The 113427-nt window shown below is 38.6% G+C and overlaps 5 protein-coding genes across 11 annotated transcripts; all 5 read left to right on the top strand.

Moving 5' to 3' along the window:
* The first annotated feature begins 7518 nt into the window (after nucleotides 1-7518).
* On the top strand, nucleotides 7519-11003 carry LOC122832099 (hyaluronan-mediated motility receptor-like). Of its 2 annotated transcripts, none has more exons than XM_044118504.1 (2): nucleotides 7519-8019; nucleotides 10908-11003. In XM_044118504.1, exons 1-2 carry the CDS (start codon nucleotides 7702-7704, stop codon nucleotides 11001-11003), a joined length of 414 nt encoding a protein of 137 aa, XP_043974439.1. In that variant the 5' UTR covers nucleotides 7519-7701. The 2 variants fall into 2 exon arrangements, with proteins under 2 accessions (XP_043974439.1, XP_043974438.1); XM_044118503.1 differs by having other exon boundaries at nucleotides 7519-8822; nucleotides 10908-10976.
* A 1933-nt stretch (nucleotides 11004-12936) lies between these two features.
* Nucleotides 12937-38780, top strand: LOC122832095 (alpha-2-macroglobulin-like). Of its 2 annotated transcripts, XM_044118496.1 has the most exons (37): nucleotides 12937-13070; nucleotides 14321-14435; nucleotides 14550-14730; nucleotides 15645-15801; nucleotides 16316-16368; nucleotides 17200-17220; nucleotides 17746-17911; nucleotides 18012-18084; nucleotides 18526-18640; nucleotides 18947-19061; nucleotides 19152-19261; nucleotides 19366-19533; nucleotides 20448-20666; nucleotides 21479-21542; nucleotides 21682-21827; nucleotides 22195-22344; nucleotides 23782-23901; nucleotides 25402-25468; nucleotides 25583-25742; nucleotides 29540-29765; nucleotides 30160-30286; nucleotides 30394-30515; nucleotides 30656-30707; nucleotides 30929-31012; nucleotides 31419-31586; nucleotides 31720-31795; nucleotides 32147-32303; nucleotides 33425-33499; nucleotides 33888-34050; nucleotides 34139-34314; nucleotides 35003-35215; nucleotides 35445-35569; nucleotides 36260-36350; nucleotides 36444-36512; nucleotides 36595-36700; nucleotides 36775-36812; nucleotides 38186-38780. In XM_044118496.1, the coding sequence occupies exons 2-37, from the start codon at nucleotides 14350-14352 to the stop codon at nucleotides 38195-38197; spliced, it is 4251 nt and encodes a 1416-aa protein (XP_043974431.1). In that variant the 5' UTR covers nucleotides 12937-13070; nucleotides 14321-14349; the 3' UTR covers nucleotides 38198-38780. The 2 variants fall into 2 exon arrangements, with proteins under 2 accessions (XP_043974431.1, XP_043974432.1); XM_044118497.1 differs by lacking the exon at nucleotides 12937-13070 and having other exon boundaries at nucleotides 13221-14435.
* Nucleotides 38781-45516: 6736 nt separating this feature from the next.
* a2ml (alpha-2-macroglobulin-like) lies at nucleotides 45517-65808 on the top strand. Its single transcript, XM_044119425.1, has 36 exons — nucleotides 45517-45653; nucleotides 45753-45933; nucleotides 46049-46205; nucleotides 46325-46377; nucleotides 48004-48024; nucleotides 48315-48480; nucleotides 48572-48656; nucleotides 48756-48903; nucleotides 49423-49540; nucleotides 49627-49736; nucleotides 51622-51789; nucleotides 51911-52138; nucleotides 53151-53214; nucleotides 53360-53505; nucleotides 53756-53905; nucleotides 54022-54162; nucleotides 54266-54347; nucleotides 54467-54623; nucleotides 55582-55807; nucleotides 56200-56326; nucleotides 56540-56661; nucleotides 57430-57481; nucleotides 57835-57918; nucleotides 58084-58260; nucleotides 58817-58892; nucleotides 59169-59325; nucleotides 60389-60463; nucleotides 60751-60913; nucleotides 60999-61186; nucleotides 62164-62376; nucleotides 62576-62694; nucleotides 63858-63948; nucleotides 64055-64123; nucleotides 64210-64315; nucleotides 64410-64448; nucleotides 65643-65808. Exons 1-36 carry the CDS (start codon nucleotides 45568-45570, stop codon nucleotides 65645-65647), a joined length of 4350 nt encoding a protein of 1449 aa, XP_043975360.1. The 5' UTR covers nucleotides 45517-45567; the 3' UTR covers nucleotides 65648-65808.
* A 1871-nt stretch (nucleotides 65809-67679) lies between these two features.
* stim1a (stromal interaction molecule 1a) lies at nucleotides 67680-101214 on the top strand. Of its 4 annotated transcripts, none has more exons than XM_044119344.1 (14): nucleotides 67680-67887; nucleotides 69356-69488; nucleotides 73952-74082; nucleotides 75661-75775; nucleotides 77298-77409; nucleotides 78127-78242; nucleotides 83738-83915; nucleotides 88928-89105; nucleotides 91412-91579; nucleotides 92125-92225; nucleotides 92324-92553; nucleotides 94030-94110; nucleotides 95459-95870; nucleotides 97269-101214. In XM_044119344.1, the coding sequence occupies exons 2-14, from the start codon at nucleotides 69368-69370 to the stop codon at nucleotides 97777-97779; spliced, it is 2454 nt and encodes an 817-aa protein (XP_043975279.1). In that variant the 5' UTR covers nucleotides 67680-67887; nucleotides 69356-69367; the 3' UTR covers nucleotides 97780-101214. The 4 variants fall into 4 exon arrangements, with proteins under 4 accessions (XP_043975279.1, XP_043975281.1, XP_043975282.1 ...); XM_044119347.1 differs by having other exon boundaries at nucleotides 67684-67887; nucleotides 95459-95522; XM_044119346.1 differs by lacking the exon at nucleotides 94030-94110 and having other exon boundaries at nucleotides 67683-67887.
* A 1206-nt stretch (nucleotides 101215-102420) lies between these two features.
* Nucleotides 102421-111932, top strand: LOC122833015 (protein sel-1 homolog 3). 2 transcript variants are annotated; one of them, XM_044120309.1, is made up of 23 exons: nucleotides 102421-102533; nucleotides 102613-103087; nucleotides 103652-103778; nucleotides 103879-104000; nucleotides 104632-104747; nucleotides 104833-104894; nucleotides 104974-105103; nucleotides 105456-105588; nucleotides 105676-105807; nucleotides 105915-106120; nucleotides 106227-106406; nucleotides 107842-107961; nucleotides 108790-108930; nucleotides 109021-109083; nucleotides 109197-109370; nucleotides 109458-109585; nucleotides 110398-110481; nucleotides 110557-110647; nucleotides 110722-110809; nucleotides 110886-110995; nucleotides 111097-111224; nucleotides 111298-111403; nucleotides 111581-111932. In XM_044120309.1, exons 1-23 carry the CDS (start codon nucleotides 102480-102482, stop codon nucleotides 111671-111673), a joined length of 3063 nt encoding a protein of 1020 aa, XP_043976244.1. In that variant the 5' UTR covers nucleotides 102421-102479; the 3' UTR covers nucleotides 111674-111932. The 2 variants fall into 2 exon arrangements, with proteins under 2 accessions (XP_043976244.1, XP_043976245.1); XM_044120310.1 differs by lacking the exons at nucleotides 102421-102533; nucleotides 102613-103087 and adding an exon at nucleotides 103271-103381.
* The last annotated feature ends 1495 nt before the right edge of the window (nucleotides 111933-113427 follow it).

Genomic DNA, 113427 nt, shown 5'->3' with positions numbered 1-113427 from the left:
TAACTTTATTTAGTCTAGGTTTCAGCAGGAAAACGGTTGCTAACAAACAAATTAACATGGATGTCAGCAAATTCACCTGGACAGCTTTAAAATGAATTTATTCAGTACATAATGCATTATTAATTTACTGTTTTGGTTGATTTATTACTGATTTATTTACCTAAAGACAAAGGATTAAATGTTTCAATCTATTGAACTACAGGGACACAAACGGGTATTTTGTCAAGTTATGTTTTGTGCTTTTATTAATTCAATAAGTTTTTCATGGGAAAGTTGAGACATAAATGTTAATACAGGAAGGTCAATGCATGTGTTAGAAAAGAAAAAAAAACCTTACTCATCCTTTTTAACATTGTGTTACGACCACAATGCTACATTTTATTGGGATTTTATGGGCAAACACAAAATGGTTCATTTCGGACTGGAGGGAAAAAGATGGATAGTGCAAGTGTGGTGTGCAGATAATCCCTGCTGACTCTTTCCATAAAGCTATTACTACTTTGTAGAACTAACTTTTTCTTTTACAGCAACAAGTCTTTAGGGCCCTGCTATTTTAAGCACAGTCAGGTTGGAGTGCATTTCAGTTCTGGCCACAGACCTAATTTTCTGCTGAAATTAGGTCTGGACTTTGACTAGGGCATTATAGCTTATGAATACTCTCAACTGAACTGTTCCATTGTAGCTCTGGCTGACGGTTGTCATCATATGGCAAGATGAACTACACTAGTCTCTAGTTTTTGTAGGTTCTAATGTGTTTTCTCCTTAAATTCCTGTCTTTAGATCCATCAGCTCTGATCTGTTTCAGAAAGAGCAGGAGCTTTTAAAGAGACGGAGTTCCAATTTCAAGGCGTTAAATTAGGAAGCAAAATTTCTTTTAAGTCATATTTGATTAATTCACTTTATAACTGAAGGTAACATAGTTACTTGATTGTGCTATAAAATGTCACTATATGCCTGGAAAATACATAATACTGACCTTTTTATGACCACGAGTGGACGAGAGAAAGAGAGAGAGAGAAAGAGAGAGAGAGAAAGAGAGGGGAAAAAAAAGACGCGTGTACAACCTCTGGGTCTGTACACGGGTCACATGCTTTACTCCTACACCACCGCCACTCCCAGAAAAAGTTAAAACGTCACCCAGTATGACAACATAATGAAGATGAGGAATTAAAAAGAACACAACCAAATTGAAAGCAAGTGAAGAAAAATCCATCAAATCTGCCACAGTCTGTCCTTCATGTCAACTGTCTGTCTGTCTCAAGGACTTCCCACAGAGGCAGAATAATCAGCGGCCACAGGAAGGTTGGAGTTTGGTAAAGCTGCAGGCCTGGGGTTCCAGAACAGATCTTCAGTTTGTCTTTGGGAGAGACAGAAAGTAAAGAAGATCCAGGTTATGTACGTCTGATCAGTTCTACAGAACTTACAAATTACAGATCACTGCACTGTAAAACCATGTGGACAAATGAGAAACCAGTATTACTACTGCTGAGGCGAGGCACTGATAGGCATCTTGCTTATTGGTAGGTATCAAAGCTATGCGTTATATTTAAAAAATAGTTCATATTTTAACATTGCACTCTTTCTATAAGTTATAAATAGCAAGTAAGCTAATATAAAAGGAGCTACGAATTATTAATAATTGTGTAATTACTCAATGTTAGATGAGGTTCACTAACTGTCTGGTAACATGTCAAGCCAGTGAGTTAGCAATTTCCATTTTTCACTAAGCACAGAGTGACATTTCAGCTGTATGTTAGTATATGGAGTCCACGGGCTCCGATGAGGGATTTACACCAGCAGCGACAGGTGGGGAGAAGAGCACGCCATGTCCGTGGAGCATCAGACAGAGGAGGTGGGAGACGGGTCAGAGGTCACGGAGTCTGTCCAACTCCTGACCATCTCAGCAGAGAACATGGCGTGTGGAGAATATAAGATCAGAGGATGCTGCTTTTGAACAAGTAAGTCAGCTCTGTTTCATTTATTCCTTTTGAACATCATAAGTTATATTTACATTTTATTTCATGTGGCACAACGTCAGCTGTTGAAAATGAGCTTCAGCAACTATTTTTATCTGTCACTAGGAAGCACATTCAGCAATCGAATTTACAGCAGACATAACTAGTGTTGGAACAACGTTTGGAACGGGATCCAGGCCTGATCTTTGAAGTACTCAGCCATTGTGCCGCTTCTCCATCATCACCTCCTGTCTTCAGCCAACCATCCTGGTGCATCTACCAGAGCTGCAGAGAGATGCCTTACATGGTCATGAATGACAGAGCAAAGACACGCCTCCCAGCTCTGATTGGTTGCTTCAGTTCGGGAGTGGCATGTTTCTAAATGCTATTAGGGGCTCAGGAAGAGCCAGGGGGACTTGTTCTTTTTCAAATATTATCTCTCTCATCTTCTGTTTTCAGGACATGGTGAGATTTTTCACATATATAAAAATAATATGTTATATAATATATTTTCAAAAAAGTTACATACTTTAATGCAAATCCTCCTCACCAAGTCCAAGTAGCAAAACAAGTCATTTTATCTTGTTGATGAATAACACTGGTCAACAGCCAGAAAATTGTCTGTGGTTTTCCAACAGTTTTAGGGTCATGTTGATGAGCTGAATCCAAAAATCACATTGGTTTTGCTCAACCAGGTCAACTAAACTATGGAGCAGCATGAGCATCAAAATGCATGACTTGTTCTCACATCTGGATTGGTTTCCTGAGAATCTGAATCAATGAGTGATGAGAAGAGGAGAGACTCCATCAGGACAGGAAAAAGATGGAGAGTTTTTTTTCTCCTTAAACCTTTTTGTATCAGAAATATTAACAGAAATGAACTGATGATATCACAAAAATGTAATCAATTTAGTCAGAAGATCAAATTTCTCTAAATCAAATTAGAATAAAAACCTGAGCTGATTGAGAAAAATGGATGTCACCTTTGGATTCATGGGTGCAAAATAGTCCTAATTCAGTTGGACAAACATAGACAACTTCCAAAAGATGTTTTATTTTTCTAACCCAGTGTAATATTTGCTTAAATAGCTCAACATCATTTTGTGCAGAACTATGAGATGGAATTAATGTCAAATACTAACATTTCATTTCCTTTGCATTGGGGTCTATCAGCACTGTTTTATTTTCCGTTCTCTTCTTTCTTTTCAGTATGCAGGTGTAGTTGATGGGACTGGTTGGCAGCTGCGGGTCGGTGAACTCTTGGCATGAACTGTCAGCTAACCCTCCCAGGTGAGTCCCATTTGAGTAGAACTCACAGCTGAAGGGTGGAGAGTGCTTGCATTCAGCATAATAACACTTCAACCTTCAAAAGAATAATAAAAACATACAAATCGTTTGAGAATATTTATAACTCAATGTCATTATTAAGTGTCAAGAGCGTATTCAAACCTGACAGTGTTGTCCTTGGAGCAGACGGAGAATATGCCAAAATCCCCTTGCTTTTGGGAAGAGACTGAAACTAGAGTCAGATGGCTACATGTCATAAAGTCAGAAATTTCAACCAACTTTCAGCCAACAGCTCAATAGAGCTGGATTCACAACATATGCTCACTCCTAATTGCCTTGTCAAAAGCATTTTTAGACCACAAGTTATAGGGAAAGTTCCTTTTTGTTGAAATTGGGTTCGGATAAGAGACCATGAGCAGTCCAAATCCTATCGGTAGTGGTTAAAAAGGGCAGTATTATGTGCGTATTGCATGCCTGAATGGTTGCCATGGGAGATTACAAGATTTCTGAAACATGCATAAAAGATTCAAGGCAACATGCCACATATGTTTTTGATTAAGGGATAACAGTATGGCATTATGCAAAGCTAAAAAAAAAAAGTCCATTATACATAATACTGCCCCTTTCACTCTCTGAATGTCTTTGTTTTAATAAAACAGTGATTCATATGAAAGCTCGTGGAGACATTTTTAAAAGACAGCGGTCTTCAAAAGAGAACAATGGAGCCGATGAATACCTTTTAATAAAAAAAGGTTTATAACAGGAATCCAGTGAACGGAAGCTAAAATTGGGGAACTATGAGCTCTATATGATCTTTATGTTTAAGTTTTATCAGAACTCCTGCTGCAGGATTTTGGATCAGCTGAAGGCTTTTAGCTTCATTTTCCTGACAATGCAGAATTACAGCAGTCCAGCCGTGACGTATTGAATGCATGAACTAGTTTTTCAGCATCCCTCCCAAACAGGATATTTTCTCATTTTGGCAGTATTCTGTAGGTGAACAGCCCTGAACTAAGCAGTTTATTTGTCTCTTTTTCAGAGGCAATTTCTTTTTGTGTAAATTAAAGAAAGAGGAAACTTAGCTATATCGTTAAAACATTCCTGTAAGTCTGCTTAACTGATTGAGTTATTCTGTTTTTATGATTAGATATCATCAGTACAACAATGGGAATTTATCATAATTATACCAATAGGAAACATTTATAGCCAAGAAAATTGCTCCAATCACAGAGCCTTGTGGTATTCCACATGTAACCCTGGAGTGTGAAGATTTATCGTTGACATAAACAAAGTGGAATCTGTTGGTCGGACGGTCTGTACGTAAACGGGCCTGGTGCTGTTCCCTTGATACCTTCAACACATTCAAGCCTTTCTCGGAGAATATTGTGATCAGCTGTGCAAAAAGCAGCACTTAGCTCGAGCAAGACAAGAACCAACACAGACCATGTGTTGGTTCTTGATAATGGCCAAAATCCATTATCTTTGGCCAAGAGAATATCATTAGAGACTTTCACCAGCACTGTTGACGAGATTCAAATCAATCAATCAAGTTTGTTTTGCTTTTGTGTTGCATATTTCAGTAACCATGTAGGTCAAAGTGCTTCACATCATGAAAAACAGATCACTAGGACCTGTTTGTCCTGATGACAATACTTATGTAGCAACTAGTTTTTAAAAAAGATTTTTAGGCTTCCTTATTGTTTATTGAAAAACACAAAATCATGGATGTTTCCCACAAATGTATGCATAACATATACTGCATATCATATGCCACGTTTCATATAATCACATCAGATAAAATGCATTATAACCAACCGGAAATGTAAGAAGAAAAGTAAACGTGAACACAGGGAACAGATCAGCGTTTCTCATTGGAACAGCTGTCACACATTTTAGCTGTTTCTCTCCTGCCACATGTCGGACTTGAACAAGTGGGTAATTAACAGCCTCGTGCAGCACTTGACAGCCATGGAGGAGGTCATGCGATCATTTGGATCAGAGCGCACGTCTAAAACACACAAGGTAATGGTCCCTGCAGACTGGAATTTGAGAAACACTGGAATAGAGCCCCGGACTAACAGTGATATAATCAAATCTGGGGATAAACCGATTAGAGCTGGTTGTGGTGAATGATGAGTTGGGTATACACAACAGCAGCAGCCATGGAAATTCTATTAGAATTGTCATGATTCCCAAAAGCAGAACCTGAGGCTCCTGTGATTTTTAGCCTCGCAGGCAAACATTTTGGTTTAAAAAACAAAACAAAACACATGAACACAGAATTCAAACACATAACTGATAGTTCCTGTTTGTTTTAGTGTGACCGAAGCAGACTTACCGATGAGGAGGAAAAGCAGAAACAGAGAGTTGACCATTCGCCTGATCTGTAACATTTGACAGAAAGACAACAAACCCAGTGATGTCGCAGACAGAAAGACCCAAATAGATGGCATATTGACATATCTAAGCCATTTAGCAAGATGCTCCATGCTTTTCTAATACACAAATATTTGGGTCTCATTCACAGTTTAACCTGGTGAAGCACAGAAAATGCTCAGACACACTCCAAGAACAGTTTTATAAGCCTGTGAAAACCTATGAAAGCCCAGGATAAGAGAAAACGTGCACCGTTCCTGCATCCCAACTGGGGAATCTGTAAAAACAATTAGTTTTGTACAACATTTCTCACTGCAGAGCAACAGGTGTCGTGGAGCCCCTGTGATATTGATCAAGTTCAAATGAGAAATGTAGCCGATTTTCAGTCTTACCATAGTTCCTTTTCTTCTTTTTTTGTCCTGAGGGTCACAGCAATGGAGGAAAATACAAGAATCAGTGTAAAGGGTGGGGCTGGACATGATGAGATAAACAGCTGGATTGGAGCCAGATGGGAGGTCTGTGGAATAAAAATGACTCTGAGTGCTGTACTGTACATCACATACTGTCTGCATCTGAGTGCATTTGGGGATTTCGAATGTAAGACGTTTGAGAGTTTTGGTTTTGTATTGACAGTATTTTCAATTTGCAACACAAACCATTTAAATTTCAGCTGCTGTGAAAGAAAAAAATAATTCTAAAAGCAATAATGTAGAACAATATTATTAATTTACACTTCGTCAATATCTGTAACTCTGACTATTTATTTTGTTTTTCTATATTAACATAGTTGATATATTAATCATGATTAATTTGATTAATCACAATCAATCAAATGACAGTGATTAAACAATTATTGAAATAATTTAGCAATGATTGTTAACTGGAGTATGCTAATGTCATTTGCTGACAAAAGCAACATATTCAGAGAGGACTAATTAACCAAAATTGTTTTAAAAGTGTTGTATTTGCGCGCTGACGGGGAGTCTGCAAAAGCCTCGAGACTAAGGAAGAGGCCAGCCTTCCGGCAGGACCACGAGTGTAAACAGAAAGTCACAGGTACTACAGAATGGTTTTAGACCTACGCAGGTTCATGAGTGTTAGAATGGTAAAGTCTAGACTAAACTTGAACATTTCGGAAGCAATTTAAACGGGGCCTGCCAAAGTGTGCCTGTCGGTTGGCACATTTCATGGGCGTTCTGAGGCTGCAAATTAGCATCAATGCTAAAGTAAGCTGCAACGTACTCATAGGATGTTGTGGAGAGTCACAAACATGTTGAGTAACATGGAGTCATTCAGTATGTTGAAATTAGTGTACAAGTTAAAATAAGCCAAATTGCTAATATTAGTCAAAATGCTATCATTAGCATGTGGAGCATCACTCCATTCGGTGTGCTAAGCCTGGCTAATAAATAAGAAAAATAGCTAAAAGCTTTTTTTTAGGGAAAAAGCTAATGCTAATGGGGGTTAGTGAAATGCTAAGGTTTGTGCTAATGCTAATTCACTATCTTGCGCAGCAGGGCAGTGCAATAACCCGAGAGAAAAAGATAGTAAAGGCTAATGTTAGTACTATCCTAAGAGGAATATTAGGCTTTTATTTTGAAATTCCGTTGCAAAACTTAATGCTGTGTTCCTGTCACTCCCCGTGATTAAACTCATAATTACAATCCTCTGTACTGAACAGTTCTCTAATAGCAGATGGTGTGTCCATAAACAAGATTACTAAATATTGTACCATAACTGAGAAGAGAGATGTAACTTCTATAATGAATATAGATTAGCCAAAAACCCTCCAAATTACAATGAGATAGTGCTACTCCTGGTGGGCACCGGAAGTAAGACCCATAATTGTTTCCCCAGTAAGCCTCCCAGGATTAAGGTGGACAGAATGTTCAGTTCCAACGGTATCAGTGACATCAGCAGTGATGACATCACTCTATGATACCACAAAGGAGTCTCTCTCTTGAATGTAGCTCACAGACAGAGTTTTCTCAGACCTGTTCCTCGGTTCAATCGCAGCAGATCACTTTTCAGAGAACGTTCGAAATATTACACGCCTTTCAGAGTAGCAAATATTTACCAGAAAATGGACATGAATCAACAACAGATTGTTAGCGAACATGAAGCTTTTCCAGCTGAGCTTTCATGGCTCGACATGATGGACCTCAACATCCAAGTCGACTACGACGAAGTCATTTCTTTCGAAGATGACGGCGACAGCCCCATTAAACCGGAGGACGAATCAGCAGAGATCAAGGGGGAATCCGGTCCTTCCGGTGACTCTGACAGTCCAACATCGTTGGAAGTCAAGCAGGAAACAACTCCCTCTGCTGGCTTCGAGGTTTCCCCCTCGGTGGAAGTCTTGGAAGAGAAAAACCAACACATCGCTGATCTCAAAAAGCAGGTAGGCAATCTTAAGAGAGAATTGCACAGAACAATTATTGATCTCGATGTGGAAAGAGATCGAAGGTTTGAGTATGAGGCTGAAGTCCAAGCACAGCAGGAGGAGATTCAAAAACTGAAAAAGATGTTAGAGAAAGAACGTCACCTGCAAGCCCAACGTGAACATGAAAGAAACGAGGCAGAGATTAAAGAAGTGTCAAAAGTTTCTTCCGCTTCCAAAGTTACAACGGACGAGAGCCTACTTCAGCAGCTGGATCACTTTAAGAGGGAGGCTGAAAAATACGCCTCCCGGAACAAAGGTTTGATTGAAGTAATGGTGGAAGAATACAAGGTGAGGCTTAAATACGAGGAGGAGCTCAAATGTTACACTGAGCAAGCTTCCAAATGCAAAGCACAGGAAGAAACGATGAAATCTCTGCAGGATCAGGTGGCAGACCTGAAGGAGAAGTTGAAACATGCTCTGGAAAATAACCATACAAGAGTTTCCAACCAACCAGATGCCCCCCTGCAGACAGAAGGCTCCCTACAAACAGAGGAGTCCAAACAAAGACAGACCTCCAATCCACCAGGGGTCTCCCATAGCCTGGCTCGGCCTTTGCACCAACCCACACCCAGGTTTCAATCAGAGGAGTCCAGGCAAAGTCAAACCTCCACGCAATCATGGAGGTCCGAGGAAAGACGGGTGTCCATGCGACCAACCTCCTCTGGTCACATGGAGGGCCTTCATGTCGGCGTTGGTGTGATGGCCAGTCTTTGCCCGGCTCGGCCATTACACCGACCCACAACCAGGTGGTATTAACCTAGGTCACTATCAAAACCCAGGTTTTGCTAACACTTGGCATTAATTACTTGATTAATTGATCTCACTAAATTCCCCTAAGGTGTGAATGTGTGTGTGCAAGGATAAGTGTGTTAGATGATGGATGGATGAATATTTGTTAAAAGTGTCTGACAGTAGAATATGAAACAGAGAGTCTGTGAAAAGTCCTCTGGCTCTGCAACTGTCCAGAAACAACCAATCAGAACCAAAAGACAAACTTTTGGTTCTGATTGGTTTCTAATGCGTTGAATGTGTCTCAGCACATCCAACACATTAGACTACTAGTGTACAGTACAGACCAAACGTTTGGACACACTGTGTGTCCAAACACACAGTGTCCAAACGTTTGGACACTGTGTGTCCAAACGTTTGGTCTGTACTGTAGTGCAGCTACACAATTGGCAGAAATACAACCTAACATTACATCATCATTGTTTATTTGTAGAATGATTTAGAAAACAAAATGCTGTACAGGTTTGTCAAAACTATTTCGACCCATATTAGAACTTTGAATTGATTTCCCTTCATTTTAGTAGCTGTGATTTTGCCTAATCCACACATTTTTTCTAACCTTAAACAATACTAGTCTTTTCCTAATTATAACATTATCTAAACCTTAATTAGCATCTTACCCTCTAAATGTTACCCCTGATCCAAAGCAATGAGTCCATCATATTAGGACCAGGCTTTAGTCCTAATATGATGGAACTAATGCAGTGTTTCTCAATTCCGGTCCTCAGGCCTCCTGCTCTGCATGTTTTAGGTGTTTCCCCTTCTGACACACATCTGAATCAAATCTGTTTGTGATTAACAGGCTTCTGCAGTTCTCTAGAAGAGATCATGCAATTATTTTGATCAGCTGTTCTGAAATAGAGATACATCTAAAACATGCAGAGGAGGGGAGTTTAAGGACTGGAATTGAGAAGCACTGACCTGATGTGACACTGGACATATAATGGTGCGTTCACACCAGATGTGTTTTGAGCGTCAGGCGCAGCTGGTTTGCGTTCAAAGTCTATATGGAGGCACATCGAGGGCCGTTGTGACGCGCTTCGAGTGTTTAGCGCGGCACAATTTGAACCGTTTGGAGCGTTTGACACATTTAGTGCATCCAACGTCCACATAGACTTTGAATATAAACCAGACTCACCCGACGCTCAAAACGTGTTTGATGTGAATGCACCATTAGAATGTTCAGTTCCACTGGTAATTGATGATATCAGCAGTGATGACATCACTCTTTGATGCATCAAATGATTCTCTCTCTAGTGTAGCACACAGAATGTTTTTTCAGACATGTTCCTGTTTCAGACTTATAAGTTATAAATCTTCTCCAGGAATATTGTTAAAATTATTTGAAGACACAGAATCAGTCCAGTACAGGTTCACATTCTCAGGTTAGAGAATCACCTGGTATAAAGGTAATTTTTCAGCACTGGAATTACATTTATTAATTTAATCAAAGCATGTCATGAATATGTGTGCATGTACTCCATCTTAAGTCCACAGCATACTAGTTTTTTATTGCTTTTGTCTCCACTAGATGATATGCATATAAGATATAATATAAACATCACTATTCAGAAATGCAATGAGTTTATAGCAGTTGTTCCACCATGTCTGCCATCACTGTGATTCTAAAGAGCAGCTCAGAGAGGCAGACTAAATTATATTTCTACTTTGAGTTTAACTGACACTGTTTTGTGTCAGTTAGACTTTTGTTTTGAGTTAAATTTGGCTCGTTTTTTGTTAATCATGTCCCCAGAGTTATTCGAAATACCAACAAAATGAATAGTTCCCCTTACGGGACTGACCCGCACGTTTTGCTAAATATATTGTTAGGGGGCACGCAGTGGTACGAGCCGCATTAGCGGTCGTAGGAAGTGGCAGTTATTTTTAGATGTAGAACAATATGTGCCTGCCATAGCAATGTATAGGGAGAGCAGTCAGTCACTGGTCTCCCTATACATTGCTATGGCAGGCCCCAATTATGGAACCTGAGACAAGATTTACAAAAACAATCGTCATTTCCAAAGATGAAAAATAATATGTTCAAAATCTGATTCCAGCTCCCTCTGCAGATGACTCCCTCACGCAGCTCTCTGGTAATCAGTGCACATCCTGTTTGTGAGGAAGGGAAGCGAAGACCCCCAAGGGGGGCATAACCTCCACAGCCTAAAGGTGAGTCTGGAACCAATTAGCATGATGTAATGTGTTGAATTCACAGCTGTAAGCTTCACCTGCTCCTCTGGTCTGATCATGGTGAGTGTGGGGACGAGGATTTGAATTGTTGGTTTCAGAGTCTTAGGAAGAGTTCATATTCCACAGTCTCTCATAATGTAGCAATATGTTGCTTTACACTTCATTTAAGGTGTCAGTGGTTCCCTCAGTAATGAGAACATGTTATAAACTCTAATGCACCATTGAGTCCAGACAGACCATACCAGTTCTGTGGCTCATTCCGATTCTCCACTGCTGAACTCTCTCTCTCTCTTTCTCACTCTCTCAGATGTTATTGCTAATGTTATTGATCCTTTGACAAGAAATTTAATTAGCTGAGTTGATCATTTATTTATATTTAGTATGACTGAGATTTATGTTATTTCTACATAAAATTTAAAAGAGATTATTTTCAATTGAAAGAAAGTATGTGGAACCTTAGAAAAAAAAGATTTATTGCATCTTTACGTTAGTTTTTCATGTCACATGATTTCCACCCTAAATAGGCCTGGAGAATAAGCCAGTAACAGTGTATTTGTTGATAGACACATCAGATAAAATATTCAATAACTTCATTGAACTCAGAATCAAAAAACGCTTGGCGTTCTGGGAAATATAGACAGAGGAAAGGCTTTAACCAGCCAACGTCTAGCGGACAGTTAAACGAGGTTGGTGATGTCACGGTGGGGCAGCGGGGAGGCGGGGTTTAGGAGAGAGAGAGGGATGTACGGTCCCTCTCTCTCTCTCTCAGACCATCAGACCGTCAGTTCCCAAAACCACACACACACACAAAAACCCCATCATAAAAGCACACACGGGGTCAGTGCTAATAATACAAATAATTCAACAGTTAAGTGAAATAGTCATCCACATTCTTTGCAGATTTAACAACCGTTGTATCGAGAATAAAAGTTTTATTGAAATCATGTCAAATCATACTCACACATTGAGAACTTCTTCTTCTTCTTTTTGTTATGTTTCATGGTATTTGGCAGACCAGCTGTGACATTACCACCATCCACTGAACTGGAGTGTGGAGAGGAGATAAACAGAATAACTAATCATGTGAAAACAACTTGATAATTCAACTAAATTCTCTCTATTAAGTTTGTATTTTTTTAAAAACCCAACAAAAACTCAATTTGATCTTTTACTTTATTGACATCACTACTAAAAATGTCATCAATTGTAAGTTGAATATTAATTTTAGTAATTTCTTTTTGGAAATGCCTTCTTTCGGATTCATAAGCAGAGCATTCCATAAAAACACGCTGAGCCATTTCAAGGAGATTACATTCATCACAATAACTAGAGGAGATTTAACACACTGACTGAGTCTCTGCCACTCATCTTGCATAGGAAATCCATGGAGTCGAATGCTCCTGTCATGAAAAAATTACAATAAGGTCACATCTTATTGACCTTATTGTCAATAAGGTCAATAAGGTCCTTATTGACAAAAATAAGGACCTTATTTGCATAAATGCATTTCAGAAATGCTATCTGAAATGCATTTCAGATAGCATTTCATGTTATCTGAAATGCTTATGAACTCTCACCAAAAGAACTATTTGGGTTACATGTAGAAGGTTGTAAGTTGTTTTCTACAGCTGCATCAGAACCAGACTGTCTCGCCCCTTGTTTTAAATCTTTATCCTTGGTATAAAACTCATGTGTTGTTTGTGCCTGGGAGAGCTGACAGAGGTTTTCATCCAGACCTGCTTCATTATTGATTGTTCTACAAGCTCTCTGTATTGTGCAAAATATATGAATAAACCTGATTAAGTGATTTCACCTGAACAGTGCTCGGAAATAGTTTTTTTCCACGATAATTTGGTGCTGTGACCCAGATCCCTCCACTGGACATCTGAGGACGTCGACAAACAGCGTTTGACCAACCTGGACTAAATTCCAGCCTCATAACCTCGTTTATCATTTGGAGAGAAGAGGGCTGTTGGTCGGCTCCACGGCTCCAGCGCTGGGATCAACGAACTCAAAACCACTGTTATCAGGTGGGATACTCACTCAGGCTAACAAATTAATTTTACAAATTCTAAATTATTAAATCTAAAATAGTAAAGGATTTTATAAACTTTTCACCCTGGGAAATAGAGATTGGCCTGTTAAGAGAAAATGTTGGGTTAAAATCCCACGGGAAAATAAATAAAAATAAAAACTAAAAAAAAAAAACGTATATAAAATAAACAAAAATAATAAAAACATAAGTGGGGGGTGAATGTCCCCTCGACAGCTGGTTTTCAGGCCGAGCGAATAATAAAGGGAACCACGGGTTTCTAGGCTGTAGGTCCTAATGAAAGTCCTTATCGGTGAATAAGGCAGGTCTTTTCTTGAGTTTTGGTTTTAAATTAGGGGAACTAAACCTTTAGAGAATCCTAAAGACCTTTATCGGAAGTAAAGGCCCCTCTTAAAGGAGTAAGAGGCAGAGCTACCACAAAGCTGATTTGTTGGATTCTGTGAAGACGTTTGCAGTCTGAAAAGGAGATCCCACCCAATTCAGGAAGAATGGGTCTACGTGGTTCCAGCTTTTCATCCAGACTTGCTTCATTACTGATTGTCTCTGAGCTCTCTGTGTTGTGCACAATATAAGAATAAACCTGATTAAGTGATTTCACCTGAACAGTGCTTGGAAATATTTTTTTTTCTACGACAATCCATAGATTTCTTATGGAGCGTCGTTTTGAGTTGCCAAGTGCCAGTCTCAAAATCTTTATGAGTAGAAAATGAGCGAAACTACCAATAAGTCAGTGTTTTACATGTTTTCTTTTTCCATGTTTTTGTGATCCATTAGGGTTACTGTGTTCATATTCACACAAGGGGGGAAAGTCTCTGTTTGTTGTGAAGAGGTCAGGGTCTGTTTGCATGACAAAGTCAAACATTTTACACACTGTATTGTGCAGTTGTGTAAAATCACCCATGACTTTGATACCAGACCATGGAGCAGTATTGACGTGATTCTGATTGTTTATTCCATTGTTGAACTTTGACCTCTCAGTGGTGGGTAAACACAGAAAAAGTAGCAGGATATTCATCAGATCAAACTGTTAGAAAACTTTGGTCTCCAATCTAAATTTCAGTTCGAGAGACTTTTTCATTTTACATTTAATAGATCCACATTCATTCAAGTGCAGAGATGAAAGGCAATCAAAGGGTGTAGGTGGAGCCTGAGTGGGTGAAACTCACCCACTCACCTTGAGTCAGAGTGGGTGAGTGATGGAGAGTGGGGGGCCTCTGTCATCTGCAGACTGAATCTGAGGACATTCACAGACAGTCATGGATCATCCATGGACCCAGATGTGGAAATGGACTCTGTGTGTCCTCTTGTGTGGGACGTCTGTGGGCCGAGGATCAGCTACTCCGTGAGTCTTCCTGCATTTTGAAACAATAATGCGTTGACGTTATTGAACCATTTTCAAATTCCGTCAAAGTCTGATTACTTAATGCAGTGGCTGCGTGTGTGAATCTGTCTGTAGACATTACATGGTGGCCATTCCTGCTGTTCTTGAGTCTGGAGCAGAGACTAAATTCTGTGCCAGTCTCCTGCAGCCCAATGAGTCTCTGCTCATGACGGTCACTCTGGGATCGCAGCACAGCAACATAACTCTGCTGGAGAAAACATCCAGCACAGAATTCAATGAGTGCTTCCAGTTTCAGGTCAGCTCCCAGCAACGCTTTTTATTCACGTGCTTGTATTTAAACGTGTCAGTGTCTTGAATCCTCACTTGATGGCAAACTATCAAGAAACATATCTTTCTTAATTTTTTACAAGATCTTTTAAAAAAAATTAAAAATTTAAAAATCACCTTGGTGCTAAACACAACAATCCAGTCTTCTTTTTCCTCTCTCTTAAAGGGCCAGTACATTGCACTTTTTGTCGACACCCAGTGTGGATAGACATAAAAAAACCCATAAAGCATAATTGAAATGCATACAATATTGCAACCTAATTCACTCAGCGCATAACAGGTTTACATAAGCGTCAACGCAGATTTCTTTATTTTTAACAAATGTTGTTGGTATTTTTTATTTTTATTTTTTTACAAAGAAAAGAGTGATGGTGTTAACAGATATCATATACACAATTGAAACCATATATTGATATACTGTACATCTTTTTTTCACAGTCTGAAGTTGAATCAGCCCAAACTCCTGTTGCTGTAGGCCGGTCAGAATCACAAAATGATTTAGATTTGCCTAATTCCAGGGAATATTGTTTTAGTGATTTCTTTTCTTTTTTTTTTTTTTGTAACCTCCATCAAATTGAGAAATTTACGTATATTTGGTCAGCATCAGAGTTAAATGTTTTTTTTAAACTATATAACTTAGATAACATTTTTTGGGTTTCCTTCCACAAGCTTCTCAAAATAGTTTTTTGGAGTTCTGGCCCATTTCCTCCTGGCCTTTAGCAAACCGAAATAACTTTGATAACTAACTCACCTCAAAAAACCAAAAAGTTTTATCTGAGCTAACTTTATAGAGAAAGAAAACCGTGTTTATTTTTAAATTATCTGTATGTAAATGTCTGGTTTTAATTCTTTAATTCTGGTTTAAATATTCTTCTGCTACAGGTTCCTTTAGTGCAAAACGAAGATGTGCAAATGTTTGAGGTGCAAGTGCGAGGTGACACGTTTTCCTCAGAACAAGCCAGGAAAGTCATGATCAAAGCCTATAAACCAAGAATCTTCATCCAGACAGACAAACCAATCTACCTCCCCGGACAAACAGGTAACTAAAAACTGCTGATTGGTGCTCTGAAGATTTCTTTTTTTCAGATTTCTTCTGCAGTAATTATGGAGTGTTCAGTGTTCAAAACCGTGCACAACAAATTCCAACATATCATTTATTCAACAAACACCAAGCCAAAACAGAAAAGCTAGTGAAAAAAAATTGTTCCAACCCCAAATTCCAAAGTACAAAACAAAATATCTGAAACCATAAAATTTAAGGAGTACTTTCTTTTCAACTCCAATGTACTCTGAGGTTTGAACAGATGAAGTCAAATGTCATCTGCGTATGGTTCGATTCATATAATCTTTGGATTTCAGCCCTGAACGTGTTGTTAGATACGGATCACAGAATCTCTTAATACTGTTGTTCCGATGGAAACCCAGGAGACTAGAGTTCACATGTGAGGCAGTTAGCATGTTTTCTGAGTGGAAGAAAAAAGTTGGGTTGAATCAACATCTTGAGAGAGCATTTAGGATTGTGTTAGCCGAAACACTCATCAGTTTTCCTTCAGTGCATTTCAGAGTTGTCTCACTGGACTCCAAGCTGAGATCTGCCAGCATGTTGGTGAGTTCTCCTTACTGATGGTGAATGTATTATGTGCTCCAGTTCACTAACGTCTTGCACACACCAGCCGGTGATCTTTGACCAACATCGGACCATGGTCAGCAGGCATTTCCTATTTAGAAGTCACCCTCAGTCTAAAAGAAGTTTGGGATTTTAATTTGTTCTTGAGAGAATAGAAAACATGTGTGTGTTCAGGGTGAATTCTCTTTCCCATTGTCTTAATGTTGTGGTATCTGATAGAATCCTGCGAATCATTATATTTCAAGATCTCAGTAAGATATCTACAATATGAGCCTTTATGTTTGGAATTTCCCACGAGGAAAAAGTATGGAAGCTTGAAGGTGCCTGAAAGCAGCTGGCTATGGGTTGAGTGATGAGGGCAAACATGGGAAGCCAAACTTTCATGGAAACTCTTGTATTGGCTCTGATTTTTATTACAAAAAAATGCTAACGTTTTTTAATATTCGATGTACAGTACAGACCAAAAGTTTGGACACACCTTCTAATTGAATTCAATTAGAAAGTGTGTCCAAACTTTTGGTCTGTACTGTACACCTAATAGGTAAAGGTTAGATCACACAGACAGACATTTCACATTTCGGCGCTTTTCTTGTCTTCTGTCATGGAATCTGGTTGGTTTGTCACACTTTACTTTTATTTCTAATTGGAAATTGGAAGTTTAATCTTCCACACAATGACAAAATTATTTTACTATTTAAACATTTGCTTAAATGAAAAGATGGCTTTTTGATGTAAAAGAAAACAAACAACCAAAAAAAAACAAAAAAAACAATTCTTCTGTTCAAATCATCACTTTCCTTTCTTTTACAGTACAACATCATTCAACTAGAGGTAAGAAAATATGAGTAAACCTCTCTGCATGTCTTGTTAGTTTTAGCATTCTGAGCTAAACTTCACATAAAACAACGGAAATTAAGAAGCGCAAATATTTGGGGACAACTAAAAATGAGTCATATATTCATATCTTATAGTTAGTCAGCAATGTTTGGTTTCTCTGAGCTAAATTTCCACAGGCAGCTTTTGAAAGCTGCTTTGTGCTAAACGGCCTTTAAAGGGCTTTCTTTGATGAAAATAAATTTACTCTTAACATGTTTTTTTTTGTTGTTGTTTGTACTGTAATTGCAGCTAAAATTGTAGGTCTGGTTGCTTTATAAGCAATTAACCATTAACAATAAAATCAGGCAAATTGAAATGAAGAAAATAAATTTGCTACAGCGTGATTAAAACTAAAGAAGAGTCTAAGACTAAAGATGGGTGCATATCCAAATCTTATCCTGGTCATCCACTGCATAGCAAAAACAATTTTACTACTTTTCTTCTTTTTGCTGCATGTTTCCGATTTGCTTTACTGAACAGGATTCTAGGAGAAACAGGATTGGACAGTGGCTGAATGAAACATCCAATAGTAGAATATTGCAGCTGTCCTACTCGCTGAACTCTGAGGCCCATGAAGGATTATACAAGATCACTGTGCAAACGGGTGAAGACAAGAAATTTCTTCGCTTCGAGGTGGAGAAATACGGTAAGTTAGCCCTGTTTTTATAGGTCAGTCATTCATTATTCCTATACTTGTGTATGGAAAATGAAGCAAAATAGAAATTTGTTATTTTTGTTGTTTCTAGTTTTACCCAAATTTGATGTAACGATGCACATGAATGTCTGGAAAGGAAAGTTAGATGCTCGAGTTTGTGCGCAGTGAGTAAAAACTTTTACAGTGAGTAATTGAGTTATACAATGAGTTATTTGTACTTTTTATTACAAATAAAAAGTACTTTTTATTTGTAATAAAGTACAAATAGAAAGTACTTTATTTGATACTTTTTATTGCAAAGTTGCTCTAGAAGTTGCTTTAAACTTTGCATTATTTTGAAGATAATGATACTTTAATGCAAAGTTGGCACTTTTACTGGACTTTCAATGTAACTTTTAGAGCAATTTCATTATTTGCCAAATGACACTTCATAACAACATAGTCATAGATATTCATAAAAGCTCCTTCATGTTCATGACAGGTGTTATGTCATATTTATGACCGTCAGTCTTATTCACACCCCGTCAAATAAAGTGTTACCAGGTTTTTTTCTTGACAAATGACAGATTTCAGTCTTTGATTGTTTTTTTCTACATTGAATGAAGGTACACATACAGACAGCCTGTCCCAGCAAGTATTACACTGAAGGTGTGCCGACCTCCAGATGAACAATTTTATAGAAGGTCACTAAGTCCCCTCTGTGAAACAAAGACAAAACAGGTACGGTGGTAAATAAAATGATCCTGTGAGGACACAATAACAAAAAAAACCCAAAAACTGACTCCCAACTTATACGGTTGCAGCACAACGATGTAGAGTTGTGCATATATTGTTCACTTAAACTGCTTTGATACCAGTTGGATGAAAGAGTGAAAATGGTGAAATGGTGAAAATGACCATTAAGTGATTATTTGGTTGGTAATTCCATCAAACCCAGATGGAAGAACATGTGCCAAAATCTACAATGAGAGATATTTATGTGCTTTCTTTTACTACATATTCACTTACCTTCTGTTCACTTTCCAGACAGACATGAAAGGCTGCGGAACATTTCACTTTAATAAATCCGTCTTTCACCTCAATCAACATTTACTGAACAATGTTCTGTATCTCAATGCTGCAGTGGAAGAGGACGGGACAGGTCATTTTAATATTTCTTTGCTAAAAAATTGTTTTTTTTTGTTCATACTTACATTTTAAACTACTTAATATTATGAACTCATGAACCCAGGTATTTCTCATACTCTGGAGAAGATGATAAATCTTGTAACGTTTTATGGAAAGCTGTCTTTTTTGGATGCTCCGAAGTTGTATGAGAAAGGGTCGAATGTGGAAGGAAAAGTAAGTGGAACACATGCTGTTTAGTTTTTCAACATTTGCCAAAGCAATTTACATAATGAGTATTATCAAATATGCTACATTTCTGTTCGTTTCTGTACCAACAGGTCAAAGCAGTTGATTATGATGACAGACCCTTTCCTCACTTGAAACTGCTTCTGTTTAAGGAGGATAGAAATAGTCGACAGTTGCTGCAGAACCTCACCACTGACAGTAATGGTGTCGCTGCATTCTCAATAAGCACTGATAAACTTAAAGGGCAAATCAAGCTTTCGGTAAGTAAAACATATCACCTCTAAAACTGTTGATGTGGAGACATTTGTCTGACTCTTGGTGGCTGTGAGATGAAGGATGACCTGTTCTAACCTCTTGTTGAAACACCCACCTCCCTGTTCATCATAACGTGATAGCAAAGCTGTGCAGTACCCTTTTTAATGTTTCATCTGCCAGATATAGCAAAGCAGTCCTGACGTTTGCAATTAGATATTGCACGTAGCATACAGTGGATATAGAAAGACTCCAAAACTCAGTTCAAACAATGAAACTTAACAGTGAGACTAAGATAAAACACTTCCAAACCTTATTATCCTCTAATGTGGCATTTATTGACAGTTGCCTCAAGTTGAGTTTGTATCTGGGAGAGGTGGAATAATTAAGAAAATAAAGAAATAATCGGCCTGTGTGCTTTTTTGTCCTGTAGTTCAAAACTGGCAGAAGAAACAATACTCAGTAATATAAAGTACCACATCCTTAGCATATCTATCCTAACAGCTTATTTCAGCAACGAGATCATTCAAAGTTCTTTACCACAGAGTCCAACCCAGAGTCTGGTTGCTTTAATAATGTTCCACTTGACCACATAGTCAAGTGGAACACATGGACGACATTCTTTCCATTTCTGCAAGAATGAGGGGGTACAGACAATGAATGGATGAACTTTGGTACTCTCTTTGTGAAGCACTTTGTGATTTTTATCTGTTAAAGAATCTCAATGAATAAAACTTATTACTAATTTGTAAACAAACACTTGCGATGGCGAAGCCGTGGCCGGTAAACCAAATCTCCCTCACATCTGCCAGTGGTCACTTCTTTAGCACTGATGCATTGACTTTTCTAAAAGTCGCACTTTGGAACTAAAGTTTGTGTCGATTATATTCATGTTGTATTATGTTCATCTGTCAACAATTAGTTACGTCATGGAGTGGAGTCATTTGATGATGGAATTCCTTCCCTTGTGGAAGAAGAACTGACTTTGTCCGAGTTTCTACCTCCTTCTCCTGACACCAAAACAAGCAGCTCTCTGGAACTAAAGAAGAATTTGTGTCTCCCATGTGACCAAGAGAGCGAAGTCACTGTGAAGTACACCATAGTAGGGGAAGCCCAGGGAACAGTGGATGTGTTCTACCTGGTAAGTACCCTGCAGGCCATCGGTATGTTTTATGAAAGTCTCACGGAATAAAATCACTTGAAATACATTTATTTCAATAAAAACATTACTAAATTGTCATGTGAAATCAATAGATAAAAAAAATAAATCAAGATCTAGTATTAAAGGTCCACTATTTTGCTTCAATGAACAAGCAACAGGACATGTATGTTGGCTATGCAAAACATGTTCATTACATTTAATACACAAAATCATTCTAAGATATTGAGATTTCACCCGATCAGTTCTGCATTAAGGAATGCGCCGTTATAGGTCTATGTCATAGTTATGCAAATGAGCTGCTGCTGCTTGCCACACCCTCCTAACTCAGTGTTTACATTATGAGCATTTTATGACCCATGAAAACGGCTACAGTGGTACAACCGTACGTCTTTGAGCCAGAAGCAGAAGAAGCGGAGTCTCCAGAACGACCATCAAGTCACGAACCACTGAAGGGTTGAACGCTGCGGAGCTGACGCACATTTATATTGTTATTAATTCTCCGATGATTCTGCTTTGGTTCAGGGCGGTATGCCATGATGTGAAGTCCAGCAGCTGACATCAGCACAATAATTCAGCACAAAGGCTGTTTTTTTTTCTGTTTTTTTTTTAGTTGTGCCAACTCAAGATTGTAATAGTAGATCATTTCTCACCAAAGCAAGTTGATAAATGATTTTAAACACACTAAACATTTTTGTACCACATTCAAATTTCTAAAAAAAAAAAAACAAAAAAAAAACAAACAAAAATAAACTGTATAGCATCTTAATGCTGTTTCCTCTCCAACTGGGCAGGTCCTATCCAGAGGAGCCATCGTCATGCAAGGAAAAAAACAAATCGTTTTGCAAGATAAGTCAGGTTTGTAATGACGTGTTCAGATATTTATATTACTACTGCACCCTTAAAGTCACTTTGAAGATGAAATTCTTAGTGTTTTATTTTTGTCTTAGTGATGTATGGCATGCCAAAGGTTCTGATAACTGGTTTGACTTTTCAGTGAATGATGGTGAAGTGTCCTTCAGCCTGACGGTGTCTGCAGACATGGCTCCAGAAGTCCAGGTCGTGGCGTACGCTGCTCTACCCAGTGAGGCTGTGATTGCTCACAGTTCTGTCTTCACAACCGAGAAATGCTTCAGCAACAAGGTCAGTTCAGGAAAACGACTTGGTGGAATCAACCTTCGATAGGTTTGTTCCAGAGAGCAATCTTTTGTAGTTATATGTTGTGGGGTGACAACATCAGACGCCGCAACTTTGAAGAAAAAAAAAAAAAAAGAAAAAGAAAAGAAACAGCTAAGCTAATAAAGGCACCAAGTTCTGTTCGAGTTTTGTCAAGATAGACTGAAGCCAATGAGTGCAGTCTTCCTCCAATATGTTCTTGAAAGATGGGGACAACCTGGTTGTTTAAAAAAAAAAAAAGCAGATTCCGATAGAAACTTTTACAACCCGTAGTAAATTGCTGTGGAATACCACTAAGTTTAGAAGTATGATGTGTGTTCTCTGTTTGCACCAGGTCTCTCTGGAGTTTTCTCCGTCTCCAGCCGTTCCAGCAAAAGAAATCAAGCTGCAGCTGACGGCTCAGCCTAACTCTGTGTGTGGCGTCAGCGCCATCGATCAGAGTGTCCTCATCAAGAAGCCTGGACACACTCTGGATGCAGACAAGGTAACGTCTCAACAACTGACTCCAACCCAACACATCCAGCTTTTAATTCACCCTGAGAAGATCAAACCTTAGGTACCAGCGGCTTTAGCTCTTGTTTTTAATTTTAGAGTGCCTCTGTAAATAAAGTTACTAATCCATATTCAGCGCTGAATTTTTGGGTTTCATTTTAAGTTTCTATTTTGATCTTTTTGATCCTTAATGTTTGCTTTCTTAGATCTTAGTTCCTGAATTCATTATTACTCAATACATCTTGCCATATTCATGTCATTACTATTCCTGTAAGTGTCTTGCCATACTAGTTCATTCCTCTGTATGTAGTTGATTTTAATTTTTTTTTAATCAGTGTTAGCTTTCTCTCATTGGTTAGTTGTCAATTTCTTCTTCTTCAATGTGTTTATTGGTGATTGGAAAACAACAGACTGGTGTGTTACTGTCACGGACTGGTTTGGGGTGTGAATGAGAACGTCCATCCATCCATCCATTTTCTTTACACCCTTTTTCCCTAAATGGGGTCGGGAGCGTTGCTGGTGCCTATCTCCAGCTGCGTCCCGGGCGAGAGGCGGGGTTCACCCTGGACAGGTCGCCAGTCTGTCGCAGGGCAACACAAAGACATACTAGACAAACAACCATGCACACACACACTCACACCTAGGGAGAATTTAGAGAAACCAATTAATGCACAGGGAGAACATGCACACTCCATGCAGAAAGAAACCATGCAGAAAGATCCCCGGCCGGTAATCGAACCCAGGACCTTCTTGCTACAAGGCAACAGCTCTACCAACTGCGCCACTGTGCAGCCCTGGATGAGAACGTCATTCAAGGATTATCTTCTGTTATATAACTGTGTTAATTTACTAAATGTTAATCAATACTTTTAATTCTAATTTTGTATTTTTAAGAAAATCAGCCAAATGTAGTTCAACTTTAATTCCGTTTAAGTTTTGAATTAATTGTTTTGATGAATTGTTGTTTCCGTTAACTCCATAGTGAGCTAGCACCTACAAAAAGATAACCAAATGTACTTTCTCTATAACTTCCTTCACTTGTTATTCATATTTCTCCAGTCTACCGGTTTGCCTTCTCTTCCTTTTTTTATGGCGGTTGGAAAGCAACATATTGTTGTGCATTACCGCCATCTACTGGAGTGGAGTGTGGACCTGGATGCTAAATCTAAACTACCCCTCCCCCAAAACAAACAACAAACAAAATAATAATAATAATAATAATAATAATAATAATAATAATAATAATAATAATAATAATAATAATAATAATAATGTTTGTAATCCACCATCTTTTCAAAAATTGTATTTAAATTAAAATCTTTTTGTCCCTAGATGACATCTGTGATTGCATCCTTAGCAAAAACATCATAACATAAAAACACACAGTTCTATCTGTCTGCAGGTTTTCAACCATAATTTTCTTTTTCAGATATTTAACTTGCTTCCAGTCCAGAATGTACTGACTGTACCGTCTAGCGTGGAAGACCAAACAGTCTGTTCATTTGGTCTACCAGGACAAGGGAGAGAAGAGGCCAACAGAGTTTTTCTGGTATTTTAAAAAAAAAATTATTTTATGTACTGAACATTAGTAAAACGACATCAAAATGCCTATAAAATGTTTACCCCACTTCAGATTTCTTCAGTTTTTTGCTTAAAAAATAAATAAATAAATAAATAAATAAATAAATAAATAAATAAATAAATAAATAAATAAAGCATTTTTACAAAATGTAGTTTTCAAATGAAATTATATTAAGAAAATAAATTGTCTGCCAAGTCTGGGCTTACTAGTAAATCTCAAATTGGAATATTTTTATTTCATTTTTTTATTTTTTAAATTCATGCAAGTCATCACAAATATGTGCGTAAACCTTCGCCAAAATTCCACTAATGTTAAAAATGAAAATTTTTGTACAATTGCGGGGTTTCCATTAAAAGAGAAATACAACTGAAATCAGGCCAGTAAGTTGGTCACACAGTGTCACTAAAAAACATTCCACGCCATCCTCCTTCCACTTCCTGTTGTCTTCTTTCTCTTTTCTGCCAGTAAGAACATCCAGTTGTTGACGCTTGTGATGCAAAAAGAGTTTTCATTGCAGTTTTTTTTAAAGTCACCATTCCTGATGCAGCTGAAAAACCATGTAATCCGAGCTCAAACGTTTCATCAAAATATTTTTTTTATTCTTTCTTTAGTTTCCATGTTCCCATTAAGTTCTGAGTGCCTGTCCCCATGAATGCATCAGAGAGCAAATTATTAAAAGTTCCTTAGAAAATTGTTTAGGAAACTCTAAATGTTTGTGGGGAAAGTTGCAGAATTGTGACGCGGGCTATTGCATAATGGTTAACGAATAAATACTTTTTAAAAGAAATTTATCCTATATTTTTAATTGTTCAAGTAACATGTTTTAAATTGCTGAGAAATGATTGGATAATCATACTCAAATTAAGATTCAAGTGAAAATTTATTAGCTCTGTTTTGTTTGAGATGCTGACATATTTTATTTTGGGCTTGCTGAATCTGTTTGCTTTTATGTGTAACGGAAACAACTTTTTTTTTTATGGCTTGCAGTAAAGCAAAATCTATTATGTATGCAGTACCTAAATTGCCAGTTTGTTCTCTGAACAATGAAAAATTGTTAGTAAGAATTAGCCTTATGTTTTGTAAGTTTTATCTGGTTAGCTTTTACAATGAAAACCATTTCAGGCTCAACCTCTCAGGTTCGCGGTATAAAGAGCTTTTTATAGGGAAAACTTTGTTTTCTTTTAAGTAATAATTAATTTCCTATTGAGCTAAGTTGAACTGACTAGCAATTTTCTTTAAAGAACAAAAATCATCACTTAAAAACTGCATTTTGAATTTGCTCAGGTTATCATCACATATGAAACACTTTTTGGTGATGTCAAACATTTAAGTTCGACAAAAAGAAAAAGCAAAACTGAACAAATCTGTCAGGGGTCAAATTTTCATAGCATTATATAATTATCTGCCTTTTAAATAGAAAAATTGAGGCCATATAACTGACACTTTATTTTTGTCTGCATTATACAGAACATGGGACTGAAAATGGCAACAAACTTGGTTATCCAAAATCCTTCATGCCTGTTCGGGCCAAATGGTTGTTTTTCTTCTTTTTGTCAAGTAACAAAAAGTACCTGAATATTTAATTAAATTAAGCTTCTTTGTCATTGTAATGTTTTCTGTTTTTTTTTTTTTTTTTTTTTTTTTTAAGGAGCTTTGCGCAATGTGCCATATGATTGGAATCCACTGGATTCCTCTAAGAGAGGCAGACTGAGATTCAATCCATCAGATGGTTCTCCCATCCCTCCTCCAGTACAGACCGTTCGCACATTCTTCCCTGAGACATGGATTTGGGATCTGGTGGAAGTTGGGTGAGTTTCTGTTTTGAATACAGTGAAATAATTTCCTAACTGAAATAAAGCATTTCTGCCTTCCACTTATCTAAGACCAGGAGTGACACATCTGGATAGGAAACCCTGAAATCATGCTACCCTACAACACTCTGTTAGGATGGCACTAGTGATGTTACGTGATGTGCCGAGGCTTCGAGGCGTGTGTCGAGTAATGGAGGGGGCGTTTCCGTAAAGCGCGTATTGAGGCTTGCTTCATTTAGGGGAGGAGCCGAAAACGATGACGTCCGAAGCCTCGCTGCCCGGCTGTACCACGTGACTGCTTCGGGAAGTGGCTCAGATTTTGGCGCGGGGTTTAGAAACCCCACAGGCTTCGTTCAAAATGTGGGTTGTTGTAGGCGAGTTGCGGTCAGTTGAGAGAGTGGATAGAGTTTTGATAGTTTGGATTGTGGTTATTTAGTTTGAGACAGGTAGGGAGAATATATATATATATATATATATATATATATATATATATATATATATATATATATAAACACATATAAACACTACAACTTCCCCACCCAATAGGGCAGTTTTACTTGGAAGTCATAGGAAAGCACGGGCCGCCGCACGTCGTCCACAACTCCTCGTCCTCTGAGAGAGAGAGAGACAGAAACAGAGACAGAGAGACGCAGATACAGAAAGAGGGAGAGAAAAAAGACACAGGCAAAGAGAGAGAGAAAGATATATAGATCTAGAGATAGAGAGAAACAGAAAAATAAAAAATAGATATTTACAGAGAGAAAGAGATAGATACATAAAGACAGAAAAAGAGAGAGAAAGAGAGAAAAAACAGAGACAAAGAGAGAGGGAGAGAGAGATAGAGATAGAGAGAAAAAATATATATATATACAGAGAGAGAGGGAGACACAGAGAAAGGAAAAAAGAGAAAATCCTATCCTGTCCCACAGCTATCCTATTTTTAATTTTAATTTTAATTCTAATATTAAGGATACGTGAGTTTTCACCACTTGATTTAACTTGAGTTACCTTGAACTCCAATACCATCATCACACACATCATAAGCAGATTTGCCCTGGAATAAGCAAGGTATTGATCTAAATTAATTTTTTCCCCCTTCCCCCTTTATTTATTTTTCTGGGATTAATATTTAATGTTTTTAGACTTTATTATTTCAGGACTTATAATTGGGTTATTTATTTAATTTGAGCTTTTTACTAATAATCTCACTATTATAAATAGGATTGGTTAGTTAGTTTTAAAGTTCTTAATTTTTATATTAGGATTTTTAAGATAGCTGTGGGACAGGATAGGATTTTTTTGTATATATATTTCTCTCTATCTCTATCTCTATATATCTCTTTCTCTCTCTCTTTGTCTCTTTTTTTCTTCACCTTTTGTGAAGTCATTCCCAAGAGCTATAATAGACAAAAATTCAATTCATCACACGTGTTAAGATACAGTTGGTTGTGATTATACACCTGGCCAGTAGGTGGTTTCGTTTGCACATGAAGCCTCAAGAAATGAACCCTTTCTCGAACCAGTTGGCTCAAGTGGTTCAATGCCTCATGAGGCTTCATCTCACCATCACTAGATGGCACTTAGCGGCTGGTTTACAGAGGAGTCTTGAGGCAGAGAAATAGTGCAGACCAACCAGGCGTTTATTCTCCAACATTTAACACACAGTTAATCCTGTTTACAATGGCCATGGGTCTCAGCAGCAGCCACACCTACTAACCTGCAATGTGGCCAACATGCAGGTTTTTATAGTCCCTGGGTGCTGCAATTAACAACCCCACCAAGAAACAGGGTAGGACAAAATACCTATACCCAAACAATCTTGACAAACAACTAAATCTTCAACATAATAATAACACTCTTCATTTTTAAGCAGCCATTTCATTTCTAAAATACCTTTCTATAAATATAAATCCAATCATTAAACTTCTAAAATGTATAGTTCCATCGCTCCCCCTCTTCCATCTGCATTTGGTCTCTTCCGGAACCTTTATAAGGTGTTCAGGCCCCTGGGGAATCTTTTAGCCTGAACACCCTGCAGAGGAAGAGACGGAGGTAAGCCATATCGACAAACATTTCAGTGTATTTCAGACAGTTACAAAACCCATCCATCTGTTTGTTCTATTTTAACAGGACACCATCAGTTCCAGCTGAGATGCCACTGCATAAAAACACAAACAATAAAATACTTCAATCTGTATTTGTCTCTTATCATTCAACCCCTTTTAAGTGTTTTTATACACGTAATGAAGACCTTAATTACACACTCTTATCTCATTTTGTGGAATTTCAAGATATCCACCATGCCTGAAGGGATATGTCATTCCCAGGGGGTTTCTGGGCGATGCTCTATGGTTTCTTCCCATACTCTGTATTTTTGTTATGGTACTGCTGTAACAAATACATTTCCTACTTTGGGGTTAATAAAAGACAACTCCAAAAACTCCTGGATAAGATACCCAGGAGGCGTCCTGATGTGATGTCTAAGGTGTTCATTTGCTGTCTGCACACATACATGGGGAGAACATACAGCTGCAAGATTTTTTCTCGGCATGCATGGGCCGATACACACACACATAGTATGTCTTTCTATATGCATAGAGCACTGACTTTCCTGGATTTCACTCATTTCTACAGTCCAACACTGACTACCTTAAACCTAACCGTTACCTGTATGTACTGTTGGAGAATTATACTTTCTCCAGTTAGATTCTTAATGTATGAGGTTGAAGAAGAGTCATTGAGTTGATTTAATCATTTATTGTTACCACAGCACTGGTCCATCGTAATGCTACCCTTATGGGCTAACAGAGCAAAATGGCACCTAGCAATAGTTTCTAATTCCTTTTGTTGGCCTCTATCTTTTAATACCCTACAGGGGACGTTTCCTAGTATGTCATTTCCTTTGACTTTAGCTTTGCGCACATGTGATCTGTGTGTGCGTGTGTGTTTATACGGGTATGCAAATAGCTAAAAGAGATAGACGAAACACAGAATTATTTATTTCTAAAAACCTAACCTAAACTCAATTCACACCTTAGTCCTAAATCTATCTCTCACCCCAAAACACCATCTCCTTGTATGAGTAAGGCCTGGCCTTTGGGCCCCATAAGGAGCAGTCAGTACTCACAATGTATTTATTGGAAAAATGTCTGTTACACTCTATCAAATACCAGGCCACACATGCATATACTCCAAATGGTTAAAGGTTATACAGTCAGAGGGTGGGATGTGGTGGTGCAGAGGTTAAGCACAACCCACATATAGAGACCTTAGTCCTCAACGTGGCTGTCGCAGGTTCGGTTCCTGGCCTGGTGACCCTTGCTGCATGTCTTCTCCCTTCACTCATTACCCACTTTCCTGACAATTCCCTATCAAATAGAGGCCACTAGAGCCAATTAAACCTTGAAAAAAAAATAAAAGGTTATACAGTCAGAAATTGCTATTGCAGTAATATAAACTCCCTACTTTGATAATATTTGTAATCTTGATTTAAAGTCAATTAAAACTCTATTTGAGCTATTCTTTTTGTAGAGCAAAACTTTCCTGGCACATAGTTACTCTACATTTACTTATTTTTATGTTACAGTACAGTATACTTCATCCCATTGGAACAGATATGGATCTTCAGATAACAAATATCTAAAGTGTCCAGAGTCAGGTCAAATAAGAACCATTTTATGTGTTGACCAATGGCGATCATCCATATAAAGCATTTATTGGCTGATAATGTCCACATGATAACATAGTGAAATCTCAAAGTATTGAGTTTGGTGTATGTGTATGTGTTGATCCAGGCCTTCTGGAACCAAAGACGTGTCCCTGTCTGTCCCAGACACCATCACCACCTGGGAGACGGAGACTTTCTGTTTGTCCCCTCAGGGTTTCGGTTTGGCTCCTCGTCAGAAGCTCACTGTCTTCCAGCCTTTCTTCCTGGAGCTCACCCTGCCCTACTCCATCATCCGGGGGGAGAACTTTGAGCTGAAGGCCACCGTCTTCAACTACCTGACCAAATGCATCATGGTAAGGGCCAACTTTAAATCAACTAAGTGATTATATCTCCAAATAACATAGTAAATATGATCAGTGGTGAACAGTACAGGAGTACACTGACTGAAATACTCTACTTAAGTACACTTCTTGAATATCTTTGCTTTACTTGAGTATTCAGTTTTTGAGGAACTTAAGACTTTCAAATCCTCTACATTTCTAGAAAGCTTGTTGTTACTCGTTCCTTTTGGCTCAGCGTAGCTTGGTAGTCCGCTGCAGCTGGTTTTCTGTACTGAAAGGCTTTTGGCCACACGTTGCTTCTCACTAGAATGGGAACCAATCACTGCTTGCATCTGGGATTTGGAATCATGTCGTCCTCACTAAGTGTAGCCCAGTGTCAACACCCTAAACTGTATCTCTCCAACAGATGAAAGTGACTGCAGCCCCCTCCTCAGATTACACCCTCACCCCCCTCTCTGGGGATCAGTACACTTCCTGTCTGTGTGCCAACGAGCGGAAGACCCTCAGCTGGTCCATGAATCCCACAGCCTTAGGTGAGGATGAGACTGCTGCTGTCATTGCTGGGGATGTTAAAGAAGGAGCCAATGGCCAGTGACAGGATCTTCTGCTGCCTGGTGAAGAGTGTGTTGGTGTTTTTCAGGCGTTATGAATGTGACTGTGTCTGCCGAAGCTGTTCCGTCTCGCGCTTCCTGTGAGAACAAGATTGTGGAGGTTCCAGAAAGAGGACGCATCGATACAGTGACACGCTCTCTCAGAGTAGAGGTTGGTTTTCTCAATGTAAAAAAAAAAAAAAAAAAGTATTAAAGAAGCATTATATTTTTTTTATTATTTGAATCAATTCAACACATTTTTATCAAAGCAATTGACATCAAATATTTTGTCTGATTTCCTCTCCTCCACAGGCTGAAGGATCTGAGATAGTAAAGACACAGAACTGGCTGCTCTGCCCCAAAGGTCCGTGTGTTTCAAACCAAACACAGACTGATGTGCAATTTAACATCAAGAAGCAAGCACTTCAAAATTGTTCTTGTGTGATTCATTTCATAAAGTTAAAATAAAGGAATAAGCAAGAAAATACATTTTATTTGCAACATTAACAATTGTGTGTTCCTGTTGAATCCCCATCCAATGACCTCATAATATCGATACATTTTATTTTTATTGTCTGTACTCAGGAGAACCATTGACAGAGGAAACAGAGGTTCATCTGCCTGAAAATGTGATTGATGGCTCAGCCCGTGTCACAGTGTCAGTCCTGGGTAAACACATGCTACAAATTCTACTGATAGGTCAAAGGTCAAACATGTTCTGTCAACTGAAACAGACCCTAAACTAAGGTTGAATATTATTGTTGTTTGAATATTATTGTTGCCCCTTTATTGTTGTTAAAGGGGCAGTATTTTGTAAAATTTACTTTATTGATCTCTGCATTGTGTTATAATGTTTTTGTGTTATAATGTTTTTCCGCATCAAAACAAACCTGGAGTATTGCTTTGATTCTTTCATGCATGTTTGAGAAATCCTTTAATCTCCTTGGCGACCAGCCAGCTGTGCAGAACGCTTGGCTGGATCTAGCACCACCTTCATGGTGCAGCTCCTCCTCAGAACTGCTCCTCAATGATAATGGTAACATTTTCTGTAATCTAATCTTGTGTTTTTATGTAGGAGACATCCTTGGGCGCGCTCTTAAGAACCTTGAGGGTCTGCTGTATGGATGTGGAGAACAGAACATGGCTCTTCTGGCCCCCAACATCTACATCCTCCATTATCTTAAAAACACTCAGCAGCTGACCCCAGCCATCAAAGAGAAGGCCGTCAACTTCCTGTCCAGTGGTAGGTTATTCAGTTTTAATGACTGTTATAATCTGACCTTTCTGTGTGTCTGTGGCTGTCCAGAATATGGCGCAGTTCAAACAAACACAAAGAAACGTGTCTAATAATTACTTTTGCTGTTTTTATTTCTAAGGTTACCAAAGACAGCTGAACTACAAGGACAATGAGGGAGCATACAGCACATTCGGCAGAGGACCAGGAAATACCTGGTGAGGATATTCCTATAAATTGTTTTGTGTCTGTGTGGATTAACAGACTAGCTGGGGAAATAGAATATTTCGCAAGACACAATGCCTGTAAAAGCGGCCATTTTCTTTGATAGAAATTTTGATAAAAGATTCCACTTCAGAAGATACAAATGATTGAACTGGGATCATTCATGGAACAGAAACATTCTATATTAGGAAAAAAACGACTATTTTTACAGACAACTTTCATTGCCATCATTGCCCACCTTTTAACCAATCACACAAGTCAGTCATTGGGCCAAAGAAAAAAAAATGGCTGCAATTGTTTCTCATTGTATTCAGTTATGTGCTAAATATATTCGTGTTCCTCAGGCTGACATCGTTTGTACTGAGATCTTTTTTCAAAGCTCAGTCTTTCATCTACATCGATCCAGAAAATATTGAGAAGTCCAGGACTTGGTTGAATCATCAACAACAGCAAAATGGATGTTTCAGAAAATCAGGAAAACTCTTCAACAACAGAATGAAAGTAAGTTCACTCAGTAGCTAATTCAGAGTTTGTACTGTATAGAATTAGAACTGTTTCCTTCACCACATGCTATGCAGACACACTATCTGTACTGAAGATTTACTCACCTCAGCATTCCAAATGTTTGAACTGATGGTACCTGATCTACTTATTAGTTCATTAGTTAACTGACCGGTTAGATGCACTGTAGATAGTCAGACAACTTCATGTTCTAAATATGTCTGACAAATAATTTTTCAGTTATTTTTTTTATTTTTTTTATCAAGAAGTAAATTCTACTTCAGTGGTGGTGAGACAAAGTTAAAGTTATTGTTAGCTAACATTTTAAATGTTCAGCTAACATATTAAATATAGCCAATATTAAATATTGAATATAGAATTTAATATTCAAATATTGAATAATAAATATTCAATATTTGTAAATAAAAAAAATTAAAGTGAATTACCATGACTTAACACTTTTCCTTATTCTCTCTTTTTCTACCAAAAACTGACAAAGGTCTTCAGTCTCAACTAGCCTTTCTGAGTGTCTGTTTTATTTGTTGTTTCTGTTTTTGTTCATGTATTTTGCATATTTACAATATCTTCCAGTTTGAGTGTTAAATGTTCTTTAGAAATTAAAGTTTATCTATCTTTGACAATGTTTTCTTGCATTATGCCATTACCTGTGTATTACTTGAAAATGGTCCACAAACAACAATATTCTCGCTCATCACAGTAATTTGTGAGACAATTTATCATACAGCAAAGATTTGTTGTGATGACGAGTCATACAACGCTTTTAAAAACTCAACAGGAGTGCTTTGCTTATGGAAAAAAGATGTGCCGAGACTTGATGTTCCACATAGTACCCTTCATTTCATCGCATTTAGATGAAGCATCATTTTCCAGCACAGCCACATACAGGAAACAGACAATAAGTATTTCACAGACATACATGGTGTTTGTGGAAATACCTTAGACAAGTTTGCACACTTTGGAAGAACTCCTGGTTAACATCGTCTATGGTCCAATAAACTACTAACAGAATGACTAAAATGCTGTAAAAGAGTTTTGCTTTGAATTTGGTTAAACATATTTTTGAAGTACAGGTGAAATGGATGGTGAATTGATCTCCACAGGGTGGCGTGTCGGATGAAGTGACTCTTAGTGCCTACATCACCGCTGCCTTTTTGGAGATGAATATCTCTGCGAATGTAAGTAAATTTGAATAACATACAACAAAATTGAACTTTCAAAACTACTTTGCTAATTAGTATTTAAGCAAAATTCTTCCTGTTCTGTAGATGTTTTGATTGCTCTGTGTCGTGAGCAAAGTTTCCATTGAAAGTCCCTAAAACCATGAAATTTCTCCAGTTTGAACCTATAATGTCCACACAGCCGACAACCAGACGCCGTACGTTTGAGAAAACTTTGTCAGTTTCTCACTATTGTTGCTATAGTCAAATGCACACAATTCAAATTCATCAGCTAAAGCGCAGCCTCTGCAGCACCAATGATTGAAGCACATCTGTGTACAACAGTGACAGCATCATTCTGGCATGACGTATCTGTCAGAGTGATGACGACTTCATTCTGTCAAAGGATCTTGTGGTGGAACGGAGTCTGCTGTGCCTCAAAGAGTCCATCAATGATTTCAGCAACACCTACACTACAGCTCTGCTGGCGTACGTCTTCACACTGGCTGGAGACATGGAGACCAGAGCTCACCTCCTGCAGCACCTCGACTCAGTGGCCATCAAAGACGGTGAGTCGTGTTCCTGGTGGGAATCATAAGAGTTCAACATGACAAATTCATTAATGCTTCCTGTTTGTGAATGTTGTTTTTTTTCTAGGCAGCTCCATCCACTGGTCTCAGACAGCAGCTCCTGTGTCTGTGGAGATCAGCTCTTATGTGCTGCTGGCCAAACTCTCTGCTTCCACCACTGCTGAAGACCTGGTATACGCCTCACGGATTGTTAGATGGCTGACAACCCGACAGAACCAATATGGTGGTTTCTCGTCAACTCAGGTACTGAAGCACTGAAAAATGTGTCTTCCAGTAACATTTTTACCTGCCAATGAAACGTTTTCGTATTACAAAAGCATAGTGTCCTGCTGGTGGACTGCCCTGGTGCACTGACCACTGGGCTCAGAAAGGTTTGTGGGGGAAACCCTCCTATGTTTTTCAAAGAGTATGTAAAGACAAGCAAATAACAGAAACAGGAAGTGATGGATCAAACACCAACTCTTCCCAGAGCGTAGCACCTAATAAAGCCAAAAGGAGAAGATGTTTTACGATATGATTGGATAAGATCCACGTCAAGCGTGTCCTTCAAGAGCTGGTGGACCTTTCTGCAGACTTTTTCTTTGCAGAATAATTCATGTAGACAGAACATTATGTAAGTAAGAGAAGTGTTGAGACTATAGATCCCTACAGGACGTCAGCCCACTGGGAAAATGCCTGGGATGCCAGACTCCTATAGAACTGTTGCTGATGAAGGTTTGGCTCAGTTTTCTGTAATCTGTTGAGCAGGTAGGCATTTTTTAGATTTATTGAAGTCAAATAAGAGAAAACACTAATTTTGTGCTTCGATGATCTTGAAACAGTTTGGTCCTTGAATCATTCGATGAATCGTTTTAGCCCTACTTGCCTATTTCAGTTATTATGTAAACTGACTGTATTAGATTTTTGACACTCCTACATTGAACCTTTGTAGGACACGGTGGTGGCTCTCCAGGCTCTGTCCCTCTACTCCAGTCTGGTGTTCAGTCCTGAAGGTTCCAGCACAGTGACAGTTCAGTCTCCCAGCGGTCCGCTGACCTTTGATGTGACCCCAGACAACAAGCTGTTCTACCAGGAGAAGATGCTGCAGGGTGAGGCAGGAAAGTACAGCCTGGAGGTGAAGGGGACTGGATGTGCCTCAGTTCAGGTCGGTGTTGGTCACTTCCTGCTCAGATTCACCAGGCCCTGCAAAATAATAATACAAATGAAATGTTCAGACAACTTTAGAGAACATGTTTGCTTTTGACATTTCAAAAATGTATCAATAATTTCACTAGTAAGATCACAAATACACTTTTGACTCATCAGCAGGTGCTTACAGGATAACTGGTGCTTCTGCTTGAATAAATAAACAAAACCATATTTATGTTTTTCAGATTTCTCATCAGTTCAACATCCCAATCTTTACTGACGCCACCACACTGAGAGTGAAGGTTGAACCAGAGGCCGACTGCAGTGTCCCTTCTTACAAATCCAGACTGAACCTTCGGCTGCAGTCCCTGTGAGTCACATGTGTCAAACTCAAGGCCCGTGGGCCAAATCCAGCCCCGCATACCTTTTTATAAACACCAAGTGTGCTTAAATATGATGTTGTCAATGAAATCAATGCAGTTTTTATCTGCTTACTGCCAAATCATATCAATCAATCCCTCCAGTTGCATGAGAATTATCGTGGAAATTCACGCAAAAGCAACAAATCCTCACACCTTTTTTTTTTTTTTTTTTTTACACTAATTGGGAGTTTATTGCAGATTTTTGTCAAAGAATTTTCTAAAACTTTCTTATTTATACCAAACAGCTGCCTCAGCTTTAATTTATATCAGATTATAGTCCATAAGCTATACAGTGAGTAATAAAATGTTTCATTTACTGTCATAAATAGGAAGAAATATCACAAGTTTTTCCAAATTAGTACCACAAACACACACACAAAAAAATCACAAAATCCTGGAAGGACTGAAAAGATGTTCAGTAATATTACTTAATTTTAAGAATTCATTGATATTTTAACAATTTGTGAAAAGGTTTTATCAATACATTCTGGCGCAACCGGCCCTTTAAGGGTTTATAAGATCTTGATTGGGCCCACAATGAAAACAAGTTTGAGCCCCCCTGCTGTAAGTCATCAAAAAGCGTCTAATTTTAGAAATAAAACAGTTTCACACTGAAGACGGTTTGTTTGCTGTTTCAGGTACAGTGGAAATGAAAACACCACAAACATGGTGATTGTGGACATCAGAGTTCTGACTGGATTCACTCCAGACTCAGAGTCACTGAAGAAGGTAATGTTTACTACCAGACTGTCAAAGTTTGGGGCTCAGGCGTTGCCATGGTAACAGTAATAAACAGCTAGCCGGATGGGGTCTTTATCACAGCTCAGAGCTGCCCGGTTGGTGGACCATGTGGAACAGAAGGATAATCATGTTTTGATGTATCTACAGGAGGTAAGAGGAGTTCCCAGCAGTAACAGAGGGTGGTGGTCTACACATTTCTAAATCAGGGTCTCATCATTTCTTCTTCCATCAGCTACAGAGAGGGGTCGCCATCAACCACAGCTTAGAGCTCAAACAGGAGCTCCCAGTGCAGAACTTGAAGCCAGCTGTGATCAAGATCTATGACTACTACCAGCCCAGTAAAGCCTGATTCCTTTACACAACTGAGTCTGATGGGATTCTCCTTTAATTTATTATTTTTCCTGTCTGACAGGTGACCAAGCTGAGACCGAGTACAGCTACCCTTGTGCTGTAGGTAACATTGTTTCACTCTCATAGAAAAATGGCAGCATGCATTTTGCTTCATTTACGAGATTCAGTGGTGAAGACCCTCTCACTAGCTGCATTTCCATCGACCATATCAGTCATTTTGAAAGAAAAAAAATTGTTTAATGGAAACACGGCAATTTCAAAAATACTAGGTTTTTGTTAAAAAGTTTCAACGCTAGCTTTAATTTATGTTCAGTCCTGAAGGTTCCAGCACAGTGACACTTCAGTCTGCCCCCCCAGCATGAGGTGGGGTTTTTGGCTGTATTGAAGCTGGTTTATTTCACAAAGTTGCAATGTAAACGTGTTTTGCCCCATCACATGATAAACAGCCGGTGGTAGCCACTTGTGGAAACCATGAAGAAGGAAACAGGAAGTATTTACAGGATGGTGGCGCAGCATGCTCTTTAGAGACTTATCGCGTGAACAAACTTATTCACATGCAATTTTAATTTAGTTTATTTAATGGACACCTCATGATTACAACATTGTTTCTTTGACACATTTTTTGTGCACATTTGTAATGGCTGCAGCTACAGATGAAGAGGTTTACCCAGGCAACACATTTCACTGAACCACTGGTCTCAGACTATTAGCTTCTGTGACTCCATCCAATTTGTTTTTCTTGGGGTTTTTTTTCCAATCAGTTGGTAGTTGACGATACCCAAGTTACTGAGATACATAATCATCAATTTCACACATTTACCGTGTTAGTTGTGTTTGATCCTTTAGCTGATTATTGGTTTATTGATTTCTGTATTTGGAATGAAGATTAAAACTGCATAGACAAAGGAAACGCACAGAAACCAGGCGCTTTGGAACATCAGTGCAGTGATAGCAAAGTCTGCATCTTAAATGTGATCCCATTAGGTGGAGGTTTATAGATAATAAACTAGATTTATAGATGATAAACCTCTATTTAGAAAGAGAGGCTCCAAAAAAACTTTTAAAGTGACTTACTTATGCTGTAACAGACAGTGGAGCAGCAGAGGAAATTATTTTTGTTTTTATACATCAAGCATTCCTTGGCTCTCTTTACCCTTTAGTATTCTAATAATATTTTACAGTGTTTGGAACCTAATAGCTTCGTTGGAAAATTATTCTGAGCATAAAGCTTAAAGTAAATCAAGGATTTGAGGACAAATTCTATTATTTATATATCATATATTCTCCAAATAAGTGCACATTTTGTTCCAAGTGCAATTTTAAAATAACTCTTAATTTTGTGAAATAGAGAAAATGTTTTCTGACTCCCTTTGCCAAAATAAAAAAAAAATAATAATGTCTAAAAGCCATTTTGTTTCACACCAAATGTAAGTAATAGAGATTTTAACAAATTGTTTTTCATCTATTTGCAGCATGAAGAGTGAGGATCACATGAAGACACTGACGTCAGACCAATGATTTTAGACTTATGCAACTCAATTCATGCAAATATAAATATTGTGTTTAATCAGTTCAGGTATTCTGACAGTCAGAGGAAATGGACACGTTTGGCTCTCTGGGCTTCTCTGTCATCAGGCTTTTTTCCAATGAGTTTAGCTGGTATAAAACTTTAGGCAGGTTGTTAAAACTTGGACTGATTTTCAAAACATTTGGTGGGTTTTTAGAAGGTGTTCATTGGAAAATTCAGTCAAAGCAGTTGCCACTGAGCAGCAGAGAAGCACAAAATGTTTGTGTCCTTGCACTCAGTGAATTTATTTTTAAACATGTAGAATCTGTCTAACGTGATATTGTCATTGATTAGGAGTCAGTAGTTCATCAAATGTCACTATGCAATAGTATTGTAAAAGAGAAATGCCTGTGCAGCTTCATGATTTAAAATGACTTTGTGGCACAAGAAAAATTCTCATTGTGTCATCTCACTATTTCACACAGGGACATGTAGGCTGGATTTCTTTTCTCTGTTGATATAAATAGTACTGTGGTAATAAACACCATTTAGAAACTGGATTTTGTGTTTACTTGTCTTGTTCTTGCCCAGGGAAATTGATGAGCCAACTTCATAAGATGCTTCTAGTGTAGATTTAATTGAATTAAAGGGCAATGAGTAAATGTTCAGTGACTGTTTGAACAGGCGCTTCTGCCTGTTGATTTATCACCACTGACTAAACAAAAGTTCAGTCTACAATGCGTGTTGAAACAAGGGTCAAACAAACTTGTCGCAATCTTCTGACCTGAGGTTCTCTCATTGTACACACACCCAGGGGCGCCAGGAATCTTGGGACCCATGACAAAAAATTTAATTGGGCCCCTCTTTTGCAGCTGCTGTTAGAGTTTCTTAAGTCTATCTGACCCATTTTAAAGGCTTGCACCTGCCTCGCTTTCTTTGGTTCAATTCTGATATTAGCACAGTATTTACTGCTTGTGAATTTTACATGAAACAGTCCAGATAAAATACAGCAAATAGGTTACTTAATTTTTTTTAAATATAATTAGTGTTAGCTTATTGAAATGTCTCTTCCCACCAGCAACAGTCACCGGAAACCTGCAAAATATACATGAAGTAATCCAGACTTCTAAAAAAAATTGCTATGTTATCGCATTTTGTTCAAGCTGCAGAATATAACTTTAATAAAAAAATGTGTTTTTTCATATTTTTTATAGCCGACACCGTGTCATGACAGTTTGCTGTGAAATAGGTAATCTGTGAAAAGATCCATCTTCTCCATCTCCTCCCTGAGCTGCTACTGCTGGCTGAAGAAATGCACCGTTCTGACCAAAAACAACCAACCAGAACCAAGAGGAGGGTCTTAGCGCTGCCAATCAACCTCATTCACTTACTTCTAGAGGGGCTAATGGAAGATTTTATAAGGATTGTTTGAATTTCTGTGAGTAATAAATACATAGTTTTTGCTGTGTAATTATAAAGAGACAGGAAGAATCCCTGGAATGATGCTAACTAGATTTTCACTGAACACGGTGTTGCTCACCTTTTACACTGGGACAGGGGGGAGGGATTCTGCTGGGATCGGGGTTAGAGCTGCTGCTGACTGACTTGTCTGTAAGAGGTACAGGGACAAGTTAAATATATGAATATGATGTTAAATTATTTCCTTCATTCATTAAATGCTAGTGAAATGGAGGCTAGCAGTAGTCTGTAGCTAAGCTGAATATGTAAATAGTTGATAATCTCACAGTCTCATCACCTCTCTTGGAGAGAAACTGGGTTATAAATTGACATTCTTGTCTTTTTTTCTCACTCTCTCTCTCTATGATTTTGAAAACCTGATTTTATTATTTTTCTAGGCAGCACAATAACCCACAGTCGCTAACATGTGCTAGGCAGGAACGAACCATTTCAGGCAGATACAGGGGGTTCAGTGAAAATATAGATGTGTGATTTGTGGTCTGGGAGGGGGTAACATTTCATTTTTATTGATAAAACTATTTTAAAAACACTATGATTAATTTAGGGGCTGCACAGTAGTGCAGTTGGTAGAGCTGTTGCCTTGCAGCAAGAAGGTCCTGGGATCGATTCCCGGCCCGGGGTCTTTCTGCATGGAGTTTGCATGTTCTCCCTGTGCATGCGTGGGTTCTCTCCGGGTTCTCCGGCTTCCTCCCACAGTCCAAAAACATGACTGTCAGGTTATTTGGGCTCTCTAAATTCTCCCTAGGTGTGAGTGTGTGTGCGCATGGTTGTTTGTCTTGTATGTCTCTGTGTTGCCCTGCGACAGACTGGCGACCTGTCCAGGGTGACCCCGCCTCTCGCCCGGGACGCAGCTGGAGATAGACACCTGCAACGCTCCCGACCCCATTAGGGAAGAAGGGTGTAAGAAAATGGATGGATGGATGGATGATTAATTTTGTAACTGACAAGGCCCCCAATTTTTTTCTATTTCTATAAGAAAGATAAAACTCTTTTTTGTGGGAAGGGCCCCTGTTGGTGAAGGGCCCTTGGAATTGTCCTACCCCCCCCATTCTTTCCATTAAGGCTAATTTCTGTATTAAAGATGTTTTCATTGATCTGGTGTGGTTTTTTTTATCTTAAACTTCATATTTTCATTAGTAATTAAAAATTAAAGGTGTAACCCTTCCAGGCCCACCACCACAACCCCCTACAACTGAACATGGTCATTACCTTCGCTCCAAAGACCACACATCCGTTATGTAGTCAATATATGTTACACTAGTTGAATATAATTAACTGAAATGAATATAACGGTACAACACAACACTGACACAATCTGGAAAGTGCTTGATCAAAATCACTATCGTCTAAAAAAATATGCCTCAACATTTTATGCCTTTGATTCTGACATGCAGTTCAGCTCATTATTGTTTCATTAATTTTTCTCAGTAACGCCGTGCTTTCCTAAAATACACAGCTCTTTTTTTTTTTTTTTTTTTTTTTTTTTTTTTTTTTTTACCGTGGAGGGTATTAGTACATCTCATTTGTTTGTTGATGAAAGAAAATCGACACAGCTTCCCGTAAAGTGGGTTTTCTTTTTGCGCAAGAAACTCAAACATCACACACTGTTTAAAGGGCACCATTTCACAACTCTGCTCAGGGTAAGGCCATCGTTTACATAGACGGTTGTTTATGTATTTATTTTAAAAATAAAAGTCTGTGTACTGTGCCCCCCTCGGTATAAGCTATTCCGTCCACCAAGTCTCCACTTACTATCCAAAACATCTTGATACTCAGAAGTGCTGAGCTCCTTTACCAGGACTGGCACTTCAGCGTATCAAAGGCCGAGCTGGGAAAACCAGCCCACACCATCAACCTTTACACTTGACACAATGAAGTCAAACAGGTCCTGTTCTCCAGGCAGTTGCCAAACCTGGAATCATCATTGTATTGTACAGTCAGATGACATGACTTCTCTGCTCTGGATGGACTTTATGTTGTTTTTGATTGTTAAATAAAATGTATTTTGTTTCTTGAGAAGCACTTGTCTGTAAAACCAAGTAAAAATATCACTATTGGGGTCATTAAAAAAATTGTTTTATATTTCAATGGACCTATATTTTAGGTCCATTAAAAATGTAATTTAAAAAAATGTTGCAACTGGGAGTCTGCACCTTATCATTTTTTACATTTCCTAAATATTAATTGTCTTATTTGAATACATAAGCTTGTGGAATAATTACTTCTTTTCTTTTGTGAAAAATGTAAACCCATTTTGTCCCTATAATCTCAAGAATCACTAATATTGTCATGTTCTGTATTTTCCTGTGTGTTTATTTTGAGTTTCCTGTGTGTCTGAGTCTCTGTGTTGTCCCGTCTCCCTTTGACTAGTTCCCAGGTGTGTCTCATTCCCTGATTACCCTCTGTGTATTTAGTGTCACCTGTGTCTCTGTCGGGTCCTACGTCTTCTTACGTCTAGGTAACGTCTCCGTACATCTGTCGTCCTTCGTTTATCCAGTTGCTACCGGTGCTGAGCCCTGGATTTTGCTCTGGCGTGCTGCCTGGGTTTTGGACTGTATTTCGGACATTTTTACCATTAAACATTTTTCATTGCACTTTCACCTGGGTCTAGCGTCTGCCTCACCACCTCACTACACCGCAATTCATGACAAATATATTATTTAAAAGGTGTTTTCAAAGGTGATTGACTTTATTTACATTTAACTTTATGACGTGCAAAATTACAAGTGGATCGTCCATATTGTCTCCAAGTGTATTCTGGGTAATGCTTGTCACTAAGTGGTGAAACTTGTAAGCTCCGCTGTTGCGGGCATGTCTGTGTTGTAAAGTTAAAATATCATGTGCTTTATTATTTGGGTATAGGGCCTGATCATTAGCCACGCCCCCTGGCCTGACGCTGACTTGTCCCGCTAGTGTCCAGGATGATCAGTCTGGACAAACTGAACGCTAATAGACCATCATCAACATTTCCCAGCAGCTCAATATGATCTCTGATCTCACTCTCCCTCTGAATCCTTCTATTGGCGATGTTCTCCATCAGAGCCAAAGCGCTCCACAGTTACGCAGCTTCTTACAGATGTGTACTCACCTGAGTCACCTTAAAAATATTCAAACCTGACCTGTTTGTAGTTAATCTGCTAATCCAACCATATTTTCCTTTTTAGTGAGAATGAAATGACCCCACAGATGCAGTCCAGCGCACAGACCAGTGCCTTACATCTTTATGAGACAAAAACTGAGGAAAAGTTCTATTTACATTCGAGCGATGTTTTCACATCTTTTTATTTTTATTAGGCCCGAGCAGCAAAGTGCTGCAAAGGCCTATTGTTTTTTTTCTTTATTCTGTGTGCGTGTTAGGTTATTGTCTGAGGATAAATGCGGTTCAGTTTCATCAGATACTTTAAACAATAAAATATTACAATCATTAAAAAAAACCCATCAGGTTTGATGCTTCTTGGTCTAAATGATACTGAAGGCAATCAGTTTGTAGTGCATTTAGGTAAGTTTTCACAGAAAAAGTTTGCATGGCTGCTGCACATTTTCACAGGAGGTCAACATCCATTTACACCCTTATCCCTAGCGGGGTCAGAGGGGTCTGGGCGCCCCCCTGGCGCCAACACTGGGTGGTGTCCCTTTTCCAGGGTGTGCTGTAGCACCCCTTGGAAAAGTCATAGTACCCCCAGAAAACAAGATTTAATTTTTTTTCCATCTGATTTAACATTACTTTTACGTAGTTGTTGCGGCATTATCATCAAAAGACACATACTAAAACTAAATTATTATACACTGAGTTAAAAAAAACAAACAACATCCCACAAGGGGATTTGAACTTTGTCTATGCCTATTATCACTTCCAGGAAACGATTGACATGATTCCGGCTCCGCCCCCATGCAGACGTGGAGCAATCCTCACCCAATCATTCCAGGGCATTTGTCAGCAACTGACCAATCGGCGCTCGCAATTTGTACGTCCCTTATCTGGATGAACTGACTTTGACAATATTGACAGTGTTTATCATAGCAAACTACCTTATAAACACATTAGTGAAAGAAGATCACAATATGTCATCAAATATGTTAGATTCACTCATTAATGCGTACTGAACCGTCTAATCGACTACAATTGGTTAAAAAAGAAAACATTTCAAAAAGGTTTGATCAAATAGCCAGTATCTTGTTTTTGTCTCATGATAGTTCTGGACATAGTCTGATCTGAAGTGACCTTTGTAATCTCTGAGCACAGTAAGCACTGTTCAACAAATGTTGACTATGTAATGTGTTCATAATGTTTTTTTGTTTTGTAAAGCACTTTGAACTGCAGTGTTGCTAAAATGTGCAACACAATTAAACTTGATTGCTTGAGCAGATGATGATTGTTCAACTCCCTTATTTTCTACTTGAAAGGCTACATTTAACTACGGTACAGTTTTTATAACTCTGATTCCCTGATTTGATTCATGAAACTCCTACAAAGTTGTGTTGAGTGGTTTTGATGTGTGCAGAAATTATGTTGAAATTCTGTTACTGTAGCTTAACTCTGATGATCAGAGCAAGATGTGTGTTGTCTAGGAGTTTTGTGCTGTCAGAGTGAAGAAGGGTGGAGTCTCTGTTATCTGCATCTATTTAATAGGTAGTGATAGAGAATTGTCACAGTCAGTTATGGGTCTTCCTGGGAACCATATGTGGACATGGACTCTGTGGGTCTTCTTCTGGGGATGTGGGACCCATCAATATCGGCCGAGCTGTAAGTTCACATGAACCTTTTGGCAGCCCGACCGAGCTGAGCCCTTCAGCCAAAATGTCTGAAGGGCATGTTGTGGAAGACATCATCCTGCCTTGGTTCAATACCAAAGAATGACAATAGAATGACTATAAACCTTTTACATTAACATCCCCGATCATCAAGGTCCTGGAGTGACTCCTGTTGTCCTGTCAGGGAAACATAACAAGCACCTTTCAGGACCAACCCAGTCTTCAGTTAGAGGCCTTTCCAGGTGCACTGTAACACAGGCCTCTACAGGAGGGCCTTCCTGCCCACAGCCACAATCATCTACAAAATGTCTTTGAACAAAATTGAACAATATGACTTTAAGCAATCATGGGGGATTAATAAAGCATTTTTGTAATTGACTTCATACATTGAGGTTGAAAAGCTTAGTGAAGTAGACCACAATTTATTTTTGACCATGCATCATGTCATATTCACTCCGAACATTTCAAAACGGTTTGATTAAACAGCCAGTAGCTTGTTTTTTGTCTCATGACTGTTCTGCAGACAAAGTCTGAGCTGCAGTGACCTTTGTAATCTGAGCACAGTAAACAGAGACAAGCAGGTTCTCCCTTTACTCTGAGGTGAAGTTTCTGATTTTAGATTTGAAAGGCTAAAATTATAACTACAGCTTTCATACCTCAATCCTTGCACTTGACTTGTGAACAAGAAAATCAAAGTTGTGTCGAGTAATTTTGTGAATAAAATAGGTCGAACTGTTACAATATTAATAATAATAAATTTTATTTTTAGGCTCCTTTCTTGGCACTCAAGGTCACCTTCTATCAATAAACCTAAGAAGAGACGTATCATTCAAAGACACAATAAAAATAAATGAAAAAATAACATTTTAGTGAAACAGTCCAGTTGGGATTAGAGGGCAGAGAGAACAACAGAGTCTGCAGACAAAAAAGTTACTAAAAGACTTCGATAAGAAGTCAGGGAGCTTCTTGTCAAGGTCTTTATTCAGTGTTAACTCTGATCAAAGCAAGTGTGTTTGTTGTGTGGGAGTTTTGTGCTGTCAGAGTGAAGAAGGGCGGAGTCTCTGTTATCTGCAGCTATTTAACAGGTCGTGATTGAGAGAATCGTCTGAGTCAGTCATGGGTCTTCCTGGGAACCAGAGGTGGACGTGGACTCTGTGGGTCTTCTTCTGCGGGACATGGGTCGCTCCAATATCGGCCGATCCGTAAGTTTATATGAACCGTTTAGCCAAATATTCATAATTGATTGGGTTTGAATATAAATTGCGGTGAGGTCACAGCTGTCTGTGTGGATCTGTCTGCAGACTCTACATGGTGACCATGCCTGCCATTCTTGAAGCTGGAGCTCAGACCAAACTGTGTGCGTTTCTCATGGAGCCCAATGAGACTCTGACCATGACTGTCACTCTGACATCACAAGAACAGAATACAATCATTCACGAGAAGACCTCTGGGGAGGAGTTTCTTGAATGCATCCAGTTCCAGGTCAACTTTACCTTACCTTTTTTGCTGTCTATGTAAACACATAAAAATAAGCCACTGATTATTTCAAATAGAGGTTTTTAAAAAGGAAGGATGACAAAAAATCTTGCTGTCACAGGTCCCTTCAGTGGACAACGAAGAGGTGACAAAATTTGAGGTTGAGGTACGAGGAAACACGTTTTACTCAAAGGAAGTGAGGAAAGTCCAGATCAAAGCCTACCAACCCCTGACCTTCATCCAGACAGACAAACCCATCTACCTCCCTGGACAAACAGGTAACTGGAGCATCTGGTTAATAGAAAACTGTTTCGATCAATCTTCTCTTTGAAAACCCACTGATGTTTGCATATAATGCGTCAAATAAACTCACATAATTTCTCAAAACATCTCCTAGTTCATTTCAGAGTCGTCTCAATGGATACAAAGTTCAAACTCTCCAATCAGATGGTAAGTGGATATATTTAGTTCTTCAGAAAAAAAAAAACCAACTCTATTTAGGGTCCAAACAAATCAAATGGTTAATTTTATCATTCCTTGAAAATTTGATCTTCAAAAATGCAGGATGAAGAGTTCAGAGAAAACTTTTAAAACTAAACTGTTAAATGTAAACTAATAGTCATTTATCTGAAACGTGTAGCAGTGAGTTCTGGTTCTGGAAGGTATTGGCATTGTGCTCTGTTAGCTAACACTGGAAACAGAGTGCTTTGAAAATTTACTTTTATCCTTGGAGCTTTTCCACATTTTCTTACTTTCGCACACTTTGTGGTATTTGTTAGTGTATGGAATAGACCAACACTAAGTAGTAGTGTTTTGTGAAAAGAAAAATGATGGAAATTTTATTAATCAAGGAATGAGAATCTGCTTCAATAAGAAGAGAAAGATTCATCTTTGTCTTTAAGGTTCTTTATTCAAAGGCAAAAGCGTTTGAAGACCCGTCTCACTGAACACAGTCAGGAGAAGAGCCCTGAACGCAGTCACATCACAGGTTATATAGTCACAGCAAGTAAAAGACCCACCCAAAGTCTGATCTTATCTCTTGCCAGATGGACCACAAACACAATCCTTACCCCCACCTCATGAACTGTCCCTCCCCTCTTGGAGGGGATGATTTTATGGCTGGGTAGAGAGCCGATGAGGATTTCAGGAGAAACTTCTAATTCTTCTTTGTCAGTTACTGATGGGCACAGGGTCAAACAAGGATACAAACTACACTCCACACATGTCAGTCCTTTGAGACAGTTGCCAGGTTAAGCATTTTACCCAAGATGTCTTCAGGTCTCTTATACTATCACGGCTACGAAATCATCTAAACATAATCTGGAAACCTCTTTAATGGAAAAAAACCCACATCTTGCAGAAATACAAAAACACAGCAGATATAATCAGTAAATAAATGGTAAAAATGTATCATTAGTTCCATCAAAGATGAAAAAACAACATTTGATATTACAGTATTCAACTCTGATGTTTGTGGGGTAATTGCAGGACATTTAAGTCATTTTCCCATAAAGAAGAATCTTCCCACATTCTTTGTAAAACAGATCGTGTCAGGTGTAAAAATAACATTTGATAGTTTTACCATAGTTATGCAATTGGATTTGGGACTTTAGGCCTCTGTAGATCATGAATGGGTTTTGATTTAATCTGTTCCATTTTAATTGTGGCAGTAGGTTCAACATTGTAGGTGAACTACTGTCTCGATATTTAGCAGTCTAACAGGTTTTCGTCTAGGATTTCTTCCCATTTATCTCCTGCCAGCTTTCCTTCAGCTGTGAACAGCTTTACTGGCCCTGATGTTCAGACACACCCACACAGCATGATGCTGACACCACCATTTTCAACTGGGAATGTTGTGTTCAGCCTTGAATTGTTAATTTGCCTTCTATTCACTGCTTTGCTCCCAGAAGGATCTTCTTTGGAACGTCATGCAATACTAAAAATATTAGTCATTTGAGCTTCTTACTCTAAACTATAAAAGGAATAATTACGGCACCCCACAGTGAAAATGAATTTTGTCATGTTAATCAGGTTTTTGTTTAACTCAACCTCCTTCTTCCCTTCTTTGTCCAACAGTACAACATCATTGAACTCGAGGTAAGAAGACACACTGTATTTTTTTGTTTTAAGCACATAAACAGTTTCACCTGTAGGTTTAGAGGGGTTTTTTTTGCCACAGCTGGCATTTTCTTTCTCATTTGTGGCAACTATCCGGGGTGTAGTTAGCAGGAAACAACTTTTCAGTTTCACTTTAAACCTCGTAAGTTCATTTCAGTGAACTTAAACATGAGTCCAATTTGAAGTTTTTACTGTTGAGATTGTACGGTGAAATGTGGAAACGACACATAAGATACATATCTCTCATTGTGATGTACTTGACTAAATAGGATGCAAACAACAACAGGATTGGACAGTGGCTCAATCAAACATCCAGCAGCAAAATACTGCAGCTCTCCTACAATTTAAACTCTGAAGCCCGTGAAGGAATCTACAGATTCTCTGTGACAAATGAAGGAAATAAGATCCAACACTCCTTCAAAGTGCAAAAATACGGTATGTGAGGAATATTTTTTTTTTACTTGATTGTTTTAGACAAGGTCTTTTCTCTTTATATCGTCTTGTTAACACATACCGTTTTGTTTAGTTTTGCCTAAATTTTCGGTAACCGTGGATACAAATGATGAAGTCAGTGTTGAGCAGGAAGAATTTGAAACTAAAATCTGTTCAAAGTAAGTACAATTTATTTTCCAGCATATAAATACCAGAATAAATCAGTCTAGAGCAGTTCCTCACAGTAAGTGACTCTGATCTGCTCTAATTTACCCCAGGTATACATACGGACAGCCTGTGCCAGGAAATGTTACGGTGGCGATCTGCCGACCTCTTGAGCTTTATGGGTTTGGTATATCACATAGTTTGCCCATGGATCCAGAAGAACATCAGTTAACGCCTCCCTGTGAAAGGATGACAAAACAGGTAGCCTTACACATACTGAATGTATGCTTGATTGTTTCATCCAAACAATCAACATTAGCAGGAGTCAGTCTTTTTCTGTTACTGATTTAGAGCCCGTTTATATCTTTACTAGGTTAAATGTGAAATGGAGAGAGAGAGAGAGAGAGAGAAAAACACCTTTAACACTGAGATGAATTGATCTTTTTTTTTTCTCAGATTGGAGTTGTCAGATGTAGATGTGTTTTTGTTTAGTTAGCCATTCAAAGCCCTTGTTAGAGAGCTCACCTGTTACTAAGTTAGTGATAAATCCAAGTGGTGGCTAGCTGAGCTAACTGCAAGCTAGATAAAGCCATGTTGATATTAACTTGCCCTAATGTTTCTGTCATGTAGTGATGGGGTGGAACAGGATGTGCAATTCAGTGTGTTTTTTTAAGGAGCTTGTTGTAAAGAAATGTTGTTGTAAAGTCTAAATTGATGGACGGTCTCAACTTTTTATCTGTTCGATCGGTCACCATTACTTTTTGTCATTTGACTTTTCAGATGGACAAAACAGGCTGCACTATGTTTGAATTTAAAATGTCAAGTTTCACCAAAATTGACCAAAAGATATTACATGACAGACTTGATGTAAGTGCCATTATGGAAGAGGAGGGAACAGGTAAGTCTTGTTTAAAGCATACGTTTTCACAATGACATTCATGAGAAGATGGCTGTCATAACATGGAATATTCTTCTTACATTAAGGTATTTCTCACTCACAAATGAAGAGAATAACGATTTCATATGTAATCGGAAAGCTGGCTTTTGTTGATCCTCCCAAGATTTATGACAAAGGCTCAAATTTGGAAGGAAAAGTAAGAACGATAAAGAGTTATCAAAAAAGTATTTGTCCCCTTACACATTTTATTTTGCTTTTTTGTTACACTTAATTTTTTTTGCATTAGATCATCAAACAAATGTTAATATCAGACAAGGACAACCTGAATTAAGACAGAATATAGTTTTAAAATTATAGTTTCATTTGTGTTATGGAAAAACAACCTGGTTCTGTGTAAAAACAAAAAAAACAAAAACAAAAAAAAAACTGATCACCCCGCTTCTTAAATCATTGATTATCTGTAAACAAAAGCTTTTGAACAGTATGTTACATTTTTCCAGCCCCACAAAGGAATAATTACTGCTGCACTTGTAAAACTCGAAAATAATTTAAAAACGCATTGTCTGACAAGATGAAGTGGACTAAAATATCTTAAAAAGCAACCAAGCTTGCCTTGGTGTAATGTAGTTCAAAAGCAGATAAATGAAATCAATGACATGTTTCACTTCTGAAAAAGTTGCACCGCAATTTTTAAAAGGCCAGTACAGTGTAAAATTGAGTTTTTTGTTCTTTACATTAACTGTAGCAACAATTAGCAAACGTTTGGTGGAACTGCATGTCTGCTGAGCTCATTATACAAGATACTTCTCAGTGCAATGCTGGACCAAGCATTGTTGAAAGTTGACTAGAGGAGCCATGTTGTGATGACTTCCTCAAGGTAGAGTTTCAAAAAGAGCAGATGTTTCAAAAAGACAAAGTCCTGATTTCAAGGCATTTAATCAGGATGTAAAATTTGTCGTATTTCATAAACAACATTTTTGTAACTGATTTCAACAGTCACTTAACTATGCTATGAAATGGCGTTATGTGCCTGGAAAATTCATAATATCGCCCCTGTAAAGCTTTGGAACTCAAATAAATCGGAGCTAAAATTATTGAGAAAACATGGATCAGTGCTGAACCTTCCTACGAATGGCTGGTATACCAAAATCATCAAGAACTTGTCCAGGAGGTCACAATAGAACTTGAATATCATGTAATACACTGCAGATTTCATGACTCAACAGTATTACGACAGATTTGGAACAAGAGAGGAAAAGAAGAAAACACTGCTGACCAAAGAAAAGCGCAAAGACAATCTCATATTTGCCATGTAAAAAAAAATTAAAATTCCTAATGATTTACACACCTATTGGGAAAAAATTCTGTACACTGACAAAAACAGTGGAACAATTTGGAAGGAGAGCATCCTGTTACATCTGGTGTAAGATTAATGGCTTTTCAGTAAAGGAACTCCGACAGTGAAACGTTATGGTCTGGGGCTGCTTTGCTGTCTCAGTACTTGATTGCTTCGCCATGATTAATTGAACCATAAATTCTGCCTCAGAAAATTTTGGAGGCAAATATAACCTGTCCCTTTGTGGCCTACAGACAAAAGTGCGCTTAAAGCTTCCGATGTGAAATAAAATTATTTTGTGTATTTGTTCACTTTTCCAAATATGTAAAACTTGTATGTGAAATCCTAATTTGAACTCCAAAAAACTTGAAAACGTCCCTCGTGTGCAGTAGAGGACGGAGTAGCAAGCGTTCTCGTTGTTTCTGGAAGTAAACATGGATGGTACCGGTGGAACGTATCTAAAGTCACTTCAGCGCTAATCAAGTACAAAGCTGTCGTTAAGAAAAATTCTAAAGTTGCTGTCCAACCATTCTGTGTCTACTGATAATCTGTTATATTAAAATTCATTGGATGATCTAATACATTTAAATGTAACAAAAAAGCAAAACTAGAAGAAAGAGGGCAGATAGTTTTTTTTTGTTTTTTTTGTTTTTTTTTTACAACACTATGGTTTTATGCAATGTTTTTTGTTTTTTTTTCCAAATCATGTTGATAAATTTTTAACGCAAATTTGTATTTTCTATAGGTAAAGGCTGTTCACTACAATGACACACCCATTCCTGACATGCCACTGTACTTGTTTGAGGGTAATGTTTGGTCTCCAAACTTACTGAAGAACCTCACAACTGACACCAATGGCTTTGCTACATTCTCTCTCAGCACAGAAACATTTAGTGGAGACGTCTCCCTCACTGTGAGTAAATTAGGGCTCTAAAACTCTGGTTTTAAAACCAGAGTTTTAAACAAACAAACCCTCTAGCTACCTCTTATAACCACCATCAGCTCTTCCTAAAGCTTGTTTTCTGTGCAAACAGATAAGTTCCTCTCCAACATTGGAGTACAATGTATATAGATCGGCTCACATTCAGACAGGGGCTCACAGAATTCAGCAGTCCCAACCTCCTTCTGATGAAACCAAAACCGCCAGCTCCTTGAAGATCAAAAAGAGCGACACAACACTTCCATGTGACAAAGAGGCGGAGATCTCCATTGATTACACTTTTGTGCAGGAACCACAGGGATCCGTGGATATTACGTATCTGGTGAGTAATTTCTCCGGTCAACACTGTTGTCGATTATCTCATGAGAATTGAAATGGACTCCACTGACAGTTTCATGACAACGCTGTCTTTGTGGAGGTTGGTTTTTGCAAGCAGTGCTCTGATTGCTGGCCTGAAGGCAGAGTTTTAAACAGTTTGTGACCAGGATGTTTGTGGTGTGACCGCACTGCCCTTTACCTTATCCGTGACCTGTACAAGTGGAAAACAATAGATGGGTGGATAGTTCATACCTAAACTAAAGACTTTCTGATTCAGTGTCAGCATTCAGTCTTTGTTAAGAGTCACAACTTGACCTCGTATACCTTGCAAAAGTCTTTAAAATTGTGAGGCGATCTCGGGTCTTGAGCCTCTTTCAGGTCAACCCACAGGTTCTTTTTCAGACGTAGTTCTGGGGAAACTCTAGCCTTGATGGTAACATCAAACTCAGGGCATGATGTTACCACCACCATGTTTTATTGAGAGCATGGTGTGTGTTGGGTTATGGTTTAAACCAGACGATCAACCACAAAAATGTCCCCTTTTGGTCTGTAAGACGTTAGTCAGTTCTGGATCTTTTCTTTGTAGGAAAGAAAACATCCAGGACAAGTGGACTACGTCTTGTAAACCTACTACTTAGTTTAGACGTATGGAGAGTACAGAAGACTGTTTCTATATTGAGGACATAACCAACACTGTCTTTGTCAAGCTCTTGGAGGCCTGCCGAACTTATGCTATCTAAAGTTTCTAGCTTTAAAAAGCTAAAGCTGTGTGATTCTCCTCTGTGTCAAAAATAACCAGTTCTGTTTTGTGTTCATTCAACTGTCAGTGTGCCTCAGCACAGCTGTGGCTACTATCCAGTAGATTGCCAACATCAATGTCACCGTGGACATTGATGTTGTCAATGTCCACGGATAGGTCTACTGGGGGGGTGGGGGGGGGGGCAACACTTAGACAGATTTGGTTTGTTATTTCTTTGTCTGCAGTTAATAGCATTAACTTATCTAAAAATCCTCAGGTCTTATATAGAGGAGCTATTGGCAATGGAGGACAAACACAAGTTCAAGCGGAAGATAAACCAGGTATGTGGAGACTGTCGCTTCACTGATTCAAACAGTTCTTGTCAGATTTGAATTCATATGTTAGTGAACTTAATGGACCTGTGTAAGAATGGCTGGATTGTTATGTTTAAGGTAACGACGTGTTTAAAACTGTTTTCTTTTCCAGTGACTGAGGGTGAGGTGTCCTTTCAGCTGACCGTTTCTCCTGACATGGCACCGTTGATCCAGGTTGTGGTTTACGCTGTCCTCCCCAGCAAGAATGTGATCGCTCACAGCGCCGAGTTCTCTACAGAAAAATGCTTCAGTAATAAGGTCAGTAGAAAAGAGAAGACTTCACACCAAATATAAATCACACTTACATCTTAATCTTGACACTAGCCTTCTGCTGGTTTCTAAAAAAAGCAACATATTTCATGTTAAGCATGTTACATCAATCGTTTTAGTTTATACACTGCAAAGCAAAAGTTAAATTTATTTAACAGCTCAAAGGTTGCTCTATAAAAATAGATTCAACTATTTATTGGGTAAATATTGTTATGTGTGCATCATGTGTGCTTGTCAGGTTTCCGTGGAGTTCTCTCCGTCTCCAGCTGTTCCAGGAGAGTTGACCAAGCTACAGCTGACGTCTCAACCCAACTCCCTGTGTGGGGTCAGCGCCGTTGACCAGAGTGTTCTCATCACTGAGCCTGGGAAGACTCTGACTGAAGACAAGGTAACAGCTAACCACATCTAACATTCCTCGCAGACATATCTTCCATGTTTGGAAATGGAAAAAAACAAAGGGGGAAAGAAAAACTTCCATCTCTAAACTTTTTTTTTTCTTTTCAGATATTTTCCTTGCTGCCTGTCAGGAAAATATCACATATACCATACCAGATTGAAGATCCTGTTGAATGTTTGCATGTGAGGCCAAGGAGATATGTTTTACCTTATCCCAGTGAAGAAGATGACGCCCATTCAGTTTTCCGGGTACCAACTGACAGCAAAGCGAAACATATTTAATATATACATGCAACCTTCTTTTAAAATGCCGTTTTATGTAATTTTTACTGTTTTGTCTAAAACTGTACAGAAAGTAGGATTGAAAACAGCAACCAATTTGGTGATGAGAATACCAACATGTCTCAGATTCAAAGGAAAAGAATATCATCAAGGTGTGTCGTCGTGGTAACCACCGGCTTGTCAAGTGCTACAACAGAAGAAATAACCTTAAAAACAGAAAGTGGGCCAATTTTTATTAATATTTGTTTAACTTTTTTTGGCTTTTTTAAAGGAATACACGGAGGGTATGTAGTTTCCTATAGCAGAATGAATGTCGGTGCTCCACCAGGTATAGCGTTTGCATCAGCCCCTAATAGGCATCCTGACCCAGTGGAAACAGTTCGGACCTTCTTCCCTGAGACCTGGATATGGAACCTTGTGGAAACTGGGTAAGACTTGCTTGTTCATCCCCCACAGCGCCCACAGAGTAAATACATTCCAATGGCAGCACTTTAAAGAGTTAGCACTGTCCTGCAAATGTACAACTCTGTCAACATGTTAAAGGAACATGGCAGTGAAGGCAGCCGCCCTAACCTGCCGTTACTTTATGAACATTTTCAGTGTTCCTGGCAGTCATGTTGAAAAAAAAATGCATACTTTAATCAATTTCTGTATAACTTTGGTGTCTGTACAGTAGGTACTGAAATGTCAGATTTATCAGTGATTTGTGTTATTTTACCAAAACAGCTCCTCAAATACAGTTTATCTGAAATGTAAAAGTGAAACATCCCATGTTGTATGATGACACGGACACTTAAAACAAGTGAAGAACAGCTTTTTAATGTTCTTCACATGAAAATTCATAATAAATGAAAATGAGAACTGAAAAAAAAGCATTTTTTCAATATATAATACTCATAATCCTTGTTTATGCCTGTTCCCTTGTCTTGTGGAAGCCTACTATTGGCTCTTATTGAGTTAAACATTTATTTATTTTTTTTAACACAGGGCCACCTTTATGTTAGCTCTTCAAATTTGTAGGTCAAGGCTATTAATCTCTAGGTGAGTAGCAGAGTGGGCAGGCCGGTCAGGACAACTAACTTGTCCCAGATTTATTGCGATAAACAACAATATTGTTGTTTTGAGATCATTTTGAAGTCATGTAATGGTAATAGCATAATAATGCAAGAACACATCCTTAAAGATCACTAAACTTTAAATTCTAACAAACATTTACCACTGGAGCTGGAAGACATTTTAAATATCCAAAATAAATAAAAATAATATGTGGTAAAAAATATATGGTAGAGGCTACTTCAAGGAATATATGAATTCTGTGTTATTCCTCATCCTAATGAAGTGTGAGCCACAGTTTAACACAGTTTGTTTGTGTATGTGTTGATCCAGGCCTTCTGGAACCAAAGACGTGTCCCTGTCTGTCCCAGACACCATCACCACCTGGGAGACGGAGACTTTCTGTTTGTCCCCTCAGGGTTTCGGTTTGGCTCCTCGTCAGAAGCTCACTGTCTTCCAGCCTTTCTTCCTGGAGCTCACCCTGCCCTACTCCATCATCCGGGGGGAGAACTTTGAGCTGAAGGCCACCGTCTTCAACTACCTGACCAAATGCATCATGGTAAGGGATGATTTACCTGCTGACACTGCAATGTTTAGCAGTAATCAAAATTTTCAATGGCAGTGAAAACAGGCAACATGCCCTGTCTTTAGTCTGACTTTGTTTTTAACTAGCACTGTATCAGAAGATGTAAGATTTTGTGCAGGGCCAAAAGAAATGTTACCCTTTGCAAATGTATTTTAAGATCGCATTATTCACTGCAAAAACAAAATTTAGCTGCTTCTGCAGGTGCAATGTAGCTCATATGTGAGGTGAAGTGTGTTCGACAGTTCTAAAATGCTATTAGATTGTTCAACATGTCCAAGATGTGTCGCACATGTACGGAGCACATGCAGAACATGGTAGATGAATCCACACAGACTCCAGGGGGTTAAACTTGTTTTCTTTAACAGGTTAAAGTGACTGCAGCCCCCTCCTCAGATTACACCCTCACCCCCCTCTCTGGGGATCAGTACACTTCCTGTCTGTGTGCCAACGAGCGGAAGACCCTCAGCTGGTCCATGAATCCCACAGCCTTAGGTGAGGATGAGTTTATTCTTTTATTCAAACTTTAAATAATAGTTACATAAGGTCAATAGAGTTGGATCTTCTTTCCCCTTCAGAACTATTTATTCTGTACAAACCCAGTGAGATCTCAGTCAGCCACAAGAGCATTTGATTCCTGCAGACAGGAATCAAATCCTCAGCCTGTAAACAGAATGTAAACAGATGATCTTGGTGGTTGTTTTTTAGGGGTTGTGAATGTGACTGTAACCGCCGAGGCCATTCCGTCTCACGCTTCCTGTGACAACGAGATTGTGAGCATTCCAGACAGAGGCCGCATCGATACAGTGACCCGTCCTCTGATTGTAAAGGTTGGTCTGATCAAAGAATATCTTTTAAAAAATGTTAAAGTTACGCTTCCTTTTAAACAAGTTAGGTTAGGATAAATGTATGGGCGATATAAAACATGTCCTTTAATTCTTTTGTACAAAATCATTCTGAGATAAAGAGATTTCACTTGTCCAGTTCTGCCCGTTTTCAGCTTCTTTGGGAGTGAGATATTTTAAGATTTATTTGCATGAAAAAATAAGCCTTGAAAAGGCTTCCTTATTTGCATAAAAGGTTTTAGTCATTTTTATGTAAATAAGCTGCTGGATGTACTCCTGCTGGATGTTTACACTCGCACTTCATACACAATAAAATGGCTGAAAACAGATGCATAATTACACAACCGTACATCTTTGGTCCTGAGTCAAACCCAGGAGCAGCAGAAGTGGAGTCTCCTGCACGGATGCAGCAGCAGTTTCTGAATTGTTTAAGTCAACAGCAAAACACGTCTTATACAGCGGTAAAAACCATCTGACCAGCTCCGCTTGGGTTGCTAGGTTACAGGGCAGTTCCTGCCAATTGAGTTAATATTCTGGAAAGTTTTGAAACATCTCCAAAAAACAACTCATTGCCAGAAAATGACTCTATGTTTTTTTTAGTGTTTGGGCTGTTTCTGGAAGGAGTAGAGTCTCAAATGGAAGTACCAAAAAAATGTCCAGAAAACACATTTTGGATAATAGTTTCCCCTTTAGGACCTAAAATAATGAAATCTAACATTCTTTGATTGTCAACTTTTATCTGTCATCTGTCAGGCTGAAGGAGTTGAAGTAGTAAAGACACACAACTGGCTGCTCTGCCCCAAAGGTCAGTATGATGTTCACCAAGCACAGAGTCATAAAGATGAGTTAAACAACAGGCATTATATCAGAGAAAACCTGTGTATTCACATCCCATTGTTGTACATCTGCTGTTGTTTTAATGGCAGAAATAAAAAGTCCAAAAAATCCAAAAGTATTATTACCTTGATTTGTTTGAACTTTTCTTTTTTCTTTTTTTTAAACTTTGCCTTAAGTTCCACAGCTCTGAAGCTCAGACTGATAAAGATTCCCTCATCTGGGCACTGTGGATGCTCAAAATTAAAGTTAAACTGACAGCATGACCTAGTTTCACAACTGACCTGTTGAACTGCTCTTCTGAATGTTTTTGTGTAAACGCAGGAGAAGCTCTGACTGAGGAAACAGAAATACAGCTGCCTCAAAATGTGATTGATGGATCAGGCCGTGCTGCGGTGTCAGTCCTGGGTAAACTGCTTTAGTCAACCAAACACAGTTACTCCAACTGTCTGCTAATCCTCCAGTCATATTGTTGTACTGCCATTAGCGTCTTTTTATGTTTTTAAACCTGCTGAATATTTGAAATGCAGAAATGTCCGTCAAGCGCAGTGAAATTTGTTTCTGTTATCACAGGTGACATTCTTGGCCGCGCCCTGCAGAACCTGGATGGTCTGCTGCAGATGCCGTACGGATGTGGGGAGCAGAACATGGCACTGCTGGCTCCCAACATCTACATCCTTGAATATCTAGAAAAATCCAATCAGCTGACCCCAGCCATTAAAGAAAAAGCGTCCAACTTCTTAAGCAGCGGTAAGTCTCAATCAGCTCTATAATGCAACTGAAGAAAATCAAACACTGCAGACAGATTATGCTTCAGTGTGTTTCATCTTTTAACTGTGCCAGTCAAGTCTTGTATGCAAGTGAGATGTTTACTAAGTTTTTTTTTCTTAACATTTGTAATGGCGTACATTACTCAGTACAAAGTACAAAGAGTAACTAGAACATGCTTATATGTACAGGCACTACGTATAATATTACGTTTGAGATTTAACGCACTTAGTTGGTAACCTTGAAATATTATAAGTCAGTCCCAACATTAAATGCATTTCTATGGTCAGAGAGTCTCTCTAAGCAATGGAAAACTTGCAAAACAACTATTTTTTTTACCCTTCATGTTCAAAATCTGAAAACTCAGCACAATCAAAAAAAAGAGACACATAAAAACTGTAGAAAGTGTTTTGTACACAAAAACGTAGAGCAAAATTTATTAGAGTATCTTTTCTTTCTCAGACGCATAAACGTTTCTTGGTGAACTCTGGAGGTTAACTTTCATGTCTCATGTAAACTTGTTTGTGTTGATCTCCAGGCTACCAGAGACAGCTGAACTACAAAGACGTATATGGTGCATACAGCACATTTGGAACAGGACCAGGAAACACCTGGTGAGAACATCACTGACCAGTCTGAACACACTCTGTCACTCTGAACAAATCATGACATTTACACAGAACTGGGTTGAGGAATGAGGAATTTTGATCAAAAATAAACATAAAAATGTGCATTGCTGGTTTTTGGTCTTGATATCCGTTTTCTTACTCACACTTTCACTCATGGAAAAACTTGCATACAAAAAAGTAACTGTTTGCTGTTTAGCATTTTTTCTAATGATTGCCTCAGTTTTACTCATTAAATGCGATACTTCTTTGTTTTTTTGTCAGGCTGACAGCTTTTGTTCTGAGATCTTTCTCCAAAGCTAAATCTTTTGTCTACATCGACCCAGAAAAACTCATACAGTCAAAGGTTTGGCTGGAACAAAAGCAAAATGACAGCGGCTGCTTTCTGCAGTCAGGAAGCCTCTTCAACAACAGAATGAAGGTATGAAGGTATCTCCCTGAAAGGTCAAAGATCATCTGGCTGCAGACACGTCCAATAGAGATACAGTGGAAGGCGGTCATGGAAATGTTTTGTTTTGTGTTCTTGGCCCATTTCACGAGGGACAAAGAACAAAAATGGAAGTTTTAACAATAATCCAAAATGTGATATTAATACTTTCAACTGAGAGAAACAGTTACAACTGACAGCGTTTTATGTTAAGTCCTCTCTAGGTAGAATGACAACAGTTATTATTATCATCTTATTGTTATAGAACTCACAGCAACTTCAATATTTCTAATTTAACTATCTAGTAAAATAGGGCTACACATAATACTGTGAATATGTGATCGCTCACAAATTGTTCAAAATGCTAAAGGTTGCAGAGTGATGGGTGCGTCACAACTGTTATCGCAATATTTATGAATATTATCGCCATCAGCTAATTTTTTTTTTAATATTGTGCAGCCATTTTAAAAGACAACGCTGTAATTTTTCTTTAAGGAATCTATGTGGTTTTTCACATTCCTGCATAATTTACAATGTTTTTGTTCAGGTTTCAGCTTTTGCCATGGGGGTAAGGTTAGGGTTGGGGTTAGACCATACTGTTTTATTTGGCCTAAACATAGACAAAACTTAACATTTAATCTTGTCTCAGTGAGGTCTCTTTTTATTCACTTTTTCTAAAAAAAAATTTAAAAAATGCATGATAGATTTTTCACTAATGGTATAATTAAATATTTGCATGATATTCTAATTAACTGAGAAACACCTGAAGGTCCATAGAAAAAATTACCCAAGATGATTTATTTGTGACTTACATCAGAGACGTTGCACAAAACGTCTCTGATGTCTTGATAAATTATGAAAAATGCTTAATTTCTTTTGCATATAATGACATCTTGCCGGGACTGTTACAACTGCTTTTCCTGAAACCAAAATATATTTTTTATGTGAAATGTTGGCTAAGCATGCAAAGGATCTGTAATAAACATTCCACTTGGCCTGTCTGTGAATAGCGATCGTCCTCTCATAACCAAATCTCTGTGATGTTTTGTCTCCACAGGGTGGAGTGTCTGATGAAGTCACCCTAAGCGCTTACATAACCGCTGCATTTTTGGAGACGAAAACATCCTCAGATGTGAGTAAATCTGAACAATTCTTCACATTTTTTACCTGACACCTTGTAACTTTATGGATATCAAATCCTGGCCTGTGATTAAATAAACATATGTTATAATTAAAATGTAGCTATTTAACTGTAAGGAGACTCCTCCTTGTTTGCTGATTGGTTCATTATGTATTGTGTGAACAACTTGAGAGAAATTTGAGAATGAAGGTTTAAAACTGTGCCTGAAGAAATTCAATCAAAATCAATATACAGTAGACTTGAAATAATCAACACTGTTGTATTTTGTTTTGTCAAAGGATCTTGTGGTGGGAAAGAGCCTGTTGTGCCTCAAAGAGTCCATCAATGATTTCAGCAACACCTACACTACAGCTCTGCTGGCGTACGTCTTCACACTGGCTGGAGACATGGAGACCAGAGCTCACCTCCTGCAGCACCTCGACTCGGTGGCCATCAAAGACGGTGAGTCGAGGTTTTGCTGGAAACGCCTGACCAGATCAGATCAGATCAGTCGTTAGTCATGTTGTTTCTGGATGGTTGTTTTTAGGTGGTTTCATCCACTGGTCTCAGACAGCAGCAGAAACATCAGCCTCTCTGTCTGTGGAGATCAGCTCCTATGTGCTGCTGGCCAGACTCTCTGTTTCCACCACTGCTGAAGACCTGGGTTACGCCTCAGGGATTGTTCGGTGGTTGACGACTCAGCAGAACTATTACGGAGGATTCTCCTCCACTCAGGTACAGGTTCTATGTTCATATGACAACACCGTCTTACCTCATACCCAAAGGTCGACATGTTCAAAAGACAATGAGATTTTTAACCTGACTGGGGAAAGAAAAAGCAGCCAATGTGTGTGATCATACATCTAGTTTGGTTTTCAATATTCCAACTGAACATAGCTTCCAGTAGTCTCCATGCAGTGTTTCAGTCTAACTATTAAAGCTACACTGCTTCCTCGACTCATACAAGGTCAGTGCAAACCGCAAATATGATTCAGCCTAGTTGCTCTCTCAGAGATTTGAGTGGAGCGCACAGTGAGATGAGATCATATTATCTTTGAGAACCAACAATAATGTGTGTTTTGTGCATTTACATCTTACACACGTTCGCTCAATACGTGTTCTGGTATCTGCTCTGCACTTGCACCTTGATAAGGTAAACAAACTACACCACCAGTCAGTCACTGACGGCTCTTTTTCATCCAATTCCTTGGAAATGCTTTGCTTTGATAAATAACAATCCCAACCAGAATATCAAAATACTACACCAAACATCTGAACTAAACAAAGAAAAATTATGACTAGAAATACTTGAATTTTGTACGATATGAAATTAGTTAAGCATCCAAATCCTTATTATTGTCCTTTTTTGGTGTTTTTTCTTTTCTTTTACTTTGTAACTAGAGCTGCCTCAATGCTGTACCTTTTACATTTTCTGTCCACTTGGAACAGTTTTGTAACACAGAAGGCGGTGAACTCTTCTAGTTCCCCTTCTACTGGGTTCTGCTGGTTTTCTGAGGAAGCCCTGGGGTTCATGATGTAATATGACATTTGTCTAATGGAATTTAGGCTCTTCAAAAAATGTTCCCTTTTGGAAACGCTTCTTTTCCTTGTTTGCGTTTTAGGCTTACAAACTCTACTTGACAACATCAATACTTATATGGATCTGGACAAACACCTTGTTCTGTCATTGTCTTGTATTTTGTGTGTTGTAGGACACGGTGGTGGCTCTCCAGGCTCTGTCCCTCTACTCCAGTCTGGTGTTCAGTCCTGAAGGTTCCAGCACAGTGACAGTTCAGTCTCCCAGCGGTCCGCTGACCTTTGATGTGACCCCAGACAACAAGCTGATCTACCAGGAGAAGATGCTGCAGGGTGAGGCAGGAAAGTACAGCCTGGAGGTGAAGGGGACTGGATGTGCCTCAGTTCAGGTCGGTGGCAGCTTCCCATCATGAAGGAAAGTGACTTTTGTTCATTTCAATAATTCTGAAACTGTATTTAAAATGTACATTTTTATTTTGTACATAATATACTACAATTAACAAGTACACATAATTCATAGATTTTATGTGCAAAGTTAGCCAAAAGTAAAATGTTTTCTTTCTAAGGATTAATAAATTCTCCTCTCAGATCTCTCAGCACTACAACATCCCTCCTCCTCCTGATGCCACCACTATGAGCGTGGAGGTTTCTCTGGAGTACGACTCCTCTCACAGACCACCCAAAGCCAGCCTGAAGCTCATCTCGCAGTAAGTCAGAAACATCATGTTAACGGATGGATACAATAAATCTCCCAAGGCCCTGAACGTCCCCTTGAGTTCTGTTAAATCCATCATCAAGAAGGAGACTTGTGAGGGAGGCCACAGGGTCACCATGACTACGCTGAAGGAGTTTACAAGCTTCAGAAGCTGAGCAGCTGTCCAGGTTCTTCACCACTCAAAGCTTTGTAGAAGAATGGGAGTGAGAAAGCCACTGTTTTAGAAATCTCAGATCAAGGCTGGACTAGAGTTTACCGGAACCATCAGGATGAGTCTCTGGTGATTTGGTCTGATGAGACCAACATGGAGCTTTTCTTGCCATCAGATAAGATTCTGGGTCTGAATATAAAAATATGTTGCAACCACTTTTTTGGCTTCGATATCTTTATCCTAGTCATTATTTCGTAGAAATTAGTTTTTACTTTGATATTAAAGAGATTTTTTTAATTTTTTGTCGAAGCCAAATTTGGTTGATCATGATTGATTTGTAAATACAGTAGAAAAGGTGAAACGTCCAAGAGGATCAGTATGTGCTTTAGCCACTGTACATTATACTCTCTGCTTATCAAATAGCTTTTTATTTTTACCTCAGTGAGACTGATGGACGTAGATTTTAGGGTTCATGGCTCTGTTTAGTTGCTTCTGCATCTGATCTGGTGAATTTATAACACACGTTAAGAAAAACATCCCCAAACCACAATACTTCCACCACCGTGCCCGACTGTGGGAGTGGAAGTCTTGCTCCTGCTCTTCCCTTGCAGCTGTGAGCTGATCCCTTTCTTGTGATCATCTTCTATTTCTTCAGTGTCAAACATTTTGCACCTGCAGCTTTTTGTCAACTTCTCACCAAGCTGCCTGCTGCCTGGCCTGCCTTCTACAAATACAACATGCTGTATGTTCTTTGTACGCACAGCAAGTTGAGGTTAGGAGTGTCTGTATCTGACCTCTTATCGCTGAGCGACACAATTCTGCTTGGCATCTTATTTCAACCAATATTATTCAAACGGAGTTTTACTATTGCTGAAATGCTTTGTGTTGTTTCTGGACTTTTTTTGCGGACATTTTGTCTCTTAACATAAAATGAAGTCCCTGCAAACAAATAGAGGTTATATTTCTCCACTTCAACCACTCCACAGTCTGTTGCTGTGTTCCAGGTACAATGGGAAAGAGGAGAGTACCAACATGGTGATCCTGGATATCACCTTGCTCTCAGGATTCATCCCCGACCAGCAGTCTTTGAAGAATGTGAGTAAAGCAGCGACTTCCACCTGAACCCAGGTGTTAGTAGAACTCTGGACCTGATCTCACAGTGGCAGTGATAATAAGGCTGTTGAATCTCTTCTCCTCACAGCTTGAAAGAGCTCTGCTGGTGGATCGGGTTGAACACAAGAACGACCATGTGGTGGTGTACTTACAGGGGGTGAGACCAACCAGCAGCTCAGAACAACACATTATGACAGATGAATTTGTCACTCTGTTAAATCTTTGTTTTTGTCTTCTGTCCAGCTTGTGAAGGGGACACCGATCAACCACAGCCTGGAGCTCCTGCAGAAGATTCCCGTTCAGAACCTCAAACCAGCAGTGATCGCCCTCTATGACTACTACCAGCCCAGTAAATAATCTTACAAAACAAAACAAAACACAATTTGAGTCACCTTTTAGATAAATGCCATAACACATTTCCTATCACTATCTTCCTCTTCTAGCTGACCGGACTGAGAAGGAATACAATGTGGCTAATCAAGGTACAAAAAATATCTGACATAATTAACATCAACCACTTTAATAGCCCAAATCTTTTCCTTTTATTGTTATTGAAATGCACAAAACGTCTTGGGGTTAGACTCAGACTGAAACATTTATTTCTGGCGTCCAGTGGTGGGCACCACTAAATAAATTAAATTAACTGTGCTAACCCTAAAGCATTAATAATATTAATTCCATTAATGCTAGCAGACCCTAATGCTACAACATAGTATATCTCCCTCAACAAGGTCAAACTTGCTATTGCTTACCTACCTGAACGGTTTGTGCTTCAGAAGGTGATTCTTTGGTTCAGACGTTTCAGTAATGGTTTCAGTTCTATTGTTGTTGAGTATTACTAACCGTTTCAGATTTTTGCCTAATTCACCGTAGTAGGAGAGGAAATGGAACTGCTGTGTAAATGGACCCACCCACTTCACAATAAGAGCATGAAAATAAACATCTAACTTCTTCGTCTAAGAAAACGTCAACACAAAGTGTTAAAATTTATTAAGCTGAAGAATTACCAAACAGCCAGGTAAAGTAGTGCTTTAGAAATGATCTGGAACAATTGATTCACTGTTCATGTTCATGTTAAACATGTTCAAAGTTAGTAAAAGTGCTAAAGAAAAAACAAATTCTCTATTAGCCAATTAGTGCAGGGACTTCTAAACTTTTCACATTATGTCACCCAAAATAATAATAAAAAAATCATTTCAGACCTTTCCATTTGCTATTTTTTTGTTTGTTTTCTTTTTATTTGTTTGTGTTTACCAAGCAAGAGAAAACAATAAATCCGTGACAGTGTTTGTCATGCTACCAGCAAGAATTCAAAACTACTTTCACCCTTGGCCAGAACCATTGAAAATATTTCATAGTATTCTTGAATTGAAATGGCTTTGATTTTTAAAGGTTGTGTATATTTTCCCTTGGCTTCATCCTCTCTAGAAACCTTCAAGGTCACCTAACACAATATGCTGTTTTTGCAGAAAAGAAGCGTACAGCAATTACTAACCGTTTCAGAGTTTTGCCTAAATCACCCGTAGTAGGAGAGGAAATGGAACTGCTGTGTAAATGGATTAGGTTTTTGCTAAACTCTACAGTACTGTATTTAAAAAACAAAACACGTTTGGTTATTTTATGGATCTCCACTTATTTTTAATAGTGATATATTTTCTTTTCTTTCTCTTCTGCAGCTTGAAGACTGACCTCAACCATCAGTGATTCCAAATTTCCTTCAGTTTTTTTTTTTTTTTACAGCTAACATAAATTGTCTCTTACATTTCAAGTGTATGTTTTTATGTTCATATGCAACTTGAGCATAAGGGATAATATAATAAAATAAACTGATCCTTAAAAATGTTTCACAGTGCTATGATTACGCCATTTGACCATATGAGACAAAGTTGTGTGTGTGTATACATGCACAACTTAAGCAACTTGATTATTATTAACACAACCTTTTTTATCCTAACATTTTGGATTTTTATTAGTTTAGCAGCAAATTGGTTGTGCATTGTGACCTTCAATAATATTGAATCCTTGCATTTGTAGAATTAATGTCTGTAAAAAAATATTTTAAAACAATACTCAAATTTATGGAAAAACTGGTCAGACATCAAACATAAGAAACGACTCTTTGACTACATCCAAACACAGGCTGGTTTATCCTCCATCCACCGCTCCTGTGTTTGGTATTTTCAATGCTAAAAGTCAATAATTCTTTAAAACAGATTTCTTTGAGTGGAAAAACGCAACAAGACGCCTGAAAGAGCAAGGAAACAGCAAAAGTCACAGAAAAGTAATGCGTCTGCTCTGCTCGCGCGCGCTCAATGCGAAGTTAAAAAAGCGCGACTAGCTTTAGCCTCCAGCTAGCAGAGGCGGGAGGAAAGGCCCAGTGTATGATATGACTCAAGGGCGTTATGCCCTGCCCTGACACGCAGCTGAAATGTGATCATCACCGAATAAAAGTTTAGAAAAAGAAATGAAGAAGGATAAATAAATAAATATAATACATAGAGGATGAATAGAGAACACTGTCAAGATTTTCTTCCTTAGGAATGCTCTGTTAAATATGAAGACATGAAACAGCGAAAAATGAGCTCTTTGAACCTGCCGCGCTGACGTCACAACCGCATGCAAATGCGGCTCTTTTTTTCCGCTTTGAGTTATTATGACAGCTAGAAAAGACAAAGTCGTATTTCAGACGCAAATAAGACAATACTATGCACTTTGTTGTCTTCCTAATATAATGGGCTTTTAAGTTTTCATGGATTTCCAAGCGGTCCTGAATTAAGAAGACGGTGGCTACTAGTTAAAGCTAACGCTGCACAGCAAAGTTTGCTGCCTTCACGTCACTCCGGATCAGCTTCTTCAGCCTAAAGAAGAAGGTAAAGGAGCCGTCCTGTGTTATTTCCATGAATCACTTCTGTATTCAGCCTGAAAGAGCGAGAGTACGGAACGAGAGAGCAGACCAGAGCCAGACAGCCGAGCAACTGATCCGCCTGTACACGTTGCTGTAAACACCGTCCTACTTCACAAGAAACATGCAAAACTAATAAAACGAAATAACATGGAGACCTTAAGGAACACTGCCATATTTTTCTAAAAGCAACAACTTTGAACATGAACAGTCAGCTGAACTAGAACTCTGACTCCAGAGCTGCCCTACTGTTAAGCTATGGGGTTGTTGTGCTTCCTCCTGCTTCAGAAGCAAAAAGCCCGAACTGTGAAACCCCCCATTATTTGGTCTCTGACACTAACGACAATAAAGTCACTAATATACTTGAACATAAGGTTAAAAACATTGTCCGTTAGAATGGATGAACAATGTTTAGATACTTAATTAGCACATTTTTACAAGAAACATTTCAGAGAATATTATGTGATCAATTTTAAGTTGCAACGGAGCTAATAAATGTCTTGTTAGAGACACAAGCTATGTTTATATAAGTACATGTTTTAAAAATAGTGTAACTAAAACTGTTATCTTAAGTTATAAACTTTATTTTTAATTTACAAATATAAATGCATGGCTTTTTCTTAATGTGAATCTAAATTTTATTGCCGATTAAACCTAAATATTTATTAGTAAAGTCATCCTTCACTGGTGACTGGATGCTAAAAACGGTTGTTTCGCTTGAATGGTTGTGCAACGCTTCATCTTGTCCACTAGATGGCTCACTTTCTCTGCATTGAGCGATGTCGATTACACACTCCAGCCGCTAAGGGGCAACCGTAGGTCGTTGCACGGTTTTCCTCTCCGCGGAGCAAGACGAGCTTGCTGCGGCTTTTTTGGTTCAGTCTGTAGGCTGTCTGAAGACTGAGAGCTCAACCAGGGGGTGGAGTAACATTGCTCTTCTACTCCGCGGGACCAGACATCAGCTGCAATGTTGCTATTGAGCTGAAATAACACTATTTGTTGACTGTAATACATGACAGGTAACTTTTATTCATATTTTTGTTATAAACATGGTCTTGTATTAGTAGTATATGTTAGCCTGGCAGAAACTACAGTTGCTCCTCCTCTTGTTAACGTTCGTGGTTAGCTACACGTCACCTGTGGCTAATATACATCTTCAAAAAATGCAGCATGTCGACGCCGTTACAAACTTATAAAGAAAAGACCAAGAGGATAATTGTTTAGGGCTTAAATCTAACAAAGATGTTCTTTTCGTATGAAGATATTTTGTGTTTTCCTCGTAACCCGAGTTGTTGAGCTAGCTAGCCTGCCGCTGCCTTGACAGACACCCAGCCAAAAGAAGCAGAAGGTGCAGGCTGCTGTCACTTTGCAGCCTTATTTCCCTCTTGAAGTAACATATTTTTGAAAGATAGCGCTTCACAGCATGAGGAGCCTGCTGCAGATAAGGTGTTGAGTGACTTCCTGAATGAAAGCCAAGCTAACGGCACTACAGTGACACTGAAGAAATGTGTGGGTGCTCCACAAAACTCGTAAAAATTACTTTTACCGGTTCATTTTTGTGCTGGTTTTAGATAAAATGGCATCAGTTACATATGAGTACAAACTTTGGTCAGATACGTTTTGGTATAGATCTCAGTGTTGCATAACAGTTTGATTATCTTATCATATAGAGACCACATTTACTTCTAGTGAATTTTCCTGTTAATTGTTGACGTCATTATAATATATGAATCGATATTTCATTGGAAATTGGAACCGTTATATTAAAGCTTCACTCTCTCAAAACATGTCTTCAAAGTGGAATTAATTACAACAACTGTTCTGTTTTGGAATACATATTTTTCTGTGTCAAATGCATATACATTTATTTCTGTTGGTTTATTTTCTTCAGACAGCTCATGGCATCTACTTCCTTAAGTGTACAATGGAGTATACTTACCTGTTCTCTATTTTTTTTTTTCTTTTTTAATCTAATTCTTGTGAGGGTTGTTCGAAAGCCATAATAGATTGTACTTTTTATGTCTGATCAATTAGCCTTCTTTTGCTCACATTTTGTAGAAATCTTACACACCATTAAATTAATTTGCATCCAGTAAATAAAAACTTTGTATTATGCCCTATACTCTTTATTTGATTATATACACCACTTTGGCCATTTGACAAATTAGAACTTCTTATCCCACTGAAGGAATTTGAGAAAGTCTTCTGCTTTGTATAAAAATATATTAGAGACATATTGCCACTTAGCTTATAAAACATGCTTTACACTCTGGTTGTGAAAATAAGTACAAAATACCTTGCCATTTAAAAATGTCTTGTGGTAAATTGCATTATTTTCTACCAAAAAAAAAAGTCAAATACAACAAGACCAAAACTGCTGAGGTGTGAAGTGGAAAAAACCCAACCTGATAACATGCTTGAGTTGCTGAAACATTTTTTAACTCTACTATTGTCACGATTTACACAAGAATCTCCGTTTTCCGACAGCACGCAGCAGACATGGAGCTTCACAAATCCGTGACCTTGTGGATATTTTGTTTGTGCCTAATTGGAGAGAGTGCATCTGAAAAGCAAAGTTTCTTTTCACCAGAGAGTCAAAATGGTGAAAACGGCCTGTCAGGTGAGTGTGTATTCATCACGTTTTAATCTCTTGTAGCATTGGGAACGATAAACTAAGCTGACACTTGCACACCATGGAGTGCTGCAGTATTACAGTTTGTGCTACATCTTTGTGATTGTGCAGGCACTAAATGTGGCTGTGCTGAGAATAGTACAGCTGGTATTTGCCATTGAGCTCTGTCTGTCCTCCAGCGTAGAGCAAGGCACCAAGTCAAACCCAACAGAGTTAAGCTCAGGTAGACGAGATAAAACAGCATCAAAGCCATGCAAACTGATAGTGTAGCACAGTTTTTGTTTTTTTTTATTTGAAAATTAGGAACTCTGTAACCCAGGTTTGTCTTTCATCTCTGAACTTGCCTGAGTCCATGAAGAAACTTTGTTTAAGCAACAGAAACTCTTGATCAGTCAGCTGTAAAATATGAACTTTGTGTTTATTTGGGCGTTTAATGTGCTGACTTGTGCCTCTGTTACCCAGTAGGATTTTGTACTACTTGTTTGCACACGTTGCTAACTCGTTTGGTTGTGGTCTTTGTCACTGTTGCTGAGCAGAGGGGTTAGAGTGAGAAATGCTCTGACACTTTTTTCACATCACTTGCACACCAGCTGAAGTGTATCTAAAGACATGTTACTGATCAGCTCACCAGGCTTATTGTGAGAAAATGTGATTTTGATTTGAAAAGAAAAGGTTCATTTGTCCTAAATGTATCGTGAATTCCGGTTGTCGACAGTAAATGTTGCCGTTATTAGGTGGCAAACAGTGTGCTGCTCGCCATGCAGGCACACAGAATAGTTTACGTAACTTGAGCTTTTACAAAAAAAGCTGGCCAACCAGTATGTAAATACCTTATCTAGTGTGTGTGGATGTTTGCAAGCCAAATGAGAAGAAAGACCTGGTTATGTGTGTGAGATTTTTGCAGGTGGTGGCCTTTTTTTTTTCCCTGGCTTTTAGTCTGTGTTAGAGAGAATGTATTTTCCTCTGCGGTATGTGGCTTTACAGGTTTACTGAGGCTGAAAAGCTTGCATGCTGTGGCTCAAAAATTAACTTTTCGCTACACGGAAGTTCACTTCTTTGTTCTGGTTTAGTGGTTTCACTTAAGGCACAATTTAACAACAAGAAAATGCAGTTGGTCCTGTTTCCCAGTGTGTTCTCAGTGGAATGACACATTTTAGACTATTTGCTCTCTGTTCAGCTTTTGTCGAGACATGTTTATTTCATAGACATAAAACTTTCTTTTGCATACTTTCATACTTTGTGTTTATTCAAATCAGAAGCTTTTATGAGAAACAAAAACTTACAAACAACCAGGATTAGGGACTTTTCAGAGCTCTTGTGTCAGATAAATATAAACTTAAAGGGAAGTTAGGTTTATTTTGAGCAAGGTGACGACATAATGTTGCAAGGTTCTTTCAAAAGATTTTAAAAGTAACGGTTATGAGGGAAAATTTTGTGTTCAAATTCAAACCATAGCATGGACAACACCAAATTGTACAAAAGTAGAATTATGTAATATCACAAAACTGCAGTATTGCAATGAAGAAATCTCCTTTAAGATGTTTTTGCAGAAGCATGTTGTCATCGCTGAAGCTGAATCTGTGCTGTGTGTAACTAAACCATCATTTCTCACTGACAAGGCCGCTCTGCTCATTAACCCTAACCTTCCCATCCTTGTTCAAGGGTGTTTGGGAAATGCTGCCAACATGCTTCTTAAAAGTACAAATAAACATTATCTAAAATAAGAATTTCCAAATCAAAGATGATAGCAGCCATTTGCCTGTACTATTATGTAAACTATACTTGGTGTTATGAAAATGTTTTTGCTCGCTTACAGATTTTTAAGGTTTTCAGAATTTTCATCCCACTTAAATGTTTTAATCAAACTAATTTTTATGTACAGTGGTTTATTATATTTACTCTTTACATCCATCCTTTTTTTCAAGGGTCACCTGTTCACAAAGGGAAACCTGTAGAAGTGACAGGACTAACCTGACTCTAAATGGAAAAGCATCTTCCCCCTTATTATATAATTACTTTTGTTAATGTCTGTTTCTCTAAGCACACCCAGGCCTGATTGCTACTTTTAGAATCAATACATCTCTGATATAGAATGTGCCTGTCAACATAAAGTTGGGAAAAATATATCAAAAGCAGAATATCCTGTCCTGATCAAAACAAATTCAGGAACAGGTGACAAACTATTATTGATATATTGTAAAAACCTTTTTTTCTCTAAAATAACCTTACAAAACCATTTCTAAAGCTTAGAGCTCCAGTTAACCACAGTGAGAAAAAAGTGAAGAAAATATGCAATAGTGATGAACCTTTCCAGGTGTGACCAGCCATTGTGAAACAGCGCCTCCTTAAGGAGAGAAAAACATATAAAATACTGCATATTAGGGCTGCAGAGTTGGCATTGGTGCAGTATTACTGACTTTGCATCAATGTCAACAGAACCGTTTGGACTGCAGTATAAACCAGCAATGCTATGCATTCAGTCTGGGGATGTATGACATGGCATAATATTTGTATCCCAATGTCTATTGTGATAGGTGGTGGTATCAGGGTGTGTGTATGTATATATATACATATATATTACCGCCACATATCACACATCCCTAGATGTTTCACAACTCAGTGAAAAGCGTCAATTAAAGAAATATAGTGAGGGACAGAGAAGTAGATCAGCTATGCTAGCTTGACTTTGATAATCTTAACATGTAGGTGTGCTGTGGAACTCTTGTTTCATTTCAGTAAAAAAAAAGAAAATAACACTAACTCTCTGACAGATCATCAGTTTAAATTAGCTAATCAACCACTGCATTCAGACAATCACTTATTAATAATCGCAATATAAACATCAAGCCTGAGAGTATAGCACTGGAATGGACTGAATGTTCTGTTCTTTGGAATGGAAATGTTTATGTGTTTTTGCTGCTGAATTCTGATATATATAAGTGGAGCTGTTGTCAGTCAGTTTCTATAGCAACAAGTTTGAGAGTCAAAGGAAAAATATGAATGGCTTTTAGTTATTCTTCAACAGTTTTTCTGAATTATTTTTCCCTTTGCTGCACTAAATTAATAATACCTACATGTCCGGGTTTCATTTTGTTAATGGCGTTGTTCTGCCGCAGCAGCGTGGTTATGGATGCCATGCAAAAGAAGTTTAGATAACAATTTTTTTCCTTCAGTAACTAAAAGTACTATTTGGAAACATCATTTTTGTATTTACTTATGTTTTCTTTCACTAATGTTAAAAATTATTTCATGTGAAGCATTTAAATAATTGAAAAAAAGTAAGAACAAAATAAATCTCAAAGTGCACTGCACTGTACTATAATACCATTATGATAATGCAAAAATGTTCTCCATAATTGAACACTTTGTAATGTGCATTGCCATAATAACAACTCCTGAGAGTCTTTGTGAAAGAGCCAAAATGTATTTTTTTCCTCTTCTTTCCCTCAGATTGATGTTCAAGATTTCTAATAACACAGGAAGAACTACAAAGACACAGAGGGTAGAGGGGCTAATCCTAGAATTATGAGAATTATCCAGCGGTAATTAAAAACCTCTGCTCACAGAAACCTTTCACTTGATACCTTCAACCTTTATTTGATTATTAAAGTCCCAAACTTTTAAACGACGGCTATTTTAGATCTGACATTGATTCGTTTGCAGCTATTTCTGGCTGATGCATTCAGACAATACTTGGGTTCTTTGAAGCACAGAGACTTTGACTGAAATGCCTTGTATAAACAATACTTTCTCTGCAGCCAAGGAATTTAATCCTTAGTTATTTTAGCAGACTAGAGCCTCTTTGGGGAAGTTTCTGGCATTTTTCCAAAGTTTAAAAAAATATTAAAACTGGTGGAATTATGTATTGTTTTAAAACAAAGAGATGGAATACACTACAAATGGTGTACAAAACATTTTTTATATTCGGCTTGTCTGGATACTAACCTATAATTTGGAATATCATTTAAAATAATTTATTTTGGTACTTCTATTCAGTGCCAAAAAGTACGTAAAAAAAAAAAGTGCATATGGATACATCATGCATATGTTTTGTTTATTTTGAGCTAATGGAAAGTTAAGTGTTAGGAAAAAGTGTGGGAAAAAAAACAACCAGTGCACAAGTAAATGAGATAACTACAGCTGTTTGAGGGTTTATAAAGAAAACCTGTTTAAGAGCCTTTAAGTGGTTTTTCTTTACCACTATGGATGATAGTTGTTTCTGCAGAGCCTCTGCATGTAAGTGTGTATAAGACATGGAGTATTGTTGTTTCATTCCTTGGCTTAAGCTACTCCTGAACCAGATACTCCCCACACAATTTATCTGGGTGGCTGGATTGTTCCTCAGGGGTCAAAGGTCCTCTTTTCAGATGAAAGTATAGATCTCAGAACCTGGAGGAAGAGTACAACCCAATGTCCAATGAGTCCAATGTTGAATCTTCTTTTTCTTTCAGACTTTTGTCGTATCGATGAACCACTATGCAAAGAGGACAACGCCGTTCTCACCTTTGAGGCCATCTGTAATATCCATAAGCAGATGGATGATGATGCAAACGGCAACGTAGACGTAGCAGAGACTGATGGCGTAAGTACTCAATACTGCAAAATCTCACCGCTTGTTTTTCTTTTTGTCTAGCTTCTAGTGCAAATATCTAAGCACACTTAGACTAAGTTAAATCTAATTTAGAAGTAACTTTTCAGCAAGGTTGTTTTCATTTGTAACAAGGGGGAAAATGTCTTATTTCCCTTATTATAAGCTCAAGCCTTGACTAGGCTTAAGCTCAGTTATTATGAGTGAAAAAATCTGCAAATGGAACCAAAACTTCTTTTAAAATCGATATTAAGGAAGCTGGATTTTAAGAACGGGTTGTAGAGCTTAATCATATTGCTCGAAGTGAATTTATTTTCTGTTGCACAATCACCACACAGTCATGAAATCTTTCTACATCATTTTATCAAGAAGGAACAGTATCAGGGCTTATTACTGTCTTTCACCTCTGTTGACTTCACTGCAGTTGGAGTGCTACGTGGGGCTCATGTTAAAAAGCGTGTCGGTGGTTCAGTGGGTGGTTTGGCCTACAGTCTAGTGAACATTCATTAGTGAGGCTGTGGAGCCAGTCAGGTGCTAACTACCATTCTAGTAGGTTTTAAAGAGATTGTGTTTATAAGTTGGTGAAATAAAATGATAAGTTTTAGATTCAGTTTTCTTTGCAGAAAAATAATTTTTGGAGTAAAATTGAAGTTGCAGTAAAATGAACCCGACATTACATGACAGGATCAAAGTAAAGCAAAGGAATGCTTTGAATTTAGTTGTTATAAAGCAAAAACGCATTAGCAGTAAATAAGTAACATACACTTTATATTCATCTTATTTAGTGCATTTTGCTAGTATTGAGTTTCTAACTGCACCAGAACGTGTTGGAAACATTCCTGAAATATTTTGGTCCACATTGTAATGATGACACCATGCAGTTGCAGCAGATTTGTTTCCAGTGCCGTCATGATGGCAGCTTCCCGCTTCTCTGCATCCCCAAGAGGCTCCGTTACATTGGTAGCTGGTGCACACAGTCATTTTCAACAGTTAGTTTGAGATGATCGAGCTGTGTGACGTTATGCATTTTAGTGAAATGTGTGTCAGAAAGCTGGAACACATTTGTAAGAGAACGGATGGACAGGAGATTGTCCCATACCATCACTCTAAGATTTCAGTTGTATTTCATTTAACGGACTTACTTCTCTTCCATTAGATGATGCCTAAAACTCATGACAATTGTGTTCATGGAGATTATAATGCTGAATGGGAAATTATGGTTGGCATTGCAAACTGCATGGCTCTCCTGCACACATGTCAGTGCAATATGCAGAGAAGACGAAAAAGGGAAACTTATTAGATCAGTGCAGGATGCCAGGAGGCTGTTAGAAGAATGCTGTTGTTGGGTACAGAGGAAGACTAGGCTCTAGCTTCTCATTGTAGGCATGTATGATTGTTTTAGTCGTTGGGAAAAAGATCAGGTGACGATAATAGAGATGCGACACAGGATTGTGAGGGTGCTTTGGCCACATTTTGGTGCGACCCTGACTAAAGCTTTTATTTCACTCAGTGCATTTATGTTGTAAAATGTCTCTTTTTGTAATGGCTCCAAGAATCCTTGTCATCCTGCAGTTCCTCCGAGAAGATCTAAACTACCATGACCCCAAAGCCAAGCATAACAGTTTCCATGGTGATGACCAGTTTATCAGTGTGGAGGACTTGTGGAACGCCTGGAAGGGTTCTGAAGGTACTGCTTTAAGGCTGTGCTTCAAATGTTTTTTTTTTTTTTCTGGTTTTGTTTTTGTTGCTGTTATTCTTTGGAGTTGCACTATACTAAGAACCAAAACCTTTCTTTAGGTATTATGTTCTTTACCTCCTAGAATGCTCGCTGTTCAAATAATTTGTATGTTTCCCTTGGAATAATCCTCAGGATCATCTGTCCTGAGATGAAACTTGTGTTTCATGTTTCAGGATGGGGTCAGTGTACAGAAGAGATACTGGGGGGAAAAAAAATCTGTTTTATTTATTATTGTCTCTATGTGACCTTTAATACAGTTTTTTTTAATCGGTCCTCATGTTTCCATTGACCATAAAATTCCACAAATTGGAATTATGAAAATAAATTCACTTAGTGGAAACCTGCCAATTTTCAGAGGGTAGAATATTTTAGTTTTATCAAAATTGGTGTGTTTTGAAAAACTCCCAAGGAAAGACTTTTTTCACATCACACTAATCCCACCAGTTTGTATACAGAGCTCCACAGCTTTGCACGGTTTATTAAAAGTTGGGTTTGTCATTCAGAAGTTTTGAATCAATAGTCCATCTGTAAAATCCCTGACTACAGTTTAACAAAAACGCCACTCCCAAGTATAAGGTACTTGTCACTACGTCTCACTAAGACACCCACATCTCCTCTGATGGCGGACTGATGAGTGCTAGCGCCATGGCTGGAATATAAATATACCTTGCAAAATTGCGTTTCTCCAAACATTAGCAGAATATTGACAAAGTTTTGAATTCATTTGTTGTAGAAACACAGCTAAAGAAATGACATTTAGGAACATTCCTTAACAACCTAACAGATTCACAACTAAGCTCACACACCCTGGTGAAGCATCTCACTCTCCTAATGAAGCAGCAGAGCAGTTGATTAGATTCATGTGGGCTAAGGAACGGTGGTCTTATCAGCTGCAGATACTGGCAGAGTGGACATCGTTGACTCTGTCAGCACAAAATCCACTTCCACTCTCTCCTCTTTGAGATTATCAGTTTGGCTTCTCTGTCTGGTGCTTCTGTATCTCATACTCATGTAGCTCAGAGACCCTTTTTCTTTGCTTGTAGTGCTCACTTACCCTGCATTGCAGTTTCTAGATAATGCTCTGGAGCTTTTGGGATAGGTTTATTTATTTATTTTTACTTTAACTGTAACGTGTCAGCCTAGACAGCAGGTGTTTTTGATTCTGTCTAGAAGTTGCAAGGAAAATTTGACATTTTTTGATTATCCTGGACATCATATCATATTCTCCTTACTATCCATAGTCATCCATGATATATGATTTTTTTCATGTTCTCATAGTACTGCATCATTTAAAAAAAAAAATTCCCAAGGCTTCCATCTCAGACATCAATAAATATTTTCTTACCTGAAGATTCTCTGTATGTCTTTTCCAATTCTTGGTTGCAGGAACGTCTTTTGTCTTCACACCCTAACTTTATAAAATACAGGACCAGTTGAACAACTTTATTTGACTCATTGTTTTTCTTTTCAGTGTATAATTGGACAGTAGATGAAGTGGTGGAATGGCTCATCAACTATGTAGAATTACCTCAGTATGTGGATGCATTTCGCAAGCTGGCTTTCAATGGAAGTATTATGCCAAGGTAAGACTAGAGGAGGCCAGCTGAGTCAAGCTTAAGTCACAAAGATTAGATTTCAGACTCAACACAGATTTGCTCTCCCTAAAGACTTGAAACTTTACTTAGTCTCACAAGTTCAACACTTTTATTTATTGACAGCTTGGTCATTGTGTTTTCACTTATACCTGAAATCGGAACATCTTCACTTTGTACAATCAACAACAAAGGTCTTATAATGTGGATTTAGAAAATGGTCTCAGTTACTGAAAATTCTCAAGCTTCGAGTGAAGAGAAGAAAAGCTTCCAAACAATATTAAGTGCCACATATAATTGAGTGGACATGATAAAGAATTTTTTTTCTTTTCTTTCATTTATATTTCCAATTGGGTAAATATAACGTTTCATCAGTTTTCAAAATATTAGAAAGGAGCCTTTAGACGTTTTAGTGTTCATGTAGTCTTAGAAGTGGTTTGGATTCTTAATTTGGAGCAATACAGGGTTAGAGACAAAGCAATTGTTATGAATTTGATCCAAAAATGTCTATTTCAGATGTTAGCGACTGGAGACTAGCCTTTAAAAAAATGACTTGTAAACCACTCATTGCTTAACTATCCTTGATTTAAAAAAGGATGAGCTTGGAAGTAGTGTAGAATCACCTGACACAACTGAAAATGGATAATGCCTTTTGCTTCCTTCTTCCTATTTCCTGTACAGTGAAGATGTGTCTGCTCTCTCTCTCAGGCTGGCTGTGAAGAATACCACTCTGACGGTCTCCATTCTGAAGATTCTGGACCGCAGCCATGTGCAGAAACTACAGCTCAAAGCTTTGGACACGGTGCTTTTTGGACCACCCCTCAGTATGTAGTTGTTTTCTTGTCATTTGTTGTAATCTGTACTTTCAACTACCGTAGTTTTCAGACTATAAACCACTACTTTTTTCCCACGGTTTAAACCATGCGGCTTATAACTTGATGCGGGTTTCCTGTGGATTTTTCTTCAACCACCAGGGGGCTCTTTAACAGGAAGTGAATCTTTGGAAGTCAAAATTGGAAATCAAAGAAGAAAGTGCTCATTTTCATTTAGAACAAGCACATGCTAGCAGCAGGCAGGAGTGAGAAATGTTTTCAAACTCATACCCCGTCATCATGGAAACAACACAAAGAAGTTCATATGATGCAGCTTTTAAATTGAGGGCTAAAGATCTGGTAGTACAGGACGGAAATAGAGCCACTGTACGTAAAGCTGAGCGTGAACAAATGCATGGTTGGCCATTGGAGACGGAGGGCTGCGTCCTTAATAGTACATTTATTAAGTATGAAAACCGAGAGCAGTGGAGATAGCGGCTTTAACCCGGTGTGGCATTTTCAGTTTTTTTTTTTCCAAAAATTTGTAGGTGCAGCTTATAGTGAGGTGCACTCTACAGTCTGGAAAATACGGTGGTCAAAGATAATTTTTCAAATACTTGGAGGGAGGAGGGGCAGGTCAAAAACTGGAAAGTTCTTTACAAACATGATTGCACATTTTTCTCTTGCTGTAAACTGCTTCTTATCTTAAAGATATGTTTGATTTTATTTACTTCAACCATGTATTCATAAGCCATCCTTATCATTTATTCTCTTGCACCACCCATCTTTAGATATGTGATAGCCTTTGTATGAGTTTCAGGGTGTGATGAATCACTCTGTGTCTGTTACAGATGACAAACACAATACTCATCCCCTTTCTCTTCCTCTCTGGTGTCACTCTACTTCTGCATTCACAAACTAAAACCATTCAGGTTGCTATTCTTTTTAAACAGGGCGTGCTTCAAGCTATTATAGCTTAAAGCTATTATATGTATTATAATATAATAAAGACTGCAAACAAATCCTTGGTAGATTTCCAGTGTAAGTTGGAAAATTTAATTTAACATCACATCAGAAAAAAATCAATTCTTATAATGTTAAATGATTAAGCCAAAAAAAAAAGAAGTGAAATATCATTTAGGACAGTATCTTTGGATTATATAATGACTGTTGGAGCTCATCTAATCCCTAATGAACTGTAAGAAGATTTAATGGGCCTTCCAAGAAAGCAGGCATCAGCTCTGGACAAAGCTTATACAGGAACTCTGTGTGTAATGGTCTGTTTCTGGCATGTGTTACTGTGGTTGTGTTCCCACCCCCCTCCCACCTCCCTAACACCTTAAGGAAGACATTAGCAAGGACTGTTTGTCTTTGACAGCCTGTCAAAGCAAGTAGCTTCCACAAATAGTCCAGCTGACAGACTAGCTGTAGCTAGCAGCAGCATTATAAGACATATTTAACAAAAGGTTGTGGCTAAATGGCTGGACTATTATGTAACTGTTAGGTAATTATTAACCTAAACAAGTCTGGGGCTGGTTGTTTTCACTCCTGTTGCCAGTTAAGAATGATTTGTGCATTAATGGCCTTTTAGATGGGGTTTACATGTGTTGTTGATTGCATGTAATGGCAGATTACTTCGATTAGACAGAGTAATATGAACATCTGTCAAGGACATGTACCAGCTGAGAAACCGATCCAAGTCAGCCACAAAGCTCCACCTCTGTATAGAGTATCATCATTGAGTACCTTCTCTTTTCTTCTCTGATGTGAGCAGGTTTATAATTCATGATAGGTACAGAAAGGGGGCAGGGAAGCATGTAAATACTTTAGAACTTGGGTGATGTGCTCCATCTTCCTGGTTTTAGTCAGAACGAGAACAACAGCGTTCTGGATCAGATGGAGCTGCCTTAATGAGAATTTATTTAGGCAGACCTGTGAATACACCGCTGCAGTAATCGGTGTGATTAAAGATAAATGTATGGATGAGTTTCTCTCGATCTTGCTGGAACATCAGTCCTGGGGAAGCTCTTTAGGTGATAGAAGGCTGACATTATACTTATTTTTATGAGTCTTTGAAGGTTCAGATCTGAGTCTGTCACTACACCCAGATTTCAGACCTGTTCACTAGTTTCCAGCTATAACAGCTGAAGCTGCATGCTGACTCTCCATGGAAGGGAAATACAAGTAGTGATCCTATCTGACTGCAATTGCAGTTAAATATTATCTCCTTCATTTGGCTCAGACAGAGGAAATAAACAGTGACAGCTGGAGCTAATTACCATGACTAAGCATGCAGGAGATTCACTTGAAGAGGGCAGTTATTGATTCAAGATAGTCTGGTGACATCTGCAGATTCATTGCATTGGCAGTAGACTCATAAAAAGTCAAATCTAGGTTTTGCACCAGAAATTGCAAATGAATGCTGCAATGGTGTACACAACATGTACATCGTGAAGAACTGCTTGGACTGCAGTCAGTGTTGGCTAATGATTTAAGTAGTAGTATGTGTCCTGGCTTTTTGTTCCTGTTGTAGTGATGTAATGATGCTGGATAAAATGCTTAGGAAATGTTCACTTAGAAAAAAAAAATCTCTGTAAAATAAGTGTTTTCTTATGGCATAACATTTGTGCTCACAACAAATACTAATGCATCACAATCTATTTGTTCACTTCTTGCTGACACTATCTGTGGTAATTTTGTTGTTAACTGTTGTCCTAATTCCTTGGGTTTGGATTGTGACTTGCCTTAATCTCAGATTGTAATTGATTCATAAATCTATACCTAAAAGTGTCCCCAATGCAGAGACTGTTTTCTCTGGGTGAGAAAAAGGCCATCTTATTTACATGGGCTCGGTTGAGCTGCCACATTCTCTAAAGATGATGATCCTGGGTGCATTTTTTTGTATTGCCTGTACTTGGTAAGGTCAGCCATGTGCAATATCTTCTTGTTTTCTCTACATATTTGTTCGTAGAGAAATCAATCCACTGTTTGTTCAAAGACACAACAGGCTTTAAGATGATATAGTAACACAAGCCCATTGGCATAGAAAAGGGGAAAGCCCATATCCAGTTTAAGGCTATTAGATAAGAGGAATTTATATCATTTTAAATTCATGAGCTTCTACCCTGGCCGCTGCAGGGTAGAAGCTCCTATGCAGTTCTGCTCAACTCTCATTTCCCTTCATTGCTCCATCTGGGATTTAAACCATTGACTCGGATTCCTCTGGTAGAATTTCAACCAGGCCAATCAGTGAACAGAAGAAGTTGTGAATGATGAGGAAGATTTTTCTAATTGTAGTCTGTCTGCAGTTGGTAGTGGAGGACGTGAACATTCAGTCAGTGTTTGCCACTCTTCCAACTATTGAAATGACATCAAACGTTCGGCTCGGGAATGGAGGATGGTTGTCGACAGTGCAGACAATTTTCAGGAAGACTCATACCGTGGCCTAGCATCTGGTTTAAGTTTCAAACTTCAACAGAGTCTACGCCTCCAGGAAGCAATCCCTTCTGAAGAGCTGAGACTCAAGACCCTTTTATGAAGTTTTTTACCGGGCTAAGAAGCTTCTGCTCTCGGTTGCAGTGCACATTATTTGTGGTCTAGTCTCTAGAATTACAAGCAGGTATGAAAACAATAAGTCTTAGTTTTAAAGGTTTTGTTGCTTCATGTGGGACTTTAATTGACATTGATAGATTAACGTCCTAAACACTTTTGAGGAAGGGTCTTCTTTTTTAAATCACATGCAATACGATGTACATTCACCCAAAATTTCCTTGAGAGACCAAAAAAAAGTATATTTCTCATGATCTATCTTTATTCTGGACTTTCCTAGTCTTTTGTCTTGCTCCAGGAAGTAAATATAATTTTGATGTACTTGCATGTCCTTAGTCAGGTTTTACCAGGGAAAAAAAGCTTGTCTCAACTTGTAACATTCAATAGACATTTTTTTGTGGACTGCTTTGTGACTGTTGCATGGGTGGGGATCTAACCAGGCCACTTGTGTGTCTGGTAGAAGATTGATATGAACTTAATTTGAATCTTTTCACAAAAAGCAATATTAACTTTTTAACCTGGTATTAGTTCTGATGGTTTTGGCTCTTTATTTTAGGAGGATTATTACACATTCACTGATTAAATAAACTGTCGCTTTGACCCATAGCTATTAAATATACCCACAAAAGTTTTCTGCTGAATGCAATCGTTGGTTCCCGGACTAAAGTAGCCTGTGTTATCCACAGTTGACACTGCTGGATTATTTTTTCTTTTCTTTTTAACTTAGCCCCCGTCACCGCAACCTAAATATGTGACGCTGACCCCATTTGTGTCAAACCACAACACTTGTTGCACTTTAACTTTGAAATGTTCTTAACGCCACATCCTTGTGGAGCTTGCACATTGTTCTAAAGCCTTAACTTATGATGCAGATTTTGTTTGCACCTCAGCAGCTGCATCTCAATTAAAAGTTGATTTTATTCAAAAGTGAAACTGTTTCATACAGTATCTAAACACAAAGTGATTAATTCTTCTTTGTTTTTAGGATTACAATTTGCAACTAATAAAAGATCCAAAAATTTTAATTATTTATTTTTTTCAGACAATTTTGGTGTCACATTAAATCATTTTCATAAAGAAATGTGGGCCTGCTGAAAATGATGTTCATATATGCCGTCCGTACCAAATGAAGGCTTCTGACAGGAATTACTGCATAAAATGTGTAGGACCTCATAGTGACAATTTATGATTTTTCTTCCATTTAACTTTCTATTTATATAGCAATGAGATTTTGACTTCCCCATAGTGTTATGTCATCCATGACAAAACATAGCATGCATAAAACCAATTAAAAATTGCCATTTTTAATTGGTTTTATGTAATTACATTTTCTGACCAAATACATTTAGTTTTACAGTCATAATTAACAGAATAACTGAAATCAGCACTTTATATCTGTAATTTCTTTTTTTTTTTTTTTTTTTTTTTTTTTTCAATGACGAGTTTTGGTGTTTTTATTTCCTGTCCTGATGAAATAATTTGATAACATACAAATATATTGAAGCGAACTTGAATAAACGGCCGTGTTATTCAAGTTTGCTGCTGTTAAGCAATTAACTGCATGATAAACTAAGTAGAGTTTGATAACTTCCATTGTGATGGTTCATATTTTTTTAAGGGAAATATTGTTTGCAGAAACTTTATAATCCATTTTATTGGTAATTTTGCTTGTGTTTAGTTTTTATTTCTGTTTCTGATTGTTTTTGGTTGTTGTGTTTCATTTTAGACTTTAAAATATCTTCCAGTTTAAATGTTCTTTACAAAATTTAATTTTATTAGTCTTTGAAAGCGTGAATGTGCAAAATTATGCCATTTCCAATATATTACTTGAAAATTGTTCCAAAACAACAACGTTATCACTCATCAGAATAATTACTGAGACAATTTATTGTCCAGCAAAATTGTTTATAGTGACAGGCCAGACTAAAATGAACCTTGCTTTGTTCTCTTTCCCTCAGTGAATCGACACAACCACCTGAAGGATTTCATGCTGGTGGTGTCGATAGTGATCGGAATGGGGGGCTGCTGGTTTGCCTACATCCAGAATCGTTACTCAAAGGACCACATGAAGAAGATGATGAAGGACTTGGAGGGTCTCCAGCGGGCTGAGCAGAGTTTGCATGACCTGCAGCAGAAGTAAGGGCTCTTCCCACCATCCTCACTGCAAACTGTTCAATGATGCAAAGACTTTGCCCCGAATGGCTGGAGGTTTATATTGTGTTAGATTAGAGGTCAGTATTGATTATATATCTGTTGTCGTGGTTGACTGTTAAGCACACAAGATATTAGGAAATAATGAATCGTAACCTGCTCTTTGAATTGGGTAAATAAAACGAACAGCTGCACCATGTGGATTATAAATCCATGGAAAAACTAGGTCAAAATGCAGTCAGCGTTACTGGAAATAATTACCCACATACTGGTAACTCTTGAAGTTGTGATTAAAAATAATCATTATAATCTGTTGGTCAAAATCCCTCTGGTTTCTGGTAAGAAAAAGCCGTTAAAGAGAACATCTATTTTCTTCTTGGAGTAACATCTGCTGCTGTTAATCAGTCTGAGGGACAAAAGCTTTAAAGCTGCAGTACATAACTTCTATAAAAAATCCAGTTGTACCACCATGCCTTGAGCGTATGAGACCGATAATCTGTCTTCCCTGAGCTACTGCTGCCTTCTGAAGAAATGCACCGCTCCTGATCAGGATCAGTCGATCAACGCCAGGACGAGCGCTTTAGTGCCGTCAATCAACCTTGTGAACACGGTGCTAAATGTGCTAATGACAGAAAAACAACTCGGGTCGTGATTGACAGCACTAAGACACGCCTCTTGGCTCTGATTGGTTGTTAAAAGTTAGCACTGGGAGGAAGCAAAGGAGCTCAATTTGTTTTTTTGTTTTTTTTATTTCATAGATGATCTGTTTTACACTATATGGTCACAACATAGTGACTATAAAGGTTACATATTGCACCTTTAAAGCAGGACCAGGGTTATTGTCTACCAGAAAATCAGAAATCTAAACAGATCTTTGCTTCTTCATCACAAGGTCTCTTAAATACAAGGCTGCAGTTATTTATAGCCCACTCAGATAATAGGATATTTTATAAACACAGTGTGAAAATCTATACAAAGACGCTGGCCTTGTCCAAGTTTTTCTTTCGAGGTAAACATAGTTGCCTTGTTTCCATCTCAAATTCAGCTTTTCTTGGGTTGCTTGCTCTAAACTTCTGTTCATGTGATCTGAAGAAAGCATGAGGTTGGCACATGACTCTGATTCTTTTATGTTGTATTTTAGTTCATTCCAGGATAAAGTTACTAATTTGAGCAAAATAGCGCTTGGCTAATTGGCAAGAGCAACTTAAGGTTTCAAGATCTAGCAAAGATGTTACGAAACGTATCTATCTTTTTGGATCTGGTAATTCTCTGAATTGTCTGGAGGAATTCTGAGAATGTGCTTCAAAGCTTGCGCTTGATCTTCCTATACCTTAAAAGGATACGTGGTCATTTCCTACACAGGTCAAGCCTTTTTTTTTGTTGTTTTCCTCGATTTTCCATCTCTAATTTTAGATGCTTAATTTGAAATGGCTGTCAGTGCAGTAGTAGTCGAAGGTTTATGAAAAGAACAAAGTCTTAGATTAATATTGTGCTTTATTCCTCTTAATACAAACTTTAAAAGAAGAGACCAAAAGGTTTGGCCAAATATTTGGTCTCAGTCTGCTCTCAGAAAGAGTGGTGGAAAAAGAAACTTTAAAGAAAGTCAGATGAAGTTTGATCTACGGTTTACTGTAAAGCAAGTAGAAGACAGCAAACATGTGACAGAGGAACGTCCGGTCAGATGAGACACAAACCAAACATTTGGGCCTATAAAAGTAGTGCTACGTGTTGCAGAACACACTGCACATGAAGCATGGTGGGGGCAGCATGATGTGGTCATCAGAATATTGTTTTTGGTTTTTTTTAAATCATTGAAATGAAAGGTTGTAGTTGAGTACAATTAGGAATCTGTGTCAAGATTTGAGTATTGTTCAGATGCATTTTCATCTAGTCTGAGCTGGATTCATTAGTCACCACAGAGATGTGCAAATCTGATAGAAACACACCTAAAGAAAAAGATATAAGACACTGAGGACACACAATCCACTTTTTCCTAAATTTTTGGCTTTTATTTATTTATGTTTAATTATTTTATCCATTATAATTGCTTGTTTTTTTTTTTTAGACAACTGCAGCCCTTTGAGATAATAAAATGCAAAGAATATTAAAAATAAAATATAATATTATCTTAGAGGAGCTGATGACAAATGCTGTTTTGTTTTTTAAGAAATGCAGGTCTGATCTACAATCTTCCATGCATACTTTATATTGGTCTATTACACCAAACATTTGCAAGACAAATGACTTGATATTTTGTTGAAACAACACAAATGTGCAATAATTTATGCATAAGAAATTTATGCATTGTGGTGTTTAAGTGATAGAATTATTATGTAAAACAAAAAATCAATAAAAGGCATTAGATTTGATTTGCTGATTTCACTAGAAACCTTAATTTAACTGTGGATATGGTAATCACAAGACGTTGTTTTTTGAGCTTTTCAGTCAGAAATATGAACACATTTTGGTAAATTAACCTGCCATCAATCTGCCATGAGAACCACATGCTTCTGTTAGGAGGGCAGGTCAGCTGGGTCACACTGTGCTCCTCTAATAGACCGGACATTAGTTTTGAGCGCTGCCAATGCTGTTTTCTCACTTCTTCCTCAGGCAGATTGTAAATCATGCTGTCTTGCTAACTAGACAAATGATCAAAAGCTAATATTTTAGCTACTGATCAAAACAAAGAGCAATTTATAAAATGCCATCCACCCACATAGTGTACTCTTGGCTGATTTTCCGACTTTTTTAAAATCATTTTGTAATCCTATTGCTTCACAGCAGCAGAAGTATTTGCATTTGATGTCAGTCAAGGTTTGTCTGTGGCAAAGTTGTGACAGTATTTGAATCTTGTGTGTGTGTGTGTGGACATACGGATGTTGACAAACTTCTAATTGCTTAAAGCTTGAAATGTGTCTTCATTATGTTGCAGTTTTGGTCAAAACAATTCAAGTAGGGGCGTGCTGTGGTGGCGCGGGGGGTTAGCACGCCCCACGTTCGGAGGCCTCAGTCCTTGACGCGGACGTCGCGGGTTCGACTCCTGATCCCGGCAACCTTTGCCGCATGTCTTCCCACACTCCTCGCCCTCTTTCCTGTCTGCCTACTGTCGCGAAAAATACGAGCCACTAGCGCCACAAAAACTCTTTGGAGAAAAAAAAAAAAGGGGAAAAAAAAAAGGCAATTCAAGTAACCCCCTGTGCTGCAACTTTTTTCAGTTGGGCTGAAACAATTATCGTAATTAATAATCGTAATTAATTGATTTTTGAAATGATCATCAACTACTTTGGTAATCAATTAGTATTTAAGCCAAAACTGTACAACCAATACATTTTACATTTAAGATAAAAGCAACTCTGTCTGCAAATATGTTTTAGCTAAAACTCCTCAAGTGGCATAGTTTCCTCAAATTTGCTGTAAGACAGACTCCAACAGGAGCCATTTCCTGCCACAGCCTTCTCCATCTACAATAACTCTTTAAAGAAGTTTGAATTTAATGAGATATAACATTTCATTTCCTTTTGAGATCAACAAAGTACTTTTGAATTTGAATTGTTTTAGCTTCACCTGCTTCAGATTCACTAAAGGAAAGCTATGTTTTTGCATTTTGGCAATAAAATTTTTATTTTATTTATTTAAAAAACGAATTGGACCATTTATTTGCGTCTTTCAACTTGTTTCTTGTATTATACTAAAACAGTTTAAGTGCTTAAATATAAAAGCTGTAGAATTTGGCATTTGTTCTGTCCGATTAATCGTGAGAATAACAGATTAATCGATTGCTAAAATAATCATTGGTTGCAGCTCTACTTTACAGCAGAGTATTTTGGCCAAGAGCAAATAATATTTCACTCTTCATAACTTGTAGACTTCTGAGAAGCTTCTCTTGCTGTGAGTGTTTTTCTCTCCGAGAAGAATGGAGGTATGTCCTCTGTGTGTAGTTGATCCCGGCTGCCAGCTGCTCTCTTTCCATACTTTGCAGCAGATCCTCCAGCGGTATCAAGTAGCCAGGCTCAGACATGACTTCCCTGTCAGGAAACTGGCGGCATCAACAAGAGCGGGATTTCCTGTGTGCCTTACAGCTCCTTTTCTCTGGTGGTAGAGGGCGATAAGCACAGCCACCGCAGTGCTAATTCACCCACATTTGGATATGAATCAGAATTTGGTTGTGGTGTTGCAGACTCGCATCCTGAATGGAGACGAGGACTGCGTTAGCTGTAAGGGATGTTCACAAGCCAGTTGGCAGGCACACTTATGTAAGATGTAAATGCTTTCATATATGCTACCATTTCCTGGTAAGATTAAAACAACTAAATCCAGCTCTGCCCCGTTAGCTCAGTTAGGACTGGTGTACAGTATCAGGAGATTTTCTCTGGATGTTGCAGGTTGTTTGAATCATTGTTAAGGTCAGGGTTGAGTTTATTAACTGGACTGCCAACCAGCCACATTTTCCATAGCTGGTGGTCTGGATCAGCTTTCATTTGTCTGCTGTCCTCTGCTGACTCTGTTGTTCTGTTTTAATGTGACCGGGCAAGACTGCTGCTCCCTAGTGACCAAAAGATGAAATTACACCACTCTTATTAAGAAGATTCAAATTACAAAATCACTTTTGGCATAAAAATGGTGATGATTTGCCACTTATTTAAATATTTGAAAGCAAAAATCTTTTTCTAAGTACTCGCTTAGAGAATATAACAGACCTAAAACCTATCTCGTGAATCAAAGAGCACAGGTGTATTTGGAATCACACGGTGCTATTCTGAGGCCACTCACTGACAGCTGTTGCCATTTCTGGCTCCCCTCTCTCTGATGTCACTTTATTGTGAGCAGCTTAGCAGCTGAGCGCACTGCTCTGCTTTTCCACATCAGCCATTGTTTCCGGTGATGCAGGGCTGATTCACTGCTCACATTCCACACCAAGGTGGAATGTGACTTGGTTTTTAAGACGAGTTAAATGGAAGTTAACTTTTTCTTCCGTTTGCCCCTGATCTTGCGTTAAGGCTGCAGATTGCCCAGGAGGAGCATCGGACGGTGGAAGTGGAGAAGGTGAACCTGGAGCAGAAGCTGAGAGACGAGATAAACGCTGCGAAGCAAGAAGCTCAGCGACTGAGAGGGCTGCGAGAAGGCTCCGAGAACGAGCTGAGTCGGCAGAAGTATGCAGAAGAAGAGCTGGAACAGGTACCGTCACTCTGACCTATGACCCTCAGGTTAAGTTTAGTTTTACCATATTACAGGTCCAATGCAAGTGACAAACAAAACGTTTTTTTTTTTTTTACTCACTTGTATTCAGGACAGGTGTTAGTTTCCAGTTCATGTACTGTAAACACGATTTATATTCCCTTTTCATTCTTCAGCTTAATTTTTTAAATGCATAGCAATGATTAAATAATTTCACATTTCTACTCCATAAGAGTGAAGGTGACACATACAGAGGCTCATACTTTGTCACAGTGACCTTCCTGCATTGATGCCAGATGCAACTCTGATTTAATAAAGTCGTTCAGGTAATTAGGAAATCATCTCCAGATGTCCTTTTTGTAGAGCAAAGTTCCCTGGCACATGATGGCGACCAGCTTCTACACGTTATGTCATGGCAAGACATGCGGAAAATAATAATACAACTGTACATCTTTTTGTGGCATTAAAGAAAACTTGTAAGAGTATGGTCCTAATTTATCAACACAAAAAAAAAAAAGTAGTAAGTGACCATTTTTATGGCCATTTCTGGATGTATCAGTCATGTTGAGGAAGTTAGAGTTTTCTGAACTAAACAGATCATTTATTTTTTAAATTTACAGTGACGTTTGACCATTGAATCATTTTTGTCTTCCAAGACATGTTATTGTGAAGAAAAACAGTTCAAGAAGAGGCAGAAGCTCTCTTATATGAAACCTGAATGTTATAGGAAAATATCCAACACTATAATCCTTCATCAATAGATCATAAAGCCATAAAATATAACCATTAAAAATAAAAACATCTTTAAAAATGAGTGGGAAACGGAATAAAATCTCTAACAATAACTAATATCATGTACTTAAATCACAATTCTTTAAGTACAATTTTACATAATTTACAGAAAGCCAGTCTTTCACCAAGTCATTCCAAAGTTTGAAAAAAAAAAAAACCTGCTGGTCTGATCATCAGAAACATGAAGCATTGAGTTAAGAATAAAACTGCAAATTTGAGTTAAAATAATGAATGAAATCCATTGGTATTTTGTTTTGGAAATGAAACTGCAAATTTGAAAACTAATAATGTTCTAAATTGTAAGAATCTGTAGTTCCTTAAACAGAGGAGCAGAAGGACAACTAGAATCTGAAGTAAAGGAGGAAAACCCAGCAGTTCTGTACTGTTGTACATTTTAGCATCAATGCAGTTCAAAGTGCTTTACACTATAAAAACAGAATATAGTTACCAATTATGAAACAAATAATAGAATCAAGTAAATGTACAACATATATAATGATCAGTGCTCCAGTTATAACACCACCTACACAAATTGGTATAATTGGTATTGATAGAAGTGTTTCGGCTATTTTGCAGTTTTCTGGACATTTGTTCTGGATTAGTGGAGCATGACAAACTAAACGCTGCTTCTCCATGTTTGGTTCTGGTTCTGAAAGTGTGTGATGACATTTTGATGGGTGCAGTTCTGCAGAGCGTTGCAAACGACAGTGTGTTTTATTGTCCTTCAGCGTGATGAAACGGGACCTCATTCAGCACTTCTGTTGTTTTAATTCTCATCTTTGGCCAAGTGTGCAGTTCAAGCTCCAAGACGTTACACAACATTAAAAGAGACTTTGTCAGAGAACCCAGGATTCACATTTTTGTGTCTTTTACTAACCCTCTGTTGTAATATTGGCTTTTTGGAAATTGACAGATGTTTTCTTTTCAATCAATCAATCAATCAAATTTTATTTGTATAGCACATTTCAGCAGCAAGGCATTTCAAAGTGCTTTACATCAAATCAAACACAAAAACTCAATGCAACATAGAATCAACAATCAAAACACAACATTAAGTCAGGTTCCGTCATTAAATTTGTAATTGATTACATTTCAAATACAACTCTAAACAAGTGGGTTTTTAGTTGAGATTTAAAGGAAGTCAGTGTTTCAGCTGTTTTTACAGTTTTCTGGAAGTTAGTTCCAGATTTGTGGTGCATAGATGCTTTTCCGTGTACTGTTTCTCCGTTTGTCGAATTGTTTGTGCATGAATAAATGCAGACCTGGCCATCGACATATTCCCCAAAAACCAGACAGGGAGAGGCTAACGTTTGGTTTAATGAGTCGCATATCAAACTCCTCACCCAAATGTCCTTGGCACATTAATTTTAATGTAATAAAATCTTATATTTATTAAAAACCTCTGTTTAATTTTAGAGAAATTAGAAAATTGTACAAAATTTTCAGTTTGTTGTTGTTATTGTATTGTTGTGCTACATTTATGTCTTAACCTTGTTGTGTGCAACTTGCTGTAGGTGCGCATGGCTCTAAAGAAAGCTGAGAAGGAACTGGAGTCTCGGAGCGGCTGGTCTCCTCCAGAATCTCTTCAGAAGTGGCTGCAGCTCACCCATGAGGTCGAGGTGCAGTACTACAACATCAAGAAGCAAAATGCCGAACGGCAGCTCCTGGTGGCCAAAGAGGGGGTGAGCACAACAACAGCATCAGTAGAATTTATTGCATTTGTTCTTTCAGTGATGATACGTGGCAGACCAGATGAATTCTGCACATTAGTGCCTCTAAAAAAAAAAATATCAAAGAATTCAAGCTTTATTCTCAGATTTTTTTTTAAAACTTTTTTTCCTCAGAATTTTGACTTCTAATTATTAGGTTGTCACTTATGTTATATTAGCAAAATAATCACAAACATTTCTTTATTATAGGATTTGTAAACCTGCACACACTGAAGGCCATCCAAGATTTATTTGGTAGATTTGAGTTTTAAGACTGGATTTACCAGAATTGTTTAAACAATTCAAACAAATCTGATTCAGAGGAAAAAAGTCAAAATTCTTCTATTTTTTTCATTGGCCCTAATCCTCTTCCATACACCTCAGACCCATTATCCCAATGGGACCAGCACCAGCAAAAATTGTTTGCTGGTTCTGTTTCCTCTGTACAAATATAAGAGATAAATTTCATCTTAACATATATGGAAACTAAACACCAAGTTTTGTTCTTTGCTTCACAGGCAGAAAAGATCAAGAAAAAGAGGAACACTCTCTTTGGGACGTTCCATGTGGCTCACAGCTCCTCACTGGATGATGTGGACCACAAAATCTTGGCTGCAAAGTGAGTCTGAGTGAACAACAGCACAGAAAAGTTATAGGAAATATCTTAGCGGTTGTTGTGCATATTTATATATCTATTTTTTTGTAACATTTTGTCAGACAAGCGCTTGGTGAGGTGACCGCCGCTCTGAGGGAACGGCTGCACCGCTGGGAGAAGATTGAGATCCTCACAGGTTTCACTATCGTCAACAACCCGGGCCTTCCCTCGCTGGTCTCCACCCTCAACCTCGACTCCAGCTTCATGGGCGGCAGAGCCACACCGCAGCACTTCGTCATGTCTGACGACATGGACGACTTGGACGAAGGCATGATGTCTGGAATGCTGCAATGTAAGGGTTCGTTCAGATCTGTTCCCCAAGGGTCAGGGATTAGCAAACAGCTCCCTAAACAGCCAAAGACTGTGGTGGGGAATTGAAAAACGAAAACCGAATCAACCCACATGACAATTGGAGAAATTGCCTTTTTGCCTCCATCTCGCACTGGTGTAGTAATTGTTTGTGAATAATTGTTTTCAAGACCGTTGGATTTGTTTATGTATGTTAACTGTCTTGTTTTTAAAAAAGTTGCAGTTTACATGGTTTTTGTACTTTTCAGGATTTTTTTTTGGCTAGTATGCTATCTATCGTGGTGTCTTACGGTCAATGTGGCTAGAGCAAAGAAAAGTACATTTCTGCCCCCCCAAAAATCTGAAATTTTTAGAATAATGTCAGAAATCTTCCACACACAAAAAAAGTTAAAAGTTGTACTTTTGCTAGAAAAAAACTCCGAATTTTTTAGATCAATCTCAGGAATTTTCTAGAAATAATTTGGAAATCCCTGACTTTCAGAAGTCACAAATTTGACTCTTCAAACTGAGACTTGTCCTCCTTTTTTCTAGAAAATTTCTGAGATCTAAAAAATCCTGAGTTTTTGGTGGAAATGTACTCCAATTACTCTATTTCTACCTGCAGTGGCCCTAACACGCTGTTGTAGATTTCAGATCACATGTTTTAGTAAAACCTTTTTCCGGCCGGTACTGATTTTCAGCAGTTCCGATTTCTCTTTAGAAATTGTGATATAGGAAGAGTGGCCATAAAATGTTTTTTTTTTCTTCAGTGGTTTTTCCTTAATTATTGCCATTACTGTTGACATTAGAAGCAGAGACAACGTCTCTGAGGGATGTTACCCCAACCTGGAAGCTCTCAGGTATATAGACAGTCTGGAAAAAAACATCTGATTGTTTATTTTGTTTCCTGGCCACTCAGAGGTCAGGGCCACTTTCACATGGTGCATCTCTATTTTTGTTTTTGTTCTGTACATTTTCTAAATGTTCTAAGTGTTTACTTAAACTCCAGGCTATTATTACCACTGAGGCCTTCTGTGACTTTTTTTTTTTTTATTGAAAACTGAACTGTTCAGAAAAATATACTTCTTCATAAGAACAAGTTTTTGTGTTGATATTTGAATGTATCCTGCAGCAATGTTCAGTCTGCCTTTATGGCAGGTCCCAGTGTAGTCAACGCTCACATCCTGCTTTCCATCACATCTCCATCCATTCCTCTAACATGGATTTTCTGTATAATATTAGATTCTTACATGTCAGCCTCCCAAACCACTGCAGTGTTTTGATTTTGTCACATTATTAAAACATTTCTAGTTATTACTTAGACAAAACATTAAGCATTTCACCATGTGTTTTAACACATGCAAGTCTTGCTATCAATATTAATTGCACTCCCTTTCTCACTCCCCCTTTTTTTTGTTTTTTTACACACCTCCTTTGTTTCTGTTTTGCTCCCTACACTTTCCCATTGGCCTCACTTTAGATGGTACACTGCAGCAGAGGCGGCGAGTCGGTGACCTGTGGCCCAGTGCTTCAGATTGCCAGTCCATAAGGAAGTATTCTGGTTGGCAGTAATTTGTTCCCAAACTCAGTCTTCAAACTGCCTTTCCCTTTGACCCGTCTGTAATTCCTTTTACCTGTATGTTCTGGGCCACAGCTGAATGAACAACCAACGTTGTTCATCAGAGAACTCTACTAATATTTCCTCAGTACCTGCTCACCACATGAACTCCCATCTCCACATGTGGCTTTTGCCCGATTCACTCCTGTCGTTTTATCTCAATAACATTCAAAAAGTTTCAGTTTTACCTATTTAATATTGTTTTCTTGTTTGGAATGTAATTTTCCTCGGATGCATTAATAAGGCATTCAGAAAGCTGATGCAAAGTTTGAATTGGTCTCCTTTAGGGATGAAGCAATTTACGGGACAAATTGTGATGAATTCAAATAAAAAATAGTTTGATTAAAAACTTGTTTAATTATTGATGTTGTTGTAAACTAATTTAGTAAATTTTACCACTAAGTTGGTCATAAAATCTACTAATAAAATTACTAAATTTGCTAATTTTATGACTAAATTTATATTTAAGTGATTTTATTTTTTTAGTAAAAGACTCAAAAAGGTTATTTGCTGAAAACAATAGCATTTTTATTTACACTCTGAGCAGTGATTAAGCCAAAACTGTATAATCAATATATCCAGTTAGCATTTTAGATGAACAAAAAACCCTTTTCTCGACATAAGTTCTAACAAAAACTCAAGATGTTTAGTTTTAACTTCACCTGGTTCAAACTTTGTAAAAGAAAAAAAAAAGTCTCCTATTAGGGACTTTTCTACCCAATTATTAATTGGTTAATACAAAAAATAAATCTTTTTCTCTTTTTGCATTTTTTGTTCTTTAAATGCATCAAAAACTAAGAACTCTCACTATTCTCTGTGAACACATCAAACACGATCATGCTTTTTAATTTGTCAGTTTAACAAAAACATCTGATAAAATTAAAGGATTTATTCCCTCCTCCACTCTTTATATTCATCCACTCATCTGTCCATTCATCAGATTCCCTCCAGAAATATCTTGCAGCCCTAATAAAACCTTTGAATTAAACGAGTCTAAACATAATAAATGTTTAGAATTTATTTATTAATCTTCTTTGCATTACAAACTTGTTACTTCCATCAAAGAACCTGCAGAACCATCTTCTCTCTACTTTCTTTTACTTGATGAATCTACAGATTGGACCTAAAATATATATATATATATTTATATCGGCCAACAACGGCCTTATTGGTGCATCTCCGAGTAACTTCCCAACAATCTTCTCCTCTGTAAATTTTTTCTTTTCTTCCCTTGTTTATCAAAATCTCTCCTGTCAGTGTTTGTTACTAATGCTGTGGCTTTTCCCTGCAGCTCCCAGTATGATGTCCCTGCGCCAACGCCACATTGACCCCCAGCTGGCTTTGGGTTCCCAGAGGTTGGTAGAGAGTTCCCTGCTTGCGGGGCAGCAGGGAGAGGGCAACCCTTACCCGTCCAAGCCTAGGCCTGCCTTCAGACAGTCTCGAAGCCATTCGTTCGGGCAACTCGAATGTCTTCCCCTGCAAACTCTCTCCTCAGCTGTGTCTCACCCGTCGGTCATCTGCTCTTTCAACCCAATCCCTCAGTCTGTGCCGTCCTTGTCCTCTTCCTCCTCCTGCTTGCCCAGCACCGTTGCTGGCGGTGTTGCCCTTCATTCCTCCCATGTACATCATGCTGCTTTCCAGCCCATGGACCCAATTCCTGATTTTATCTCCAAAGTTCACTCCTCATGCAGCGACAATCTCGGGTACCTGTCTCACTCTACACTACGCATGTGTGTGGTTCTTTTTATTTCTTTATTTTTCTAACCACCTTTGGTCGTGTTTTTTTTTTTTCTTTTAAACATTTCTTGCCAGACTGACACGTTTTCAGAGTGTTGGGTTTTGTCACTCTCAGTAGTTGAAGTCATCGTGTTTATCATCACTGCACCTCTTAAAGCAGTCACTCTCTCCTTCTTCAACCTGTTTGCAGTGCTCCTGACATTCATTGCCTTCCGCTATTAACAAGTGTGAAGTTGCACTACCCAGGCTTTGCTCAGCATGCTGCTTTGCAGACATAGTGCAGATGAACATAAGCATGGAATTAGGGCTGGGCGATAGATCGGGTTTTATTGATTATTCTATTAAAATTGGCTTTTGAAGATTTGATTTTTGGAAAATCTTTTTTTTTTTTGTTCCGTCTCTCTCCGATGGGCTCGTTGTGTTTCCAAAGTTCAGAGTGACGTCTGCACAGCCAAGTCCACAATCTTATCTGGCAAATGTGCTTCTATTAATTTGGACTTTAGGACCTATTAGGACCAGGCTACTTTTTTCTCCTTAATTACAAGAATAAAGTCGTATTATTATGAAAAGAATACAATCATAATCTCTTGAAGATGAAGCAGTAATTTTATGATAACCCAACATTAAAAATAAAACATTGGAATGATGATTTGGTATTAGCTTTACAGATAAGGAAATACTTCATCTTTTGACACATCGTGTCAGATGATTGCCGAGCTGGACTTTGAAACCATCATGCAAGCGACTGAGTCTATTTTGAATAAAGATCTGCACAAACTGATCAGATCTTGCTTACAGGATGAATTTTTCTCATTAAAATACATTTTTTATGTTAGTTTTAAGTTGTTCTTGTAAAATTGTGCCTTTATTCTGCTAATATTGAGACTATTCTTGTAAATGCATCAGAATTCTCAAAGCCTGGGCCTAATATGCTGTTGTAAGGATGATTGACATAAAAGTTACCTTTTGAAAATATTTAGTCATTTGTAATTTTCTCCTCAGAACATACAATCTGATAAGAAAAAAAAAATGGATGCACCGATTGCAGTTTTCTGGCCAATCACCGGTCTTGTTTGAAATGTTGCTAAAAATAGCCTCAACCCTCTCTCATAGTAGAGCGATGGAGGACATTGGCAAATTTTTAGACCTGCTTTATGATCAGCTTAACATTTAAGTATCGACCAATCACCGATCTCCCAAAATTAAGAAAATCAAGGCCGATTTATCGGTGCATCTCTAAAACAGATTTTATTTTTAAGCCATTTCGCCCAGCCCTACTTATGCATACATTATGAAATTTATGCATAGTTCAAATTCTCCTGCCCCCGTCTAATTTTTGTATTTTACGTTGGGCCCCCCTGCAGGGACTTGAACCGCTCCGACTCCGACTCCTCGTTGTCCCTCTCACAAGTCGGCGATCGGCTCTCGGCCTACGGCTCCAAAAGCCATCTGATCAAGCCCACCTCTCTGTTGTACGGCCTCTCCGGCCGGGCGGACGACACCATCTCCCTGCACTCCAACGGAGGGAACCGGATTTACGACGGCGGCGCCGCGGAGAACGTCTCCGGGAGCCCCATCCTCATGAAGGAGATCCACCACATGGAGAAGTCGCCCAGCCTGGGAGAGATCAACAGCTTCTCCGAGTCTTCCCGATCTTTCAGCCCCAACTCGACCGAGCCGGATACGCCGTCTCCGACGGGCGGCCAGGCGGGAGCGGCGGCAGCGGCGGGGGGGAAGGGCAGCAGTCGCATCCCGCAGCTGTCCTCCAAGAAGAGTCCTCTGGAGGAGGACAGCTGCTCTACTGGAGAAGATACAGATTCCGCCGTCATCCGCAAGAAACACCCCTTCAAAATCTTCAAGAAGCAGAAGAAATGAGCAACATGAACCAAAAGGCTGTCAAAGCTGCTTAACTGTATTCCTCTATTTGTCTCTTTTTTTTCTTCTTCTTCTTCTTCTTTTTGTAATGTCTTGGGTTTAATTGCGGTCAAAAAGATGGCAGGCTACATTTTACCAGTAGGTTCCGACGCCTGCGTTGGACTGAGGGAGCAACCCGCCGTCTGGCCTCCTCTGCTTGATGGTCCAGCGTTCGAAGTGGAGCGCGGCGCGGCGCGGCAGGTCTGTACAGTGGAATGTAAAGTATTATTTATTCCTGCAGGAAGTTGTGCCAGTCTGAAAGGGAAGCATTTCTCCCTCTGGATTTCTTTATTTTAGTTTCCCCCCCGCCCCTCGTTCTACAATCTGACATTTTGCATGTCTTCACTTTTGTTTGACTGATATGCTCTTAGTGTTTGCTCGGTTCGTGTTGTTATCCAGCGTAGAAAACACTCGATGTTACTTTGATTACTACCTAGCTGTCTAGCCTACCAATTCAAATGAATGCACACAGTTTCTTGTGTTTTGTTCCTCTTTTATTCTTTTTTTTTTTTTTTTACAACTTGCAAGTACAGATTTTTCTGTCATTTGTTGTCTAAAAGGGGGAAAATATGCATTTAGGGGAACTTAAAACACAATAGGAGGAGTGGTAGTTAGAGGTTTGCCTACACCAAAATGTTACTATTTAGACACAGTGTAACAGTAAAGACTTGTAGATGGAGAAGAACATCTGCTAATGTTACAAAACGACAATCACATTTTAAGGAAAGGGCATTTCTTTTTTTAATGTTAAATACTTTTTTCATGCTGTACAATATTGGAAAGGTCCTGGATATCTGTTCTTTTTCTTGTTTTAAAGTCCAGCTTTATTAAACAATAACCACAGATAAAAAAGAAAGTATTCAATGAATTGAAACCTTACCTATGCATCTCAATTAAATTAACATTGAAAAGTAAATCCAAAACATTTAGTTCTAGATTTGAAGCTCAAAAGAACTAAACAGGGATCATTTTGAATAATTTATTTCTGTTAATTTCAGCTTCATTGTTTCCAGCTAATGAAAATCCTCAATTCTGTATTTGAGACCGTAAAGTTTACATAACATTTGATAAATGGAATCGGTTTCAAAACAGAAATATTACATCATGGCCAACACAATTTTTTTTCTCCACCATTCTGTTGTTGATGCCATCCAAATGTAGGGTGGAGCACAGAAACTTATTGCTGGCTGCTCTCAGTGCTTTGTCAAAGCAGGGCAGTGGAAGGTTGAGTGAAAGGAAAAATGTGGCACCAAATGATGCATAAACAATTTATTTGCTTCAAGCTAAACCCCTTCTTGCATCTGGTTCAGAAAATGTGTAACACAAGAAATGCACCAGCTGTAACCTGGGTAGGCTACTGGTTTTGTATGCAAGTAATCTTAGCTTCACAATCTTTAGCAAGATTGCTTCACAATCTAGTAACAAGTAGTAATCCCTAATTACTACTAGTTACTAGAGATAAGTAGTAGCTAGCTCTTACTGAGTCTTTTTTCTGACATTATTTTCTTTCCATTTGTCACAGTCAGGACTCTGAAGGATTCATTTAGATAAATAAATCACATCCATTTTAGGGCAATTCATCTTTTTACATACAAGGGAACCTTTGTGTTTGTGTGTTTCTGGTACGTCCATAAATCTGACCCACAACTGACATCTGCAGTCAACAGTGGACGACAAAGCCACTTCTCTTGGCTCACTCTGGGCCAACATTAGCTTCAAAAAAACTGATGGAACGGGAAAAGACTGTCATGGTGCTAGAAGGAGTTAGCCCAACAGTGAAGCTGTTCAAGCCAGAAATAGCATCTCGGTGCTAAACATGTAGCAGCAGCGCAGACGTCACCAGTACCACCGTCAACGACCACGAGTGAAACACTGGAAAGCAGAACAGCACTTTGCACCAGTTCAGATTAAAGACAATTGTTATTGAGCTGTCTGTTTACTTATTCAATAATTACAACAAGTAATTAATAATTAATGAACTATTGAAAATTTGAATCGAGTCCCACCACTAGTTGATATGATATGCTTGCACTCTGAGCAGCCAGCGTTTGTAAGTAACGATACTTTGTTACCAACGTCTCCTACACAGCTGACCTTCCAGTGAATTTTCAGTCCTTAGCATTTGTTGTGCTATAAAAAAAATACTTCTAGTCAAATTTCTTGAGAAGCTGGATTTAGGGTTTTCATCAGCTATGATTCATAATAAAAAAAAACAATTGAAGAACCAGTTGAAGTATAACAGTGTGTGGATGAATTCTCTGCTTGGTAACATTCGGATGAAGGCGATGAGATCAAATGTCACATTTTTGATCAGTTCTATTAGAAAGGCAAAACTTTAAACGGCTTCTGCTCTTTTCTGTCTTACTGGTCCCCCTTTTTCCCACTTTAGTTCAATGTAACGAAAAAGTAAGTAGTAATAGTTGTTGGTAAGGGCTACCATTACAAGGATATGTATTTGCTTAGCTGAAAAAAAAAATTACCGTTTAAGATGACTTTTTTTTATAAAAGACTACAAGGTGTGGAGGCAAAACAACCAATCGTGTAAAAGTGCCAAATCTCTGATTTCGTCAGAGGCCTTCGTATTCGTGTTGTGTTCGATCCAGAACCCAGAGCTCCACGATGTGCGCCGTGCCCGCACGTCCCGAGTTTAGACGCTGAATGTCCCAGGGTATCATTACTGTAACAGTACCGTAGGTACAACATGTTTACATTTGTTACAGGTGAGTTCAATTCTCAGATTATTTACAACACAGAATGTGGTGCCAGTTTTTAATGCAAGTCGCTTGGTTTTAAGCACAGAGCTATGCATCAGTAGTTGTAGTTGATTTCTGACGTAGTGAGGGCGCCGGTCATTTTTAGGGCGCTTCTGTTAAATGATCAACCAAAAAGTGCTGCAGAAGACAGGTCGTCTCTCCCCGGCCCCGCCTCGGCCTCATCATGTAACCGGTGGTTTGGATGCAGAAGAAATGTTTCAGTTACTTATTTAAGAGACCAGATTGAAGACATTCTTGCTGGTACTTCTTGGTGTCTTTTCTACCTTTCTCCTTTTTGTTCTGTTTAGTTTTATTTTGGGTTTGTTTTTATTTTCTCTGCACGACGGCTGTAAATTGAAAATGCCATCTGAGTGCGCGCGGGTGTGTGTCCGGGTGTCTGTCTCCTCCCAGTATATTGCACTGTAATGTTGATGCATGTCAACTACCATAACAAAGCCTATATTGGGTTAAAAGAATGGATCAGCTTCAACTCTAACCTTGCTACTCAACTTTTCTTCTCATTTTTGAGCTTATATTTATGAATACATGCAGTATATTTGTACAGAGAAAAATGATAATTTTGCATCTGTGGTGGTCTAGACTTTGATGGCACTCTTGCATGATAGCAATAAACTATTTTGAATGAAAACAAATTGGGTTTTACTCGTTTGTAATCTGAACTCGCAGATTTTTTTTCTTTCAATTTTTCCTCAGGAATAAACATCTCCTCAGTCTTGCCTTGTTCCTAAGAGCCGTTATAAACGGCCTAACGTGAAGCTCTGTGTCGACGTGTTGAAGGCAGAAAGTCTTCTTAAAGAGACAGAGGCCACTTTAAAGGCGTCAGATTGTGAAGTCAAGTTTCTTTTAGGTTATGTTTGATTTTTATAAGGTGTAGGTGTATTTATCAAACATACATACATATACATATATATATATACATATACACCATCAGTATTTTTAACAGCCACTTACAAAAATCTTTTATACCTCCTGAGAATTTTTGTCATGTTTAGACAGAAATTAAAATTTTTTTTAGTTCAATTTATTTTTTTTTTATTTTCACACAATGCACACCACCAAACAGAAAGACATTGTAATAATAAACACAACAAATGACAAAAACAAGCAGATGCCATAGTGAAGTATGTTGACAACCAAAATGGAAAAATAAAAAAATAAGTGTACAAAAAAGACAATCTAAGTAAACAATATTAATCTCTTACATGACACATGGATAGGTGAACATGTTAAACAGGATGTGTGTACAGCTTTCCCTCAGCAGTGGAATTCCTGAGCTTCATGCAGAACTACTATCTGTTCTGTTTGGCTTTCTCACCAGAGCCGTGTTTCTCTGCAGCTCCTCCACTGTTGCCTCAAGTCGTCTCCACCATTTCTCTGATCAGTGCTCCGCTTCAGTGGCCTGTGAGTTGAGGCAGACGTCCACATTTTGGTTGGTTTGTGGCGTAGAGGTTGAAACATCTGGATTCATTTGATCAGATATTAAATCAAGAAACTAATCCAAGCCTTTCCAGTAGATGTGAATGAAACATCTGTCTGGACCCAGATCACGAGGAAGGACAATAAAAATATTTAGGATGGAATTTGCTTCCAGTTCACAAGCACTCATTGCTTTGTGTTGGTCTGTCATGTAAAAGGCCTGCAGCTGTAAACTGAATGTGGAAACATGTAAGGGGTGTGAATACTTTTGCAGGCTCTGTGGAGACGCTTTAGTTGTGTCTTCTTCAGATACAACTCCTCCCCACTCACCCACACGGTTCAGGTAGTAATTGGGTGGAACCGTGTGCTGTTAAATATTTACCTGTGTTTCAGAGCAGCCAGTGTGGAACAGGATTAGATCCGGCTCTTTAGTTTCTCTGCAGCAGAAGGTTACTGCCGGCGCTGTGGGACATGGCCTTTCATACGTTGTACAAACGCATCTGCCAGTTTTTCCTCGGCATGCAGGTAGGAGCACGTTTATCTCAAGCATCTCTGTCTTCTCCCCTTTCGTCAGGTGTGTAACTGTGTGTGTGCCGTTCTTCAGATTGTTTGCGCTCTGTACCAGGTGAAGCTCCTGAATCCTCCAGAGGAAGTTCTCCCTGACCATCTCCTGAGAGTTTTCTACTCTTGCGATGGGGCAGCTACCGTACAGCTGGACTGTGTGGTGTCGTTTGAAACTGGCTCAGTCTCCACAGTCCGTATCAGACGGTGGAGTTGTGTCCCCGGCAATCCTGTAATAAGGACCATGAAGCTGAATCTGCCAGACTGGTTGGTTTACCAAGCAGACGGAATCGTTCCGGAGTCCCACAGGGTGCTGAGTTGTTTGCTCCGAGCCTCTGTCACATACAGTGGTTCTGATGATACTAAACGGTCCAAGGGTTCTCAGGATGTGGCGTTCTTGCTGCCCACACCCTTCTTCAGTCGCCCTATCAAGCAGCATCGTCTCTGCACTGCGTGGAGTAAACAAATGTTACAATTAACTCAGCGGTTTTTACAGAAAAAGTGTCCTTTAGAGCAAGGTAAGATTGGACCAGTGAAAATATATTAGATGTTAGCTTTTTTTTATTCAAAGGGAGAGTACTACTTGGCATTTTATGACAAACATGATCATGTTTGTCATAAGCAGCAAAAGAAATTGACTTCACAATATAACGCCTTTGAAATTGGGCCTCTGTCTCTTTTAAGAAACTCCTGCTCTTTCTGACAGGAAGTCATCACAACATGTCTCCTCATGTTGTTTACAACCGCTGTTAGGAGCGTTGGACTTAGAAGTAGTTTGCATGATGAGCCCAGCAGACGTGCAGCTCCACCAGGTGTTTGCTAATTGCTACTGCCGCTAGTCTAGAGGAGCTGAGTGGGGAAGGGGTGCTGCGTGAGGTGGGAGGTTGGTCACTTTCTCAAACATGCATGAAAGAATCAAAGCAACTGATGAGGGGATTACATAAGATGAAGCTAAATTAATAATAATAAAATTAACACTGGTAGCATTGTGGAAGTTACTTGAAACATTAACCTGTTTTAAATGACTACTGTTGCATATAAAAACAAATTTTTATTCAACTAAAACTCTCTGTTACCCTTAGAAACCATCCATCTTCTGTCTGCACTCTATGCTTCAACTGGAGAAAGTTTTGGAATAACAAAGAGCCTGGACCCGTACAGGAACGAGTTGCTGGAGCACTTCCGGGTTAAAGCCGTCCCTTTTCCTTGGTACGACAGTAAAGTTGCCACCCAGTTAATTATTCGGTGGATGGAAATGTTACTATGGTTACCTTTGCACTGATCACTGTGATATATTTTTTTTTCCTAGGTGTGAACTTTCTCTGTGGGTATTTGTCAGAAGATATTGCAAGCACAAATTGTGTGGACTGTTTTATCACATTGATTCCCATAACAATTATGCCACACCAGCACTTTTCCTAACAAAATCAGGTATCGGTAACTTTTCTACTATTTGATGTTGAAAGAGAGGCATCTTTACTGACACCACACCCCTCCTCATGATCATGTTTGAATTCATCATTTACAGCTTTTCAGTAAAATTTGTGGCCGTTTTTCCTGAACCTGAGATTCCAAAAGCTGAAAACAGGCTCTGATGTTAAAATATCTACATTTCTCCAAATAAAGGATTGTACCTTGATGGAGATATCTTCAAAAATTCAGTTTTTATGCCAAATCATTTATTTTATTGACTTATTTATTTTATTTTATCATTTTAATTATTGACTTAAATCAGTATTTTAAACAAATAATGGTTCTGGTTCTACTTTGGAACCATTTACACCCAACAAACGTTTAGGTAGTGGTAAAACCTTCCAATGATTTGCCACTGGTATTTATTATCTGTAAACATTTTTCCTTTTTCCTTTAGTCTTTTTAGTCCAGCTCTTTGGATTGAAAATTTGTGTTTGGAATATTTTGCTTGAAATTCAACACACAAAGATCCATTCTCTTTTATTATTTAGTCTCTGTTAGAGAAAGATGACTAGATAGATGAATAAATTACAGTTTTAATTGAAATAATTTGAAGCAACATTCCAACCCGGTCTCATTCTGACGACAGGCCAGCTGCACGTTCAGATAAGTGGAGCGTCTGAGGAATCCTCTGCGTTTCTCTCCTCGTTCACCGTGCCTTTAAACAAGTGGTGCCAACTCACTTTGACCTTACAGGGCAGAACTGTGAGTGATCTCATGTTGACGCAGCATATTCTTCAATATTTGTGTAAGGACAACAATGAAACTAAAGCTGCCATTGTCTTTATAGGTCACCGTCTCCTTGGCGTTTATGGACAACGAGGAAAGAACGGTTAAATCTTCAGAGTACTTGTAGGTCCACTTTCTAATTTAATGACAAATTTATCATGCGATTCTGCTCATCTTTAACGTTTATTTTTTTAATACACAGGTTGAGTCATTCTGCCCTGTTGGATGACACAGAGGGGTATTTTGTGATTGGTGGAGGGAAATTCGTCCAAGGCCTGGAGGGTTATTTTGGACCAGTGGTTTACTACCGCAACAGAGTTCCTCACAGTCTGGTAGTCTTTTGGCTCTTACAAATTCATTTCATACACAAAATGTTTTTTACATATTTGTAAAAATGTCACCGTGTTGTGACAGTATAATATGAGACAGATAATCTGTGAAAAAATCCATCTCTTCTTCTTCCTCCTCGGTCGCAAACAACCAATCAGAGTCAAGAGGAGGAGGGTCTTAGTGCTGACAATCACGCTCATAACTGACAGCGCTACACAGAATTACATAATTACCCTTGCTGACATGATTCAATGATACAGTTAACTTTTCAGTTATATTGTCATACAGTAGCTTTAACTTAACAGTGAATATTTTAAATCTAAGCTCTTCTCCCTCGTTCTTCTACATCCACAGTCTGACGTAGCTGTTCCAGATGTTATAAAAAATGTAAACCTGACTGGATGGCTGCAGAGCTGCCAAGAATTTCTTTTTGACATCACCGTCAAGATCAGTGGTTTCACCCTCAAAGCCAAACAGAGAAAAAGTGGTAATGTGTCTTTCTGTCCACCAGAGGGCGGTAAAATCTCAGCGGAAGAAAACCTGTGAAGTCACGGAGTGTTTTTGGCCATTCTAGGGACTCGTTTGGCTGTTTTCCACGACCGGATGGGAAGGGATCTTTCAAATCCCCGGTGTGAGCTTTGGGAGGAGGCGGCAGCTCACAGAAAACTGGCCACAAAACTAGCCAAGTTACTGGTTTTTAAACATGGTAATAAATGAACTACATAATGCAAATCTGTCTGACTAGACAGCTTGAGAGCTGTGATGATCTCTTGATTCACTGATTGATGGTAATGGGCTGCCAAACTCCTGCAGGAGGAACGGCAGTCAGCCCGTCCGCTGTGGGAAGAGCTCTGTACTCCTTCTCTGTCCAGAAGATGAGTCAAATGGGCAGCAGTGCAGCGGTCAGCAAAGTCTTACCTCTGCTACTCCAAGCTGGCTGCCTTGCTGATAACCACGCCCTACACATGTCATCTGTGCTCTACAGCTCTGGTCTGGGAGTCCACAAAAATCCCATTAAGGTGTTTTATTCTCTCTTGTTTTTCATTATTATTCTAGTAGAGGTTGTTTCTCTCTACCTGGGATTAACATGTTCAGTTTATTCCCATGTTTCTGTGTTGGTCACAGGCCTGGCTGCTTGCCCTGCTGGCTGCACAAAGGGACCATCGGCTGGCGCTTCTCCATCTCGGTCATGTCCATCAGCGGGGGCTGCATGGTCTGCCCAAAGACCCAGATCTGGCTTATGCCTATTACGCAAATATTGCCAAACAGACAACTTTGGACCGTCATAATCCCACACCACAGCAGGTAATGGATGTGTTGGATGTTGGAAAGCAGGAACTGGGAGAAAACTCTCATCTCTGTTCTTCTATACTGTGCAGTGGTGTCCAGAGTTGGTCCTCGATGGCCGGCCTCCTGCATGTGTTAGTTCTTTAAACGCAGCTGGATCAAATGATGGCTCATCAGAAGGCCTAAGAAGAACATCGACCTGCTGAAGAGGTTGTTACTGCCACCAGGGAGAGAACTAAAACATGCAGGATGTCGGCCATCCAGGACCGGCTTTGAACCTCGATATAGTACAAAAGTTTTCATATTAAATTATACTGTAAAGTATTTTCTGTATGTCTCTCCAAGATTTGGTGTTTCTTGCAGGAAATACGACGAGGCTTGCCGCTTGGCACAGACCAGCCTCATCGTATTTCACCTTCAACTAATTAAATTTCAAGCAATTATCAAACTGGGTGACTAGTCCTGCTGCTGAGGACTAGTCACCCAGTCCTCAGCAGCAATCAAGCCCCCACCTTAATAAAATAATGAGCTACGTCATTTTTTTTGCCAAACATGATTTTTTTTTATTTTTTATCTAAATCATCTTTTGGCTAAAGATGACCCATAGGCCATTATTTTAAGAAGGTGACTAAAATACGTCTACTGCACATGCATACAAGCAGAAGTATGCAGATAACTGACAGATACCTCTGATAAGATAAGATAGATGAGATACTTTATTTCATATTTGTTGGACAACCCACCCCTTCCTAATGCCTCCCTGGGCAACTGCCCATATCAAAAACTACCAGTGAAATGATGTTCCTTGCTGAATTGCTTGATCTCTGTGTGACTGGACAGCTCTAAGCCCCTCCTCCTGCCTCTCATTGGTTGTTTCTGACCAGTGGCGTATTCCTGCAGGTCAGCATAAGTACCACAAGGGGGAGCTCACTTTTTAAATTTTTTTTTTCTCCCACCTTCACATTATCTGTCTTATTATATCGTTGCGCTTTAGTGACACCAAATTCTATTCAGTCGATATCAAGGTAAAGGGAATTGAATGTCACACATTTTACATTTGTACTTTTAGTATTTTTAAAAGAGCAGATAATTCTTTCTAGAAAATGAGGTTTGCCTTTCTATTGTTGCTGAAAACATGGAGAAGTCCAAGTGGCGCTGAACCCTTCTGCAGGGTTCTGCGTCTGATTTTTCTGACATGTGAGCTGAGGCAGAATATGCTTCTAAAAATTTCCTTTCACTGAGGGATCAGCATCCAGTTTAAAGTCATCAATATGATTTCTGCACTCCGTGCTCTGTAATATAGGAGAGATTACTGTTTGATGAAGAGGGTGTTTGGAGCAGTTCTTCATGTTTAATTCATAACCGCAGCGCAGCGTTTTGTGGGAGAAACTGTTGAAAAGAAAATCAAAGTGTTTCACCTTAACATGTCTTCTGCTCTTCACTTCCTTTTGAGACGTTTGTGGAGGATGTATATCTGAACGACGACGAGGCTTTGAACAGTCAGACCAACGAGGACCATCACATCTTTCAGTGGCTGAAGCTTCAGGCCCGCAGAGGGGCGGCTGACGCTGAGGTACACGGCTTTATCTGGCTTCGGAGGGAGTCCATTTGGACTTTTGTGAGGCTTTGATCTTTTCAGTGATGTTGAGATCAGGGGTGGACTGCGCCCACCACCATCTGTTGCACCAGATTCCCAACTTTCTTCTTGCTGCTGTTGAATCTTTTATTCATCTAGCTGCTTGTGTGAGATTTCAGTCATGCTCCCGAAATAACCGAAAGTTACGGCAGTGAATCAGGGCTGTTGTAGAGAGAACAAAATGAGGGGAGGGGGGGGACATTTTCACCAAAACTCTCAGAAATCTGCTAGAAAACAATTTGTGAGTTTCAAAAGTCACAAATTGGATAGAAAAACTCAGAAACTGTGAGATTAATCGCAAAGCTTTTCTGGGAAATTTGTTTTTGAAATGTTGGCATTTTTCAAAAACAACTCAGAAATTTTTAGATTAATTAATTTTCTAGAAATAAGTAGAAATGTCCAAGTTTCAAAAGTCAAAAATTGGATTAAAAAAACCTTACCAATCTTCCAACTTTTGAAACTCATAAAATCTCCAAAGTTCCTTTGGTGGAAATGTTTTTTCTATCTATTCCATCATAAAAAAATTCATGCAGCAATACTGTCACCTGTATTTCTACAGACAGCAGCAGGACGACTGGGAGGAATCAGAGGAGCTGGATTTTATTATTTGATTTTATTTTTCTCCAGATTATCCGTCTCATATTGTACTGCCCCAGCATAGTGACAGTTTTAACAAACACGTGAAAGACATATTCTTGCAAAAGTGAATCAACTGCAGCTTCGAAGACGGAGCGGAACATTTAAAAAATAACCGTTGTCCTGCAGCAAGCTCTGGCCCGGATGCTCTTCTGGGGTCAGCAAGGATTGTCTCCAAACATCCAAGAGGCTGTGAAGCATTACAGAAGAGGAGCTGTTCAGCTGGAGGACCCAGTGTCTATGTATGACTATGCAATAGTACTGCTGCTGGTAAGATTTAAATCTGTATACATTAAAAATGCTGGTTTTTTTGTTTTAAAGAATAGTGATCTTGTTATAGCAGATAGTTTTTCATTGTAGGGTCAAGGAGTTGAGAAGGACGTTCCAAAAGGCGTCACGTTCCTCAAGAAAGCAATGGAGCAGGTTTTATATAATTATGTTTTAATTACCCATTTTTAATAGCGTGTTAACTTCGTAGCTAGAAATCTATTCAGTGTTCACACTCACCATGTTTTATTTTACAATGCTTCCATCAGGGTTTTGTTCCTGCAGTCAACGCCCTGGCCTGGTACTATGAGCAGTTTGAGAAGGATTACCAGCAGGCGGTGGCTCTGTGGGAAAAGGCCGATCTCCTTGGTTCTCCGGACGCCCCGTTGAACCTCGGTATCTTGTACTCGCAGGGCTTGTATCCAGGAAAACCTGCTGACCAGGTTCGCAAACATGCAAAGGCACACATTCCTTGTACTCTACTGCAAAAGCTTCAGATCATTCAGTGGGGAATAATTTGTGTCCATCAGCATGTGGCCTACAAGTTCTACCTGAAGTCTGCGGAACGAGGACACTTGCGCGCAGCGGTTTTCCTAGCCGACGTCTGGGCCACGGGGATTCCCGGATACGTCGAGAGACGTCCATCAGATGCCGTTTCGTTAGCTACTTCCACTTTTTTTAATCACACTTTATGCACACCTCCACTGAAACCTTCACATACAATCATCATGAACATAAAATCTGACATTTAAGCAACAATAACATTTTTAAAACTTCCAGGGGGGTGAAAGATTCTTTTACAACCAAAAACAACCAATCAGATCCAGGAGGAGGGTCTTAGCGCTGTCAATCACTCCTGTGTAAATTACTGTTCCAGAAAAACTGTTTATCCGCCGCCACGTATGCTAACTAGCTTTAGCAGTCGTGACAAACATGAATGACAGCATAACATGAAGCCACAGCTAGCTTCCTGTTATGCTAGCAGTAGCATAACATGGAGCAAGGCAAAGGATATGAGAAGCACATTCATGAGAGTGATTGACAGCTAAGACCCTCTTCCTGGCTGTGACTGGTAGTTTGTAACCGGAGCGGTGTATTACTGCAGGTGGCAGTAGAGCCACAGGGAGGAAGCTCAGTTTTTGTTACGACAGCGTGTTTTAACAAATATGTAAAAAACATGTTATTTACTGCAGCTTTAGTATTTATTTTAATACATAAACTACAGGTTTATGTTATCATTCCTAGACAATGAACATTTGAAATGCATTATTAAATATATGACATTGACCTGCAATCTATCCGAATGATTAGATTGGATTTAGTTTTTTCTGAGACAACATTGTTATAAATTCAATTAAATTGAATTATTGGAAGCAGACCCATGCCAGTGATAACAGTATGTAAACCTCTGACCTCACTGTCTATGTTTGCATGTTTGACTTGTTCACTGTGTTCTCCATCAACCTGTAGCTGGGTGAAGTGGGCAGCTGAGCAGAACGGCTACTTGGGCAGCGTCCTACGCAAAGCGCTGGACTCCTACCTGAAGAGTGACATGTACGTTCTCTTTTCAAACTCAATACGACAGCAAACTCGTATTTAAACCAAAATGACATTTTGTTCATCAAACAGGTTGATATCTTTGGTGTTTTATTTGATGGCAGCTGAATCGGGGTATTCTCCTGCACAGTTCAATGTGGCATACATTTGTGACCAAAATGCGGTGAGTTGTATCTCTTATATGTATAATGTAGATTTTAAAATCGAGTCACGATCAAAGGTTTTTTTCCGTTCTAGGCTGGTTTCCTGGATCCTGCTTATGCCACACGCTGCATGTGGCGATATTACAATCTCACAATCCAGAGTGAGAAACCAGACCCTTACGGTGCGTCACCACCTTTATGTTCAATCGTTTCTAGGCCATTTCCTGTAACTGACCTGCATCCTTGTTCTTCCTCCAGCCTTTATCAGGATGGGTGACCTGTTGTATGAAGGGTCAGACAGCAGGGAGAAAGACTTCTCCTCTGCTGCACACATGTATTCACTGGCGGCCTTAAGGAACGACCCACAGGTTTAGTTTTTGATTGTTTTATTGTCTTTTTTTGTGTGTTTTTTTTTATAATTAAACTTGTGAATATTTCTGTTTAAGTTGTTCTTTTAATCTCTTTTAAGGGTTGGTACAACCTTGGCTTGCTTGCTGAGGACGGTTACAGACTGCCGCTTCCCGTACTGATTGATCTGGGCCTGTCTGAGCTGTACCTGGCAGACAAGAATTTGCTTCTCAGTACTTTGTACAAAAGGTCAGCAAAGGCTAATAAACATGTATTTGTCACGGTAGTTATTTTAAAAGTGTATTTTTTTTTCTCCTGTCAGATGCAGAGACTCAGATGACGCAGATTCGTATTTGCCCTGCAGCCTCGCTCTGCTCAAAGTATTTTTGCGATCATTTGAAAAGCACTACGTTGCTGCAGTCATTAAGGTTGGTTCAATCTGCTAACATCAGGAAACTTGATCTGTTTACAGCAAGTTACCATGTTGCATTTTGAAATGAAAATGTCATCCTAAAAATATTAAACGCCAAAGTACATTTGAAGAATATGTTTTGGTTAATTGTGACTGTACTGTAGTATTGATTACGTAGATGCTATTTTTCCAGGTCTCCGTTGCTGTTGCTGTGGTTGCGACTCCAACGTTGCTTGTGATCGTCCTTGGCGTGTTGAGGAGACGCACGGACGACCCAGAGTCTTGACCCAAATCTGACAGAATGCACAGAAAGCAAATGGATTATTTAGTGTTTACAACCAAATTATCTCAGGGTCATCATGAATTTGATGTCTTTTAGATTATTTTATTTTATTGAATTAAGTCATGTAAAAAAAAAAAACTGTAAAGAAACTGAAAGAGTCTCCATTGTGTTTTTTCTAGTCTTTTTGACTCTCCAGAGTCTTGCATAAGATTGCAATAATATTTTATTGTTTTTTAAATAAACAATTTCTGTTGTTTGAAAATTGGTTTTTGCTTTGTTCTCCTATATTGTAACCTAATTTCTTCAACAAACTCTTCAGGTTTTATTTCTTGACATGACATTTTAATCAGATTTATTTTGCATGTACACTGTGTTCCAAATTATTATGCAAATTGGATTCAAGTGTCATAAAGATGAATTTTTTTTGTTGTGCTATTAAATGTATAGATGGTATTGTGTGTCAGGGCTCTTTGAATCACTATAATTAATTTCAGAGAGTTGGTTAATTAGTTTGTCTGGTGAGCTCAATTAAAGGAAATATACTTAAGAAGGATGTTCCACATTATTAAGCAGGCCACAGGTTTCAATCAGTATGGGAAAGAGAAAGAATCTCTGCTGATGAAAATCATCAGATAGTGTAGTGCCGTATGACAAGGTATAAAAACATTAGATATTTAATAAAAACTGAAGCGTTAACATTGTACTATGAAGAGATTTGTGGCTGATTCAGAACAAAGAGGGTTTGTACAGATGAAGACATAATGAGAAAGGTTTGTGTTAGACAAATTCATGATATTAAGAAAGCATCTGTTAAAATGTCCTTATAAAGCCGCAAACAGTTATTGGAAGCTGCTGGAGCCTCTAGAACCTCAAGGTGGCCTTGATCAAGAGAACAATTCACCCACCATGCCTGTCGGTGGTAGTCAGAGGACCTGGTGGTGCCAGGGTATGACTGCCTTACTGCTGTCAAACTGTTCCAGGGAAGCTGTAGTTATAATATAGTAGCTCACTATGTGAAACTACAAGTTCTGTCATCAATATAAATTATATTTGTCATTGCCAGACCATCTAGGGGTCAAAGGTCATCCTCTAAACATAGTGTATGAGGGTCTACAAAATCACTATAAGATGAAATAATCTGCAGACAGATCCAGCTGCCTGTTATATCAGACCCTGTGAGCATTTAGACGTGGTAAGTGAATTTTCATCAGTGCAGACAGAGAGTCTGCACAGCATGACATGCAAATAAAAAGCATTTTGCAGCATTTCTGTACATTCAGCTCCTTATGCAGAACTCATACATGTAGGCCTTATAAATATTTCAATTTAATTTTATCGGAAATGTTCCTAAAACAAACTAAAATAGCTTTTTGGCTTCATAGCTAATTTCTAAATGTACTGTTGACATGATGGATTCTAACATTTGTGGAACATCAGAAAGATTCTAATGCCAACAAACATTTAAAAAAATGCAATGTTGCTCTGTAGCAGCAAAACAAAACACCTCGACTGATATGCTTTAGTGGCTGCTCATCAGGCGCTATGCAAGGTTGTTTCCATGGCGTCGTTTACTAATTGCAGTAGCAGGAAGTCGCTTTTATTTCTTTGCTCGTAATGAAGGAGTGCCAAGCAGAGAATCTCTCTTAGGTGTTGAGATGTGAATTTAAATAAGAGCATAAACATGTTGGATTATTGATTTTTCTCTCCAGCTTTGGTGCTGATGGGGGTGAAGGATAGCACTTAGTAAACCGTCAAAA

The sequence above is a fragment of the Gambusia affinis genome, linkage group LG06 (genome assembly GCF_019740435.1).
Source record: "Gambusia affinis linkage group LG06, SWU_Gaff_1.0, whole genome shotgun sequence".
Lineage (NCBI taxonomy): Eukaryota > Metazoa > Chordata > Actinopteri > Cyprinodontiformes > Poeciliidae > Gambusia > Gambusia affinis.
The sequence above is the reverse complement of the archived record's forward strand: the minus strand, read 5'-3'. Positions and strand labels throughout refer to the sequence as shown.

Coding starts and splice junctions, on each gene's coding strand:
- a2ml (XM_044119425.1), top strand. CDS start 45,568: ATGGGTCTTCCTGGGAACCAGAGGTGGACGTGGACTCTGTGGGTCTTC. Junction 45,654..45,752: donor GCTCCAATATCGGCCGATCC/GTAAGTTTATAT, acceptor ATCTGTCTGCAG/ACTCTACATGGTGACCATGC. Junction 46,378..48,003: donor TCAAACTCTCCAATCAGATG/GTAAGTGGATAT, acceptor TTTGTCCAACAG/TACAACATCATTGAACTCGA.
- stim1a (XM_044119344.1), top strand. CDS start 69,368: ATGGAGCTTCACAAATCCGTGACCTTGTGGATATTTTGTTTGTGCCTA. Junction 74,083..75,660: donor ACGTAGCAGAGACTGATGGC/GTAAGTACTCAA, acceptor GTCATCCTGCAG/TTCCTCCGAGAAGATCTAAA. Junction 75,776..77,297: donor CGCCTGGAAGGGTTCTGAAG/GTACTGCTTTAA, acceptor TTTTCTTTTCAG/TGTATAATTGGACAGTAGAT.
- LOC122832099 (XM_044118503.1), top strand. CDS start 7,702: ATGGACATGAATCAACAACAGATTGTTAGCGAACATGAAGCTTTTCCA.
- LOC122833015 (XM_044120309.1), top strand. CDS start 102,480: ATGGCCTTTCATACGTTGTACAAACGCATCTGCCAGTTTTTCCTCGGC. Junction 104,748..104,832: donor TGACCTTACAGGGCAGAACT/GTGAGTGATCTC, acceptor TTGTCTTTATAG/GTCACCGTCTCCTTGGCGTT. Junction 110,996..111,096: donor CCTTAAGGAACGACCCACAG/GTTTAGTTTTTG, acceptor ATCTCTTTTAAG/GGTTGGTACAACCTTGGCTT.
- LOC122832095 (XM_044118496.1), top strand. CDS start 14,350: ATGGATCATCCATGGACCCAGATGTGGAAATGGACTCTGTGTGTCCTC. Junction 18,085..18,525: donor GATGCTCGAGTTTGTGCGCA/GTGAGTAAAAAC, acceptor CATTGAATGAAG/GTACACATACAGACAGCCTG. Junction 30,708..30,928: donor CTGGCTGCTCTGCCCCAAAG/GTCCGTGTGTTT, acceptor GTCTGTACTCAG/GAGAACCATTGACAGAGGAA.